The 140,795-nt window shown below is 41.5% G+C and overlaps 11 protein-coding genes across 26 annotated transcripts in view; 8 read left to right on the plus strand and 3 right to left on the minus strand.

Annotated features, from left to right (window-relative positions):
* dnajc7 (DnaJ (Hsp40) homolog, subfamily C, member 7) overlaps nt 1-1,965 on the plus strand; it is a 7,149-nt gene extending 5,184 nt beyond the window's left edge. The window contains exons 13-15 of the mRNA XM_042393216.1: nt 92-244; nt 398-460; nt 571-1,965. Of these exons, the coding sequence (XP_042249150.1) occupies nt 92-244; nt 398-460; nt 571-608 (254 nt within the window). The 3' untranslated portion in view covers nt 609-1,965. The remainder of the gene's footprint in view (nt 1-91; nt 245-397; nt 461-570) is intronic.
* A 504-nt stretch (nt 1,966-2,469) lies between these two features.
* odad4 (outer dynein arm docking complex subunit 4) lies at nt 2,470-5,525 on the plus strand. Its single transcript, XM_042392895.1, has 11 exons — nt 2,470-2,703; nt 2,791-2,922; nt 3,074-3,227; nt 3,322-3,383; nt 3,684-3,834; nt 4,056-4,256; nt 4,344-4,551; nt 4,639-4,725; nt 4,894-5,090; nt 5,219-5,319; nt 5,404-5,525. The coding sequence occupies exons 1-11, from the start codon at nt 2,578-2,580 to the stop codon at nt 5,437-5,439; spliced, it is 1,455 nt and encodes a 484-aa protein (XP_042248829.1). The 5' UTR covers nt 2,470-2,577; the 3' UTR covers nt 5,440-5,525.
* Nucleotides 5,526-9,869: 4,344 nt separating this feature from the next.
* Nucleotides 9,870-15,450, plus strand: LOC121884707 (2',3'-cyclic nucleotide 3' phosphodiesterase). Of its 2 annotated transcripts, none has more exons than XM_042393668.1 (4): nt 9,870-9,993; nt 11,986-13,560; nt 13,674-13,801; nt 13,967-15,450. In XM_042393668.1, the coding sequence occupies exons 2-4, from the start codon at nt 12,024-12,026 to the stop codon at nt 14,429-14,431; spliced, it is 2,130 nt and encodes a 709-aa protein (XP_042249602.1). In that variant the 5' UTR covers nt 9,870-9,993; nt 11,986-12,023; the 3' UTR covers nt 14,432-15,450. The 2 variants fall into 2 exon arrangements, with proteins under 2 accessions (XP_042249602.1, XP_042249603.1); XM_042393669.1 differs by lacking the exon at nt 9,870-9,993 and adding an exon at nt 10,048-10,147.
* A 1,594-nt stretch (nt 15,451-17,044) lies between these two features.
* Nucleotides 17,045-36,029, plus strand: aclya (ATP citrate lyase a). Of its 2 annotated transcripts, none has more exons than XM_042393610.1 (28): nt 17,045-17,246; nt 20,053-20,232; nt 21,532-21,654; nt 23,119-23,181; nt 23,289-23,479; nt 24,845-24,924; nt 25,527-25,657; nt 26,573-26,691; nt 27,277-27,413; nt 27,506-27,567; nt 27,658-27,775; nt 27,887-28,041; nt 28,785-28,878; nt 29,390-29,531; nt 29,667-29,835; nt 29,920-30,024; nt 30,122-30,318; nt 30,394-30,475; nt 30,579-30,689; nt 30,784-30,911; nt 31,061-31,154; nt 32,150-32,304; nt 32,423-32,573; nt 32,671-32,814; nt 33,755-33,868; nt 33,987-34,069; nt 34,169-34,245; nt 34,336-36,029. In XM_042393610.1, the coding sequence occupies exons 2-28, from the start codon at nt 20,074-20,076 to the stop codon at nt 34,428-34,430; spliced, it is 3,279 nt and encodes a 1,092-aa protein (XP_042249544.1). In that variant the 5' UTR covers nt 17,045-17,246; nt 20,053-20,073; the 3' UTR covers nt 34,431-36,029. The 2 variants fall into 2 exon arrangements, with proteins under 2 accessions (XP_042249544.1, XP_042249545.1); XM_042393611.1 differs by having other exon boundaries at nt 17,045-17,245; nt 20,057-20,232.
* A 784-nt stretch (nt 36,030-36,813) lies between these two features.
* On the plus strand, nt 36,814-41,422 carry LOC121883993 (kelch-like protein 11). Of its 2 annotated transcripts, XM_042392465.1 has the most exons (3): nt 36,814-36,958; nt 37,348-37,824; nt 38,125-41,422. In XM_042392465.1, the coding sequence occupies exons 2-3, from the start codon at nt 37,361-37,363 to the stop codon at nt 39,707-39,709; spliced, it is 2,049 nt and encodes a 682-aa protein (XP_042248399.1). In that variant the 5' UTR covers nt 36,814-36,958; nt 37,348-37,360; the 3' UTR covers nt 39,710-41,422. The 2 variants fall into 2 exon arrangements, with proteins under 2 accessions (XP_042248399.1, XP_042248398.1); XM_042392464.1 differs by lacking the exon at nt 36,814-36,958 and having other exon boundaries at nt 37,134-37,824.
* Nucleotides 41,423-42,070: 648 nt separating this feature from the next.
* On the plus strand, nt 42,071-46,471 carry LOC121884245 (cytosolic 5'-nucleotidase 3-like). Its single transcript, XM_042392941.1, has 9 exons — nt 42,071-42,233; nt 42,682-42,780; nt 43,154-43,223; nt 43,338-43,384; nt 44,249-44,334; nt 44,504-44,593; nt 44,689-44,851; nt 44,960-45,160; nt 45,785-46,471. The coding sequence occupies exons 1-9, from the start codon at nt 42,231-42,233 to the stop codon at nt 45,893-45,895; spliced, it is 870 nt and encodes a 289-aa protein (XP_042248875.1). The 5' UTR covers nt 42,071-42,230; the 3' UTR covers nt 45,896-46,471.
* Nucleotides 46,011-54,008, minus strand: fkbp10a (FKBP prolyl isomerase 10a). 2 transcript variants are annotated; one of them, XM_042392939.1, is made up of 10 exons: nt 53,691-54,006; nt 52,778-52,923; nt 52,493-52,682; nt 50,819-50,964; nt 49,525-49,714; nt 49,292-49,437; nt 49,005-49,194; nt 48,593-48,735; nt 48,340-48,503; nt 46,011-48,200 (listed from the first exon to the last, which is right to left on the minus strand). In XM_042392939.1, the coding sequence occupies exons 1-10, from the start codon at nt 53,879-53,881 to the stop codon at nt 48,024-48,026; spliced, it is 1,683 nt and encodes a 560-aa protein (XP_042248873.1). In that variant the 5' UTR covers nt 53,882-54,006; the 3' UTR covers nt 46,011-48,023. The 2 variants fall into 2 exon arrangements, with proteins under 2 accessions (XP_042248873.1, XP_042248874.1); XM_042392940.1 differs by lacking the exons at nt 46,011-48,200; nt 48,340-48,503 and having other exon boundaries at nt 48,674-48,917; nt 53,691-54,008.
* Nucleotides 54,009-56,746: 2,738 nt separating this feature from the next.
* p3h4 (prolyl 3-hydroxylase family member 4 (inactive)) lies at nt 56,747-61,946 on the plus strand. The gene is made up of 7 exons (XM_042392961.1): nt 56,747-57,329; nt 58,768-58,917; nt 59,007-59,178; nt 59,260-59,388; nt 59,477-59,622; nt 59,791-59,874; nt 61,348-61,946. The coding sequence occupies exons 1-7, from the start codon at nt 56,889-56,891 to the stop codon at nt 61,489-61,491; spliced, it is 1,266 nt and encodes a 421-aa protein (XP_042248895.1). The 5' UTR covers nt 56,747-56,888; the 3' UTR covers nt 61,492-61,946.
* Nucleotides 60,065-83,269, minus strand: LOC121884253 (disintegrin and metalloproteinase domain-containing protein 11-like). Of its 8 annotated transcripts, none has more exons than XM_042392954.1 (23): nt 82,149-83,268; nt 81,193-81,389; nt 78,318-78,394; nt 77,919-77,985; nt 75,635-75,717; nt 75,460-75,523; nt 75,282-75,342; nt 74,646-74,827; nt 72,235-72,306; nt 71,874-72,040; nt 71,671-71,755; nt 71,147-71,237; nt 70,626-70,677; nt 69,985-70,084; nt 69,641-69,712; nt 69,390-69,482; nt 68,986-69,066; nt 68,778-68,892; nt 68,538-68,643; nt 67,967-68,086; nt 67,687-67,855; nt 67,230-67,341; nt 62,471-64,557 (listed from the first exon to the last, which is right to left on the minus strand). In XM_042392954.1, the coding sequence occupies exons 1-23, from the start codon at nt 82,207-82,209 to the stop codon at nt 64,181-64,183; spliced, it is 2,604 nt and encodes an 867-aa protein (XP_042248888.1). In that variant the 5' UTR covers nt 82,210-83,268; the 3' UTR covers nt 62,471-64,180. The 8 variants fall into 8 exon arrangements, with proteins under 8 accessions (XP_042248892.1, XP_042248888.1, XP_042248887.1 ...); XM_042392960.1 differs by lacking the exon at nt 62,471-64,557 and adding an exon at nt 66,180-66,394; XM_042392958.1 differs by lacking the exon at nt 62,471-64,557 and adding an exon at nt 60,065-61,177 and having other exon boundaries at nt 81,193-83,268.
* A 4,018-nt stretch (nt 83,270-87,287) lies between these two features.
* Nucleotides 87,288-90,174, plus strand: si:dkey-208k4.2 (P43 5S RNA-binding protein-like). The gene is made up of 9 exons (XM_042392886.1): nt 87,288-87,510; nt 87,612-87,712; nt 87,800-87,896; nt 88,037-88,125; nt 88,421-88,494; nt 88,731-88,811; nt 88,935-89,164; nt 89,270-89,323; nt 89,625-90,174. Exons 1-9 carry the CDS (start codon nt 87,376-87,378, stop codon nt 89,886-89,888), a joined length of 1,125 nt encoding a protein of 374 aa, XP_042248820.1. The 5' UTR covers nt 87,288-87,375; the 3' UTR covers nt 89,889-90,174.
* Nucleotides 90,175-111,339: 21,165 nt separating this feature from the next.
* Nucleotides 111,340-139,842, minus strand: LOC121884337 (SH3 and cysteine-rich domain-containing protein 2-like). 5 transcript variants are annotated; one of them, XM_042393100.1, is made up of 11 exons: nt 139,318-139,839; nt 127,528-127,876; nt 126,243-126,337; nt 123,874-123,958; nt 121,149-121,264; nt 120,377-120,446; nt 120,076-120,149; nt 119,874-119,962; nt 117,716-117,767; nt 112,722-112,859; nt 111,340-112,468 (listed from the first exon to the last, which is right to left on the minus strand). In XM_042393100.1, the coding sequence occupies exons 1-11, from the start codon at nt 139,402-139,404 to the stop codon at nt 112,370-112,372; spliced, it is 1,254 nt and encodes a 417-aa protein (XP_042249034.1). In that variant the 5' UTR covers nt 139,405-139,839; the 3' UTR covers nt 111,340-112,369. The 5 variants fall into 5 exon arrangements, with proteins under 5 accessions (XP_042249034.1, XP_042249035.1, XP_042249036.1 ...); XM_042393101.1 differs by lacking the exon at nt 139,318-139,839 and adding an exon at nt 135,852-136,221; XM_042393102.1 differs by lacking the exon at nt 139,318-139,839 and adding an exon at nt 130,066-130,244.
* Nucleotides 139,843-140,795: the final 953 nt, after the last annotated feature.

Genomic DNA, 140,795 nt, shown 5'->3' on the forward strand with positions numbered 1-140,795 from the left:
CAATTGTGCATTTTCTACATATTACTTTGCAGATGTCCTGCAGTCCAAGTGACTTATGTGCTTTTGTGTGCTGTGTTTATTTTCCCTGTAGACCGTCACAGTGGAGCTAGTGCCGAGTTGCAAAAGGAAGAGGAAAAGAAGTTCAAGGAGGTGGGCGAAGCCTTCAGCGTGCTTTCAGACCCGAAGAAGAAGTCTCGTTATGACAGCGGTCAGGACCTGGAGGATGACGGCATGAACATGGCAGGTCAGTACGCGGGCGAGCCTTGGGGTGGGAGGTGTCGAGGGTGAACAGATTAAAGTACAATTCATGTCTAACCACCTTTTTTTTGTCATTTTTATGGTGAGATCCTGGCTGGAAAGTTCTCTGATATTGAATCTTGTTTTCTGTTTCCACCAGATTTTGATGCCAACAACATTTTCAAGGCGTTCTTCGGAGGACCAGGAGGTTTTAGTTTTGAAGGTAATTTATATACTGTGTGTGTACAAAATCATGCTTTTCTGCTGTCAACCATTTAGAATGAAATATAATAAGAGTATGTCAGTGATTGACTTGTTTACTATTTGTTTCAGCATCTGGACCAGGAAATTTCTTCTTCCAGTTTGGTTAATTGGAGGATTTGTCTACCTACACAGTTACTACATCAGGACTTTTCAACAATGTCAACCCCCCCAAACCACCATCCATATTTAATGACTGACTGATTGCAAGTCAAGTTTCTGTCTATGCCATTGACTGAATGAATGCAACCCAATGACCACATGCAGCAAATGATTTAACGCCCGTTATAGCAAGGACACGGAGGCGGCTCAGACTGAGTTGATAGTGTTACTGGTTTTGGATTTGGTTTTCTTCTCTCAAAAATGAAACAAACTTGAAAGTCAGTAATGGCTAGCAACACTGGTCCAAATTTTCTCAGATTTTTGAGATAGGAGAGATCGTGCAGCTATTGTATTGCTTTTAGGGATCCATGCAGGAAGTCACATCCTGGGGAAACTCTTGAGATGCAACTGAGCATTGAGCAAGCTATTATCCGACTCGTCTCAACTTACTGCTGAAGGAATATTCTCTGCATGAAAGTTAGTAACTTGCTTAATGATTTCTGAAGAAAATCACTTAGCAAGCAACTCCCCCACCCTCCCGCCCCCCTCCCACCCCTACCCCAGCTCCACTTTTGAAGAATCTGTCAGACAGACAGACAGTTGGCTGCTACAAATTCGCACTGAAAACTGCCTCCTTGTCATAAACCAATAGGAGCAGTTGAACATTTTTTTAAAAATTCATCACAGCTGGAGTCTAGACCTACATATACAGTACAACCGAAGCACACTAGAAAGATGGCAGCAGAGACAGCTGTGCTGGCTTTGTTGCCAGCAAAGTCCCCTTCCCACTTGTCACAGGTTTTATGTTTGATGTTGCCATTCACAGATTGATGCATTGCACATTTTACTGGAATGTAAAGTGTTGATGTGTGATGATAGTTGATTGTTTATTTTCCAATTTTTTTTTATTTTGATATGTATATTTATTGTAAATTTTGCTGTCATTGTAAGATGAGGACGCTCTTCTGTTATGTTTAAAAGAGATGCCAATCATGCGACACAAGTTCAGGAAGATCATTGTTTTGCTTGGTCAGGATAAAATATTGCACAGAAATAGATTATGCTCTTTGTGTTCCTTGAATGTGATGCAGGCTGTCTTATTTTACTCAATGCCACAGATATGCTTATGGATAGAACAATTATGGCTGTGTTTGCTATTGTCTAAGAAAGTCAGGCAATGTGTGATGATGGAAAACTTTACTTCCTGATGAGTGTGTTGTTCACTTGTTGCACATCATGAAGAAAATGAAGGCGTCCTCATCTTTGCTCTCATTGTTTTTGCCCTTACGGTGAAACCATCCTGTCTTTACCTTTTGAAAAGTACCATCCATGTCAATAAAGTTGGCCTCCTCAGAGTTTCCCCAATATTGTGTTTGTGATTTGTTTTAGTATTGTATTTATTGGGACAATGTAGTTTTAAACATAAATGTTAACATTTGATATACTGCACCAGAGTTAGCTTAAACTAATTTTCATCTGCAGTCCCTTACAATTAAAACATATAACAGCACAATAACAAACAGTACAAAGCAAAAAACACACAGGACACATTATACAAAATACAAAGCTACACACAATAGCACATCACATACACCCACAATGTCAACTAGAAATTAATGTAAGCTTGTGAAATTAATAGCAAGATTATTTGCATTGATGAGAAGACCATGAGATGAAATTTAGATTCAATATCACGACTAACATCAATTTTAGTATAAATATTGGTGTTTATTATTAATAATAATGTTATTATGAACAAATATATGTTCATTATAAAATAAAAATGTACAGCTGAAAACTTGATGTGATAAAGTTGTAGTAAGCGGAGCCAAGCGGAAGAGGGCGCCGTTTCCCCGCTTCCTGTTTGTTGTGGTTGCTAGGATACCAGTTAACTGGAGACGCTAATGTCCCTGGATACTTTCATATTATCGAGAAAACTGTCCATAAGCGTTGTGTTGGGAAGTAAATTGTCAGAAAATGTCAGACACAGTCGGAGAGCACGATGGCCAAAAGCCAAAGGGCGTTTTCTCCACTTTAATGGCCGATGGGGACTGGTTGTTCATTAAAGGGGAGTATAAGAAGGCTATAGAGAGCTTCACAAAGGTAATGGCAGTAACGTTACATAATGCATCATGGTTGTCACTGCAACTTATAAAAGCATGTATGACTTGCGGATGTTCCTCTTTTTAGGCGCTGACTTTGAAGCCTGATGACAAGAGCTGCTTTGTGGGTCGATCCAAATGTTACTTGAAGATGGGCCAGCCTGACGACGCGTTAAGAGACGCAGAGGCTTCACTCAAAGAAGACAAGACATTTTTCGAGGTAAAAAAAAAAAAAAAGGAAGTTACAAAGATGCATATTTCCACTGTCAAGACAAAAAAATGCTGTCTTCTTTATGACAGCCCTGTAGTCAGCACTCAAAAGGGATGATTTATGAAAACTGGAGCACATGAACATTTATCATGTTTTTTAGGGATTGTACCAGAAGGCAGAGGCTTTATACTACATGGGAGAATTTGAATTTGCGCTGGTGTTTTACCATAGAGGACAAAAGCTACGTCCGCAAATACAGGAGTTCAGACTGGGCATCCAAAAAGCACAGGAGGCCATAGAAAACTCTGTTGGCAGTAAGTTATTTAATAGTATTTTGTGATGTACGCTTAAGGAATTCCTTGTCACACCTAACATCTAAACCGTTTCTTCTTCTCTCCGATCTTACAGGCCCTTCCTCTGTGAAACTGGAGATTAAGGGAGACCTATCGTTCCTCCAAAAAGATGAGGAGGTGAGTCTTTGTTAGGTGCTCCTTTAATAACCCAGTGTTTAACAGGACATCTTGGAGGCAGATCTCTTCTAAAGATAATTACACACACAGCCACCAAGAAGTTGCAGCACAAAAGCTTTTCATTTTCCTCAAAAAACAGATTTTCTTATCCTTTCCAGGAAAAAAAAGACTGATATAACACAGGATAACTTTTCCAACCAGTGGGTTACCCTAGATTTAACAGATATGTGTATGTAAAGTTCAACCCTGCCTTCCTTTCTAATGCACAATATTATATTTCTGAATGACTGCCTGGTAAAGAGGGCAATGCCAATTACTGCCATTGAGCATCTGACGACAGAGAAAAAAAAGCAGACCCAGAAGACCCCTAAGAGTGAGAAGACAACCAAACAACTGCTGGGAGAGTTTTACAGCGATAAGAAATATCTAGAAAACCTGCTGAAAGATGAAGGTACTGTATTATTATTTAACTATTCTCACCTGACTTTACTTTTGTTTCTCTACACCTTTCATTCGCCAATCAGAATTAGTACACTGCAGCTTCAGATGTTATGAAACCATTAGTTTCTCCTCCAGTCTTTAATCCTCAATATCTTTATTTCAAAGCCACAATAATTTAGTTTTTAACTTTTGATAAACTAATATTTAAAACTGATACACAATGATCCGCAGACTTAGTAAAAGGTAAGACGAAGGATGGGGAAAGACTGCAGGACGTCATTCAGAGCTGCCTCACATACCTCGACACTTGCACTGACTTCTGGAGCCAGGAGAAACCTATCTGTGCTCGGGACCCTAAAAAAAAGCCCTGCCACAGTGCCCCCCGTGAACCTGCTCAGTTTTTCCTTAAAAGTCTGGATGAAATTGACACAGGTAAGGCAGGCTTCAGACTACACTTGTAGCATTTTAGTAGCTTTTTAGTAAAAAGAAAAAATGCTCACTGTATGTTTACCGTTTTAGAGTTGACATCTGGAAACGCAGAAGGTAGTCTCAAGAAGGCTGAAGAAGTCATGAAGATGGTGCAGAAATGGTCAGAGAGAGATGTGCCCAGTAAAAAAGAGGTTTTGGGAAGCCTGCACAGTTGTATCGGTAATGCTTTGATCAGTCTTGGAGATATGGACAAAGCACTGGAGCATCATCAAAAAGACTTGGAGTTGGCTGAACAGTGGTGAGAATCTGAAGCAATGATAGGAGAGGAATGATTGTATATGAAAACAAGATTGTTCTTATGTTCAGTAATCCTTCTTATCTACAGCAAACTCCCTGAAGCAACGTCCAGAGCTCTGGACAACATTGGCCGAGTCTATGCCCAGACTGGTCAGTTAACACAGGCCATTGAGACGTAAGTAAATAACAAAATAACTGCTGCTCTTTTGTACTATGTGATATGGCAAAACATGCTATTTAATAGTAATCTTGTCTAGTCACACTTCTGTTTAAGTTGCATTGTTTTACACTGGCATTACATATGGTGACACTGCATTTATTCCATTTTCTTTACTCAATTCAGCTGGGAAAAGAAGATTCCCTTGATCCGCGGTGGTTTGGAGAAGACCTGGTTGTTTCATGAGATTGGTCGGTGTTACCTGGAGCTTAATCACCACGAAGAAGCCCGAGACTACGGCATCCGCTCAGTGGCTGCAGCTGATGAAATCGCTGATGAGAAATGGCAGATTAATGCTAATGTTCTGGTGGCACAATCAGAATGTAATTCTTTATCTGATTTTTTAAATTTAAGATTAGAAATTTTGATGACTGTGACATGCCAGCTTATTGGCTTGATATTTAACTATTTCAAATATAAATAATACTGCTACTCTACTGTTTCCTCTCAGTGAAACTTGGAAACTTTGAATCGTGTGTCTCCCACTTTGAGAGAGCTTTGACCCATGCCAAGCTGCAAGAAGACGACTCTGCCGTGAACGCCATTCAGAAGGTCTCTGTTTTCATCTGTTTGCCATCTTCTTAGTCATGCTTGAAGACATTTTTGATTGCTGACATTTATTCTTCTTCTTCTCAGGCTCTTGATGAAGCAAAGCAACACCTACCACAATGATGATGTCTGAAGAAGAGAATGATCATTAAATGGAAGTCGATATATCAGAACAAGTCAAATAAAAGTAATCTCCTTCAGATGGGCAACTGAAATATTTGACTTTTTATAAAGAAAGTGCACAGAAACTGCTTAAAATGAGAAGAGCCTTAAAAACAATTGTGCTCAAAATGTTATTGTGATGGTGGTTCTGTTAAAGTCATATTGGGACCATTGCTCTCACAATTTTATTGACTGTAAAAGTAAACTGTTCTCTGAAGAGTTCAAATATGTATTTTGCACAGTGCTCGCAAGCTGTACCTCTAGCCTACTGCTCTAGAAATGATTTGGTGAACTCGAGAAGAGTATTTTTCAGCAGTGTTTCTATTAAGAGTCACATTTACCAAAGCTATTTGATTTTAAAGAATTACCTTTAGAGAACAAATGTGAGTGTGTTGCTCAGTTTCAGTTCACGTCTATTTGTGATGCTGTACTTTGACACAGTTCTTTGAAAAACTGATACCTAGAAAATGTGTCACATAATATATAAAATACAGGGGGTTTGTATCACACTGACATACCTCCAGGCATACATGGTTTGATTTACAGTACATCCAGATGACTGTTTCAGTACTTATGGTGCTTATGTGTAGATCAGAGACAAAAGAATAACAACTACTACAAATTGTATCCCTTTATCTTACATTTTTTTTACATGAATGTAAAAAAAAAAAGTACAACAGTGTACTTTTCAATTAAAATGGTTTGGTTATGTTCCCTAAATGAAGTCTTAATGATAAATGATAAAATATCAATGATAAACTTCCTTATGTATGCAAACGTCTTATAAATTCAAATTCAAATTCACTTTATTGACATGAATGTCACAACAACAATATTGTCAAAGCATCAAGAGTCAATGAAAACAAAAACACATTCACTGTCATTCACTGTCCCTCAGGTTGTGGCATGGTACCTGTCGAACAGTGACCACATATTCTGTTCTCTTTTGGTTGCCATAATTTTTTTTTTAATGTCGTCCTTGTTCGATTGCCAATCTGTGGTCATTGAGCCTATACTTGGATAGGATCTGTCTCTGCTTTCTATCTCTGAAAGTAGAGAGATATTCTGCCAATTCATAATCTCTTTTTAGGGCCAGATAACGTTGTAATCTACTTTGGCTTGTAGTATCTTCTTCCCAATGTTCCAGATAGGTTTCTTGTGTTATAATTTGGTTTACTCTGATTGGTGTTTGGAAAGCAGTGTTGGTGTGTGACTGAGAAGGGGACAGTTAGTCTCAGCACCAGCTAACATAGGGGACTCATTTCTGGGCTCAGCTCTTGGGTTCGGAGGGCTTTGCAGCGGAGGTTGTCTAGGGGGCTGGATTTAAGGTGATTAAAAAATTTGAGTGCTCTCTTTCGAATGTTATTTATCAACGGGTATCTGCCTAATTCAGCTCTACATGCATTTGTTGATGTTTTTCTGTGTATGTGTAAAATGTATCCGCAGTATTCTTTGTTTGTCCCAACAGGGGTAGCCATGATGACTGAGCAGACCCCATACTTCACTACCATACAGCGCAATGGGCAGGATGATACTATCAAATATTTTAAGCCAGATTTTAATTAGAATTTGGAAATTGTAAAATTTTCTCTTAATTGCATATAGAGGTCTTCAAGCTTTTTCTTTTAGTGCACTCACTACCTTGTTGAAACTCCCTGATGCTGTTACGGTTACACCAAGGTAGATATAACTCACACTAAGTTGATTGATGTGATTGTTTATGGCAAACTGGTACTTGTTCTCCTGACACCTGGGGCATTTTTGAAAAATCATGACATCAGTTTTCTTCATATTATTGCCAGGGCCCAGTTCTGACAGGACTTTTCTACTATGTCCAGCTGGTGATGTAGTCCTTGTTCAGTAGGAGACAGTAGAATAAGGTCATCAACATAAAACAGAGACTTCACCTCTTTATGTGGGAGGGAGAGGCCAGGAGCAGCACATTGATCCAACTGAACAACAAGTTCATTTCTTAAAGTCAGTAAAACAAGTTAATATCTACCATTTTTGTTTGGTATACAGTGTTTGTCAGGGAAATCTAGTATCTAGTCATTTAGAACACTACAGAATAATTTACCCAGACAACTGCTGACACAGATGCCACTGTACTTACAAGGGTCTAATTTGTCCCCACTCTTATGAATAGGGGAAATGAGCCTTATGCAACAGATGACAGGAAAACATCCTGACTGTAATACGATATTGAGCAACTTCAACAATGCACCCTGCATCTCTGTTGTGCTGCATTTGAGCATTTCATTTTTAAATGCTGTCTGGACCACAAGCTTTCTTTGGCCAGAGAAATTTTGTCTGTGTGGTCAATTCTTGCCCAGAAATTGGGAAATGAAAGGGGTTTCAGTTGTCTTTAATTGTTTCTTATAATGTTGGGAGTTTTTTTTTCTTTTATAATGCATTGATCTGAATTAGTCAGATTTATTGGTATTTCTTTGTGCAGATTTTCTTAATGTGCTCTCCAGATGTTACCATTTTGGATTGCGGTTGCTTTGTGTTGAATTTGTTCCACATATCCCAGAATTGATTTTGAATAATGGTGTTCTCAATATCTTCAAGTTTCATGTGGGGATAATTTTGTTTTTTGTTCCTAATTGTATGTTTATGTTTGCTTAAAATTTCATTGTGCTTCATGCGTAAGTCTGGGTTGTTTGGTTGGAGATGTTTTTCATTTCCTTTTTTTTTCTGATGGACTTGCATTCTCGATCAAACCATTTGTCAGCATTTTCCCTTTCTGAAGGCTCCAGTTTTTTGTTTTATAAGTTCGGCTTTAATAGCTGCCTTATGAAATATCATATTGATATCATCAGTGGCCTTGTTTACACCATCTCTGGTAGGAAAATATTGATTTTGGTCACATATTGATATGTCATTCATCAGATCAGGTGAGTTCAAGGCCATTATGACTTTGTCTCCACTGCCTGGGGCCCATATGTATACGATTTAGTTTATACAGCGTACTGGTTTTTGTGTCACTCATTTGAGCTGAGAGTTTAAAGAACATATTTGATTGTGATCTGAAAGAGGTGGATTGCTGTCTGACAGTGAAGGGGTCCATGTCAGTGTTTGCATAGTTTACTACACTAGACCCAAAAGCTGTGGACTATGTGAAATCTCCCTATAGTGACGCCTACTTTTTTGGGATAGGAGTGGCATCGCATATGACGTGATTGTGGTTTACACCAGCTCAAGAATAGCCTGGGAACCAGACGAATCTGCGAGCTCATGTTGTATTTGCTCTAGCAGATACGTCTGGCTCATTGATGGATTATAAGAGCATGGTTTGGCCCCCCTCCCGTTCAGACAGACTTCCAGTCGACCTGGTCCGGGTCGAGCCAATCACAACCGTTTATCTAATATGGGGCGGGGTCGATACAATGACTGTGTTTTTTTTCCCCAAAGGATGGCGCATGGCAAAGTCATGACCCGCCCTCCTCTGCCTCTGATTGGCTAGTACTCGTTGCCTTCGTTTGTTGGATTGGTTAGGTTTAGGCATAAGGAGTGTGATTGGTTAGGGTGAGGGTAAAAATATCAGGATGAGCCAATCAGAGGCAGAGTAGGGCGGGTCATGACTTTGCAATCCTGGGAAGAAAAAATATCGCTGACTGTAGAGAAGGATACGTCGCTAGGAGTTACGTCACGCGTTTCCTTGCTCTGATTGGTTGTCGGTCTATCCTGTTGATAACGCCCCTTGCGGATTGGTCCAATGATGCCAGGCTAGCTCACGAGGTATGTGTGTTTGTTGATATTGAATTTTTTTATTCGTATTAATAACAAACAGGCATGCAATACGAGCGCATCCTTATTTTTTTAATGCTTTATTAAACAATACATTTACAAATAACAAGGCAAGTCAACCATGGTATTAAAAACCTTGGCTTGTGTCTGAGTAACAGAAAACAAACAAACAAACAAACAAACAAATCCATACAATAAAACTATTAAAAATAAGAAAATACATTAAAATATATAAATTGTAAACAATACAATAAATAACGTTAAAAAGCTAAATTAACATAAATCAGTTTTCCAAAATAAATTAAAGTTGAGCCCATCATCATCATCATCATCATCATCATCATCATCATCATCATTATTATTATTATTATTGTTATTATTAATAATAATATTAATAATATTGATGTTCTATTCATGATCACTTTCAAAAATACATAATAATAATGATAATAATAACAATAATAATAATGATAATAATAATAAGTGGAAAAAAATAAAAAAATATATGCAGTGGTATATAAAAAACTATTTTTAATATTTCAGTTTTTACCCTCTTCCGGTCTTCAAGGGCGTGTCCGTGGCCCCGCCTATGTGCGCGTTCCCGGAAATCACCCCCCACCAACCCCCCCCCCCCACACCCCACCTCCCGTTTTCTTGAAGAGTGAAGCGGGTGCACGTCTGTGCTCAGGATTGCCTTGTCATTGTATCCAGAGAGAGAAACGCGTGGTCAGCGGCACCACCGACAGCTTCACTGCAGCGTAACTGGTAAGCTGGCATTTTCCAAACAAAAGCCCCTTCTGACAGTATTCTGCATCTCTTTCAATCGCTGTTTTACACAAACTGCCTAAAGAGAAGTTGTTCCGGCAACACGCAGTGACTTTTATACGCCAGAGAAACAGCAAACGTGGCGCTGGAGATGGTAATGTTATTGCCAAATGTTCTGACTGCCAGGCTAAATTGTTTTTGTCTGGCGTGCTAACGTTAGGTGCACGCCACTCCCCGCCTGGCCACATTGTGCACGTAGTAAAATGTTATCTGTAAAATCCATCGATTCTCTCTGTCAAAAAACATTTGAGCTCACTTGGACGCGGCCTGGGAACATTTAAAAATCGTAGCTTTTGTTAACTGAATGTATTATTTAGTGCAAACTTGCCTTTAAAACAAAAAAAAAAAGATAAAACCATCCTCTCACTCACTGCGCCATTTACTGTACCTTGCTTAAAAAACGTGATGGGGTTCAATAAATCTGAAAGTGACTATTCCGCTATTTTGCCATCTGTTTTGATTTCAGTCGTTGTGAATTACAAGCTTTGGAAAAAATTCTGTGTTTAATATTAGCCAACTGGTCTTTGTTACTTACATGAGAGCTTCCCCTTCTGTCTCATGACACGATGTGGTTTCGCACATCTGTTTTGACCCAGTGTTTAGTAACAAATCTGAAACTGACATTTGGGGGGAGAAATAACCTGCCACACGGTGGAGGTCGCTGTACTATGAAGTAATCACACTTTATCCGCGATGCCCCATTTTCTTAACTACCCTTTGTCTATGTTTGCTGGCGCTGTTCATCATGTCTCCATGCAACGTTTAAATACAGCATCTGGTGTCCAAACACTCAATTGGAAACTAAAATTTGGTGTGAGCTGTATGTGCCAGGGGTATGCTATTGTGTCCACCTCCTGCACATCCATTTTTTTATTTATTTTTGAAAGATGGCAGTGTGTAATGCATCATAAAAACATCCACAATCTAAAACCCCACCCTTTTTTTTTTTTTGATATTGATATTGAGTAACTTCCAGTTTCAGAGATAATGACAACAATCCTCAAAACTGTTTGATTTTGGCCTGGTGGTTTAAAAAATGCAGTCAGAGATGAACATAGTTGCAAATTCAGCATGTAAAAAAAAAAAAGTGAGTCATTCTCATTTTGCCTGCGCATCTAGATATTTAAAATTGTGCCAGTTTAAGAAGCTACTGCATCAAAATTTATTTTTTTAACCTTTTATGTATAGGGAGGAGTTTCTCCAAGAGCTGTGCTGCTCTTTTCTTCAGGAACGCCCTGACCGCATTCAGTTACACATTTATACCTGGAAGCTGCCCAGTAAAACCACAGTAGTCCGATCTGCCGGCCACTGAGCAGCTCCACTGGAGCAGCTGGGATGAAGGGCCTTGCTCAAGGGCAACTCAGCGGTGGTAACGAGGGAGGGGCAACCGCTGCGTCTTCACTTTTCCCCCACCCAGATTTATCCTGCCGGTCCGGGGGATTGAACCGGTGACCCTTTGGTCACAAGCTTGATTCTCTAACCTTTTTTTAGGCCACTGCTGCCTCTTAAATTATGTTTGTTTATGATTAGTAATGAGGCAAAATATTCTTTTTTTTAAAACCGCTTTTCAGATATTAAATGCCAAATTGGTTACATTTCCATATAACTGTAATGTTTATTCTCTTGAGACACTGCCAAGCCCAAAACGTAACTAGGTTAATCCATTTCAGTCAGATTTAATTTAGATATGTTGCAGTACAGAATAAAAAAAACATGGATTGATGAATAACATCCAGCTGCAGCCTTTGTTCACTATCCAAACTTTTTATGCCTTAATTAGATGAGTGTTGGATTAATTTAATAGGAAAAAAAAAACCCTTAAATGTCCTGCACTCTTCAAGTTGTTGTGGATGGGAACTAGTTGCTGAAGCTTGTATGTGTTGAGTCACATTTGGACTTCTCTCTCTCTTTCTTTTAATGATTATATTTAAGGTACATGGTGGTGTGTAAAGTCGGACTTTAAGCCAGACATGGATACTGAAAAGAGCGGCGAGGTTTTAGATGCGTCAGAGACTCCACAGCAAGAGGAGGCTGTAATGGAAAAAGAGGTTGTGTCAAAACTGGAGGCGCCAGAGGAATCCACAGAGCCTGAGAAGCCACCAGCTGCCGATGAAGAGACTGAGCAGCTGGCAGTGAATGGTCATGATAGTGAAGTAACAAACTTGAAAGAAACAGAAGAGTTGATTGTGACTGAAAGTGTTACAGTGTCTGATGAAAAAACAGAAATGGAGATTGAGGACAGCTTGCCCAAAGAAAAATCTGAGTCGGTGCCTGTTGCGGTGGCACCACCAGAACCAGATGAGTCATCTGAAAAGATCTCTGACCCAGTTGCAGCTTTAGACCCAGAACCAGAAAACATTCAGCCTGAACAGCAGCCTGTGCCAGAGAAAAACCCAGAACCTTTGCCTATGCAAACGCCTCTGGCAGAGAGCACCCCTGTACCAGAGCCAGATGAATTGCCGGAATCGGTTCCAGAGGCGGAGCTGCCAGAGCAAACATTACCTGAACCAGCCACGCTGCAGCAGCCAGTAGATACACAGCCACCCAAACAAGAAGAGAAGGCACCAGAGCAAGTGGACACTGAGGCAGAACTGAAGACTACAATGGAAACTGGGGCAGAAGAAGTTGTTAAAGCGGGGATGGCAGAAAACGATGTCGTAGGTGAGCCTACAAAGGAAGGGGAAGAAAAACAAGGAGCAGCAGGAGATGCTGTGTTGGTGGCAGAAGCTTCCTCAGACAAGCCGACAGAGGCTGGGAACATGAAACCTGCAGGAGACGAGAAGAAAGAACCCGAAAAGTCAGATGAGTCTGATACTCAGAAGGGAGCCGAGCCGGCGGCGGCGGCAGAAGGTGCTAAATCTGAGCAGAAAGATGCTGAACCCGAAAAGGAAGAGGATACAGTCCCTGCGACTGGCTCCCTGTCTTTTCCCCTCCTGGAGCGAGAGCAGACCAAAGATGCCCTGCTGAGCTCTCGTACCCTTGTTGTCATCAGAGGCCTTCCAGGAAGTGGCAAAAGCTTCTTGGCGTGCGCCATAGCCGATACCTACAAAGACCACTGCACTGTCATCTGTGCTGACGACCACGGTGTTAAACCAGAGAATCCAGAATCCTCTGTGGATGGATACAAGGCTGTGGATGAAGCTGTGGTGGCCTGCTGCAGTGCAGGACCGGCTTCCTCTGTGCTGATAGTGGTCGATGACACCAACCACACCCAGGATCGGCTGGCCCGCCTGGGGGAGATCGCCAGGGAGCACCACCTTGTCGTCGTCTTCTTGGAGCCGCGTACGGAATGGAGCAGGGATGTAGCACAGCTGAAAAAGAAGACCAAGCGTGGACTGGACGAGGCCCAGATGGAAGCCATGAGTGGTCAACTCGAGGAAATGTCCCTTCCTCTTTACTTTGGCTGGTTTCTTCTCTCCTCAATCCAGGATAAGATTAGGTGCACGTCAATGGACTTTCTGAAAACGCTGGACACCCTGGAGGCCTTCAAGAAACACTCTGTTGACTGTGAGTTTTGTTTAAAGTTGTGTTTCATGTGTTATCAAGGTTTATACACATGTCTGGAGCAGATTAATGTCTTAAATATTTGGATGCAACTGATCTTGTTTTTGTGTTTACAGTCATTGGGAAAGCTGAGAAGGAGGTGGATCTGGAGCAGTACTTTAAAGCCAAAGGAACCCTCCATTGCACCACAAAATTCTGTGACTATGGAAAGGCAGAGGGTGCCAAAGAGTATGCACAGAATCCAGTAAGTTATTTAAGCTAATAGATTGATTATAGAAAACTTGCAGCACATTAATTTATTACTTTAGTACTTCTTTCTTGCATTGAGCGAATGTAGCAATGTAATGTGTTTTATATCAGAGTTGATTCTGTGATATTTCCTCATCATTTCCTTTCTTCCTCTCTCTAGGCTGTTACAGATTACTATGGTTCTGCGTTCGAGCTGTCGCTGAGCTCTCTGTTTGTCACTCCTCGCACTTTCGGTGCCAGAGTGTCCCTCACCGAGGAGCAGCTTTTGCTGTGGCCAGCCGACGCCGAAAAGGAGGCAGAGTCTGCTGTCCCCGCAGCTGCCTCCCTGCCTCTGGGAAGCCGCGCCCACGTTACTCTGGGCTGCGCAGAGGGTGTCCAGCCAGTTCAAACAGGTCTGGATCTGCTCGGTATCCTGGCCCTGCAGCAGGAAGGCCAGCAGGGGGAGCTGGTCGAGGAGATGGAGCTCGGCTCGCTGACCTATTACGGAGAGGGAAGGTGGCTGCTCAGCCTCAGGGAGCCCATCTGCGCCCCAGCTTGCTTCTCCAGCTTCTACAGGCGCAAGGAGTCCGACACGACCAAAAAAGAACCTGAGAAGAAAAAGAAGTCAAAGTGCACCATATTGTAAATGGCAAAACATGGGGGGGATGCGTGGCTTGGGATGACTGGTGAATTAAGATGTAGGCTTACTCTGTGTAAGATTTGTGTGTCTGTGCAGTGTTTAGGGTTTCAGTTATAGCCACCCTAAATCCACGAGCTGTGTGCCTTTTTACTGTTGATTTGCACCACAACCCAAAAATGCCTTCAATCCAGTTAGGCTTGTTGTTGTTAACCTTGTTCGGTATCCTCTTACACATATCAGTGCCAGAGCTGCAGTACCTGGTTATTTGCTGAGGCGTTGTTAGCTGCAGTTTTAGAGTAAGGTAGTATAGCCTCCTCCCACAGCTCCACAGTTATCCAAAAACTTAGATTTCATCTTCTATACATTTCAGTGTTTCTCCGTACTCAGATGTGAATGATAAACGATGTACTTTCATAGCATGCATCCCTGGTTAATGGTATCAACATATTAACACATTTCTGACCTGCTTTAAGTAGCTCTGCCTCTTTGACAGAATTATGTCTGGTGGTTTACTTTGGCTTAGTTGTAAGTAATAATAATAAATAAAACAAAACAAACAAAAAAAAAAACTAGCTGTCATTTCCCTGCAAGTGTGTGTGCACAGCTTAGGAAGTAAATGTTTAAAATAGCATATGGGCCAAAGTTATCTATTTGATTAAGTGTATTAGAATGAATGTCATTTATAGAGATCCCTCCTTGTAAAATCTTTGCACTGTGCATAGTTTGAAAGGGAGAATGCTGGTGAATTTGGTGTTCGTTTCAACAGCTTGCACTTAGTACTTATTCAAATGCTGTGAATCCAAGTCCATGTTTTGGAATCTTTTCTACTGCGCAAGACTGCACCATCGATCCCTTTTTATTCTCTTCGAACAGCACTTCATGTATTGCATTTTTTTGATTTGTATCCTCTGTGACTGTAGTTTTTGAAGGGCAAGTCCTACTTTGTGTAGCTCTTATGAATCACTATTTTTGCACTTGTTTTGTACACTTAATAAAAAAGAACATGCTTTGCTCCAGGAATGAAATTTGCTGTGTGTTCAGTCCCGTTAATGCAGCTCGGTGACTAGTAATGCAGGCTGGTAACTAGGTCAGTTTTAACTGCACGTGGTAAATTTTTGACAGCATGGACTTGTAGTTAACTTTGTGAACCAGCAGAGGGCACTCATCACTTGTACAGTGCTGGAAAAAAGAGATCAGGCGCTTTGTGGTAAGATGTTTTCTAACCAAAATATCCACCCATGACTATCTAAATATTGTAATTTCAAACATTGTATCACAGACTGGATTACACCATTTGTCTGAGACTGGTCTCCCTTTAGCTTGTTCTTGCATAAGAATCTGGCACAGTCAAAATGGTACAAAATTTAGACATTACAACTGCCAAAAGCTGATAAGTGTGATTGAGTAAGTGCTCAGCTGTAATATCAACACTCCAGTGACCTATAAGCTACCACAAAGGTGCATCACAGTGTCTCTGCATTTCTCTTATTCTGTTTTGCATTCATAAATTCTCTTAAATCCTGCAATATTGCATTTGTGCTCGTTATTTATAATGCTTGATATAATTACTTTTGCTTGATCAGGTGGACAGCCACTGTTGCCACACAATCTGCTGCTCCCACTTTATGAAAATATACAAACACAAGTTACTTAAACTTATTTTACACATGCAACTTCAAAACTATTAAAATAAAAACTACTTGTTACTGTTTTAGGCCAAGGACAGGTGAAAGACCATGAACTACATGTCACTACCACAATTTATTAACCCCTGAAGTCCATATTGTCAGTGCAAGAGTCTGTGTGTGCTGGTTGTGTGATCAGATGATTTCCTCATTGGCTGCTGTGTAGATAAAGAACAGTGTCAACCAATCAACGCCAGCGACCGATAATTGCCCTGTTTTCTCCTGTAGTGGTACGTGTGAGCTTTGTGAAGAAATTTATGAGACCTTCAGGTGCTCTTTGAAATCTCGAGTTTTATTTTTGTTAAGTCATCTTAAGTGGAATTGCCAGAAAATCCAGGCACTTTTAATCAAAACCCATTACCAAAATTGCACTTTTATTAACAAAGCCAATTTCTCGGTGGCGTTTTTTTTTGGTGGTGCGTGAAGCTACTTTAGGCTTCAATGAAAACGGGAAAAGTGCATTTATTTTATCTTGAAGTTGTTCTGAAAGTGTGTCAGCTACGCAAGCTAACAATAAGAATAATTTACTTTTTAAAATTAAAATTCGAAACTAACATAGCAATAATAATATTTTATATATATATAATTGTGTCTTCTGATAAAGTTGAAGATATAATGATGATGATTATTATTAATATTATTATTATTTTTATTATTATTATTATTATTATTATTATTATTATTATTATTAATAATAATAATAATAATAATAATAATAATGATTATGATGATGATAAATATGCATTTTACGTATTTTAAACACATCAATTAACGCACCACACACCGTTTAAATCTAATCTCTTAATATTGAAGAATATATATATATATATACATATATATATCAGACTTCCCCATTGTCTGTTCGTGTCCCATCACGTCGTACCGATAATTCCCACAATCCCTGAAGGCAGCAATAGAGCATGGTGTGGAATGGACCAATCAGAGGCCAGGAAACATCAGCCAAGCCTATCGGCAGATGGGTGATGGAGACAAAATTCACAGGAAGCTCCAGTCCTCGGCACCACTGGTCCCCACAGGCGGAGAGAGTGGAGCAAGACTACCGAGAAAAGTCTCTCATCCAACCGCAAAACCCTACCAGAGCTCTTAAAGGAAGAAAAAACATTCAAAAAACAAGGTGAGTATTTATTATCTTTAGAATCTATACTTTTACTCTGCTGCTTCCTTTAACTGTGTCTGTTTCTCAGTGTCTGTTTCTCTCTGACACAAAGATGAGAAGATATTATACAAGTTGAACTGCTCAGTCCACCGCATTAAACCTGTTCTCCTGCTGCATGCTTAGTAAGAAGTTTGAGTAAAGACTTTTTCATTTAATAAAGATATGGATGTTTGCCATTTAAAAAAAAAAAAGAAGAAGAAGAAGAAGAAAAAGGAAACAAGAAAAGCATTGCTGTCTGACCGGTTTGCAAATGAATGAATCCTTGTTCTCTAGTAAAGTGAGTCACACACTGTGTTGTAAGTAAGTGGGTCAATTTAGGCAACGTTAAAAGTGAATATTAGGCTTTATCTTCCATCTTTTTAGACTTTTTTTTTTTTTTTTTTACCTTACTGTCTGATTTAATGAACACTTTTGTTGATTTGTGGTGCCCCCCCACCCCCTCAAGTCATCCATCATCCCCTGTTTTCAAATGTTATTGTGCATCATCTGGACCGGTGTTATTGCTGTAGTAGAGCAGTGTGATATTTAATAACTCTGACAGGATGGAAAGTGGATGATATATGGAACCTGGATGGGCTTTGGATGAACCACGTTCGCCTGGCGTGAAAACCAGCTCTGTGGTGACTCAGGGACAGTGTTGATCAATAGTGAAAAAGATCCATGACAGTCCCATTAATCCCCTTAAGAAATGGCTGCCAGGTCCGCAGTACAGAGGCGGGAGTCCTGTTAGAGCCGACATCAGGGCTTTCAGCTTAATGAACCTCACAGAGGAAACGGGCAGAGCAGTTACTCCATCTCTGCAAGGTTACGTGACATAAAAGAGATGGTAATTAGTGAAGCCTCTGGTATATCAGCCTTAATAAGCCACATTTCTCAATACTGTTGTTATTTAATTTGGAGTAAGAAGCAGTAATAACATTTAATTTGCCTCTAAGGACTACAGCAGGATCCAGCATCTGTTGCAGTCCGGTGGTTGGTTTAGTGTTTCATTAAATATCATACAGAAATACATCAGGACGCTTACATGTAACTTGTCCAACTTTCTCCAAACTCCTGTATTCGTTTGATCTGAGATTAAAGCTTAAAGGGACAAAGATTTGCTGTAACTGTTAAGAAGTTACTGCAGTTAAGTTTGAATCTATCTGTAAATTCAGATCTAAGCAAGATCCATGTTTCTCCAAGAAGTGCATTACACGCTCGCCGATCAAGGACACAATAAGCTGCCAGCTGTCTGCATGGAGCTGGATGTTGTGTTTTCTTGTGCAAAAAGGGAACGACAAACAACAGCCAAGACTTCAGTCGGTGCTACTGTCCACACCGTAGTGTTGCAAGTGGTTGTTTTTCATGTTTCTTGATTCAATTTTCGTTTTTTAAATCTTATGTGTCTCCTCTAGAGATATAAAGGAACCTCAACAGTAAAAATAAAACAGAAAATAGCTGTAATGACTTTTTTTTAATCACGGTTTGTTTGATTTCTGAATTGATTCACATGGCTCTTCATACTGTATCAGTTGATTCATTTACACGTAGGGCTGCAACTAACAATCGATTGTTTTCTCAATTAACCGATTAGTCGTTTGGACGATAAAACGTCAGAAAATGGTGAAAAAAGTCGATCATTGTTTCCCCAAACCCAAGATGCAACTAAAATGTCCTGACGAACAGTCCACCACCCAAAGATATTCAGTTTACTATCATAGTGTAAAGAAACCGGAAAATATTCACATTTAAGAAGCTGAAACCAAAGAATTTAAACATTCTTTCTTCTTAAATGACTCAAAATGATTTATCGATCAATTAACATAGGCGGCAATTAATTTTCTGTTGATCGACTAATCATTGAAGCTCTATTTACATGACTATGGCTTCATACTTGTGCCGGTAGATCTTCCAGAGTGAAGGCGTTGCAGGGAGACATGAGTGAATAATCAGCTGTTTGTGTTGTTGATCCTGTTGGCGATGACCTCAGAGTAAAGAGTAAAGATCACAACAACCTCTCCCTATAGCAATAAAATTTATAGACGCGAGAACAGGTCACTGAATTTCTTATTTTACTTCCGTCACGTTCTGCCAGTTAAGGAAAGGAGTGGTTCTTAAATAATCAGTAAAGATAATTATTACTGCATGTGTGTGTGTGTGTGTGTGTGTGTGTGCTGCTTTTCATTGCTGGTAATAATCGGTCGCTAGCTGAGTCCAGTCTCTTCACTCTGCACGCACTCCGCTGTCTCTCCGGTAAGAATCTGATTGTTAGAGAGGCAAATAAGTGCCCATTATGTCGTTAGTGTGCAGGTCAAATAAACTGAGGCTGATTGGGATAGATTTAGCTTCACTGGCTTCACTGTCTGCTGTCTTGCTGGGTTCAGAAAGTGTGACTGTGCAAAAAGACAGAAAGCCTGAATCTGCAGTAAGTGTGTGTAATTAGATTTTATAGCCATCTCTCTTAATTCTATGCAGTTAAATTGCATTACGCTCGGTAGTTTTTCTTCAGTTTTTGATTCGGTCCGTGGTAAATACAAATTACAAAGCTGTCAGACCTTTTCTTGACAGCTCTGACAGCAGCAGGAAGCTGAAATGTTTTCTTTTTTGTTTCCTCATTCATCAAGATCAAGATCTGTTATGAATTCAGAGCAGTAAAACCACGTTGCCCTTTAACCTCGTCTCTGTCCATCACCTGTGTCTGCTTTTCTGCATTCATATTCCTCTCCACATCTCTAAATCTGCTCTCCACCTCCTCACCGCTCGTCCGCATATCTCTCTCTTTTAGGCCAGTCTACGCCTAAGCAGTCATGTCGGCTAAAGCCATCTCCGAGCAGACGGGAAAGGAGTTCCTGTACAAGTACATCTGCACCTCGGCGGCTGTCCAGAACAGATTCCACTACGCCAACGTGACCGCCCAGACCGACTTTGACCGACTGGCTCAAGAGCACCCGTGGCTGCTCACACAGGTGAGGCGGTAGAAGACGATCTCTGAGAAGCGGTTGTGCCAAAAAATATATGATTTTTCTTTAGCTACGTGAACAGCCACAAATTTACTGTGTAAAGCTATAAATGTCTAAAGCGCAGCCTCTCTTAAGCTGGTGGAAAATGATCTCCTCTTTATGGAGGACAATTACTTAGGCTGGCAGCAGAGTGGTCTCTCGGCGCTTGTTAGCTGACATCACAGAGACAGCAGAGAGATAGAAATCCAGTAGCTCTGTTACATTTTTAGTGGAAATGAAGCAAAGAAGATAAAAATACTCCGCTCTCTTCTGCTCTTAATTGACAAACGAGAAATTCTCACTCTCCCTTCCTGTCCTCAAGGAGGTCAGGAGTCAACTAGGGTAGGAATCAGGAATCCTCGCAGTCCTCCCGTTTCTTACTCATCGCATTTTACTGCTCTTCATAGCAAAGCAGGCGCAGGTAGACAGGGTGTAACAGAAATAAATTTAATTATGCTGTGACTCATAGCCGAAGGTTTTTATCTGGGAGGAAGGAAGGAAGGTGGAGGCTGAGAGCAGATACACGGAGATATGTGCTGCGGTAGAATTGATTAGAAAATTGCATTAACTTTCACCCTCGGCCCTCTCATCCTCTGCTCACTGGCGAACGCCCAGATACTAATGGCTCCACTGTCATAAGTCATTCACTTTATCTGACTCCTAAGTGAGATGAAGCCGGGCTCCGTCGGTGGCGGCGGCGGCGGCGGGGGGGGGGGGTTGGATGTACTTTTGCGTCAGATGGGAACAATGACGCATGAGGGATTCGTTTTTAAATAACGTTCAGCTCAACTTTCTTGTGATGTGTGTATCGTAGGTCTGGTATTTGCTGATGGTAACTTTTCAAATGTAATTATGAAACATTTCTGCGTTGGATTCGACTTCAAAATGTTTTGTTTGCGCTGAAACAGAGATTATGTCTGAAGTTAAAGAAAATGAATCACGAGCGGTGAACAGATGTTGAATGTCAGTGATGGAATTTGACATTTTAATAACAGTTTTAATTAATTACAACCTTCAGTTTGTTGCTTTCAACACATTAATATTCTGGCTTGTGACATCATGTCTAGAAACACATCCAGCGTTTATATTTTTATCCTTTATTTTAAATATTATTTTATATTTACATCCTTTAAATATGTATTTCAGTCAGATTGCAGGTGCTCTGAATAAAATAAACACACTGCGCTCAGCTTTTGAGAATGAAAAGAGGCTGAGTGAAGGTGTCCGTCGGTCCTGCTAACATACTACTTTGTCTTCTCCCTGCAGAGGCTGGTGGTGAAGCCGGATCAGCTGATCAAGAGACGAGGGAAGCTGGGCCTGGTCGGCATCAACCTGGACCTGAACGGCGTCAAAGAGTGGCTGAAACCCCGCCTCATGAGAGAGACGGCAGTACGTCATCCGCCCTCTCCCTTTTCTCTGCTGTCCAATTACATCCACCCACCCTTCTGTTTGAGAGCGTGCACTCCTTCAATCAATATTATCCCGTCGCTTTATTCAGACCCTCCTCCTGTTGCCCTTTCCTTCACCCCCCCTCCCCTGTTTTGCATCGGTGCATTTTGTACATATGTGCTGTGTGGTTTGCAGCTGCCCACACTGCTTGAGTATCAGTCCGCTGGTAGTAAATCAGTCCAGTAAGCTGAAGCGAGCGCACTTACTGAATAAACAGTCGGTCCATCTTTCCAGTCAGCATCACCACGGCGCAAAAGATCTATCACTGCGCCACCGAGACGCCGTCGCTTTGCCTCATAAACCGAGAAGTTATGGAGAGACTATGAAGGTTCATAAAGCATCGAAGAAGAGTGTCGGTGTGTGTTGCAGCGCTTAGATGCGAGTAGATGTATCTCTTCACAGATGAGATGAAACTGTCTGCAGCTGCCGGTGGCTGTAAATAAAGATAAATAAAGCTGCAGCTACACTGTTTCAGCTTGTTAGGTTATATTATCTTTACTTGTTCACTAAAATGTAATTTAGTGGAGTTTAAGTAATTACACAGATAAATATAAGTATGTGAACTTATATATTTTTAAATCTGGTGCCTTACAAATGTGTAAGGGGCTTTAAAGTAGAATATATCGGTCATCTATGTTGTACTTGATATCCTCTTGTTGCAGAGAAATCATCAGGGTAGCACCATTTGTTTGGGGGAACAAGTCAGAGACAAGCGACAGCAGATAAAGTCAAACATTTCCTGTCACTTTTAACACGTCTTATCACTTCCTCATACCCGCAGCTTTCTCACCTCCCTTCTCTGCCACAGTCGTCCGCATCGCTCCACTTTTTATTAAGAGACCGTTTCATATTTGGTGCAATCATGTCACTACAATTGGCTTAAATTGAGTCATTCACATACAAATTGCATTCACAACATTAATGCCTCTCTCTCTCTCTCTCTCTCTCTCTCTCTCTCGCTCTTTGATGGAAGTGTCAGTTTATGTATCTGAATTGGTCTGAGCCCCCTGTGGCTTTTTTCAGTCAGATAGGCTTTCTTTTTTTTTTCCACCACCTTTTCAAAATGGCAACTCCCTCTCTCTCTCTCTCTCTCCCTTTTTATTTATTTATTTTCCTCTGTTCTCTCCGGCTGGCTGCTCTCAGACAGTCCCTGGTTACTTTGTGCCTGTTGGCCTTTAACACAGGAATGATGACAGCCTCAACAAACGAGCTGTGGCTGTGTTAGCAGTTCTTTGCCTACAGTAATATATGACATTTTCTTTTTTTTCCTTCTTATGAACCTGTCTCCTTTTATCCATTTTGTCCTCGTCTTTTATTTTGTTACGCTCTTATTGGTATCTTTTTATTCATTGAGCATTTGATTTGTCATCTCCTTAAGACAATCATCTTGTGGATTATCCTCAGGTTGGAAAAGCCAAGGGCATTCTCAAGAACTTCCTCATCGAGCCGTTTGTCCCCCATAAACAGGTGAATCACTCATTACACGTAGACAATGACTCAAACTAGATGTTATAGATAGACTAGATAGTTTTATTCATTTATTCACTGATATGCTTTATTGCTCCGTTATCCAGGAGGAGGAGTTCTACTTGTGCATCTATGCCACCAGGGAGGGAGACTATGTGCTGTTTCACCATGAGGGAGGGGTTGATGTAGGAGACGTGGACGCCAAGGCGAAGAAGATGCTGGTCGGGGTGGATGAAAAGATCAGCGAAGACTCCGTGAAGAAAGTGCTGCTGACCCAAGCCCCGAACGACAAGAAAGAGTGAGTTGGATGGGGCAAAGTCATCGGGAGTGCTCTATTAATGATGAAGAGTCCATGCTACTAAATGAGACTAAAAAAGTAGAGATTTTCCATTACATAATGAAACTCCTGACTGGCAGTGGAAAACAAAAGAGGCACATAAATGATATTGCAGTAAAAGTAGGAGCAGCAGCAGCAGGAAGAGGAGGAGATGGGTGGCTGGTTTCCATTAGACAAATGACAAACACCCTCCTCTGCTGCTTCCCCTTTTTTTTCGATCAGATGTCACCCCACAGCTTTTTTTTAAACCACAGCCACATTCAGAGCACGTCCGTTTATTTTGATGGGTGTGATACGGCGGCTCACCCTCGACGACCCCTCCTATCCATCTTTTCCAGCGATGCTCTTATGATGGCACGTTCTGGCCTGAGCTCACTGTCTTGGCTGACATTGAGTAAGGCGCCCCGGACATCTCTCTGCCAACCCCCTCCCCCGGCTCGCCTCCTCACCCCGTGTGCCTCTCTCCTCACGCTGCGGGTTGAAAACAAAAGCAGCACTTGGCTAGTTTTCCTGCCCTTCCATCAGAAGCAGACATGGGAAGCTGAGTCACTTAGGGGTCTCTCCCACGGGCCAGCTAGAGTCCTGACAAAAGGCTGACGTGGTTACAAAGGCTCCGAGCCGCCCGCACAACTGACAGGCAGGGGAGAGGAGAGAAAATACTGCCTCCCTCCTCCTCCTCCTTCCAGCAACTCCTTACTCTTCACTGCTCTGTTTTGACAGGTGAAGGAGGAAACAAATTAGATTTGACCTTCTCTGCAGCAGGGCTCTCCGAAGCTAATTTACAGGTGGATGTTTCCCGTCCAGCTCTGCCTTGACAATCCGTCATTGATATTGCCTGTAGTTTGTCATGATCTGGATAATATGGGAATGATTACAGCCGTGCTGTTTTTTATTGTGCTTTTTTTTTTTAACCACAATTCATAAGGTTCATAAGTCATAGAGAGAAATGGTATTGCATAACCTAAACTGCATATTTGTCATGTTCTGTCATATAATGATTTAAGAACAGCTTTTGACTTCAACTTTAACTTTATTATTTCAAGGAAAACTGTGTGTGCAGCCAGCCATTAATCACATAAAACATAAAAGCAATGTAAAAACATACAGATAAGAATCAAGAAAATTGAAATATATGGATAGAAGAAAATAAAAAAGTGCAGATGAGCTCTAGAAGCAAACTGTATATGCAGATAAGATGTTTGTACTGTGGGGTTTATAACTGCTGGTAATGTAATACCAGTAACCAGACATTCCCAGTTAATTGTGGTGCTGAAGCAACAGATCCTAAGATGTCAGTTTGAATTGTTAAATGTCATCACTCTGCAGGGTCCTGGCCAGCTTCATCGTTGGACTCTTTAACCTGTACGAAGATCTGTTCTTTACATACCTGGAGATCAACCCACTGGGTAGGTTTTTCTTTTTCTTCTTAAATTCTTCATTACAAGATGTGCAACAAGCAATCATGATGGTGAATTTGCTTAATTGCAGCACAGTCATAAATATGTTATCAGATTATGAGATCGGAACGGAAACATCAAAAGGAAACTGGGGAGGAAAACATCGATGCATTATAAACCAGCGTCTTGAACCCAGAGGCGGAAGTTGATTCTGCCACATTTTTAACACTGAGGGAGGAAATAAGTGAATAATGCATGCACTAGCTGTTTGATGAAGGCAGTGTGTGTGTTTATAATAGAGTAATTAGACACCAGTACATGCCCTCTGGCAGCTGTTCCTGTGGATGTGGTTGGGGCTGCTGAGACTTGCTCTCCCTGCTTTGATGTCCTACTGTACCACCTCCTCCCCGTCTTCACTTCCCCATGCCAACCACCTCCTGCAGAGACAGCATGAAAGCTGTGGGTCACCTGTGACCACGCATGGTCCCTTTTCTTTTTCCCATTACCTATTTAAAGCTCAGACCCTCTGCTAACATTGTGAATCTCAGCAGGTGTGTGTGTGGTTTCTTTTGAAGTATAGATCCTAACACGCCTTTTTTCCCTTCTCTCAGTGGTAACAAAAGATGGAGTTTACGTGTTGGACATGGCAGCCAAGATTGATGCCACGGCTGACTACATCTGCAAGGCCAAGTGGGGCAACGTGGAGTTCCCTCCACCCTTCGGCAGGGAGGCTTATCCTGAGGTGAGGGGGAGGACTCAGGAGATGAAGCTAGCAAAGCGTCAGATTTCAATCTGTCAGCATCTAATAGCTGGTGTTGTCCTCCAAAGAGGGAAAAAGTAGGATGTACAATAACAAACCTTAGAGGCCACTTAGGACTGTTTTCAATCATTTTAAATTAGAGTATCACTACATTTACAGTAGAAAATCTCAATGTTATAGCTCAACTGTAAATTTCTATATTGTGTTGTCTTGTTCTTTATGATATACTGTTAAAGTTATTTAATGCACAAATTGGGCAACTTAGATTTACAAATAACAAAAAACTAAAACTCTTTAAAACTAAAGAAATAAATATGACTAAAAGAGCACTCCTAAGACTCTCCTAAGATTCAAAAACTAAAAGTCTAACTTGCCTTGCCTCGTATACTACTGGACTAAATAGAGCTGGTAAGTATCTGACGCATTAAATCACCTGCATGACAGAGCTCAAAATATGAAAATAAAGAAACTCTGGCTGTTCAGTGTTTGTATACTTGGGACTTTTTCTATTTTTATCTGGTGCCTGTAGGGGCTCGTTTGAGACAGAATGTCTGTATACCAGAAGGACAGGTCTAATTGGGCTGCTGTGAGTCTAGAGTGGAGAAGAGGGACAGCGGGTGCCTTTGATTGGAAGCTTTTTACACCCAGCCACCAGCTGTGGCCCTGACTTAAACAAACAACCACTCATGCGCATCACATCCACTATCACTGTTAATACAATATTTCCAATAACCAGTGCTTTAAAATAAATTCAGGTACAGACAATGAATTGCAGCCACATGAAGTGGTGCTTGTATAGGTCCTGCTCTGATTAATGCTCTAATCACACACACTCCACCCCCTGCCTCTTAACTGCTCTCTCACCTCTTCATCGACCTTTTTCCTCGTCTTTTTCAGGAGGCCTACATCGCCGATCTGGATGCCAAGAGTGGTGCCAGCCTCAAACTGACCCTGCTCAACCCACGGGGCAGAATCTGGACCATGGTGGCAGGAGGAGGTGCATCAGTGGTGTACAGGTACGCAGTCACATATCAGAGCCAAACTACATAAAACAAAACCTGGATAAATAAGACAACAGCAGCCGTATATCTGAAATAATCAAATCGAATGTTTCTTCTGGTTGCTTAAATTGTCTCTTGGCTTTATCATCATTGTTTTGATTACACTACACATAATTAGGTTTAGCTTTATGCCAGTGATGCAGCAGTGAGGCTGATACTGCAGCAGCTCAGACTCTGCCCGTTCAGCTGCCTGCTGCTAAATTGGATTCTTAGATGTTGCCATTTTAGCGAGAGTCTGGAGGAATGAGAGACGTGTCCACCGTCTGTCAGGGGTGTAAAGCGTGACAAGCAGACACATCAGCTGTGACTAATTATTCCCTCCGTGCACTATTAAGTCGTATCTGTTTACAGTGCATTTAGAGAAAGTGCATCAAGTGTTCAGGTTCTGAATAATCTTAATTTTTCTTGCAATGATGTTCATTGTTGGAGCTGTAAAGCGATGCTACCACCAATCCTTTAGTGTCCCAGCATAGGAGATAAACAGCTGCTGTTGGTATCACTTTTTCCTCTCTGTGGCTGACCAATATAAACCTCTCCTAGTGACACTATCTGTGACCTGGGTGGGGTGGACGAACTGGCCAACTATGGGGAGTATTCAGGAGCACCGAGCGAACAGCAGACCTATGACTATGCCAAGACCATCCTGTCTCTGATGACCAGAGAGAAGCACCCTGATGGTAGGAAAACTTTGTGAAAACCCTCTGTGTGTACTGAAAATAGTCTTTTTTTAATTCTAAAATAATGTTCCTATTATAACTATGTTTTCCAGGAAAGGTTTTGATCATCGGGGGGAGCATTGCAAACTTCACAAACGTTGCAGCAACATTTAAGGTATAGTATCACATGCTTTTCGGTAGTAGGCTCAATAAATATTCACTAAATATCAAAGTTATTCACTGAGCTTTTCCTTTTCTTTGCTAGGGAATTGTTCGAGCTATTAGAGACTACCAGGTGCCACTAAAGGAGCATGAGGTTACCATTTTTGTCCGCCGTGGAGGCCCCAACTACCAGGAAGGTCTCCGAGTGATGGGAGAAGTTGGTATGTTCAGGCTTTACACTGAATTATGTCTTGAGTGCATTTTTGTCTGCAATCACCTGCTGATTTTCATGCACCGTGCACCACACTTGATTCTCTTCACTCTCCCCTCAGGCAAGACAACTGGGATCCCCATTCACGTCTTTGGCACAGAAACTCACATGACTGCCATTGTTGGCATGGCACTGGGCCACCGGCCAATCCCCAACCAGCCTCCTGTTGCCGCCCACACTGCCAACTTTCTCCTCAACTCCAGCGGCAGCACATCGGTATGACACATACTGGCTCCGCGCAGACAAATAGGCTGTCATGATGTGGCGTCGGCTCCCTGTGCAGTGAATTTACATCATCAGACCCGCCAATAGTGGTGCTGCAGTTTAGCGGCAGAGTGAGCAGAAGACTTGCATGCCACAGCCTCTGTTTGAGTCATTGCTGTCGTGTCCTTTTAGTGAAGCAGGCCATGCAGTTAGGTTATGAGAAGCCCAGTGGCTCTTTTGTATGAAAGCATTTCAGGGTATTATTGACTGCTCTCACTCAAATAGTTGTGAGACCACAGTCAGGAACGCTCTGTGACTGCCCCGAGGCGTCCATTAAAAATGTGCAGTGTGTAGACTGTCAGCAAAGTGAGTGTGTGTGCGCCTGGACTTGCACATACACGTGTATCTGCCTGTTTACTTCAAATGTAGAGGCAGGTATATAATAGAAAAACCACAAGGAGAACTTGACTATTACACGTGCTATATAAGACAGTGTAATGCAAAACTTCACAGCAAAATTTACAGCTCTAAAACCAGTAAGTTGACACCAGGAACACCAAGACTCACAGTGTGTCTTGTGTGCAAGTGATGTCTTATAAAATAACCCAAGCGGATCACTGTTTTGGCAGTCTTTACAGTTAAAGCAGCTCAATTCTCAACAGAGCTGTCCTTGTTAACACACACACATTTTTAAAAATGTGTGTAGCAGAATAAGAAATTGCTGAATCTTTTTTTTTTGTGTGTGTGATTTCCAGACCCCAGCATCCAGCAGAACTGCTTCTTTCTCTGAAACCAGAGCCAAAGTCGAAAGCTCACCAGCTAAGAAGGCCAAAACTGGAGCTCCTATTGGTGAGAAAACACACACACACTCTGGCTCTGGGAAATCTTTTGCGCTGTGAATACTGAGGCTTTGAAGTGTTTTCAGACACGGTTCCCGCTGCTGGGTAGCATAACAGGGGGATTAGACGTGTTGTTATCGTGTATGGTCGAGTTATTTGGTATTATAGCTCCCTCTTTGGACAGTAAGATGATCCTGCAACCCTAACTCAATAAAATGGAAGTTGACAGTGTTATATGATCAGATAAAAATATATCTAATCTATTCCATCTTCAAAACAACATTTCTATAGTAGTGTTGAGATTATGCATCAAAGCAGTGTTATACTTACTGATGGCATGAATGGCTTCTCTGTTAAACCTTCTTACATTGTCACTTATGTTCATGTGCACCTGTCACATTTTGGCACTGTGAATTATTCTACAATTGGACTATTGTATATGCGTGTATCAGAAGTAGAAGAAGATCACATCCATTTTAGTGACCTTGTTTTCAGTTGTAACAGCTTTCCTTTCCTTGTAGCCAAGGCAACTACCCTCTTCAGCAAACACACCAAGTCCATAGTGTGGGGCATGCAGACCCGGGCAGTGCAGGGCATGCTGGACTTTGACTATGTCTGCTCCAGAGACGAGCCATCTGTCGCAGCCATGGTCTACCCCTTCACGTAAGAGTGCTCTATCTTTTGGTTTACTTGGTCTGCTGTCAGTATAATGACTCTTAATTGCACATTTAAGAATCTCCTTATAAGTAAAGTCCTTCCACTGTGTGACAATTGCTTTTCTACATTGCTGCCTTCCAGTGGAGACCACAAACAGAAGTTCTACTGGGGCCATAAAGAGATCCTCCTCCCTGTATATAAGAACATGAGTGATGCCATGAAGAAACACCCAGATGTGGACGTGCTCATCAGCTTTGCCTCTCTGCGTTCAGCCTTTGACAGCACCATGGAGACCATGCAGTACTCACAGGTAAAATCCCCACCTGCGCCATCTGTGAGCTATAAAATAAATAAAGGCTCTAAAAGTTAAGCCTTTCTGTTCATTTGCTTTCAGATTCACACCATTGCCATCATCGCCGAGGGCATCCCTGAAGCCCACACCAGGAAGATCATCAAGGCAGCGGATGAGAAGGGTGTCACAATCATTGGACCCGCAACTGTTAGTCTTGACTCATTTCTTCCGAGATTGCTCAGGAATTTTTTTGTTTTTATATCTGAGCAAACCAACAAATCTCTGTTTTTGTTTTTTTTTCCAGGTTGGAGGAATCAAACCAGGCTGTTTCAAGATCGGGAACACAGGCGGCATGCTCGATAACATCCTCGCCTCCAAACTCTATCGTCCTGGCAGCGTGGCCTATGTGTCCCGCTCGGGCGGCATGTCCAATGAACTCAATAACATCATATCCCGCACCACTGATGGCGTTTTTGAAGGTGTGGCCATCGGTGGGGACAGGTATGTGACCGTCTTATCTGCAGTATGTGAACGTGTGGGTTTGAATTGGTGTGTAATTGGTGTGTAATTCTGCAGATACCCAGGCTCTGTGTTTACCGACCATGTGCTGCGTTACCAAGACACTCCTGGAGTGAAGATGATTGTTGTACTGGGAGAGGTGAGGAATAAATCTACACACACACACACACACTGGTGCCTGCAGCTTTAATCAGTTACTGATTTGCATTGCTATATCTTGTGTTTGTCTCTACTCTCTACAGATTGGAGGCACAGAGGAGTACAAGATCTGCCAGGGGATTAAACAGGGCAGGATCACAAAGCCAGTGGTGTGCTGGTGTATTGGCACCTGTGCCACCATGTTTTCCTCAGAGGTGAGAGGGCAGATGTGCAGTCTGGTTCATTTCAGGCATCGTTGAGCAGCTACAGAATGAGAATGACCCATGTCGCACCTTTTTTTTCCCTCAGGTCCAGTTTGGCCATGCAGGAGCTTGTGCCAACCAGGCCTCTGAGACAGCAGTGGCTAAAAACAAGGCGCTGAAAGAGGCCGGTGCCTTCGTACCCAAGAGCTTTGATGAGCTGGGAGAAGTCATCAAGTCAGTCACATTCATTCCTTCAATTCATGCTAATAAATTACTTGAGTGTAATATTCCTTAGGATATCATTTTCAGACGGGTTTGTTAGTGTTCTTTTGTAATAATGCTTGATCTCATCTCATCTTTTTGTATTTTTTTCATCCATGTAGATCTGTATATGACGAACTTGTTACCAAAGGAGTCATCGAACCAGCTGAAGAGGTGCCTCCTCCCACTGTGCCAATGGATTACTCCTGGGCAAGAGTGAGTATGCCAACACACCGGTAATGCTTTACTTTAAATCCCACTGTTTGGTATCAAACATTTGACAAATGGTTTATAACACCCTATAATGTAGTTATAATAAGCTACAAGGACATTTTTGTTTATTGATGTACAGAAGAGTTTATAGATTAATTTTAGGATTATTTCCTCACTTAATTGACAAATTTGGTGTAAAAAACATTATTAAAAATGTGAAAAATAAGGCCGAGATGACCTCAGTAAAGTCTTATTTTGGTCCACAATCAGTCCAAAGTGCAAAGATATTCAATTTACTATAATGTAAGACAAGGAAAAACAGCAAATCTCAGATTTGAGAACCTGAAACCAGAGACGGTGAATATGCTTATATGCTTAGAGGTGGCAACAGGGACAAAATCCTTCTTCAGAGGGAGGCGCATTGGATACACTCCCTTAACACCCTCATTCTCAATGGGATGAATGAGGAGATTTCATTTGCTTGTTTCTTATGAACTGAATGTAATTAGTTTTTTTCCTTTTTATTTATTATTTTCTATGAATTGTTGAATGTGAGTAAACTACATCATGTGTTTGTGGCTCCCCCTGCTGGGATGGACCTATTGTGCCAGTTGTTGACAACTATAACTACGTCTTTTGATTGTGAAATTGTCGGTGCACACGCTGAAGAAGGGTGTCTGTGTGGCAATTAAATAAGTAAATTTGGAGTGCTGTCCTAGTCTTTCTTTTTCATTATTCACTACTTTAAGGATCCAGCACCCAGTTTTCATGATATTATCGTGAGTTGAGCGCATTGTATACCAGCAGCCAGTTATGGATATCCACAGTTATTGACAAATACATTAATAAACACATATCTGCTTACAACTACATTATAATTTGCTATAAACCATGTATTAACTGTTTATATACTAATGTAAAATATGGTTTTAAATTGATACAGATAAAACACAACAGGTTGAGTGACTTTTTCCTTCTTGTGTGTGTTTGCTCTGCAGGAGTTGGGTCTGATCCGTAAACCAGCTTCCTTCATGACCAGTATCTGTGATGAGAGGGGTCAGGAGCTCATCTATGCAGGCATGCCCATCACTGAGGTCTTCAAGTCTGAAATAGGCCTGGGAGGAACTCTGGGGCTACTTTGGTTCCAGAGGAGGTCAGCCAGTCAACCCAGTTGTGATAAACAAATTCTTGAGAAATTCAGGAATTCCATAACCATAATGCCTTGTTTCCCACATGTGTGTGTGTGTGTTTGTGTGTGTGTGTGTGTGCAGGTTGCCCAGGTATGCCTGTCAGTTCATTGAGATGTGCCTGATGGTGACTGCTGATCACGGTCCTGCTGTTTCTGGTGCCCACAACACTATTGTTTGTGCCCGAGCTGGCAAAGATCTCATCTCCAGCCTCACATCTGGCCTCCTCACCATCGTAAGACACAAGAATTCATTTACTGTATTTACTGACAGTAAAAGTAAATCCCATGAGTAAATCCCGTCTTTCTTTTTGTGATTTTTTTTTTTTTCAGGGTGACCGCTTCGGTGGTGCTCTGGATGCTGCAGCAAAGCAGTTTAGCAAGGCATTTGACAGTGGCATGCTGCCAATGGAGTTTGTCAACAAGATGAAAAAGGATGGCAGGCTGATCATGGGTATTGGACACAGAGTCAAGTCTGTGAGTACCACAGCTCCTTAGCATTTGTGCATCCACAGCAGAATGATTGTCAAATTAGAGTTCAGCACTACTATTAACCTCTTCCTACCAAGGAAAGCCATAATCCTCTGAATGCCTGAGGTCTCTAGTTTGTGATTGTAAAGTTTCATGAGGCTGTGATTATTCAATCAGGTCACAATAGGTCATTTTAAACAGTGAGGTCACGTTTCAAAAAATGGTCTCATTGCAATGAAATGGCTACCATGGGGACTTACATCATCACACGTGAATACAATTGGGCTCATTGAATCCACAAGAGCCTCAGCTTTCCAGTTCATGCAATTCCAAGACTGTTTAGGGACCCCAGTATGCAGAAATATTCACGTACACCATTTTTAGAATAGGGGAAAATAACACTTTTATACTGCATTCAAAAAATACTGCATGATTTTTGCTCAAACCTGCATGGGATTAGCATAAAGTGGGCATGTCTGTAAAGGGGAGACTCGTGGGTACCCATAGAACCCATTTTCATTCAGATATCTTGAAGTGAGAGGTCAGGGACACCTTCTTAAAAATGGCCTTGCCAGTTTTTCCCTCACCAAAATTTAACCTAACTTTGGAGTGTTTTTTAGCCCCCTTCCTGACAAGCTAGCATGACATGGTTGGGACCAATGGATTCCTTAAGTCGCATAGTTTTATATGATATAAGTAAGTAGCTTTAAAATTGAGGCCCTACTGCCTCTGAAAGACAGTAATGTCACCCACAGATGCTGGGAAAAACACAGGGAACAGCACTGTACTACACTGCAAATATTGGGACCATTAAAGTCATGTAAAAGACTAGTACTGGAAAAAGAAATAAAATTGACACCTAAACAAAAACAAACTGTTATTTCTTGAGAAAATGTATTAGAGGAGGAAGATTTTGAATAAAAAGGAATTTTCTTTATCACCTCAGATTAACAATCCCGACATGAGAGTCCAGATCTTGAAGGACTTTGTGAAGCAGCACTTCCCCTCCACCCAGCTGCTGGACTACGCTCTAGATGTAGAGAAGATCACCACCTCCAAAGTAAGACTTATTACTTCATATTCTCTTTCGCAGCCTTTACTAAATAGTTGACACACTCCGTTTTTAAATTCCACAATCCTTTTTTTTCCCCCTCTCTGTGTTGGTTTTGTCGTATTAGAAACCCAACTTGATCCTGAACGTGGACGGCTTCATCGGTGTGGCCTTTGTGGACCTGCTCAGAACTTGTGGTGGATTTACACGGTAAGCCGATAAACACTTCACAATGTCTTTTTCTACAGTTTACACCTCGTTTCTCTTATTGTCAATTCATGAATTCTTCTCTATCATTGCTCACCGCAGGGATGAAGCTGATGAGTTTGTGGAAATCGGAGCTCTGAACGGCATCTTCGTCTTGGGACGCAGCATGGGATTCATCGGTGAGTCGTATCTGCTGTGATACAGTATGCAAGATAGCAAAGACATCTACCTTGCACGCCAATCAATCCTTCCATTTTCTATCTCCTCAGGACACTACCTAGACCAGAAGAGGCTGAAGCAGGGTCTGTATCGCCACCCCTGGGATGACATCTCCTATGTGCTCCCAGAACACATGTCCATGTAATCGGATGGACTAAACCACACAGTGCCAACCCTTCTGTCCCCAGTGTCTCATCACCCTCACCCGTCAATCCCCACAAAGCCACAAAGCAGTGGCATAATATAGGGAAGATGTTACTATTAATATAGCTGTAAATGGCAAATATAGAAAGGGAGAATTTCAACCTGTTAGTGCTGCAGTTCTGTGAATAGAGTAAGAAAACCTGCAAAACTGTGAAGCTCCATCAGTTGATCAGCAGTCGATAATAAATCCGATATACAGGTGAGAGAGTTAAAGCGGATTATTCAAGCATTCATCACCACCACCGCCACTACTACTCTCATGGCTTCAGCGGTAAAGTTACTGTGACTTACTCCGAAATATTACATCATTGTATCATCCAGGCATGTGTGTGTCTGTATCACATACTGTCGTGTCTCTGTGCAGCTCTCTCCATCGTGCCACTTGAGAATCATGAGGCTTGCTACACAGGATGAACATGTAGTGCAATAATGCCTATAATATTGAGAACATACTGTAGATCAGAGCTTTATTTATGTATAGGTGTATTAATTGTGAAAACGAAAGGGTATGAGAACATTATAGTTTTTGATTTTTCTGTAATGTTTTGACATGGTAGCGAAAAAAGGAAACAGCAGTCGGCTTAATGTTGCAAATGGGACCATTTCATGAGTCATTCCTGGCAGTCGCTGCCATTTGCTGTTCCCAGGAAATATTCTCTCTCATCTGGTGGAAAATATGGGGTATTTTCGCAAAAGGTTTTAAATATAAGCCACAATAAATATTGAATGTAATTTTAAAATTACAAAATGTTTTTTTTTTCTTTCCCTAATTAGTTCTGCAGATTAGAGCATTTTTTTGCCAAAAGCCCCAGGAAACATTAACCATAGTGCATTCCTGGCTACAAAAAGATGAAATATTCACTGTTTTTTTTAAGGTCTTTTGTCTTGACATTGTTAACATAAATGCACTAATCCCAGTATCAGCAATACATGACAGGAATTAGTTTTAATAACTGAAAGCTTTCATATTGTTTTTTTCACATGTTTTTTCACAATTAAGATATTAGGTCCTGTTATTTAAGATTGTTTCATTTCTCTGTTTAGAATAGCTTTTTAAAGATCATTACATGCCTAATGTTCAACATGTTGTGCCATCTATTACTCACTGACTTTCTTTGTATTTCAACAAAACCATTTCATATAATGGAAACTGCAAATAATTCTCACCTTAAAAAAAAAGAGAAAAAGAAAATTGACCTTCCAGATTGTCGTGTTTGTATCCAACAGAGTAACTTTTTAGACAATCTGGATTTTGGATTTAGATTTTTTCTGCTATTCTTGTTGAAAGATACTTTTAACTGAAAATGATCAATTTTCCCACAATTTATGTGGCCACAAAGAAAGCTGTGTGCCAGGCTTCACCAGTCTCATGATTTATGTGAATGTTACAAAACTGTAGAAGAATTCTTGTGGACAACCAGAGACCTCACCAGTGTTGTTGCAATGTTTTTGTTTGTTTCAATGTGAATTGAACGTGCCTCTGTACTGATTTGTTGTGTGTTGATAACTGTGTAATTGAGTAAAATAAAATGTAATTAATGTAAGAATGCAGCGTCATCTCCTTGTGGTCATACCGATGTGTGTTTGTGCACCATTGTCTTTGAACTAGGCCTTACAATTGTTTTCAATGTTAATCGTTTTGTCTACAAAAAGTTGTGAAAAATGCCACTAACGATTTCCCTGAGCCAAATGTGAGTCAGTCAAATTGCGCGTTTTATGCAACCAACATTCCTAAACCCATTTAATACCCCAAGACATGCAGTTTACACGGATATAAAACCAAGAGAAGCATGACATAGCCACATTTAAGAAGCTAAAAATCAACACTTGGAACATCAGCAAATATTTAGCTTTTTTTCTTGAAAAGGGACTTAAAAGATTAACTAAATAGTTTTCAATTTATTTATATATTTATTTTTTTGGTCAACAAATCAGCTAATAATTTCAGCTCTGCTTTGAAATATTTATAGGCAACCTCTGTCCAGATGTTGAAGGGTTAATTTGGTAAATAAATGAATGTTCAGCATCAGGTTACTCCTACATTTAAGGATTCTGAAATATTTTTATATCCCTTTTCATATCTGGCACACCTAAATGAAATAGATTTTCCTGTCATTACAAGTCAAACCGCCATGACTTGTTTGATATCCACTATAAATATAAATAAGCTATATATGCAGAAGAGTATGATGCTGTTGATTTATTGCAGACTTTGTTGCAGAGCATGCACAACAAACTACATGTCAGCATAAGTTTTTTTCCATGTGCAGCTCATAGATGCAGACGATCAATGATCCAGACAGAGCTCAGAGCTCAGCAGAGGGGACGGCTGCCGACGTCAGACGCGGTTACGCCTTTCATCCACTGCGCATGTCCGTGATTCTGTCTGTGTTTACCAAGATGAAGTTGGTTTCATATTGATCGTGTCCCCCTAAAGGCTTCATTTTGTCACCAGAAACGTTGCCAGAGGTTTGTTTTTGGTCCTTTTGTGAATTTTGTTCTCAGTAAAAATAATAGCTTGAAATTGTGCACGTCATCAAATTGTTATTATTTTCCTGTAGCTGTTTTTTCTTTAAGGTAATGTTACTATGTGTTATATTAGACATAGTCTATAACACTAGTTTGACATGAAAATCAACCTTTAATTTTAGTTTTAGACTAAACTAGAGACACTAGCATGCCTGTGTTGCACTTAAAACAGATGAGATGAGTTTTAAAGGTAAATGCGTGCCCAACCAATACGAAACGTGCTTTACTGCCGTTCTCTGTTTTGACTCCATATCATGTATGTGTGGCTGCGTATGTCGCCTCCTTTCCTTCACTAGTTTGCTTCATTTTCCACCACTGCTCACCCCCAGCGCTGGCAGCAGAATGGCAGCGGCGGCCCCCAACCCGGAGGACTCCTCCAGGAGCAGCGGCAGCGGCGGCACCGGCACACCCAGCGCCCTTGCCGGAGACGGGGACGCGGAAGAGGCCGAGGACTTCACCTCCTCCTCCCACTGCTCGGAGCTGTCTCGGCGGCAGAACGAGCAGAGGAAGCAGGGCTTGTTCTGCGACGTGACGCTGGCCTTCAGCAGCGGGGCGGCTGCCGGGAGCGTCCAGACCTGTGAGTTTTCAGCCCACAGGTCCGTCCTGGCTGCGGCCACCGACTATTTCACCCCACTGCTGGGTGGACAGTTCTCCGAGTCCTTGTCCGGACGGGTAGAGATGAAGGAATGGAGCTCAGAGATGGGGCCGGATCCGGAGACGGTGGAGAGTGTCATACAGTATATGTACACTGGAGAAATACGCGTTAGCACCTGCAATGTGCATGAGGTTCTGGAGCTAGCTGATAGGTATGGTTTCACAATTACATTTCTGTGTTTGTGTCTGTGTGTGTGTGTGTGTGTGTGTATGGGGGAATGGGAGGGGGGGGGGGGGGGGGGGGGGGGGGGCATGACAGTGACTTTGACAGTCAAAGCATGAGGCCTTCTGTGCATGCTCTGTTGCTGAAAAGATTTGTTTTTGTGCTCTGCTTGCAGAAAACAAGGCTGTCCTGGCCTAACCAGTCGAAACCGAATAGTATTACCAATTTAACAGAAACTGCTCATTATATCTGACATCCTATACTTTTTTTTCTGTTGCGTCTATTTCAGGTTCCTCCTCCTGCAACTGAAGGATTTCTGTGGTGAGTTCCTTAAGAAGAAGCTGAGCTTGACCAACTGTGTGGCGGTGCACAGTTTGGCCCATATGTACACCCTGGACCAGCTGGCACTACGGGCAGCAGACATGATCCGCCGCAACTTCCATAAGGTCATCCAGGACGAGGAGTTCTACACACTGCCCTTTCACCTGGTCCGTGACTGGCTGTCGGATGCGGAGATCACAGTGGATTCTGAGGAGGTGTTATTCGAAGCTGTGGTCAAGTGGGTGCAGAAGAACCCAGACGAGCGAAGCCGCTACTTCGAGGAGCTTTTCCGTCTCCTAAGGCTGCCCCAAATCAAGCCCACCTACCTGACCAGGGTGGTGAAAAATGAGACCTTAGTGGCCGCCAACGAGGCCTGTCTCCGGCTGGTGTCGGAGGCAGTAGAGGGCCACGCTATTCGCTTTGAGAACCTTAAGTCAGCTGATATGGAGTTCTGGTCTTCCCACATGGCCTCCTTTCAGCCTCGCTTCGGCCAGAACATGGACGTTATAATGGTAGTGGGAGGAGTGTCGGAGGGAGGGGACTACCTGAGCGAGTGTGTGGGCTACTTCATTTACGAGGACCGTTGGGTCAACCTGCCGCACATCCACAACCACCTGGACGGTCACGCCATCGCTGCCACAGAGTCCCACGTGTACGTAGCCGGTTCTATGGAACCGGGCTTTGCGAAGACGGTGGAACGTTACAACCCGAATCGCAACACCTGGGAGCAAGTGAGCAACCTGACCACACGCAAGCACTCCTTTGGCCTCACCTGCATCAAGGATATCTTATACAGCATTGGTGGCCATGGAAACTTCAGTCCAGGTTTCAAAGATGTCAGTGTGTACGAGCCTGAGCAGGACAAGTGGCACAATCTGGAATCTGCCCCCAAAATCCTGCGGGATGTGAAGGCAGTGAGTGTGGAGGATCGCTATGTGTACGTCACGGCACGTACACCTGTGGACACAGATAACGAGGACGGACTGAAGACAGTGACCACTCGCTATGACACAGAGAGCCGCCAGTGGCAGGATGTTGACTCCCTGCCCCTTATTGACAACTATTGCATCTTCCAGATGGCTGTGGCCTCCACTAACTTCTACCACACGGCGTCCTGCTGCCCTAAGAGCTACACAGTGCGGGACGAGGTTGCCAGACAGAAGATCAGCGTACGCATCTCCGATGAGATCCTGGAGAGCCTTCCACCAGAAGTTACCAGCATTGAGGGTGCCGCTATCTGCCACTTTGATGAGGATGTCTTCATCATCGGAGGCTGGAAGAACAGTGACGACGTAGACAAGCAGTACCGCAAAGAGGCGTACCGCTACTGTGCCGAGAGGAAGCGCTGGATGCTGCTGCCTCCCATGCCTCAGCCTCGCTGCCGAGCCACCGCCTGCCATGTCCGCATCCCCTACCGTTTCCTCTACGGCTGCCAGCGCTACCCCATGCCCCAGAACCTGGCCCGCCAGCGAGATCGCATGCAGCAAATGCAGCAGCTTCACCGGCGCACACTCACCCTGCGCCGGCAGCTCCAGTCACAGATAGAGTGCTGAGCAAGAGCATGTCTGCTCCCCTCTGAGAACTTCACGGCTCTGTCCGAAGATATACTGCGAGCCACCATTCCACCGCAGCCATCATCATCAATCCCCCCCACGCCCCCCCACTCATACATAACATGCTACAGCGAGTCATGCGTCGCTCTCATACTAGATTTCGTTAAAAAGAAATCTGTGCCGTCGGCTCTCATGCTGTGTTGTGTTAATGGCTGATTTGTCGAAAGCCATGAAACGTGTGGGCTGGTGTGCACTGACCAGCTGATGGTCTGTGTGAAGGGATACGGCGAATGTAAACATGTGAATAAGAGTGTTATATAGCGGCCAACAACTGAATTTCCTTTAGTCAAGTATGTTGGTATAGATGCTGTTTATCTGTTTGTACATGAAGAGTAAAAAGCTGTATATGTATACATTGATATGGATATTTTACATTCCTTTATTGTATCCCTGTACTGGGCAGTCTATGTGACATTAGTAATAACTGCATTCCTATTTCCAATCCAACTCGCTAAATGAAGATTCATTCCATTTGTAACACTGTGACAATCTCTTCATGCAAGGATAACATCGGTCCAAAAGTTTCTCTTTATATTATAGTTGCTGTACTAGAATGGCTCTGCTTGTTACTCTGTAGCCTCTACAACAAAATATGAATGGATTCTGAAAGGCTGTTAATCTTAAAATCCTGTAGACTAGTTTGCTTTTAGATTGCAGTTCCCCCACCCCTCCTCCCCAACAGTTGTACAGAGTACATCAGTCTTTTGTGCTGCTTATATAACACATCTCCAACTTTCTGAAGAAGTGAAATAATGAAGGAACTGTAATGTCTAAACGATTCATAAAAGATGTGATGAAATCATTCCTTTTGAGTTATCTTAACGTTCAAGCATTCTGTTCGGCCACTGCATTAAGTACCAATCATTGGCAATGGCTCGTTCATTCCTTTCTTTTGCACTTTGGCAGTCGATTGCTCGGTGTATTCCCATTCATTCAAGAACGATACATAGAAAATGTGTACATGTGTGCGTGCAGGAGTGTGTATGATTTGTGTTTGCGGAAGGTACAGTTGTCTATCTGCAAAGAATGGTAAAAAAAAAAAAGCTTCTCTAGAGCTGCACTTTTTGACATCTAACTGTAAAGTCTTACAGAAGCATAAGGATTTAAGTTGCCACTGCACTTTGACGTTGCTTATGTCATTAATTTCATATCAGACAAGGTGATTGTATTTTGGAAAAGAATTGTTTTATCCAGCTTACATCCAGTAGGGTTTGATCTTTGATAAAAAAAAAGGAAAAACATGTTATTATTTGCAGTTTTGTTTCCCATATTAAATGTCTTGTAACAGCTTGTGTTATTGTACTTCACTTCCAGCTGGGTGTATATTAGAGATCTGCTATGTTGTCCTGTGGTCTCCTTTCGCCCTCCAAAAATACTTAAATATAAAATGAAAAGAAATCAGACCTATAGGCAAAAAATGTTATATGAATGTGTTGTGACTGACATTCAAAAAATTCCCAATGTCAATGCAGTGCCTGTTACAGAGTGCAGAAATTATAACCATTTTCACTTTATGACCAACCTAAATAGCACTGCAAGTGGAATAAGCTATGTAATTTGCTTTGCATGTGATAGTCTGACATTGTGCTCTTATATTGGATGTAAGAAATGCTAATGTCATCACTTGCAATTAAAGTTGTTTTGTAAGACTGACGGTGGAACGTAAAGTGTTTTATTATTATTATCATGCTTTGTTGGATTTTGCAGGTTGAAGGAGCTGTTTCATATAACGTACATATACAAAAGTACAGATAACAGTTTACAGTTGTAGCTGTATGTGTGAAACATGATCCTATGCTGTCATACTTCTAACAATAGTGTCCGTGACCACACTCTAAATGTCATTTTCAGGTTTAAAGGATTTTTCCAGTTTAATTCTAATGTAAACATGGTCTTGAGCACTGTCTCCCTTTTGTATTTGCAATATGGCATGGTTTGTTCCCCCCAGTATTATTTAATGGACCGGGGTCCCGCAGAGAAACCCTGGGTCAGAGACGGAGTGGGAACCTTGAATCGGTGCCTTTGCTTTGAAAGGGAAGAGTACACACCGTCCCATCTCAAGTTATGCAAGTAGTGATGCTGCCTTCACGTGTTTACTGCGGGCTCGTAATTGTAAAAACATCAGACAAAGACATGTATCGTGCGCTTTATACCAGAGAATACATGACTGACAGCTACGTATTTTCACATTTCTCATACATTTTTGAGGCGGCTTTCACCAATTATGTAGGGTAAACTTCAAATCCCGGTCACTGGGATTTCACTAACAAGTGTTTCCCTCACTGTTTTGTTGTTCAACCGCTGGTTCTTGAAATCCCCACAGTTGCGAAAACGGGAAGGGAGCAGCAGAACCGTTCAATGATTCTGTCGTCCTCATAGCAACAAACCAACGGAGACTGACCACCGATGACACACATTTTGTCAAGATAACCTTTACGGATCGTCAGCATATTTCAAGAAAATGGTAACCGTATTCAGCAAGTTTTTTGGGGGGAAGCCACACAGCTACATGGATGCAACCTACACTAATGAACTTGCCTACTAGCTTAGCCAAGCGCAGCTAGCTAACCAATGCTGACTAGTGTAGTGTGGCTAACGTTAGCTGACGTTACACAGATTCCTCTTTGTTTGTTATAACGCTACCGTCTTAGTAAATTACAGTATGTTACAGGAAAGTGCGTGTTATTGTGTCAGCGTCTTTGCATTGGCTAATATTGTGAAGGCATGTGCAGCTAAACGGTGTGTTAATTAGCACCTGACCGGTTAGCTAACTAAGTTATCTTTCCATTCAGCTGCTGGACTCGTGTTTGATGTTTAAACAGACAATGAAGGTTTGCAGACCTCCAACGTCACACTGTCTGTCTTTCTACCTCCTGGATACACACTCACATACATTTTTTTTCTTTGCTTAGATTCCAGAGTTGTCCAACCCCTCGGTGTGTATGAGGGACCCTCAGAGGGTGCAGGAGATCCTTCAGTCCATGCAGAAGGCAGGGTCCAACACGTTACAGGTACACAACATATCCAGTGTATGTTAGAGCTGCAACGATTCATCGATTAGTTGTCAGCTATTAAATTAATCGCCAACTATTTTGATAATCAATTAATTGTTTGGAGTCATTTTTCTCTGATTCCAGCTTCTCAAATGTGAATATTTAGTTTCCTTAGTCCTCTATGACAGTAAACTGAATATCTTTGGGTTGTGGATTGTTGTGGACAAAACAAGACATTTGAGATCGCATCTTGGCCTTTGGCAACAGTCATCGACATGTTTCACCACTTTCTGGCATTTTATGGACCAAACGACTAATTGATTAATCGAGAAAATAATCGTTAGTTGCAGCCGTGGTGTATTTATTCTCTTGTCTCTTTTTTTTAACCCAGGTCATCTCAGATTTTGACATGACCCTAACAAGATTTGCATATAATGGGAAAAGATGCCCCACATGTCATAGTAAGTCCATCAGAAGTTTTGTTAGAGGTTGTCAAACACATAAAAGTTGGTTTTGGCAAAATGTTTATGAATGACTGTGTCATTTCGTCATTTTGTGTGTGTTTCTATTTGCAGATATTCTTGACAATAGCAAACTTATCTCTGATGAATGCAGAGAAAAGGTAGGAATGAGGCTTTTGTTCCAAAAGCAGATTTTCTATTTCTGCCAGTTCCATCAAGTTAACTTGCCCCAGATGTAATGGCGTCAGTATTTTGATGCTGTTACACAGAGTGAAAACAGCTTTTAAGTATCTGCGCAGGAATTTGGTTGTCTTAATGTGTTATTGAGCTGTCCTTCTATAGTAATATTTAACAATGTTTGACAGAAGGTAATGAAACTGTAACTAACTGCTTAATACATAAACCATCTAGCTCATGGAAGAGTGCATTTTTAAATATAGTTATTGTACATTGCACTAGGTCATGATTTAGTGGGGAAAAAACACATAATTCAGTCTATAATTCAGGAAATGTAAGGGTGATTTCGTGTTTTATTTTTATCCACATGTAAATTGAACATAATGCATTTTTAAACTTGATAGATCTTACTAGTGAATTACACATATTTATATGCCTTTTTGCAGTCTAGAGGTCTTTTATTTTTCAAATTATAAGTGGTAGACCACTTACATATTTGGTACTTAATTTGGCAATAAATCATTTATTTATTCATTAATTCTGCCCTCTAGTGGGTGATAACAGGAATGGAAGCAGGCAGAAAAACTGAAATATGATCTGTGACTTGAATCCACTTGGATGTAATGCTACAATGTGAAGGGTGGTCTTACTATTAAATCTTTTTCCTCAGTGCATTTTTGTATTTGCAATATGGCATATTTTTCAGTAGGATCTGATATTACTTAAACTAATATTTTTAAGAGATTGTCTGGACTTTGTTATTATTGTAACCATAGACAAAATGAAATAGACTGAGGAGAAGTAAATTGTCCTAAAATGCACCCTGTCTACTGTCATGTCTCCCTCAGCTGAAGGATCTGCTCAACACATACTACCCTATAGAGATCGACTCTTCACGGTCAGTAGATGAGAAGCTGCCCCTTATGGTGGAGTGGTAAGCATTTAGTACAGATACTTTACCTTCTGAGTTCAAAAAAATGTTCCTGATGCTGATCTGCAATTTTGCTTTGGGGTCACTAGTTTGAAGCAAATTTATAAACGTCTCTGAACTTCCAAGTATTTTTAATGTGTTAATGACACTGTTCTGCGTCTGTATCTCGCAGGTGGACTAAAGCTCATGAACTACTGGTACAGCAGCGGATCAGGAAAGATCTGCTGGCCACGGTGGTGCGGGAGTCTGATGCAATGCTGAGGTAAGAAAACCTGCCTCCTCTGAGAGTCAGAAAATTATATTTGTAGTTAAAATGCTGATAATATGAGTGGGTTTCTTCTAATAATGTCTCAACAGGGAGGGCTACCAGCTGTTCTTCGACCACCTGTATGAGCACAGCATCCCTCTGCTCATCTTCTCTGCTGGAATAGGAGACATCCTGGAGGAGGTGATTCGCCAGGCTGGGGTCTTCCACCCCAACGTCAAAGTCTTCTCCAACTACATGGACTTTGATGAGTCTGTGAGTATCCTCACCTTAAACATACTACAATTTGAACCCCACAGCAGGATGGAGGCTTGAGTTGATGGGGGGGACACACCCTGTATGATTCTTGATGTGCTTACACAGGGAGTGTTGAAGGCTTTCAAGGGAGAGCTGATCCACATCTACAATAAGAGGGAAGGTGCCCTGCTCAACACGGGTCATTTCCAGGAGCTGCGGACGCGGCCCAACGTGCTGCTGTTGGGAGACTCTTTGGGAGATCTGACCATGGCGGACGGGGTGCAGGACATAGAGAACATCCTCAAGATCGGGTTCCTCAATGACAAGGTATAAAAACACTCACTCATGTTCAACAAAGTGGTGGGATAACAATACAGACAGATATTGTATTTATTTTTTACAATTCAGTCAACAACTGGCATTGATTACTTCATAGTGTTTGTTGTCAAAGTTACAGCAGCACATCCACCTTCTAAAAGAATACAGCAGCTAGAAGAGCACAGTCACAAATTTATCCATGTTACAGGAATAGTTTGACATTTTGGGAGGAAATGATTTGCTTTCATGCAGAGAGTTAGATAGATTGATATCACTCTTAAAGCCAGCAGACACTTTGCTTAGCATAAAGACTGAAATCAGAAGGAAACAAAAAGCCAAAGGAGAAAAAAAAATGGCTACCAACACGTCCAAAAGTCACAAGTTAACATGTTGTATCTTGTTCATTGAATCTACACACAAAAAGAAATGTAAAAATGACAATTAGTGGGTTTTTTATGGGGATTTGTGTGCTGGAACTATTTCTACTGTCTTTGCTCAAGCTTCATATTTACCCGTTAATAATGGGAGCAAAACTGATTTTCTCATTTGAATCTCGACAAAGACAGAAAACGTCATTCTGACATTTTAATACTCACTCCTCATCTGTTGTTTGTTTTTTTTTTTTGTTCTTAGGTGGAGGAGAGGAAGCAGTCTTACTTGGACTCATATGACATTGTGTTGGTAAAGGATGAGACTTTGGAAGTCTCAAACGCTATACTGCTCTACCTCACTGGTAACAAGTGAACTGAGAATGTTTTTTTGTTTTTTTTTACTACTGGTCATTTAGTATTGGACACTCCAGTGCCATCAGCTGAGGAGGCTCCTGCTCAGAATGTGCCAGATGGAGGTTGAGAATTCATTTTTTTTTTAATAATTTGACTAAAAGGTTTTTATTTTGTGTGCATGAGTCCCTGTTACACACATATTGTTTTGCCAGACTGTTCACAAGTCCAGTTTACAGCCACAGGTCACGTCCACCACTCAACCCTTTTTATATCATCGTCAACAGGTCTCCTCTAATGGTTATGGGTAAAAAAACTGCTTTTGGATCACACTGTATATGGTGGAAGTCAGATTTGCACTGTGTACCTACTGTGCAACATGTAAAGTGTGTGTATGTGGTTATGGGTGTTTTTTTTTGTTTTGTTTCGGGAATGGTTGGTTTTGTTACAGTTCTTTCATACAGAATGTAATGATAAAGGGAAGGAAAAAAACGCACAACATAAATGGCAGCACAAGATTTGGTATTTGGTCACAAACTGATCTCCAGCCTCTTGCAATAAAACCTCTTTCAGGAACATTTTAACTGGAAACTTGAAACGTGATGTTCTCCTTGTTTTATTACAGCGTTGAGTCTTCCAAGTTATTTGAATTCCTCACTACATTGTCAAACATAAAGAACAGGTTGTATTTTTTTTTTATGTTAACGATTGCTTCTCTTATATAACACCACAGCTCCTAAGTGTCTTTATTTTATTATAAAAATTTATACGTTCCACAACACACTCTGATATTATTTTCTATAATAGAATTTCTACAATTGTACACACTAGCCACTCCCAAACATACTGTACAACCAGTGGTTTTTCACCATTTTTACATCAAGGGGAAGTGTCTGTGGCTCTGCATCCATAGCTAGCCATTTGACTTACATTATTTATTAAAAAAAGTAATATTCTTAAAAGATAGGCCCCGCCCACATACTTCCCTTTAAAAAATCTAATATGCTTTTTTTTTTTTTTAAATCAACAGAACAGACAATTTTTCTTCTTTCACATTTTTAAATACCTATTTCCCATACGCACCACACTGGCCCTCAAATGTAGATGTTAGATGTCAGTGACTATGTTTACGTGCACAAAATTTTCCAGTTTTTGCCCTTATTTTCCGAAAAAAATATTCCTACTAAAAGGTGTTTACATGGCTAATGAGTGTGAACATTCCACTAATATTCCTGTTTACATGCAGAGGGTTTTCAGGGTTTCCCCCTGCTCCGGTGGGAACGGGAATCACAAGATCTCCGGAGGCAGTGAAGTAAACCAGCGAGGTGAAAATCATTAGTGAGTTGCTGCCTGATATTTGTAAGTGATAATGATATGACTGATACACAGCCACATCCAGTACCTAGGTTGTACCATGTTGTTTACTACACTGCTGAGTGTTTTTCGTGCATCACGCCAAGTCGTCGCCGTCAGTCCGACCAATCCCCTCCGTCCTTGTCGTGGAGAAGGTTTGCTGTTTTTCCAGCCTGCACTAAACAGCTCTCCGCTCTCCTCTCATTCCTCTCCTCTGTCTGCCTTCCTGCTCCAGCATATGTCATTTAGCCTGCACAGGGGTGTGTTACACAACCAGCCCATCATGCATCTCTATCCCAAACTTGCAAACTGTTTGCTAGTTGGTTTGTTTACAACGCACAGAGCTGACCGTAAACAGGAAAGAGGCCATGTGTAATACTGCGATAAGCGAGACGCATATTCTGAATGTGCTGTATAAATTTCCAAAGAATGCTCCTAAAACCTGAGTAATATCGGCATATCCCACATGTCTTAATTGCAAAATACTACATTTAGAATAAGGCCTAATTCGGAATATCCAAACGGAATATGCTGTTTACATGACCCGTATTAAATTCGGAATATTGTCATTCGGAATAATAGTGGAATATTAGTGTGCATGTAAACATAGTCAGTGTTGTTCAGCTTCATATTTCAACACTATGAAACCAAACAGCCTGATTGCCTTCAATAGAGGCTCAACAGTGTTTCAGTATTTGAATTTTTTTTTTTTTTTTTTAAAGAGTTGCAAAACAGTGTTGCTAAGACGACAGCCACTGCAAGCTTGTTCTTGACAGCCGCTGAAATGTGTGTCCTCTTTACAACTCCTCTCGTGCCGCAGACTCCTCGTTAGCATTCAGTTCATATTCTACGATCTTCCCGTCTCTATTACGGTCCTGGTTGTTGAACATCCCCTTAATGATGACGCTGGCATCAGCCCCTGGCCGAAGACGACCTTTGCCCTCTTTAACTTGGAGCATGATGAAGGCTGAAAACTGGAGAAAAATAGGAGACGGAGTTGCACTGTTACAAATAGTTTTTACTGCTTTATTCCCTGGCTGCTTGTCGTGCGTTAAAAGATATATTTAGAGGGTAAAATTAGATTTGGTTAGACTCAGACTGTCTGCTTCTTACCTCCTCTAGAGGGACCTCTTTGTCACTATTGAGGTCCATGGCAGGAAAGAGGGGATCAGGACTATCTCCCAGCCACACAAACATGTAGCCTTCAGGTACACCCTTCTGTAGCTTCACCAACTCCAGCTCGAAGAAGAGCACTGCGCTACTGGGGACTCCTCCAGCTGGAGACACCAACATAAGAACATGAAACAGGGAAGTGTGTGCAGATCACAACATACGTAGTTTTATCTAAGCAGTTCCAGTGAGTCACCTCCACGTTCTCCGTGGCCCCAGTGAGGTGGAACAACCACCTCCCTCTTCTCGCCCATGCACATGCCACTCAAACCTTTCTCCAGACCCAGGATCACCATGTTCGCTCCGAGAGTCGTGGTGGAAGGGGAGTCAAACTGATCCCTGGAAATGGACACACACACACAGCTTGTTATGACTCGTAACAGACAGAATTTAAAAAATAATAATAATCCAAGCCAATTAAAACTTTGCTGTGTATCAAAACCTCGGGCCATGCAGGCGTACGTGCTGTTGTCATGGATATGTAAATGGTATGATATCTGCAGTTCCAGGCCCACAGAAATCTGTCAGACAAGGAGCCAGCAACGATTACATGCAGCGAACCAGCAGGAGGATGCAGTGTAGCAGAGTGAACAGCAGAGGGAGCTCACGAGGAGTACAGCAGGGTGCCGTCCATCAAGGAGCAATTATAACGATACTCAATCAAATCGTCGGCCTCGCTGGTAATGTTGCATTCCTGCGGCTTGTGGGTCACTTTAATCTCCACTGGATCTCTGGGGTTGTGGAAATCAATGACGTGGATGTCAAAGACCAGCACAGCAGAGCCAGGAATGAGGTCTCCTAAAGAGAGGGAACAAAAAAATAAACAGGGCAGCGTTATAAACATAAATAAGCCTTTCAGTGCTCGATTACAAGTCTTTACTTGCGTCAAACTCACCAACTCCATCTTCTCCATATGCCAAGTGAGGAGGCACAATAATCCTCCTCTTCTCTCCTATGCACAGGCCTTGCAGGGCTTTGTCCATCCCTCTAATCACGTATCCCATGCCGATGTAAGTGTTGTAGGTGCTATTTCGCTGGTAGCTGTCAAAGGCAAGAGTGACAGTCTTTTTATAAGTCGTTTTGCTTTTACTTTATTGCCTTCTGGAAATAGAAGAATCTCAGTTTTACCTCGAATCGAAGGCCGTGCCATCCTGGAAGGTGCCGTTGTAGTGGTAGCGGATGTAATCTCCGGTCTCCGTCTTGCGGTTGCAGACTTCAGGTGCGTACTTCACCTGCATGATCAGATCATCCTTAGGGTTGAACACATCAACCAACAGCACTTCCAACACCAGTGTAGCCTGAGGAGGGACTTGAGTTCCTGTTGGGGAAAAAAAAGTAAGATAAGCCAAGTGGAAAAGTCAAAGCATACTCCAAATTGTTTTACTTTTTATCCTCCAGGCAGACCTGTTGTCCTCTCTTGCCCTGAGACTTTTCTTGCAGTGACTTGCAGAGGCAGAGAGGCTCGCATGTCATTAACAGTCATTTTCATTATAATGCAATAATAACTCGTCCTTGTCAGTGCTCCCAGAGGGCAAGCAATAATCAAACAGGAACGCTGTGAGAAGGAAAATGTCAGAAGATGAGTCTTGACTCTGATATGTGCGCAGTTGGACACAAGTAAAGGACACACCCACAGAGAAGTACTTTCAAAACCGTCTCTGTTTTCAGCGTACGCAAGTCCATTTTCATATTGTACTGAAATCATTTGGAACCAATTGTTGCCCCTGAAGTAGTAAATAAAACTTAACACTTATGGTGTGCTTTGACTAAAGGCCTGCACTAAAGAGAAGGATATGCAACTTGTAGTTATTCCGCTAAACTGACAAATTATACTTCCTTAACGAGGCTATGAAGATGAACAACAGCCACTAAAAGATGCCCTGTGGAGTTTCTGACATCTGGTAGTGCTATGGAGCAGTTTTTTTTATATGAGTGGATAAGAACACACGTGTACACTAGTGATGTGATACACGTGCCTGCCAATGGTTTCACATTACTTTACTGATTTACAGGTGGCTTAAATACACCAAGTAAACCAGCAAGGCAGGAGAGAAGAAGAAGACTGCAAACTGACTTTTTACTATATACAATAACTTTCGTTTGTTTACAAGATAACTCCACAGGTAAAAGGAGGTAAAACGAGAGTCACATGCTTCACTATTCTAACTTTTTATAAGCAGTGTGTGGTCTTTAACAGCTCTCAAATATTGACATCGACACCCTCATCTGACACTGAGCGAGTCAACTCTTAGTCGATCAAAGTCTGTTGAAACATAGATTAAAATTTAGCATATTTTGGCCTCTAAAATTATTCTTAGCAGAGATGTTCTGTTCTTCTCGGTTAACAAATACTTTGCAGGTGAGCACAAAAGATACAACTGTGCAAACATTAACAGCTATCTCCATGTATTAGTCTTAGTACCGTGGCCGTTCTCTCCATATGCCAGGAAGGGCGGGACGATGACGATGCGCCTCTCTCCAACACACATGCCCAGAAGACCTTCATCCATGCCTTTGATGAGGTGACCCTTCCCCAAGTAGGTGTCATAGGTTTCATTCCTCGAGTAACTAGATTAAACACAGGAAAAAAAAATGCTTCTTGAAAAGCATGGTAGAATTTGTGAAATATTGGCTATTTTTTGGAAAATATGACTGATCATGCTGAAAACTTTTGTTTTATTTAGGGATGGTGGTCAGGTGAAGCCATTTATTTTCATATAATTGTGTTTGCCCTTTTTAAATCATAATGATAACTGAAATCACCGAAATGGTCCTGATCAAAAGATTACATACCCTTGAATGTTTGGCCTGATAATAAACACACAAGTTGACGCACACAGGTTTAAATGGCTATGAAGGGTAAGTTTCCACACCTGTGACTTGTTTGATTGTAATTAGTGTCTGTGTATTAATAATCAATGAGTTTCTTAGCTCTTGAGAGACCCTGAACATTTCATCCAGGGCTGTTCTGACTGTACTGGATACTGAACCACAGGGAAAGCAAAAGAACTGTCCTGGACCTGCGAGAAAAGGGAGTTGAACTTTATAAATAAGGAAAAGGATATAAAAATGCATCTTTAGGGGTTACAAATTGGGTTACACTGAGTCAAGCCTGGGCCTTGAGGTCACACTGTAATTCTTAAGCAGGGAGGAGACGTTTTCTCCTCTTCTTCAGACTCCAGCTGTCTGTGATGTTTTGGGGAAAGCAGAAACCTCTCTGATAAAGGGTAAATCAGCATTGTTATGGTCACCAAGGTCGGAGGAGGCTTTCCTAGACAACACAGATCGGTGGAGTGTGAAACCAGAATGTGCTGACAGTGACCTGAAGTTCCATGCAACGTGACCTGAACTGACACGGGTTAAATGCAGTTCCTTGTTTAAAAACTAGTGAACCAATTAGACTAGTTTTTCATATTGTAGTCTGATCTGCTGAGGTTAAAGAATAAGACTCAGACTTTCAGGGGGCAGAATGGAAAGAGACAGCATCCGAGTTGCAGATGACTTCGATGTTCGCTATTTCAGTTCTCCTTGATCAAGTTCTTCAATAAACATTTTCAGCTTTAAGACATCAAAGGCTCGTGTTCGCTTTTCTCCACTGAGGTGCTGACCGTCGCTCTAAATGTCCACAACATTCAAGCTCTGATAAAGAAGTGGAAAATGAAGGGTTCTGTTGATACCAAGCAACGGACAGGTAGAAAAACAAAAATTTCAGCCACAAGTTAGTGCCAGGAAAATTCTTCAGATTGCAAAGAAAAACCCACATGCAACTTCAGCTGAAAGTTGCATGTTGTTTCAAGATGCACAATAAGGAAGTACTTGAACAAAAATGGGCTGCGTGGTCAAATTGCCAGAAAAAAGCCATTACTGTGCCAACGCCACAAAACAGCCCGCTTACAATATGCCAAACAGCACCTAGACAAGCCTCAAAACTTCTGGAACAAAATTATTTGGACTGATGAGACTAAAATTGAGTTTTATGGTCATAACTACAGACACTAGGAATGCTACACATCTTGCAGATTCTGCCAGGGTATGTAAACTTATGAGCACAAGTCCCGACACTCAACAACACTGCACCACGCTGCAGCTGTCTCACCTGGAGTCGAAGGCTTCACCGGACAGCAGGGTGCCGTTATAGTGGTAACGCACAAAATCTGACGCCGCGGTGGTGCGGTTGCAGCTCGGTGGCTTGCTGAGCGTGCGGATCTGCACCTTATCCTCGGCGTTCCAGATGTCCAGTAGGTGAACATCATACACCAACACAGCGTCAGGAGGAATTACACCACCTGTCAAATAAAAAGACAAGAAAAACAACACAGATTGGCATAAACCAACACAAATACTGTCACCAACAGAGTGTGGTTACTGTGTTCCTCTGCACCTGTTCCTATGCTTCCATAGCCCAGATGTGGGGGCACTGTGATCCTCCTGCGTTCGTTGACACACATGCCCTGAAGACCCCGGTCCAACCCTGTGATGAGTCTGCCCAGGCCGACCTGGCTGATGACGGCTTTGCCTCGTTTATAACTGTGGACAGAAAGAGTGTATAATGGACAGAATCTATCAAGGGTAGAAATGTTGGTGGAAATTACAAAAAATTATAGATAACCTCAGAATAGACACTTTAAAATGTGTTCAGGAGGCTGGAGACATGGTGCTAAGAACATTTTATGGTGCTGTAAAATCACAATCACATGTTCCGTCAACATCAGTAGTACTATTTAAAAAAGGATTTTGTAATCCTTGTGGCTTTTTTTATTCTGATTACCCAGTTTATTACATGTAATTTTGCATCTGCAATACATTTCTGGATGCTAAACGAATATGCACTGCAAAAATACAGTCCCCTCTCAACATAGCAATAAAGTTTTCAATGTCGTTTAGCTAATTACATAGTTTCATAGGTAAGAGGGCCAAATATGCGATTGACACGTCTGCAGTTATTATCCTAGCTGCAGAATATTGCCTGCCAACACGAATCAATCAAAGGAAAACAGTTGTAGCATGTCGGATGTTGTATTTTCTTACTCAGGTGATACTGAAAAGTGTATGAAAGAAAAGGTCAATTTAACTGCACTTTACACCATTTTGTCACCCCTGGAAACATGTTAATATTTCTGAAAAAGGGCTAAAAAATCATTACATGCTGAAAGCTTTGTTTTCGCACGTGCCGTCTTGTTACTGAAGCTCGCGCTTAACTTTAAACACAATGCCAAATGTTCATGATGTAAACATATTTTAAATAAGCCATGAATGCAGTGTTGGCTCAATTAATGAAATTAGAAGTATTTCACCTGGAGTCAAAGGTCTTTCCGTCTGCTTGGAAGGTGCCGTTATAATGATACCGAATAAAATCTTCCGTTTGCACTTCTCGAGGACAAACTTTCGGGATGTCGTACCGATCGACAACAACATCCACTAACGGCCCGGGGCTGCAATTCACAACATGAAGTATAAGAAAAACCGAAGATATTATCAGGTCCATTGTTTGGAGAGTTTTGACAACAGCACACACGGAACCAGGGCCTGCCTGCCTGCCAGCGGGGTGATGTGGTTCAAGAGGTGGAAGAGCAGCGCTAGAAATCTGGAGGAGCCCAGCAGGGTGAAGCCAGCTGGAATAAGACGCACTACGTCCGGTTAAAATGACGAAATACCAGCCTTCTCTAATATCACGGAATATGAAGAGATTTACATTTTAATGTTTTGTTAAAAATGCATTTTTGTTGTTTTCGAATCTGTGAGGTCAACAGTGAGGACTACTACTAAAAATGACAAAATGTTATTAAGTGTAGAAATTCAGAATGATAAAAAAAAAAAAAAAAAAAGTTTTCCAAATAATCAGTTTGCCACCCTTTTCTGGTCCATGATGCAAATTTAAGATTAAAATATGATCAACTTTATTTATTCCAGAAGTGCAAAAACAAAAGCATAAAAGTACCTCTTAAAAAAAGACTACTACTATACACAATATGAACATGTGTTATATTGAAATTAAGCATTAAAAACTCAAATAAATAGGCACTAAATTCTAAACACCAGCATAAATAAGTAACTGTAAAGTGTATTAAGGTAAAAATGTATTTGCCATATATTTGTGACTATAATATCATAAATAAAGTAAGGAGACAAGAAAGTTGCAATACATAATTACATTTAAAAAATGAGTGAATTAATTGTGTTTGCAGGTGGCAGTGTCAGCGGCTGAATGCAGTCATTTTTTGGTCCTAAAGTTATCATGAGTTAGATCAGTGGTTCTCAACCTTTTTGGTGTCACAGACATTGACTTCTAGTCAATGAAATAATGAATATTAAATATTATTAAATAATGAAATTAAAATATTCCCCATTTTTCTAGGGACTCCCTAGAACCCCCTCAAGGACCCCTGGGGGTCCCCAGACCTAAGGTTGAGAACTGCTGAATTAGAGTGTGGAATAAGCTGATAACTGAATGATTTTCAGGATGGTGAAGCTGTGTGCTCTTGAAAAAAGAATATAATATTGTAGATCAAACAAATGTCAATGTGTTTATCAACCATATCTCCAGTCATCCTGCTTGCAAACAGCTGAATTACAGATTGAGAAAAGTCAGCATAGTGTACAAGCTCATATTACTTAAAATAAAGGAAACAATCAGATATATTGCCATGTAAAGAATATATTTCCACAATTTAAAATGCTGTGCTTTTATTTTGTGGGAAATCAACCAAACTTCCGGCTTTGTTCTGTCACTCTGTGTCTCTCTTGACGCATCTAAAGGGGTCGTGTAATCCAGGGAGCAGTAGGAGGAGGAGGAGTGGCCCCCAGGCCCCCACCCACTTTTTAATGGAATTCTGCAAACGTGTAATGCCTGGCCCAGAGGCCTGTACTCATGATCTCACTCACGTATGAGGTGAGCCCCAAATTATAACGTACTTCCCCATGATCTGAAATGATTCTGTGGTTTTAGTTAACGGTGACAGGCTTATACTGCCTGCTTTTTTTCTTTTTTTATATATCTGCTACTACATTTCCAGAAGTGATTCCACCCAGAATTACTTTTGAGCACATCTGTCTGCTCGGTCATCGTCCTCTGGGTCCTAATAACCATCCAACTACCAAAACAGTCTGTGTTGCTTCTAAACTTATGAGTGAAAAAGGCTTCAAACATTGCAGACAAGAGGTAAAATTGACCCACTAGTGATGAGTCAACCATGCAGATACATTTCATGCTCACCAATCCGTGTCTCAGCTTGTCAGTTTGCTTGGAATGTAGGTAGAAATGCAGCTCATTAGACAACTTTACGATGAATATTTGTTTCTTTATTAATACAGTGTCTGCTTACAATATGAGAGCATGTAGCAACAATTACAAAAAACAATAATTAAAAATGAATAATGCCCTTGTTTAAATGTTAGGTTTCTATTTATGTGTCTGTTGGGTGTTTGGACCCTGGAAACACTGAGGAAAACTGGACCCTGTTGACTGTCTTGTGGTCCAAAATCAGACAGTAAAGTCTGTATCAAGTAAACCATAGTTAGCTGCATTTGTACCGGAAGTGCAGACTTGTGTCTTCAAGGTAATAGTCAAGAGTTGCATTTGTCAGCTGCAGGGGTGCAGCTAACAGATAATTTGAACAATGGATTAATCTTCTTATAATTTCGCATTCTTTTAATAAATGAAAAATATCCCAAGGTGCCAGAGCCCAAAGATTTATTTATTTATTTTTTAAATTTAGCCTATTTTAACCAGGTTGGTCCCATTGAGATCAAAAATCTCTTTTACCTGGACCAGAATAGCAGCAACATAGAGTTTCAACATCAAAATTAACATACAATCACATAGATTTGAGTAATATTAAAAAGATCAGATAAAACATTTGCACACAGACAACCTGGACTCGATAGATTTCATCATATTTTCAAAATTGTTCAGGGTTACTGTGTTTTGGAGTTTAAGTTCAGTCTGTAGATTGTTTCATGCAGCAGTTGCAGAAAACCTAAAAGCTTTCTTTCGCAGTTCTGTTTGGACTTTGGGAACAACAAATCTCTGTCCTGAGAACAAAGACTGCTGATCTTGGTCTTATCAGCAGTCACTGATGTGTTCATTTCATAATTTTAAAATTGACTTATTCAACTAAAGAAGTACATTGTTGAACATGTACACACATTTGCACAGATGTTTAATTTCGTGGTTCACCACACTTATGTAATGTGTGATGCTGTTTATACGACGGACCACAAAAGATAAACATACAATGCAGTAGTAAATACACAGTGTGTGAGTGTGGTTGTGTGTGGGTGCGTGTGTGTGTCTGTGCGCGTGCGTGCGTGTGTGCGTGTGCGTTTCATTTTGAAAGAACTGACCGGATGTTCACGTTTTCTGACTTAAACTCGACGCCACTTTCACAGCCTACGTGCAGACAGACATGAGCAATCCCTGGTAAAGAAAGAGGAAGTTTCCCCTGCTCCATTCAAAACAAGAAGACTCCCAACAGGAGCCGGTGGAGGCGAAGATGCTGCTGAAAAGCTTGTGTCTGGCCTTTCTGCTCCTGGCCCTGGTCGAGGCTCAGTATGAGAAGTACAGCTTTAAAAGTTTCCCAACGAAGGACATCATGCCCCTGGACTCTGTGTACGGTCACGCGTTGGAGCAGTACGCGGCGCAGAACTGGGCAGAGAGCATCAAGTTCCTGGAGCTCAGCCTGCGGCTCCACCGGCTGCTGCGGGACAGCGAGGCTTTCTGCAGCAGCAGTTGCAGCTCCGTCAGCCGGGACAATGATACCGTGTTCCACGACAACACCCTACTAGTCGTGCGCCACATTCTGCTGAGGGCTGCGTGCCTTAAAAAGTGCAAGGCGGACTTTCCAGTGTTTAATATCACATACCCAAAGAGGGATTTACTGGAAACTTTCGAGAAAAGGATACCGTATCGGTATATACAGTATGCGTACTACCAGGTGAGATCAAGGGCTTGTGTTAAGTGGTGAGTCCTAGACATGATGTCAGGCCTATAAAGTTCTGGTCTGAATTTTGAACAAGTCAGAAGTTACATCACATACCTGAACAATAGCCAATAAATTCGACATTGTGAGCGTAAAATTCACGACGCACTCTGTGTGCTCAGAGCGGAAAGTTTCTGCATGATTTGGCCATTATAAACTAATTTGGGAGTATGAGCAACACAGGATCATTCTGTATATATTTAGAGTTACTATAACTGTGCGGAATCACCAAGCAAAACTAAAATGTGTGGCAGATCCACCCGGTTTGACCCACCGAGAGGAAATTTCTAGTCGGCGAGATGAGAAGACTAGTTTCCCTGCTGCTTTACTTGCGCCCTCCTGCCGACCAAGCAGCATTTGAGCATGTGCCACGTCTCTTCCAGTGTTCCCCTGAAACAATCCCCTCATTATCCTTCTCTGCCAGACACAAGGTGATGTAGAGGGAGGTGGACAAAGTTTGCTTACAAGGCAAAAAAGGCTGTTGTACTGTAGATTGTCTTATATGTTTTCATAAAACATTTTTTTGTCCTACTAAGTGTATAATGATCCACATGTTATTGTAGACATCATTCATTCTATGGGGGCAGACATCATCAGAAACCCTTTAACTCCAGCTGCTGTAATCACAAGATCTCCAGTTTACGGTCAAACAGCTGTCGATATCAACAAACATGCTTTTTAAGCAGCCACGCGGGACTAACATGATTATGATATTACTTCATGTATTTGTATTATGACACTGGATCAGAAAGATATGCAGTTATCAGCATCAAAAGATGGATCAGCTCTATTCTTCAAGGAAAGAAGAAGAGCTGCAATGATCAGTCGATTAATCTGTTGATAGAAGATGAATCTCAACTGTTTTAATAATCAATTAATTGTTGTGAGACATTTATTAAGCAAAAATGGTCAAATTTTCTTGTTTCAACTTCTTAAATGTGAATATTTTCTGGTTTCTTTAGTCCTCTGTGACAGGAACTGAATATCTTTGGGTTGTGGACTGTTGGTCGGGATAAAACATTTTTAGATTGCATCTTGGGCTTTGGGAAACACCAATCGACATTTTTCATACACTTAATAGACCAAACAACTAATCAGTGAATCAAGAAAAATAGTCAGCAGATTATTTGATAATGAAAATAATTGTTAGTTGCAGCCCTAGAAAAAAGTGAGTTGAGAGAAATAAGAAATCATGTGGTCAGACATCAGAGATCTACATGTGTTAGTAGTTATTGGATCAAAGGGGTCAAAGGTCATGTTATCCAGTGAGCAGTAGTAATGACAGGATGATTGAATGTGTGTTTTCATATTTTAGACATCTTGAAAACACAGTTCAGTCAAACTACAGACTCTTGACATCCACTGCAACTGAAACTGTGATATTTTCTCTCAGCTCAACAACGTGGAGAAGGCCGTAGCAGCCGCCCACACCTTCCTGAAGAAGAACCCAAAAGATCCTTATTTGACCAAGAATATGAACTACTACAAGACGCTATTCGATGTGGACGAATATCTCATTGACCACGAGGAGCAGCCGTATGAAGTCCGTAGCTCAAATTCCCACATTATACCAATTTAATTCATGCTATTCCCAAATTCCACCTCTTATAAATGCATCTCTTTGTTTTCCAGAGTGTGTTCTTGAAGAGTGTGATGCTCTACAACAGCGGAGACTTCAGCAACAGCGCCCGAAACATGGAGCAGGCCATCATACAGTATTTTGAAGCGTATAACCTCTGCTCATCAGGCTGCGAGGGCTCGTATGAGATATTAGAGTTCAAAGACTTCTATCCCACCCTGGCAGGTGAGTGCAGAGCAGTTCGGAAGCAGCTCGGTATCTTTGAGACAAGACGATAATATGATTTCTCCTTCCTGCTTCCATCAGATCTTTACACCGATGTGCTGAAATGTAAGATAAACTGTGAGGAGCATCTAACACCCAACGTCGGAGGCTTCTTTGTGGAGAAGTTCGTAGCCACCATGTATCACTACCTCCAGTTTTCCTATTATAAATGTAAGAACTATGACAAAGACTCTGCTTTTTGGGAGCGTTTTTGTGTTATACATTTCTGTAATGTGTATTATTTTGTGATCCTTCACAGTGAATGATGTGAAGAACGCTGCTCCGTGTGCAGCCAGTTATATGCTGTTTGACTCCAAAGACCAGGTGATGATGCAAAATGTAGCGTACTACCGCTTCTACCGGGAGCAGTGGGGACTGGAGGAAAAGGACTTCCAGCCTCGGCCTGTGAGTGAAAACGAGGATTTCATTCATTTGATCCATCTGCACTTCCATGACTTAGTATAAAGGAGATAGAAAACAACGCAGGGCCATAAAACAGTTGGAGGCTGGTTAGTTCTCGCCTGCTGCTCCAGTCAACACAACAGCTGATGTCTCTTTTTTTTTTTTCCCTAGGAGGCCTTGACATATTTTAACCAGACTACCAAGCAGAAAGAGATGCTGGAGTTTGCAATGAACTACCTACAAACAGAAGATGAGGTATGTTTCTGTTGTTGTTGTTGTTGTTGCAAGGCAAATATACAGGGAAGCAGTATTGTTTTGCAGCAGGATGGCATTGTGAGCACAGCAACCACACTTGAAGGGGGCATATCATGCTTTTTGTGATTTTCTGTTATTTTTATACTGTTATAATGTTGGATGTTTATGTTAAACATGGTCAGAGTTCTAAAACGTGAGGTAAATGTATGTAAAAAATGCTCCCTGCAAGTCAAAAGCCAAAACACATTGCAACAGTAGCACAGGTAGAGGAAAATCCTATCGTCAGAAAATTGATTTAGTAATATCTCTTGTATACAGTCAAAGGTTTGGTCACATTTTCTCATTCATCTGTCTAAAGTCTGCTAACTTCAGCTAACATTAGCCACCGTTTGCTACTGGTTATACCAGAATAAATCAGGCTGCAGTGGCAAAACCATCGAGTGTATTGAATTGAGCAACGCTGCATTTTTATTATTTACAAATTCCATTGTTCATTTGTAAGAGGAAGAATAAATCATCTCTTCTTTCAAAAGTCAAATAGTTTTGTGTTAAATTTGCAGGCCTCCAAACATCCACTGTACTGAAGTGTTAGCAGAATAACCTGAACTGCCTGAACCTTGACGTCATACACACATAGGAGTTTCCTTTACAGGAACAATAGATTGTTGCATTACTGCTAAAATCTGAGTGGTATCTATCCATACAGATTATATCTGATGAGGTTTTCAGATATCCAACTCTGAGACTATTTTTAAACAGCACCACAAAAAAAAAAAAAAGAAAAAAGAAAAAATTCCAGCAGAGGTGTCAGAGATGGACATCTCCAAATCTCAGCAGATAAAACTTTAACTGTCTGCATGACTAGACTAGACCTCTAAGGGTAAGTTAGACAAATCTGTTTTGATGTTTACTGAACTGAACCACTAATTTAACTTAACTCTAACTTAAGACAGGGTTTACATCCAAGTTACTAAAGTACACAAATTCACATTTTCATTTTCTTAAAAAAAAGTCTAATAAATCAGATGTTGTGTAACATAAACTTTTACCCAGTGAGTTTGGAGGAGTAGACTAGCAGACTAAATGCAGGCTGTTGTTGAGGTTATGTGAAGGGCTGTAAGAAAAAAGAGAAAGGAGAAGAGAGAAAGAGGGGATGAAGGCTACGGAAGGAAGGCAGTAGGGGGGGGGCTGTGTTTTCCGCCAGCAGAGTGTGGTATGTGGATGGGAGGTGTTGGCCACTGAGGCTGTGCCACATCCATTTAACTCAGGTCAGCTCCTCCCAGCTTCAACACACTGCCTTGACCTGAGAAAGGGGGGGGAGGAGGAGGAAGAGGACTGTGAGACAATTAAGGCTGAATTACAGTGCAAAAGTGACAGATTTATAGACAGAAAAACGTATTACAATTACCAGATGGAGTGAAAATAAAAGAGAAATGCTTGCTTGAAGTTGACTGTGAATGTTTTGTATTTTAGGATATAGTAAGTTCAGAAGACCTGGCCGCCTCTGAGCATCCGGACACAGAGTTTGAGGGTATGGGAGACTACGAGGAGTCCTTCCTGGCCGATTGGTGGCAGGAACCCAAAACTAAGTGGGACACCGGAGAGGCCGCAGAATGACGTTGGTCCTCGTCCGCTGTGAAGAACGCTTCCTCATCCAGCTCTGTCCCACTTCTCATGACAACATACCAAAGAAAGTTGATCTCACCGCAGACAGACCTACAATCCCAACAGTACTTAGCAGAAAAAGCACAACTCACACACGCAGTTGTGCACCTTTTAGACGAACTTATCATGTCGATCAAGATCACAGATTGACGTGCTCTGTCTTGGCTGTCATCAGCCTTTTATAACTGTTACTTTTCTAATCAGTCATTGGCCTGTGTTCCTGCAGTACAACGTGCCGGTTAATGACTTTTCTACAGTTTTTATTTAATGAAAGCTGAATGCCTCTGTGCCGTGGAAAAAAAAAGGAACTTGACGTGGCTTCTCTTGCGTCGAATGAAGTGGGTTGTTGTTGAATTAGGCTTTAGCTGCAGACAATGTGCTCATAAATAAAGTAATATTTTAATATATATTGTTTTGTTTTGTCACTTAATATGCATCAAGATGATTGGATTAGTGCTCCAATGCCAATCTGACTGCTGAAATGTGTTTGTTTTTAGAGCAAATTGATTAATCACTTAAGTCAATAATTGGTTCCAGCTTCTCAAACATGTTTTCCTGCTTTTATATGTTTTATATCATATATTGAATACCTTTTAGGTTGGAATGAAAGACATCAATTTGAGCTCTGTGTATCTGCAATGGGGATTTTTTTGCTGTTATTTGATTTCATAGACGAAACGATTAATCATAATATAATAATAATGGATTTTATGAAAGTAAATGGTACTTGCAGCCATCATTTAGGGAGAAAGAAAAATAGATTTCACACTATTTTATCTTTAATTACTATTTATCCCATGCTCACTGTAATTTAAGAGCAAGATTATGATGAGATTAAAATGATTATTATATTTAAAAGAAGCACAAAAACTAAAGCATAAAACACTCAAGTCTAACCATTAATTAAAATCATGAAATATGAAGACAGAAAGGCAGCCAGATGAGAGAGTAGGAGGTGTGGTTTCATGTTTTATATATTTTATTTTCCCTTCATTTCAATCCATCTACAAGCCTTAGTTCATATCTTTCTTTTGTTTCAATTCAAAAAAGATAGTGTCTAAAAATATGGGGTAAGATGCATCTCTTTTTTTTTTTTTCCCTTAAAGTTCAAAACAATCAAACCAATTGTATTTGATACCAACTCTGTACATATTGTAATAATAACAATAGTGCATCTGCCACAGTGCAAAGCTCAAACGAACCAAACTGACCTCATACACGCATACGTTATCAGACAAGCTGCCTTCTCAACCCACGGACTAGATCTCTTTAAATCTCATTTACAGTGGGGGGATCATTACAAAGTCTCCGGGCTGTGGCGTTCACCCAGGGCTCAGGGCTATCGACAAAATGTACAAAAGGTTCATGACATTTCTGTGATAGCTGGAATGATAAGAGAAATGGCGAGACGGCTAGCTAAGCTCTTAGGCCACATTGAAAGATGCATGGACGGCGTCGACTACAGGAGAGAAATGCGAGTCGTGTCAAGAGACTGATAGCTATATGTTAGCTGAAACAGATAAAACTAGCTTTTAAATATTTTTTTTTTTCCATACAGTGCATTTAACATTCAGTATATCTTGCACATATTTACAAATAGGTGTGCATACAATTGGCTAGTGCTCATTTTCTGTAGATACATGACATACAGTAAAAACAGTTGTATTCTTTATTAATGTGCTGCCTTTATGGTGCCATGGCTGCAGCGCACAACGGGCTGTAGAAAGAGATGATATTCTAGAGGTAAAAACCTGCCTATCTACCTGTGATAGGAGGAGTGTTAAGGTGTACATGGACACAACTGCCCCAAACACTAATGTAAACACGCATACATTCGTCTTTTCTTTTTAAAAATCTCTCGCACCCCGTACATTCGCTCATGAACAAACACACGGATTTAAACCTCTGAAGCGTACAAACTTTGGGCCTGAAAGTGGTGAGCACGCGTACAGACAGATTTTGTGGAATGTATGTTGTGGTTGAAAACACTAAGTTACGGTCTCTGCTGCTTCGATGTTCAGTGTTTTAAAAATGATCCCAAAACCATAACACCTTGCTTCCCTTTTTGTACCTGAAAACCTGTGGGGGGGAGAGGGGTGGGGGGGCAGGTTAGGACGCCTCAAGTTAAAAGAAGAAATAACGATGAACATAGTCAGTTATCAGTCTGGGCTCTGGCTAACGGTTGACTAGGTTTCGAGCTGTCGTCTTATATGATTGTTAGTCCTTCCTCAGCCTCTCTTTGGAAAACATGCTTAATGACAGTCCAATGTTAGGTTTCTTTTCAGTTATTTCCACGTTGCCAAACATTTGAGATTAAAACACATCTGTGTCCGTTTGAGATTCACTCAGTCAAGGCCTGGCTTTGGAGGGACTGTGCCTCAGGTCCTTCTTCTTAAGAAAGAAACTATTCAACTCCTGTTACGTTTCAGCATCGTAATAGTCTATCTGATGGCCAGTTTATGTGCTAGTCCAGCATTTTCACTGTGGACTCAGTTGGTGGCCAGATGACGTTTGTGTGCAGGCAGGCAAGCAGGCATTGGAAAGACATGTCTCATATTAAATTGGTCCACCGTTGATATGTTCTCTATCAGACTGTCCGAGATGTGAGGAAAGGGGCTACACAGACACCGAAGCACCTTTCTTAGAGCCACCGGCCTGGAGGAACAACCCTGCGTCTCCACCTGCTCGCTCTAGGCGTGGCTCCGGATACAATCCTCAGTGCTCTGCTGGAAGCAGCCACACGAGTATGATTTGGCTGGTATGGTAAGAGGAGCTCCACAGGCCCAGAGGGCAGCAGAGCCAGGCAGGAGGACAGACGAAAGGAGCAGACAGGAGTGTGTGGAGGAAACAATCGGAAGAGGTTTGGAGAGATTTGAGACCGGAGTGGAAGACTTTTTTTTTTTTTTTTTTTTGTTCTCCTCTTCTCCAATGTGGAAACGACACAGTGCGTGGAGGAAGACAGGAGTAGACAGGACACAGAGACAGAAAGACAGATAGACATCTTATCCTCCACCAGATCTGAAAGAGAAGTAAAAAAAAAAACAGATCGTTAAGATAAATTCATTGGTTGCGTAGGCGACAGGAGATAAAGATGGAAAATGGAAAAAGCGGTTCTGCTTTGCTGTAATTTTATAGGATTGGGGAAGAGGGATGAGGAGTTTTTTTGTGATTATGTAAATGAGATGAGGCATTCAAGGAAGAGGAGCAGTGGGATGAAACTAAAAGCCACAGCGGAGGGATTGCATGATGCTCTGTAGGAATGAGCCAAGGGATGATCCTCAGATGGCGGATGAAAGAATTAGCAGCTATGATCAGGGAATCTGGGATGGGGTGGGATGTTTTGGGATGCTGCTCCACGGACAACAGCCTTCAAAGTTATACCTTCCTCTTCGAATGTTCCTGCATCCCATGAGCGCACGAGAGAAAAGACAAAATGTCAAGACATATCAGTGACAGTAGGAAAAAACGACTAACAAGCTCAACTTTTTAGAAGCGTGTTATAAAACTGATCAACTTGCATTTGAACTTGTATGAAATTTAAAGGGCAAGTAAAAATTAACAGCATAACTGGACAAGAAAATATGAATAAATTTACAGTTATAATCGTTAAAACCTTGCATAAACATGATCTTATAAGAAATGTGGTTATAAAATCTGAATCAATGTTCAAATAATTTTCTTTCACTGGCTATACTCTGTTGAAATTTACCCGCAGCACTGACAGATTTTAGGACAAAACATGAAAAAAATCAATGACTCAGTCAGTCATTCAATCCATTATTCATCTACAAGCCCTTTCCAAAATCTTTCTTGCCAAAATTGTAGTAACGACATCACATGCAGCAGGTCTACAGCAGTCATGGCGTTGACCCTCTGAGTCCCAGAAGGTTCGAATCTGACAGGACGCCACAACAGAAACCACTACACCCACCCTCCAGAGGGCTGACTACGAAGAGAAAATTTCTTGCTTACAGCTCATGCACACATGCACAGACACCTCTGACCCGTAAAAGGACTGTTAACAGCGTGCTACGTGCTACAAGTGATTAAAATTTTGCTTTTCAAATAGCTTTTCAACCGTTGCAGCTGTCTTCCCGAATCTAACTGTGAGTAAAGTAAGAGCAGTCCTTTTAGGTCAGAGTGTAAGGTGTGAAAAATAGCAAGCATGCACAGGTGGAACAGTGCAGAAGAAGCACTTCAGCGAAGGCATTTAGGGGTTAGGGTGCTGTCTATAGGAGAAGAACAGGATAATGCAGGCTAAAAAAAGCACCACAGGTACAGTATTTTCTTTTAAAAAAGTGCTTCGTTAATCCACTGTAACATTACACTTTTTCATCACTACACGGAGTGTAGTTTGGAGACGGGTTAGGGGAATGCTGCATATAGGGGGAACTTCCAGATGTGGCACCAGTGGAGTAAGTGGGATCAGTTGTAGTGGACTTCAGAGAAGTTCCTGGCAGATTAATACCTCAGTCCTGCCCTGTTATTACTATAAAAGGCTGGGCTTGTAGAAGAGGGAGGGGAAGGAAAGGTGCAGGTTGATTCAAGATTCGGTGTGACGTTTTGCACGAAGTTTAACGCCAAAGGCAGTTCAATAGTTAGCATGTCTCAGACTCGACTGCTTATTTCCCCTCCCTGGGTTGGGCGATGAGTTGCAAATGGGCATCTACTGTATATCAGAGGGGTGAGAGTGGGAGGGGCGAGGGGGAGGGGTCCTTTGAGGTAGAAGCAGACAGGTACACAAAGGCATGCCAGAACTCTTACTTAAATCCCCATCCTGTTCCCCCTAGGACTATAGCTGCCAGGAGAATAGCACCTGCGATGGACCCTATTATGATATTGGTGCCACTGGGACCTGCGCAGAGGAAGGAGGGGGGGAGGAAGGGTGCGGAAGAGGAGGAGGAGGAGGAGGAGGAGGAGGAGGAGGAAGAGGAGGGGCAGAAACAAAACAACACCACTAAAAAACACACGTCAGAGGACAGCATCAACACTGTACATCAACAACATCAACCAGAGAGAGAGAGAGAGAGAGAGAGAGAGAGACAGATGGTAAGATACCTGCAGACAGAGACACAGAGATGAAGGGAAAGAGAAGGAAACCAGCACGTGGGGTGGAGGTGGGACAACGGGCGGGTGAGCGAGGGAGGTCAGGGAGACAACAGTTACAAAAAACAAAGGAGAGAGAGTGTTTTATTACTTTGTTCTCATTCCCCCTCTCCTGCTCTTTCAGCTGGACACCCTCTTGCTCAGGGTGGCTTTGGCTTTTTTGGCCCTATGAGAGCAGCTGCTCAATTGCTCTGTGTCATTGGCAGACTGCAAGAAAGTAAGGAAGACACTTGAAGATGGCAGTGCCTGCAAGACATACAGTACCACCATACACGCACACACACATACACTGACATACTATACATGCACATATGCTCTAATGAATAAACATGTCTCAACACACACCCACACGCTCCCAACACTGAAACCAAGACGCAGCAGGAAGGAAAACACTGTGTGGTATAAATATTGATGTTAACTTGCTCACAATAACCAGGTGAACTACTCTCTGTGTTTGAGGGCAGGATATTGCGCTCCGCTTCAGTACATATAGAAGCTACGATGATGATGGGCAGAGACTATGAGGGGGGATATGAGGGGCAGACAGAAAGAGAGACGTGATCAGCTTGAGAGGTGCTATGGACCTTTCTTCTCTGGGCCCGTCGGGACCGTAGGCTCAGGGATAGGATCAAAGACACTGCAGTCCTTCCCTGTGTAGTCCCTGTCACAGATACACTTCACCTCATTACTGCAGGTCTACAAGAGAGACAGATGACACCCAGTGAAATACTCGCTAGGAGAAAGAAGCTAGCAGAAAGAGGTGTTAAAAAAAACATGTTACAGTAAGTATAGATTTGGAGATTTGCAGGTCAAAAGACATAAAACTGGGCTGAATTTGATGGAAACGTGACATTTTAGACATCTAAGGTACATATAACTACTGGCAGGATTTTAATGGCTATATTTCGATGTGAAGCACGTAACTTAGACGTCTAAAAAACATACACTTACCAGTTTTAACTTAGCAGTATAAAAAACTTATACCTGCAAATCACCAAATCAATGTTTACTGGAAAGTTGAAAGCTCAGGATTTTTTTTACCCCGTGGTCGGAACAGATGCGCCCAAAGTTGGATCCCGCACAGATGCTGAGATTGAAGGAGGCCACAGGGAGGCAGCGTCGCTCCAAACACATCATATTGGGACCACAGGGAGTGCCATCCTCCACATAGCCCAGGTCTGAGCCATCCTCCAGCAGAGCATGGCCGCCTCTGAGCGAAGCGTCCAAAACATGTCAGACAGGTGGGAGAGGAGGAGTAGAATTAGACACGACATTAATACTCTGTTAGTTGCTGCAGATCCGATGGATGCGTCCCACTCACCGGCAGTCCAGGTACTTGTTCTGGTGGTAGAGGGTGAAGCTGGTCACCTCACCCTGCAGGTCTCCAAACTTTGGCTTCATGGTTATGTTGGCGCAGAACAGGAAGCCGCATAAAACATCCCTAAACAGGAAAAAGTGAATGGCAGAGAACAATACACATAAAACTTGGGTTGTTCACGCTATTCCACTTCTTTTGGTTTTCAAAAGGAGGGGTCCAGTTATAAAAAAGTATTTCATGCTCCCAATACTCACAAATACATTATATGAAGGAATATGTCACTTGAATGGAGCAGTACAGATCTTTTGTGTGTTTTTAACGAGTTCTGGTTGACAATTATATTTTTTAAGCTTTGGCTACACAGACACACAGTACTTAATAGTAGAACAAATACATTTTTGTTTTGGTCTTTTAATAATATTTGTTAAAAATGATAAAGTAAAGCCAGTCTCATATTTACAAAAAATGGATTTGAGACATTAGTACTACAAAAAAAAGCACAATAGAGTGAATATGCGCTTATTCCTCTACAAGAACATCAGTAAGGATCAGGAATCAGGATGGTGTGACTCACGGCTTGTTGCACTGCAACCAGCCCTGACCCTCAGGACCCGGACCACAGTTGCCTTTCTCTGTCCCCTCAGCGTTCAGCTTCTCATAACAAAACCTGTCCGCTGAATCTGGGAGGGCAAAAAAAAAATGTAGTGTCACAAAAAAAGCAGGGAGAATAGAATCAGGAGAATACGATATGCCTGTAAATCATACTGTCCAGGTGCAAGGGGACGGTTGTGCTGTGAATGTGTTTAATACTTACTATAACCCCAGAGTCCCTTGCACTGCCCATCACGAGTCCTGCATCGTCCACCGTAACATCGACCCTGAGTACTATCACATATGTAGCCATCCAGCTTGTGGACATTATGAGGGCACTGCAAAAGAGGAAAATTACACAATATACTTGATACTCTTGTTAATGTCATCTTGTAGTTTTTTTTTCTAGTGTTATATACAGTTAAAGCTACCTGGCTGGAGTCTCCGGTGCAGGTCTCTGGGATATCACAGTCGTTCACAGCCTCTCGACACACCACGCCTCTCCGCTCATACTGGACACAGCATCAAAAGGCATCAGGTAAATGCTGGACAAGTTTTACCAGTTATCAGAAAGAAGATTTCTGATGCATGTTAGAGCTTCATACATGCTGTATGGAAATGTAGATTTAAGTAAAACAACACTTTTCTTGTTCTTGTTTCTGCCCTGGTTTAAAGGATTAGACTCTCTGCATTCCCTTTAACCATATAAGTTATTTTTAATTTCTGCCAGCTTGATGGTCAACACTGGAAAAGCTGAATGCTAAATGTGTTGTTGGTACAAAAAAAATCTCTTATATAGCAGAAATTAATGTTAATAGGTCAAAGGTCGACTCACCTTGCAGCCAGTGCAGCAGAGTCCATTACTGCACATGGCGTCATGGGTAAGTGTGCACTTTTTGCAGCAGGCGCCTCCACTACGGGCGCACTCCTGCAGCCACAGACACATAAACAAGCCTTCAGCTCTGTTCCAGCAAACACTGCATCCTCCAGCGCTCATATAGAGACAGATCCTGGCAGTGCAACCGATCTGTAGCAGTTAGAAATCTGAACTTCCTGCACAGAGATGATGTAAAAATGGGTACTCACCACCTGGGATCCACAATCACACTCTTCCCCTGGCTCCACAAAGCCATTCCCACACTCTGGAGGGTCCAATAGCTGAGAGACACAGAGAGGCAAATATACTGTATGAGCACATATATAAGTAAGACAGATGGAGGAGAGATGAAATGTGTCGGTACTATAGGAGCTTGTTGGCTGGAATTAAAGAGGGCACTACTTAAAGGAAGAAAACATAAAATATACTACAGTCCAGCCAGTAAATACATGTCCTGATGGAAATGACACTGTACAGGCAATTAATTAATTTATAAATAATTATTCTCAGAGGCAGCTCCTCTTCACATCCTACGTGCCCACATGGCCCTCACCTTGTTGGGCTTGTTGAAGAGGCAGCTCCCGCCCCCTTGGAGCAAGAACTGGATGTACTCGTCAACACTGCAGCGAGAAAACTTTCTGGGCAGATAGTATCTATGTCCGCAAACACACACACACACACACAGATATACAAAAATTGAGACCAGGACGTGATAAAAAGACAAAACAAACAAATCAGCAAAATGCTTTTCTGGCAGTAAAGAATGCCAGATCCACTGTGGGTGTCTGTGCCATCACTTTGCAATCTGACAGAAATGTAACCATCTGTAATAAGATATTACTCAAATGAATAGCTGAAATCTGTATTGTTCCATCTGGTATAGAAAGCCAAATCCAAATCATTCATGTAGTAAATACTTTTAATTTGCCATTTGTGATTCTTTCTTGGTGGTCGGCACACTAATCACTGGCTTGGCTCATTGAGAACAGAACAAAAGTCAAAGCATCAGTCTGTTACAGGTGTTTAATTGTCTAATTGAGTGAACAAATCGAAGCTGAGAGAGACCGTGACAAGAAAACAGTCCCGCTCTCTGCTGTTAAATCATGTCAACAAACAGAAAAGTGAGGTGTTTCACTGTTGTGTTTTTATTTCATTGTTGACTTCAGTGTGCTGCGACGTGGATCTTATCTTTACCCCGTGTCTTCCATGATGCAGCCCAGCCAGGTGTCTGGGCACCTGCAGTCTCCTGAAGGAAGAGAAGCGCAAATGAGAGGGCGATAAAATACACGGTGATCAGCATTGTGACATGCCTGAGAAACAGATTTCTGATCAACAAAGAAGAAAAAGATTGAAGATGCCACTCCTGGCTGGTCATACTTTTCCTACACATTAGTGACAGAGGTACTGGGCCTATAGCATGTGCACTGAGCTCTTGTCCTGGCATTGAATAATGGACCTAATGGTTCTTTGACATTAATCACCAACCCCATTGTTCAGTGGCAGCGATTCTTGAACCACCATCACCCCCTCCATCTTGGACGCAAGTGACTAATCACCTAATGGAGAAGTCTAATTACAGAAGAGACCTTTTGGACAGGGACACCAACACCCAAAGCTCCCCCCCTTAGCACACACACACCCTCCTATCAATCCCCTCCATCTGTAGCGTCCTCTACCTCGACCCTACCAACATCGATCTTCCTGCTGTCTTTTACCTGCAGAGTTGCGTGCGTTGTTCCACCTCATCCCAATGTTCTGGCCAAGGCTCTGGCACAAAGTGATGGCCATTGCACCTACATTCCCATACTGAAAAAAATATACACACAGTTTATATCCACACATGAGAGCTTTATTGTGAGACATTAATATAAAATCATTTAGTTAGGGTTTATTTTACAATTCTGTTGCACCAATACTGTAAACCTTGTCTTAAACTTAACAAGTTTTTCTTTAAATCTTGGTTTAGTTCACTCAAAACAAAGATTAAAATCTGTCGTGTTGCTCCAGACTTTTAAAAATGTTATCTCTGATGTCAAATTTAAAGTGACACGTGAGACTAAACTAATATAATAGAAACTAATATTCAACTTTGGTTCCAGGGTTTATTTTAAATTGTGATGAGATGAAACTGAAATCTGGTGAAACTACCTTCAGCTAAACTCTGATTAATCCTTAACTAAGTTTAAATGAATCTCATATTGGTGTAACGTCAGATTTAACCGTTCCAGATCTTCCTCACCTCATTGATACCTCCACCCCTCGTTAGAGAGCACACTCCTCCTGTATAGGCCGTCCCGCTGCGGCTACTCTGAAACGTACGTCCTCTGGGGTGCACAGGAAACATACCATAATTTACAAATAAAACCTGAATTATAGTTACGTCCAAACATCAATCAAAACTTAACTCTTTGAAAATTAGATTTTTTTTGTCGGTCCTCTTACGAGAAAAGATGGACGACGTCACTCTGCTCTTTGATGTTGTCCTTTCTGTACTTCATGAAGTTCTGCAGTGTTATCAATGGATCTTCCACTACTGGCATCATATTTTTAGAGGTCCAGGTCTCCATGGCAACCAACACGATTCGTGTGTTCAGCTGCTCCTTGTAGATCTGGGGACCAAAAATGCCAATCAAATCCACTGCTTTGCTGGTGTGACACCCTATGTGTCTAGAACTGTGCACTATCATGGATAAATGATTTCTATATGTGAAAGGAAGCATACATGCATGTCTTGACAGGTGGTGGTGTGTGTATTCAGAGTTTAAGAGAAGGAGGATTATAATCCAAGAAATAAAGCTCATACCGCATCGGCCATGTTGACCACCGCTTTGGCAAAGTTCTTGGTTTGGCTGCCAGTGCGACGCAGCTGTACCATCTGTGAAGAGACAAAGATACACAGATGGTGTAAGAGATGATCACACACACACACACACACACACACACACACATACATACAGACTCATACATGTACACGTAATGTCCGTACTTTAAAAAATCTTCATTGTCATAAGATATATGTTTAAATGGATGTTTCACTGATTTTGTGAAATCATTAAATCATGTCTCTTTCCTCTAATGTTGGACAAAGCTAACCTTAATGAGAGTGAGTATCCATCACCATATGTAAGAGTCATTTAGGCACATATTGGTATTTGTTAAATTGTTTATGTTGTAATCACACACTATATATGTTTTTATGCACCTAAAAGTTCTGATCGAAACAAGCTTGTGAGTGTATATAACGTGTATATGAGTGTATATCATATAGCGGGTGAATACAGTGATGTTGGCAATGGACCACGCTGAATGTAACTTCAAATATATTTATATTCAACATTTGAATACATTTGTTTTTCACAAGAAAATTGGATTTAATTCAGTGGAACACACTAAATATCCTAGTAACATGGAACATGGTAAAACGGCCATCATACCATACTCTGTTGTAGCTGTTCACCTGTTGTACTGGTGTAAAGAGACAGCTGATACCTAAACCTCTTCAGTACTGAGAGAATAAATATTACTGGAAAACACTCGGCTGACTGTTCAGGGAATTAGAACCATAAAAGGGGTCATATTATGAAAAACTCACTTTTTCAGTGCTTGTGTGTATATATTTGGGTCTCTGATGTGCCTACTAACACACAAACTGTGAAAGACAACCCAGTCACTTTGTTTTGGGCTGGCTTGCTCTGTACTCTTGTGATTAAACAAGCCATTCAGATTTGATGCCCCTTCTTATGTCACTTGGAACTTCATTGAAATTGTACCACCCCTCATCTATGCCTCTATCTGAGTCTCCACCCACTAAATTTCCTGAGGTCCACCATGTTTTTCTTGCAAGCCCTGGCTGGGACTGGCTAAACTAAGCTAAGCTAAGCTAAGGGTGAAAAATATGCGTGTATCGCCGGGGAGCAGAGCTGGAGAGTCCTGTGTTGCTGCTGTTGCTGCCTCATCTTCTGGGGGGATAAACACCCGATTCTGCTCTGATCTGGAGCAGTTTACCAGCCGGAGGAGTTAACCTAGCCGGCGCTAAGCTAACACCGGAGTTACACACCACCTCAGCTGCTGTCATCAATAATAAACATCTTAAATGCCGGTGAGTTTATATAATTTTAAAGTTACAGAGTATGTAGATATCTATGTGTATAAACAATAATGTCACTGCTGTATTTATGCCTTTAGACGTTATTTTGAGTGAGCAATGTTAGCATGGCCCTGATCGATCTGAGCTCCATTCAGAAGAGAAGCATTTTAAAAGTTGTTTCTTTGTCGTCTTGCCGACAGACCTGACAAAGCATGAATTCAGGCTTTTTACAAATCGGCATCATGATGTAGTCATTTAAGCATCCTTTTGATCTGTTTATTGCAATTAAATTACAGCAAAATCAGGCTGAGCTTCAGTGAGGGCTGTTTAGACAGGATGAGAGGGCTGCTATGGTGCTTGATCCTTGTGGTATTTTGACCAAAGCATGTCAGACACATTTTACAGACCCCAGGGAACTGATAACTTTTGGAAAAGGGGTATAATATATTAAGGAACTTTCTAAATCAGTCAGTGTTTATTCAATCAGAACAGCCTTGTGTTTTGCAGCAGCTACTTTCATTCCTTTTTGTGGGTATGATTCATATTTTACCATACAAGGTGTTTAATCTACCTTCAGGGGGAGTAAAGATGTTTTTTTTCACTTGGTATGTAGGAACCGTGATATTTATTGCAAATGTCTTTTGGTCTGGTTAATCATTTGAAGGACACTTGAGTAAAGGATCCTCATCTATAATTTTTTAATAATTCTCTAACTTTTGCTTCATCTTCATCTATATTTTGTCAGTGCTCAATTAGGACAGTTTCCATTGACATATCAATATCTGTACAACATCCAAACCTCTGCAGTTGTAAAAGTCTAGTTTACTTCTGCCACAACATGTTCTGATGCCAGGAGATGTTTGCACATTATGAAATTAGCAGCCTCTGCCAGCTTTGAAGCCTCAATCAAATTGAATTAGTGTAGCGCCTCACCGCAGATTGTTATCAGCACCAACATGGAGATATTCATTGTTTTACCTGCCAAAACCATTGTTGTCATGTGTCTACATTTGTCAGACATGCAAAAACGTGATAAGCAGGCACCAGGTAAATAAATGCATTCCCAAAGATGATCGCTGCACATTGTACATCCAAATAATTATCAGAATAATGATAATTTTACTGACCATGTCATTGTCGTTGACCACCATCAGCTCAATGTATTTGGTCTCAGTCTGGACGGAGGGCCTGCGAACATAACGCTTGGATCGCCTCAGCCCCCCAGACACCTGCTGCTCCCTCATTTGGTCTGGTCTGTCGTCATCACCATCACCTCCTCTGCTATCCCACTCACTGTCCTCTTTACAGTCTGGACACACAGAGAAGCAGAGCTGCAGGCACTTAGAGTAATATTAAGTACCGTGAGGTGCAGCGGAACAAATTACTATCTCAAGTTCAGACAAAACATTACAGTTCCCGACGAAAAAATGTCTGAATGAACTTTATTACTTTTGTTTTGTCTGAACTGTCCTCTAAGCTGCTCACTATCTGGGTCAAAGTATTCTTAATTTATTTTATTCCATTGAGAAAAACAAGCTATTCCAATATTTGAGAGTAAGAGAGAATGCATTTTCAGGTTTTTGAGTTTTATTGGAAAATAATATAAGTAGTTCCAATGGAATAATAGGTAATATTTATATTGGTCTTATTTATCTAACTGAAGGCAAGGTGATTATATTTAAATGCAATAAAGATAAGATAAGAAAAGGCAATATTATACTCATGTGATAAGTGTCAAATGTGCTATAAATGTGCTTCTGTACCTGGGCAGTGGGGGGAAAGTCTGATATCAGGCATCCTGCGGATTAAGTGAGCGCCATTATCCTACAACAGAATAAAGCCAGATGAGATCAGACACATCAGAACCTAAAGACAAACAAAATCAGCATCCAGAATCTTAACCTGCTGCTTAAGGACAACTACTATCCCCAGACTATTTACCTGATTGCTCCCATTGTGAACTGGTTCAATCCCATAAGAGAAGAAGCCATCAGAGAACATGCCGCTAAGAAAACAAACAACAAGAGAAGGATGGTGAGATGTAGAACAGCAAGGGTCAGAAAAGTAAAAAAAAAACACAGGCCTCTAATAAATAAAGGTTTATTTTCGGGCTCACCACAGGCCGTGGCAGGTGGAGAGAGCTGCCCAGGACTCTGGTAAACCTCTTAACCTTCCCTGGTAGTAGCAGTGCTCCCCTCCCTGTGGACACAATGAAACAACCACTACTGACATGCTTCGGCTTTACAGGCACACTTTCATACTTCATTGGTTATCGTGATAGATTAGCTCTGGAAAAACCTCTCACAACCCCAGCATCTCCCTCTTCCCCGCTATGGCGTTTATGGCACAGTTTGTGACCTACTTGTGCCCTGTGCTCTGCTGCACTCTCCTCCACTGACAATAGAGGTGGAAGCAGACCCTGCACAAGGATCTCGTCAATAAATCAACACCCACATGGTTAGATCTGAGAATTTAACATGGGATACCTGCACACTAGGCCGGATCTTTCTCACGTAGTGACTGAAAGACACAATTCTTCTCTTTCCTGTCCTTTAAAAACATTGACTACCACAACACAGCTCTATCTTTCGTCTCCAGCTAACACTCCCTCAAAAGTGGGCGCGCTGCTTCACAAGGTCACAGCGGTGAAGATGAACCACCGGGAAAGGTGAGGAAAGTGAGAAACACTGGTTCACCTGGATCAAATTGAATTCAGCAGGGTGTCGCCGCCTCGCCACAACAGCTCAGGCAAAAGACGCCTCGGTGCTTTTCAAATGGAAATGAAAGCGTTTTTTGACTACAGAGAGCGGTCTGGTGACGCTCTGCCCTGGATGCATCACGCTTGCTGTGTCCAGCAGCAGCAGCAGCATCATAGGCATCACGTGAGGCCTCCGTCCAGCTGAGCGACAATCTGGCCTGACTACAGGTCTCCATCCCCAACCCTGCGAGCTTCCTCTCCCTCCCGCCACTCTGGGCACAAACCAATTGTCTATGAACTCACATGCACCCCCAACATGACTCCTCGCGATGCCAAAGCTAATCTTGCCTTTGTATTAACTGGCATTTTACTCCCATTTTCCCTCCTCCTCCTCCTCCTCCTCCTCCTCCTCCTCTCTCGCTAGCTCTGCTCTTCCCTCCCTCTCGGTCTTCTTTCATTCTCTTTTCTGCCAAGAACTTAATGACACTGCTGAGCTAACTTGTTGCTATGGAAACAGGCTTGTGATTGGTCAGGAGGACTGAGGGAGAGTTTGGAACGACTGTGGGTGGGGACGCGGAGTGCTGGCTGGGTGGGTGGGTGCTTGGGTTGGAAGGGGGGGGTAGTGAGTGCCACATTTATACAAAAAAAAAAAAAAATTTAGCCATCCCTCCTGGCTAGCAGAATGCAGTGACATTCCTCTGGTCTGTCTGACAAGCACGCATCACATAAGATGTCAAGGCTTTCATCCATTTCCCGTTATCTCTAGACGATTCTCTCTCCGAGCTTGTGGTTTTTACACCACAGGCACCCGCTGCCTTTTTCTTCTCGGCTGTCTGAGAAAGGCCACAGCGGCGGAGAGGCGAGCACACACGCCGCTGACAGGCAAAGCCATGTATGTACAGAACTGTAACATGCACAGGCGTAACGGTTACATGGCAGCCTACTTTTGAGGCAGAGAGCTCACAACACACTTTCCAAAAATAGATAAAACAGAAGGATTACATCAAACTGTAGAAAACATGAAAACGTTAAAAAAAATCATCCTTTAAAGATAAAAGCAAACAAAAAGCATGTCTTTTGTTTCTAAACTGAGATTTTAATCCAACACATCTGCATTAGATGACCTTAAAATATAAACGCGACATTGTTATATAATGAGCTCCAGATAATGTAAGGCATTTAAAGTCGCAACAATTAGTCAGGTTCAATAATCGATTCATCGTTTCAGTCATTTTTCAAGCCACAATGTCAAAAATTCACTGGTTCCAGGTTCTCAAATGTGAGACTTTGATGCTTCTTGACTTTACATGATGGTTAAATGAATCTCTTTGGGTTTTAGACTGTATGTAGACAAAACAAGACATTTGGAGACTGGGAAACTGGGATGGACATTTATCACAGTTTTCTGATGTTTAAAACTAAATGACTAATCCAGAAAATGATAAACAGATTAATATATACTGAAAATAATCATAAGTTGCAGCCCTAAAGGCATTACATGTGACAAACAAAACTTTAAATGAACTCTATGACTCAGTTGCCAAATTGCCAAAGAACTGCTTATGCTGCACCGCCACTCTGGTCATCTCATTAATATTCTGCCTTCTGCAAGCCAAAAGATAAGTTCACTCATGACGTTCAATATTTCCTTACTAAAATCCCATTAGTACACATCCACATCCCACGCAAAAAACAGCCTTACCACAGACTGTGAGGGTCTGCCGTCCTGGTTAAAGTGCCGTTCCACATATTCTGAAGACAGGAGGTGACTGCAAAAAGAAGGAGAGATGCTATGAATATTTCTAACAGCATTATCTTCATCATCCTAGAATCCAAATTTGCTCTACTCCCAAAATATATGTCACAAAGAATATATCAGCATGCTGTGAATGTGATGCACGGGATTACCATGAATCAAAATTGTTAATAAAATCAGTGCAATCTCATAAACATCAAGCAGTGTGTGTCTGCCGTGTGCCACATTGGTATTCCCCATCTTGTCATGTAACGTAATTGAGAGCGCTAAGTGCATTTGCTTAAGTGCAGGGAAATGCTCATGTGAACAGATCTGATGATTCTGGATAGTGACGGTGATACTAACTGGTTTAACTCCAGGTCCAGAGTGAACGTGAGTCCAAAAGCTTCCACTTGGAAACAGCTCTGAGCCAAGTGGACGGGCTGCAGAAAAAAAAAAGCGACAGAGACAGATTCAGCTGTTGATAAATCAAAGTGTAACAAAACAATTCTGCTTAAGTGTGCCACTCCGCAGAAGCCACAAGGGGATTTTTGAAAAAGTCCCATGAATAATTCAACACAATCAATAATGTGTACGCTCTAAAAGCATCTCGACAGATGAAATATTATGATTGATAAAGTTGTCATTGATCAACGCTGGCTGGCCGCATTCAGGCGGGCATGACTGCGGAGAGCTATTGCTGTTTAAGAGCGGAGCTGGAGTTTTGTGATGGAGATGGATAGAGAGGGGCTTGACAGAAGGAGGGGAGGAGGAGGAGGAAGGGGAGGAGGAGGAGGAGGAGGAGAAAACTTTACTTCTGGTATCGTCTATATTCAGCCGTGCTGTGCCGATGTCCCCAATGGACGGCTGCCAGAGCCAGGGAGGTGAGGAGACAGCAGGGCCAGGAGAGAGAGAGAGAGAGAGAGACAAATGTACTGCAGACTAAACAGTGTGTCTCTTCAGCCGCCCCGACTGTGCCAGCATGGCTTTGATCTCAGTCTGGAGGAACCAGGCTGCAGTGAATCACTGGGCTTTTACAATAAAATGCATCACTATCCAGGACTTATTCCCTCCAGTGAGTACGGACAAGCGATTTCTTACTACTGTCTTGGAAAGGCTGAAGCATTGTGACCATCAGCGCTCCATCTCTGTACAGTAACATCGTCCCTCTGCTTTACGTTTGTGTTCTGATCGTTATGTCTCACTGTTCTTATGGTCCATTTAGAAGCTGTTCTTTCAATTATATCTTTCTCAGCGGATGGAGTTGTAGATGTTCAAAATCCAACTCTTCTGAGCACTTTAAGGACTTCTCGTCTATTGTGGCTCAACAGCTGAGATTGAAAGTTAATTCTTCAGAAAACAATCTCATCACAAAGTCCTTTTAGTCACTGGCTGTGGGGCTTTTGATCATATGACATCATTCATCTCCTCTTTGACAGATCAAACCAGCGTCTGTACAGATCTTTTTAAGCCACAATGGATATTTTAATGCAATTTACTGATTATTCAGTATAAAATCAATATACATTGTCACAAAATGACAGTAATACCAGAAATTGCAGTTGAAGTCTTTAATATTAAATACTGATATATTTATGTGAGAGCTGGTCTTAGAGGAGGTGCTTCTCTACTGTATCTTATATAACTCACATAACATGCTAAATTTAGGTCATTAATTAATCAGTAATATCAATATCAGATGCAGCATTTATGCCTGAAATTTTAAAGTAATTGTAATCCGATCTGTGCTGAAAAAATGCAAAAAAACAAACAATCATCTGTGCATAAGTGAACCCAACAGGTAGAATGAAATGATTAAATCAGTAAGACAAATAATGCTGCCTCATCTATTTTCAACACAGCGTGATGTGACAGAAAAGAAAAAAAAAAACTCAGCTTCTAAATTTATCGCATCCCTCATTCTGAGCTTCTTAAATATTTTAAAAAAACAAAACGCAGCAGGCGTGTGCAGACGAGCACAGCAGCCGAAACGGGGACTTCAGAAACCTTGTCTACTTAAACAGTGTCATAATTTGTATCTCGTGAATGCATTTTATGTTGTTTTAGTATCATTCTTGTTTAAAGACTTCTTCTCCGGGGACAACGACGTTCATCTTAACTGTAGCCTTCAAACACGTGACTCTGCTGTGTGTAAGGAGCCCAATGTACTCTCTCATTAACAGTTATATGAACTACATCATATCAGTGTGACAGAAAGAGACACAGAGGAACAGGGATGGGGGGGGGGAGTGCTCAAGAAGACTCTTGGACCATGCAGCACTTCTCACACAGGCCTATTTCATAATTAATGGGGACATACTTCAACACACCACTGAATAATGAAGAAGTCGGGGGCCTCAGCACGGCAGCAGGATGATCGGACGTGACGACTGAATATTTCAGGAGAGGCTAAGCTTTGTCATGCGGCGATGAGGGCCAGTATATACACTCATGCAAACATTTAAGCAGCTCTTTTTGATAAAACTCTTCCTGCTCTGCATACAAAGCAGGTCAGAAGGTTTTGGTTTCAGAAGGTGTTGCCAGATGTTACAGCTGGAGAACCAGAGTTAAGGTACGGGGACGCTTGTCTGTCTTGGTTTTAATCCTGCTGCTGTTACTTCGCTGTGGACGTTCGAAGGGATATTCAGTGACTAACTGGGTCAAAATCATGAGAAGCAAAGACTGCTGCAAGACACCACCCTGCACTGTCATCCCTGTGTAGCAGAAGCCGCATGAGCAGCAGAGAGCTAAAGGCTGCACTGTTTTACAGAAACAGGAAAAATGAGGTTCCCATCAGAAGAACGAGATGTCTGTCTTGGTGCTGTCACACCCGTATATGTCCATACACACTTGCTACAAAGCCACAAATACTGAATCTTTTTAGGAAGGATGACTAGACTTGAGATTCTCAAAGGTTTTGAATTTATTTTCAACATATTAGGCTGCAAGAAGAGAAAAGAGATCTACCTGTAGGTGAGGACATAATGACTCCTCTGATCACAAGAACCATTCTCACACATTGTCCAACTGGGATACGTTGTTTTTAATCAAATCATAGTGAGATTAATCTATTCCTCATTTTGCTGGGAGACCCCTAAACTCCCATCAAGGACCCCTGAGTATCCCTGAGCCCCACTTAAAGACCAATGAGCTGAGAATTCACAGCATCTTCTCACTTCAGTGTGAAAATAAACAGGATTGTGGATATGAGAGGGAAGTAGGAGAAAAGGAGCCAACTTACCGAGGTCTCCCCGGTAACGTTCTTCACCCTGGTATCCAAGAAGTCATGAGCCATTTCCTCCTCCGACCGGATCTGCTGCACCAGCCGCTTTGGATAGGTGACCTCGGTTGCGGTGTCCCTGTTGTCTGGCCGCCCGGCCGGGGTAAACCAGTCCCATATGCCTCCGTCTCCATCCTGCACCGGGCTCCTGTCCACACCTGCGGGGTAGTATAGTACAACAGGGACACTCATGGGTGTGCAGTGGGCTTGGCAAGGTATGGTGACACACCTGAGCCTGGGTGAGGCTACATTTGATATGGCAGTGATTTTGTAAGCAAAGCAAAAGATTGCAGATTTAAATATCATAAGCAATATTTTAAACAAGTCACACTGAGAAAGCAATCAGATCAGTGTTTTCTGTAAACTGATGGTTCAGTGACCTAATTTATCACACTTGACTAATGATTTGTTCTATCAGCCATTTCTCTATTATAACACATTTCATTGATAATGGGTTTTCAGGCTTTAATGGAAATAAATAATGCTCTATACTAGAATGACGCCCATTTATGCACATGCACAGGGGCCTATATAACTTAAAATCTAAGAAATCATCAATCAGGTTGAAAAACACATTGCATTGATGTTTGACAAGTTATGACATAGTGATTTGACATGTTTATTGGAGAAAACCCCTTTGGCAAAATGGTTACGGGTACGTTGGATATATAGGTTAAGGGGGCTGCGGTGGAAATATGTTGATGCAGCAAATCTACCGCATCGGAGAGCGCTCTCAGGCCAGTTGGCAGGTTGGAACCGAGATCTCACTACAATCAAATCACAGCCTACACCGGGGTTAGAAAAGTGCTGGTGCAAGGGGGAAAAAATGTGGATGCAAAGGAAACGAAAAGGCTGCTCCCGCTCTTCACCCCTTCTCTCTCTCTCTCTCCTTCTCTCCTCTCTCTTCTCTCGCTTACCTGAGACTGCAAGCCTCTCGCCCACTGCAGCAAAGACCATGAAGCACCACACCGCCAGCATGATCTTCACATATTCCCCGGGATTACAACATCGAGAGCGGCAAGATGTCACGAACCCGGCCGGTGGAGAGGAGGAAAAAGAGCAAAAACCACTGCACGGCTGAAATGATGGCGAGGATCCAAAGTGAATCTGCTAAACATCTGATGATGCGCGTCCTCTCATCTCTCCCCCCCTCTCTCTCTGTTTCTCTCTCTCTCTCACCACTCTCAGCTCCGGCCGCTATGGAGAATTTGGATTTGCATATCAGAACGATGCAAAATGAATCATAGCCTAGGCTTATGACGGAGATGATCAATACAGGCCAGGATATTGATAGGTGAGGAAATATGAAGAAGAACGGGAGAGTACGCAAGGCTGCGCGCGGGTGCGTATGGGTGCATGGATGAGGTTGTATGCATGAGTGTGTGTGTGTATATGCGAATCTGCGGTATGCGGAAACGGAGGATGGGAAAGCGAAGAGAGATGCGATGGGTCTGCGGGTGAGGAGGACACGTGGGACCGTGGTACCCTCCCTCATCCCGAGCAAGTCTCCTCCTCCCGTTGCCATGCAGCTCCGCGCAGGGAGAGGATGCGACAGCCCCGACTGCTGAAGTGCACGGTCGAAGAAAAACCATGAAAGGGATTAGGGATTAATATTCATTCATTTTTCTCAAGGTATGGGTATGAATGGTATCCCGGATAGTCGTTATATGAAGACTACAGGTCTGCAGAGGATGAAGGTGTGTCTCGATCGAGGAGAGACTTTACAGTTGAACGCAAAATCACCCCGACAAACACAGCAGAGGCCCCTTGACTGTTCATAATGTTCTAACAAAGACTCTGTTTCTGTAGTAAACTCCTCAATCAGTTCTGTAATTCAAGTTTTCTAATAAAACTTGTTGCCACAGGGATTTTGCTGTATAATTTGCTTCCTTCTCATCTGTGAAATATGACATAAAGCCAATTATCGAGTTCTGTAACCTCATTTAGGAGTGCATAATGTTATAATCATCTCATTGCTATCAAGAAATACCTGCTTCAAGTAGCCTATTATGATGATAACAGTAGCAGGACTGATATCAAAGTCATTAAAACTTGAATAATCAGATATCTATTCTTTGCAAAAGTTAAGATTGCCCTAGTTGCATCTCTAAAACTTTTTGTGATTATGTAAAGGAGATTATTTCCCCCTTTTTGATATTTACTAGAGCTGGTTGCCACTTCAGGCAACAGTTACACATTTAGATTTAAAGCTTTCATGGACCCTGTAGAAAAATGAAAGAATACGAATGTTTGAAGTGTCTTGGCAAACCAAATTACAGTTACATGTTGCTCACATGTTGTGCTCCTTCCCTTGAGTGAATGCAGGAATGCGGAGATCATGTTTAGTAACCATGAATGGATCATAAATGGAGTTCTGTGAATCCGGAGACCTGCAGCAGCGCTCTGGGTGCTGCTGTCTAAACCCTGTGACCTGCAGGATTGGCTTCCTTGATGCAGTTGCAGTCTTCCAAGCAAGCCATCCTGCAACACATCCTGCTAATGGAGGCACATTGTGCACTGACAGCCCTCTCTGAATATTTCATCTGCCCCCCTTTGAGACTAACAGGGAGCGAGTTATGGTGGGGGGAAAAGACGGAGGGCAGAGCAGCAGGAGTGAGTGAAGCATCAAGGGCCAAATATGCACTCACAGTGCCCCTCCTCCTTAAAAAATAAGCGCAGAGGATCCTTTCGATTCGTTTCCAGCCAATAACTGAGTACAGATTGAACATATCCACTTCCCCTTTCAGTCCAGCCACTAAGAGTATGATAAGTAGTGTGATTGTAGTGCTGGACGTTATTGTTTTCTTTTTTTCACTTAAGCTTTTTTTTGGCATTGCCTTTACTTCTTAGCAGGCAGTGAGGAGGCAGAAAGGAAACAACATTGTGGTTATGTGGCGTACCCAGTAACCATTCGGCTACCAGGCCTCGCCAGGACATCACTGTTTTCATCTGAGAGATGGTTACATCTGATCACACAGTTCAGATGCAGTCAATTAAGTATTCAGAAGGGGTACAGCTGAGTAATTCTGCAGTGAGAACTGCGAGGGGTCTGAGCTGCAGAGAGGAAAGGATGGCTGGTTATACGTTACTTTGATGTTTAGTTATTAGGATCTGTGGTCCCGATGGTCCAGGAGATCTGGAAGATTTTCTTAAGGGCCTGGTATAATTTGATCTACTAACATTGTCCACCTACAGCAAGGATCGACCTCTACGTTGGCTGTTCCTGAGACAAAACCCTCAATTGTAGAGTTTTTTGCCATATTTGACTGGAGGCCTTTCACATGACAAAGTTTGGGAATTGATGAGGGAAGTCTCAACCATTTCCCTATTAAACAGAGACACTGTGTAAAAGTGACATTGCTGCATATTGACAAAATACACAATAGGTCTTAAGCCTTGGAATATCGATATTAAACAAGTGTGAAAAGCTGAACATCTAGATATACAGTCTGTGTGTAAACCTTAGTGCCATCATTCTTGTGTGATAGAGACACAGTACCCTCTGCTGTGCAAATAGCTGTATCACACTTACAGCAGTTATTTGCAACTGCATCAAGTCTAGAGCAGCGACGATCAGTCGATTAATCAAATAGTCAGTTGACAGAACTATTTTGATAATCAGTTTATCGATTTGAGTCATTTTTTATGGAAAATTCTCTGTTTCCAGCCTCTTAACCCATTAATGACTTGTATGTTAAGGAAAAGCCCCGCAGATTTTTGTCTGTTAGAGGTGGAGACACAAAATTTGCTGTGGAAACTGTCAAGATGTGGCTACGCATGTTTATCAAGCCTGAACTGGCAGACAAAGTTGATTTTCTTTTAAAAAAGCAAAAAAAAAAATTAAAAAATCACAAATATGATAACATTCATTTGACATGCTAAAGATCATATTTACCCTGAATCAATGAAGTTGTTTTTAATCAAATGGTACCAAACATTTCATATAACTCCTTGTAGTTTTTGAGATACAGCCATGTCTGCATCATACTATATTTAGTCGTTAGTCACATGAGGTTACTCATTTTAGTATTTTTCACAAAAACACTAGTGGAAATATAGATTCCTATGATCACATGTTCAAAAGCACTTAATGACCAGATAGACTCAAGTAAGAATTATATATAAAAAAAGATTTTCTAATGTGCTATTAGGGAGAAATGATGAGAAATGTAGCTCCATGACCATGAGTTTCAATGCATTTCTATGGGGTTTATGGGTATGGCTGTACCCTTCTGATTAACTAATGACCTGTTTCTTTTTGAGGTGTCTCAACCACTAACACACACACACACAGGCAACTTTTTTTACAAACACCTTTGGTCTTTGAAATGCAGGTGCATGTACATTTTTATTCACATATCTCGTTTGTTGGCCGCTGTTAGTCTTGCTGGCAGACACAGCGGAAGAGGTGCTGCAAGTGAGAAACGGCTAATTCTCACAAAAGATCGACTGTTCAGGAGGTGATTGAATTGGTAACATCAGTTGACACTGAGAGGGCAGACATTTATATGGAGCCTCCAGACTGTGAGAGTGGTGACAGTGGAGATGAAGAGATGGGACTTGACAACTTGTCAGGTCATCAGCTAGATGTTGTAGCAGACGTGATCCACTACAAAAATGTCATGACCAAAAGGCCATGACCAAAGGCAAGAGAGGCTTCAACCTCCAGATAAGGAGCTGTCACCAAGCAAAGAATCATTGAGTGCTGTTATGGATGATACATTAACTTGCTATACAATTACATAATCTAAAGTTTTGAAGTTAAATGTTCCTCATAATTACAGTTTGTATGAGTTGCTGTTTGTGAATGACTGAAAATATTTTATGCATCACATTTTAAATGCATTACTTTTGAATCTTAAAGTCAGATATTTTGAAATGCAGTTGAATATAAGCTACCCTTTGTGTTTGTGTGTGTGTGTGTGTGTGTGTGTGTGTGTGTGTGTGTGTGTGTGTGTGTGTGTGTGTGTGTGTGTGTGAAAGGGATTGGGAGACAAAGTGTAAGAGATATTGAGTTGAGTTGAAAAATTGAGATTTAAAACAGACATTTTATTCATATTGAAAATCCCAAAGGAATACTGTATAAAATGTCTCTAAGGTCTGATCAATGTCACAATACTGGACCAAACAAAGCAACAGATTATCATTTTTCTTTTTGAATCTATATTGTAAGAGTCCAGACTATGTGTGTATCTATCCAGATCTGAAATTCATAACCTATTGTTTAAAGGTGTTCTCATGAATCAAAAAACCGTTAGCCCCTTATGACTAATGAGGACTAGAGGATGTTAAGAAAAACTTGCACTATAGCCTCATACTTTGAGCGATTTTAAAAATTTCAATGAATTTGTGCTTAGCTCAGCTAGTACTTTAAGTGCTGTAAAGCAAATTATAAAATTCCACTGTGGACATTAATGGGTTAAATGTGAATATTTTCTGGCTTCTTAAACCCTCTGTGACAGTAAACTGAATATCTTTGGGTTGTGAACTGTTGGTCATGACAAAAAAAACATTGATCAACAATTTTCACAATTTTCAGACATTTTATAGACCAAAAAACTAATCAGTTAATCAAGAAAATAACAGATTAATTGAATGTGAAAATAATCATTAGTTGCAGCTGTAATGAAGTTAGACAGAAAAAGGATAAATCTTCATAAGTGGTTGTTTAAAAAAAGGTTGTGTGATGTGTTACAAAGACCTGTCCAGTCGATAATCTTCAAGTTGTAGCTTCAATCCTATCTGTTACTTTGTATTGAAATGATTTATGCTGTTCATTTTTCAGTTTTGCTTTACTTTCTGTAAACTAGTCTGCTTTACACTGTATCATTTATCTCATTTAACACTGATGCCAACAGCTGTCTGGCTTTAAGTAGTTGCTACGTGTGCTGTCTTGCTCGTGTTTCACGTTTGTTTGCACATAGCTGAACTTAGCAGATCAATTAGATTAATTAGTTTCAGCTTTACCTCTTGAGGATTGCACAGAGTTGAGTCAGTGAACACTGTCTGACTCACCTTGTCAACCGACGCTGCCAATTACCAATTAAGCGCTTTCAAGAGGCTATAAGAAAGGCTTACAAAAGCGCCGGCCTTTCCATTATCTACATATTTCATTTGGAGAAGAGTTAAGATACCGGAGGAAAGATGCTTGGTGTGCAAAGTGTGAAACCTGCCGGTGGTCCCCCACTGCAGCTGTTCAACTGCGCTCACACTGACTGTGGAGCGACTTTCACCAGGCAGTGGAGGCTGAAGGAGCACGAGACGGTGCACACCGGAGCGGTATGGAGGAGACTGAAGCTTGCAAATAATAAGTCTGCATTTTAAAGTATGTCTGAATTACTTTTACAAGTTTTAATTTACGGATTGTAAAATGTCCACAGCGTCCCTGTCTGTGCACAATTGCGGGCTGTGGTCGTCGTTTCTCAAGAAAATCCCACCTGAGCCGCCACATGCTTCAGCACAGAGGAGTGAAGCAATTCCAGTAAGTCAAACGTCCCACATTTTACAGTTGCACCTCTCAGCCACCATCTTATTTTAACTTTTTTTTTTTTTTTTTTTTTAAACACAGATGCAAATTTGCGACCTGCACGAAGAGTTTCTTCAACGCGGGCAAACTGAAAAGACATGTGCGCTACACCCACGGAGATAAAAATAAATACTTTAAGGTTTGTCTAAATGGAAAAAATCTAATTTATCCACTAGATGGCGCCAAAACGTCGCATTTTAAGCACGAGTATCTGTTGCTCTGTTGACCAATTTTCTGGCCCTTGATGACATTTAACCTCTTGAATATTTTCCTCTGCAGTGTAACCAGCCAAACTGCCCCTTGACCTTCAAAAAGCGCAGAATGTTTAAGCTGCACTTACAGAAGCATCAAGTGGCTGCTAAATTCAAGTATGTCTTTAGTACAACATTGTTTAGTCTTAGAAAAATAAAACATGGCATGGATGATTTTTGCTGCAGTGTGAAATCTGACTGTGAGGTAATGAAATGCCTGAGATCTGATCCAGATTAGTCTAACCGTGTTAAAGATTATGCACTCCCCATTTTAATTAATCACATCTTTGATGCCTGGAGTGCAGGCTCTATCAGGAGATGAATGAGTTGGTGGTTACAGGCTGAGTGGGTGTGGTGGCCCCAGTGACTGGTAGTTATTTTTACATCTGTCTGTCCTCTGTGGGGTACTTAGGTGTTCGAAGGATGGATGCACTGCCATGTTCAACTCCCATATTGCTCGCAAAGCCCATGAGAACAAGCACGCAGGTTGGTCTATTTCAATCTTAGTAGGGGGCCTTTCATCTTCTATCCCTGCAAAATTCCTTCATTTAAAAATGGTCTGTGGCTGAATTTGCATGCAACCTCTTCTTGCATGTAAGGCATCTTTTTCAGAACGAATGACGTGCATGGTACGTGATTCCTCAAAGAGGTCCAGGAGGGAGCCAACTGGTGGTGACGCTTTAATTGATGTATTCACTGGCCTTATTGTTTGATCCCTGCAGGTTACCGCTGCACTCATGATAACTGCCAGGTAGTTGAACACACCTGGGGGAAACTTCAGAGGCACATGGCCAAACACTCAGGTAAATATATTGTGGTTATAGTACAAATCTGTAATCCATCACAAGTGTTAAGGGAGAGGGAAGAATTCAATATATGGTGGCACAGAACTGCTGGATAATCATTTTGCTTTTTTCTTCTTATAGCTACATTTGCATGCCAAGTGTGTAAGAAGGCGTTTAAGAAAATGGATGCTCTGCGGCGTCACAAACGAATTCATGCTTCCCATAAGCCTGTGCTGGTTTGTCCCAGGGATGACTGCCAGGCTTACTTCTCTACAACCTTCAATCTGCAGCACCACATCCGCAAGGTGCACCTCAAGCTCCTCAAATACAAATGCTCCTTCCCCGACTGCCCACGCATGTTTGCTATGCGGGTAAGTCACATGTCTCCTGTTACTGGTCCATGTTTGGGGGTGTGGGGGGGGCATTTTCCTCGCTGTAGGAGACTCATGCATTACATTCTTTGTTCTGCTACACAGGAGAGTGTGACCAGACATCTGCTTCGCCATGACCCGAGCACCAGCACTCTGAAGGTGAGAATGACGTCAGTATCCCACCATGCATATAGAACTAAGGCCACCACACAGCAGTGAGTCAAAGCTATCTGACCATGGGGTTATTGATTTTGGATTTCTCTTGAATAAAGCTTTCAACCTGTTGAAATTCAACTTCTCTTTGCTTCTGGCCAAATGAAGGGAACAGTCAGCTTGAGGGAGTTGGGGTTTATGTGTTTTCAAAGGCTAGGTGGCTATAGTCAGTACAGAGGCATCAGACTACTTTAATATTATCCTAAAACTTCTCTTCTAAGCTGCCTTTTTTTTAAAACCCCAACAGAAACGTCAGCGTCCCAAGAAATCCTGGCAGAAGCGCCTGGATGGACACCATCTTCCCCTTGTGGAGGAAAACCTGCGTCACCTCTTCGCCCTGCGCATGCGGGTCTCCCGACGTACCAAAGTGGAAACCAACCTCTCAGGCCTCTTCAACGAACGCAAGATCCCTCATTATGTTGACCCGGAAGTCAACCTCCGCAACCTGTTCGGTATCAAACAGCCTCGTCCTTTGGAGGAAAAACCTGAGGTTGCCCCACTGAAATGTTAAATGAAAATGCATCCAGACTGATGTGCATTTTGACTTTAAGTTTGAACTTCTTTGAAATCTTTTCAGCATTTAAAATTGGACTTTTTTTCTCTGCAAGAAATTGGGTCTCTTTGGTTAGTTTTTCTAAATGTAGCTGACATACATTAAAATATTAATTTCAAAAGTTATTTGAATGTAACTTGACATGGATCAATGATCGAACTCTTCTTTTTGGTGAATATATATAAATCTTAATTGAAATGCTTTTTGTAACACATGTTGACCCAATAAAATGAGTTATATTTTGCTCAAAGTCCTCCTGTTAATGCTGTTTAACCTTCCATTTTGAGTGTTTAAACACCACTGGACGTCTGCCCATCAGTAGCAGCTGCTGGAGAGCGGTATCATCTGGACTTGATTTGTTTGTTCAGTCTCATTTAACTGTAATAGAAAGGGCTTCTCATTGTTGGAACTATCAAACAGCTGTTCTCTCCAGCATCTATCTCCTTTGCTTGCTTTGGCTGCACATATTGGTTGACATTTGCTGAACATGTTGGAGCTCATTAAATATGAACAAAGGACTGCACATGAGTGAGAGCTGAGTCACAGAAAGCAATGTCACTTTGGGGGTGGAGTTGACTTTGAACTCGAAGTGAATGAGTCTCAGCTGTCTAATCAGTTCAACTGAGATTAAGATACTGAAGTTTAGATTCAGACTCATGAACATTTACAATAAAGGGTATAGCATGTGTAATTTCAGGAGTCTAAGTAAGGTAATGATAAAATAAATGGTAATACTAAAATGAAAAATTAAAAATCAATTTACAGAATGGAATAGTTTTGAAGTGGGATACACCTTGAAATATTGACTACAAAGGAAATACAAAGACATGAAGTGTATGAAATATATGAAGGTGACAAGTGCAGTAAATTTATTTAACATTGGAGATGGATTCAATGCACAATCTTAAGTCTAGTTTGCTGAAATGTATGAAAGTGACCAGAGCAGGGATTAAATGAGGGATGTGAAATGTGGAGTCCTGTTTGATAACAGTACAGCTCAGCTGTTTAGTAGGGCAGCAGCTTCTGTGTCTGCTGGTGGAGGTCTTTTTCTTGAGGGAAGAAGTTCAAAGAGTCTGTGTCCAGGGTGGGATTGGTCAAAGATGATCTTGCTTGCACGCTGCTTGGCCCTGGAGGAGCCACGATTTTGCCACTAATGATCTTCTCAGCTAAGCGAATGTCCTGTTGGGTTGCTGCTCTGTACCAAACAGTGATGGATCAGCACTGCATGTGGCAGGTCTTCAGATGCCTCAGGAAGAATGTTGTCTATTGGGTCTTCATGGTTATACAGCTTATGTTGATGTCCCATTTAAGATCCTTGGAGATGGTGGTGCCGAGGAACTTAAATGACTCTACAGCTGCAACTGTGGTGCTGTTGATGGTGAGTGGAGGGAGGGAGGGATAGGGGGGCTCTCCTGAAGTCCATTGCCAACTCTACTGTCTTGAGGGTGTTTAGCTGCAGGCTGTTATGGCTGCATCAGGATGTTAGCTGCGCCACTTCCTGTCTATATGCAGACTCGTCCCTGTCATGGATCAGAACAATAACAATTGCGTCATCTGCAAACTTGAGTAGCTTAAGGAGTAGCTTATGGAGGTGCAGTCATTTGTATACAGACAGTAGAGGAGAGGGGAGAGGACGCAGCCCTGTGGTACTCTGATGCTGATGGTCAAAGGGGTAGAGGTGTGCTTTCCCAGCATCACATGCTGCTTCCTGTCTGTCGGGAAGTTAGTGATTCACAGACAGAGAAGCTCAGGCACAGTCATCTGGGAAAGCTTGGTGTGGAGGAGCTCTTGCACAATAGTGTTACATGTCAAGCTGAAGTCAACAAACAGGATCCTGGCGTGGGATCACCGGCTGTCCAGATGTTGGAGGATGAAGTGCAGGCCCAGGTTGACTGTGTCATCCACAGTCCTGTTAGTCCACTATACGAACTGCATGGGATCCATCAGGGGTCAGTGATTGATTTAAGGTGGGGAAAGATGAGTCTTTCAAAAACCTTCATGGCCACAGGGGTCAGAGCAATGGGCAATGTGTTAATTTTCAAAAAAAAAAGACCACTGAATCTCATAGTTCCTCTAGGTTTTCAGTAGAACTGGAACTAACAATTTTCAGTGTTGGTTATTCTGGTTTTCTAAATGAATAGTCTACACAATTCCAAAAATAGTGAAAAGTTCAGTTTCCCAGAGTCCAAGGTGACTTCTTCAAATGCCATGTTTTTGACAGACTAACAGTCTAAAACCCAAAAATATTCTTTTTCACAATGATCTAAAACAGAAAATCTACAAATCATCAGTTTTTGCTTAAAAAATTAGATGATTAAATAATCATTGAAATATTTGCCTGTTTTCTTACTAATTGTTGCTGCTCAAGTTTGCAGCAGGTCAGACATTTGCAGACATTTGTACATTTTGCTGCCATTTAAAAGCAGCTGATGGGGGAAAAACTAGATATATATTTAAAAATCAAAGGTTCTGAATTCAAAGTTTCTTTTTCAGCTCTGTTAAACAGGTCATTTTTTGTGTTAAACAATTCCCTCTTTTTGGTGGTCCAGTGGAGCGAGGCGGACTACATTTCAAAGCTTCAGCTAAACTCTGTAGCAGCCTGTCAGTTCGAGTTCAGATGGTGTCTTCACTGCTCTGCTGAAGGTCATCCTCTTGGCTTCGCAGACTCAGGCTACCTTCCTTCCTTCACTAACTGCTGCTCTTCTTCTTTAGGTTCCATACATTAAAATATTGTACAACCGCTGACCTGCACGCTCTGTCAAGTTGCAAGGGCTTCACACGATAGAAACGAATGCCACAGCAGCTGTCACTGTTACATCCATAATTATCTTTTCTGTGGTTATTGTGTATCTTGTTCCCTCGTAAAATGACATTTACAAAGGGCAGATAAAAGCATCAATTAGACACTGAGTGCCTCTTAGACTTGCTTTCAGAGTCAACAGTTCTCCAGTGAGCAGGAATTTGAAAGGATGGTCTTGTTTCTATGGTGATGCAAAACCGTAAACAAGGTTTTCTTAAATCTTTGTAACGTTCCTTGTCTTGTCAGTGGTGTTTATAGAACAAATGGGTCTGTTTTTCAGGCTTTCAACAGGTGTAGAAAGTACCCCAGTGATTTGATGTTCCTTGTTGACTGCAGAGTTGATAATTGTTTTCCACTGGTGCCACAAAGTCCCTCAAGAGTGATGATGCTGCCTGGTGTCATAAGGGCCAAGCAACACTATCAAACGCATGGTTAACCACACCCTCACAATCACGCTCTCACTCTCTGGAAAGGCCATGGCAATTATCCACATACTGAGAATGACCTTTGGTGTGACACGCTGAGCTTGATTTTTGCAATATGTGCATCACAGAGCAGCATGAAGAGAAAACTAACCAGTATCACAGAGACTGGGTTGCAAAAATGCCACATTCATCTTTTGATTAGCTCCAAGAAACATTTAATAGGTGTAAATTTTATTCAGGGAAAATCAATTCACATTATTTTATATATGTTTTTAATCACTGAAGACATTTTAATCACATTGGACTAAACCTTGGTGATCCCATCATATAACAGTCCTATATGTGGAATAAATTACACTAACCTCACGTTTCTAATCAAATGTAAGAGGTCTAATTAGCTTCTGTGTCACACAGACTGTTCTAATGACTGAGTTTTTGACAGGGCTGAAAGGTTGTCGATCCAAATCCAAACCGACACTAATGTGGTTTGACTGCTAATGTTGGTAATTTATACGGGAATTGTGTACAGACTTTATATAAAGGGTGACCATTTGTCTTAACCTGTTGACAGCTCCAAAAGAAATCCCCCCAAAAACAAACAAAAAAAAGAGATTTCATTTCAATATTTAAGGTGGACCTGTGGAGATGGGACACTATTCTGGAGGCCATTGCACCTGTAAGGATTAAAACAATCTCCAGTAAGCAGAAAGCATCATGGAGAAATGCTACATCTGTAAAAATCCAGAGAAGAGAAGAGAATATTTGAAAAAACAAATATCCAGATTCACTACAACATCTTTAAAGAGAGACTTCATATTAATAACTTAGAATTGAAAAACTCTAGACAAGCCTTTTTCTCTGACATCATCCATAAAAATATAAATAATGCACTCAACCTATTTGCTGCTGTTGATAGGCTGACAAACCCCCCAGCACAAAGAGCCCCCTGAACTCCTCTCTTCCAATAAATGCAACGAAATAGCTGCTTTTTCAGTGATAAAATTCAAGGCTGAAAGTTAGAGCTCACCTCGACTCGCTGTCGTTGAAGGCTAAAAGTCAAGTCAGAAACCTTGTGGTGTTATTATGGACTCAGACCTTAACTATAATAGTCACATCAAGTCAGCCTTCTGCCATCTCAAAAACATAGCCAGAATCAGAGGATTCATGTTCAAACAAGACGTAGAAAAACTCATCCATGCCTTTACATTCAGCAGATTAGACTTCTGTAACAATCTTTTTACAGGTCTCCCCAAAAAGGATATAAGACAGCTTCAGCTCATTCAGAATGCAGCTTCAGACTTCTAACTAGAACTAAAAAAGTGAATCACAGACTTGATTTTAAAATATTACTGCTAGTTTTTAAATCACTGAATGGTTTGGGGCACAAATACACCTCCGACTTGCTTTCACACTACAGACTACAACCCTTGAGGAATCTCAGGTCTTCAGGGACTGGTCTACTAACTATTCCCAGTGTCAAAACAAATCATGGTGAGGCAGTATTTAGTTATTAAGCTGCTCATTGTTGGAATAAACTTCCTGAGAATATGAGAAACGCTCCAACCTTAACTACTTTTATTGTATTTTTATGCCTTTAAATGTCTTGTGCCTTGTGTAAAGCACCTTGAATTGCAGTTATGTATGAAATGTGCTATACAAATAAACTTGCCTTGCCTGGCCTATTCCCTGATGCATAATCAGTTTGTGACTCATACAAAAAGTCTATTTACATAATTCTAGCTTTGCAGTTTTGTTTTGCAAGCAGTGTATGTTTCTATGGCGCTGTTTTTCCCACTCAAGGGCAAAAATGCACTAATAAAAAATTTGAATCACCTTGATACCGTCATGAATCATTTTCTCCCAGTGACGACAGCTTCTGGATAAAATTGCCTCCACCTACGGGAACAAGTACTCACTGAGTGGTTTGACAGGCCACAAAAATGATTCAAGTAATGTCTCAACTTATAGCATTTTACCACTAACACAGCAAATACTCTTACATATATGTAGGTGTTTAGTGCCTTGTAGTGTTGTCCAAGTGTGTACAAACATTATTACATTACAGTCATTTGGTAGATGCTGTTGTCCAGAATAATAGCTAGATGTCATCAGAAATTATAAGTGCATCCCTCCTAAACAAACAACTAAGAGCATGTTCAGGGTACATGCGGATGCAATAACATGATTTATAGAAGACCTACAATAAATACTACTTTTCTGAAGCCAATTTGTTTTTTGCATACCTGTTTTCACCCCTTTATCAATAAAGCCTTATTTTTTGTTCCACACAGGATATATTTTTTTAATTTGGGTAACAATCCACATCCTCCTTTCCCAGTCTGACTCATAGAACATCCAGGAGAAAAAAAAAGAAAAAAAAAAAAAAAAAAAAAAAAAAAAAGGAGGCAGTCACAGAAAGAGAAAGACGTTGCTTGAGAAAATCCAGAAACAAGGAGATAAACTGAAGTAGGTTAACCATACAGCCGTCATGCCCTGATTTAGCCTGCTTCCTCCAGAATAGATGACCCAAAACCTCTTCTCCCCTCCCTTCTCCTCCTTTTCCCATGGCCCTGTTCGAAGAGAGCTTTTTGCAGCTGTAACACAACTACACGCCTTCTAAACTGACAGGATTAACAAAATAACAATAAGACAGAGAGCCTTCTGCGCAGGTGTAAACATAGTCTGCTCTTCTGTCTGCTGTACACGATGCAAGGAGGGTTAAACAACAATGGCCAAGCATAAATTAAAAGTGCTTGCTAGTGGGCATACAATTCTCTACAGTGACAAGGTTAGGCAAGACAATATGTTACTGAAAAAAACAATTGTAAATTATGTTTCGAAATTAGGTTTCTGTTGCTCTTGAAGGCATAGCTCCAAGGTAACACTTAAAATTGTATGATCTGACAGGAGTTTATGTGTATTTTTCGTACCAGTGGATTGAAAATGTTGCACAACCGTAAATACAAAACCGTGAAAACTGTTCTGTCAATAAAATACAAAATACAACCAAGAAGCTCTCCTCATGACACATCCTGTTACATTATTCTATAAGGACTTCACCCTGCCGACCAGACAGACCAACATGACCTTCAAATTAGCCCTATATTCTCCACACTCCTCATCACTGACCTCTTGGCAAACTTAAAGGATAGGTTCACCATTTTTCGGGTCTGTCTTAAAGGTGCAGTATGTAGAATTTAGTGACATCTAGTGGAATGAACTTGGAAATGGAATATAATATTTATAAGTATTTTAATTAGTGTACCTGAAAATGAGAATTGTGTTTTTGTTATCTTAGAATGAGCCCTTTATATCTACATAGGGAGCGGGTCTTCTTCCATGGAGCCCACCATTTTACACTGCCATGTTTCTACAGTAGCCCAGAACAGACAAACAAAACACTGGCTCTAGAGAGGGCCTTTCATATTTTTTGTGAGTTTCATGGCCAGCGTAGGTTTTCCTACACACCTGGAAGGGGGTCAGGGGGTTTGGTTAGTTGAAACCTCACTGCTAGATGCCACTACATCCTACACACTGGTCCTTTAAAAGAACAGTCAGGTGCCCGAATGAACACTGAAAGAGGTTTTTCTCACTGTAATAATTCATCCTGTTCATACAAATGCATTTAAAAGTTTATCTGAAACTTAAATGAGACTTCAGCAGTCTGAGTTAGTCACATTAAGTGGATATCTACCACATTTACAGTCTTTTTAACATCAAATTCCCTCTTTGTGTTTCCTCGGACAGTGTTTCCCTGTTGAGCTGCGGTGGAAGTATAGTAACAAAAAGAGACTTTGGCACTAAAAAGACTGTAAAGGTGAAAGATATCTACTTGAATTGACTAATTGACTAACATCACCATTGGTCACTGATGAGAAGGTATATCTTATATGTAGTAAAGCTGTTTCACTGTCTTAGCTTAGCCACACTTTTAAGTGTTTGTTCTGAGTTAGTCAAAGTGGATATCTACCACAGTTACAGTCTTTGCTGTAAAAAAAATCCTCTTTGTGTCTCTACAGTGTTTTCCAGTTCATCTGCAGTGGAAGGATAATAACAAAAAGAGGGACTTTGGCACTAAAAAGACAGTAACTTTGAAAGATATTGACTTCATTTGACTAATTTGGATGACTGAAACATCATATTAGCTTCAAATAAGCTTTTCAATCAATTTTTGCACAGGATGAGGACTGTGGTTTCCATGGTGCAGAGCCGCACTTCTAACTCACTGAGCCTCGAAAAGCCTGAGAATAGCTAAACATAAGACACACTGAGCAAGAGAGAGCATGACAGTGAGAGGGAGAGAGGGAAGCTATTGCTAACTGCTAAGCTAAAGTAATTAGCAGATCTGAAAAGCATGTAAACAACTGTGTGATTAGCGAGAAAGTCGCTAAAAGAAGGAGAGAGCTAAGAGTGCTTGAGCAGAACTAGTATATATTTAAATGTACAACAGGTAATAAGCTGCAGTAATGAAGAATATGGCAAAATTAAGTGAGTTGAGATGCAGAAATTCTACCAGTGACACAGAAACTTCGGTAACATATGAGACAATAAGCTTAGTGCAGCACATCATGTTGTTTATGATTGGTTCGTTGAATTTATTGCGTAATTTGCATTATAAATGCCAAAGCATAAGCACGCCCAATTCAAACCCAATATCAGGAAAGTTTATAACAACTTAAATGACAATATTTCGAATTTGGATTGAAACTAATTTCTAATACTTTTTAGATGCTTCATAAGAATCCTAAATTACATAGTTAGAAGGCTGTTGTGGATTTGTGGTTTCCAGTGGCTTTAAAGCATTTGAGTGTGCTCAAGCAATCATGTCTCACCTCATGTTCCTTCATGAATGTTTGAACAGTCTGAAAGGGACATTTTTTTCCCCCCTGCCTCTCAAAGTTAATAATTATTTGTAACCTTGACACACACATATAAATCAGCTACTGAACAAATGGTAGCAGAGAGGCTTCAGAGTGACACAGTGTATTTTTATTTATGCTGAAAAAAATTTGCTTACATAAATCCGTCTGCTTCACAAAAGTGGCTATCGAGGCAGGTGGTCCCAGTTCCTAGGAAACTGGAGCAGGCGCAGCAGTGTCCAGGACGTTGAAAGTCATCCAAAAAGGAGTAGATTGATGGTGTTTGTTTTAGGACTCCTTCAACATTGTGTAAGGAGTTGTGAATTCAGAGAGCAAGCTTTTCTGTCAGCACATTTAGTCTACTGGCATGACAGAGGAACTCTTGTACACTTGTTTTTACTCATCCTCGAGTTGTAAACGTCCCTCGGTGACCTACCATCAACAGGAGGCTGTTTATCATCTTTTCTTGATCATTAAATCATGTCACATTGTACATCAAAGCTCTCCTTTGCCTCTCTGCTGTTTGTCTTCATGGTCGTTCTTTGTCTTCTGCTTGGGATCATTTTGTTTGGCGTAATATTCATTTGCAAATTTTCCAGTGCTTCCTTTGTCTTTGCGTCTGCAATTTGTGATCCTTGCAGTGTCCTTTCATGAAAAATGGTGCAAACATGAATCCATGAAGAGGTGTATAATAAGGTGAGTGTATTTCTTTGTCTCAGGAAGAGACAATGTGAACGGTTATTTATCTTTCTGCATAACAAATCGCTTTGTGTCTTGGTATGGTACAGATTATATAGTGTGCTTCAGGTAGCTCTGCAGCACCAGATTAATGCGAGACTGAATTGCAATGAGTCACATGTCCACAGGCTGACAACGGATTGATGGTGCAGGTTAGAAAACCCATATTGTTCCTTCAATGTGACAACCAGATTTGCATAATACAGTCATGAATGTGAAAAAGAAACTCTCAAAATGAAACACTGACATGATTTATCTTGACAGACTATCAGAGTTATTTCGATCGGATCAGATGAGATTTTCTTATCCGCTGATCTGTGTTGACTGAGATGGGACCTGATTACCAGAGATGACAATTTAGGGTTGATTACACCTCCTTTTGTTGACATCCACATCACAATATCCGACGCTGTCCTTATTTCCCCGTATTCATCGTGTTTGCTGCTCCATCTATCAAAACTTGACTTCCAATAAGTGTTCTGTGCTTCAGTCAAGCTCCACTAGTAATTAAAAGTGCTGCAAGAGAGCAATCAGGAAATGACAGGTACCTTGTTTTACAACATCTTCGACTTATCTCCTGAAAATTCTGGTCATTTTAATAATTCATCAAGGCTGACAAATAGTGAGAACTTGATTAAAACGACCTTGCTACACTCCATATCTCTTTCCTGGTTTCATTCATTTTTCAATCAGCCATTTGTGTTACTGTGTGTTTACCCCTGTCTTGCATCTATGTGTGAGAGTACGCCGAAACAGATTGATTTTAGCCTGCTGTTTAATCGTCATAAAGCAAAATACACACGAACAGCGGGTGAGCCAGCATTCAATTAAGAGCCATGTAATCCTGAATGATTAGTTTACATGAGCTCAACAGCACAAGAGGAAGAAAAGGTTACAGTGACATGAAGCAGCAGTCTGAGAGTCGCCTGGTTTGATATGCATTTTTGCATGAAAGAAACTTTATTGATCCCTGTGGGGAAATTGAGTTTTTTTTAAAGGAGCAAAAGTAATTCAGCAGGGATCAAACAAAGTGGAAGTTAAGCACAGAGCATGAATACAGAAACACAGAATAGAAGAAAAATATATAATCAAGTAGCAGAATACAAAGACCTTATGTCAGGTTTTCTCAGCCTTTTGGGGCATGATGAGTTCATTTTTGGTTCTCAAATTAGTCATGCATCAAATTGAAGTTTCTAAGTTGTTGTGTGAATCTGAGCATGTTATCATTTCTGTTCTTTTGAGAAATACAGATGAGAATGTTAGTCAGAAATTGTTGTATGACATGACAAGAATAAACTGTCACTCTCAACAATTAACAGTTTACCTGCAGCCTATGTGTCTGTTTCTAGTAATGAGAATATAGCACTCTTCTACCGAGACAGTCATTAGGTCGGTAATGCAGATGATAAATGGCATTGTCACTCTTGTCCTCCTTTGCTTGTTATCAGATGGAGAAGTTACAGTAAATCCAGCAGAGAGATACTGTTGCAGCAATTCAGCAATTGTCAGGCAGCCAGAGAACAAAGTGAGTTCATCCTCAGCTCAGTCGGTACAGTCTAGGAATGGCAGTGGCTGGATGCGGAGGAGTTCTGTAAAGGCATGCTCGCGCTAACGTCAACGTCAGAATCATAAATGTAGCTGTTGGTGTTGATGGTTTTGACTTGTGTAGATCGTATATGTCACTTTACAAACAGAAAGCAACATTAGACGTGCTGTAAAACACAGGTGTTTAGGCACTATCTTTGAAACTATAGGCTATTTTTGCTCTACACTTGTGTTTATAACTCTACACATTATCCACAAAACCTTACACCAAACTAGCATAACCTTATACATCTCTTACAAAAGCAAACAATTCTTGCAAAACTCTTCAAAGTCTTTTTAATATATGTGTTTTTGCATCAATGCAGTACATACAAACCATTGTTTGGATAAGCACATGAAGCACCGACTACGTACTGATAGTACAAATAAAAAACACTCGTGGCTTTTGCCCTGTGTGCAGGGCATTGCAGTTTGCAATGAAGTTTTATCATACATGTAGTAAACACACATACACACAGGTATCCAAATGTGTAAAGTATGGATGTGTACTCACACAATCAATAAAAAATAAAGGGAAAAAGTTCATCCACATCACATGTGATGCTGTCTTGAGCTAGACAGCGTGGAGAGTATCACCTCCTGGCCTTCCATGACCCCTGATCGATGCCCCCACAAACCTCCATGATTGCTTGTAGAAGGGGTATGAGTCGGTGGGGCTGGCGATCATGCACCTTCCAAGAATGGGGAGAGACTGAATGCGATGAAAAGTGGATGACCTGTGAACCAGTTGCAGACCAAAGCAGTCCGGTGGAAACTAACATTGTCCCAGATGATAACGTACCTGGGCTGCTCTGGTTCCTGGTCATTAGGAATTAGTTTACTGTGAAGGGTATCCAGAAATGTGATAATGCGTGCAGTGTTGTATGGGCCAAGGATTGCATGATGGTGAAGGACATCGTTTTGACTAATAGCCGCACATATTGTTATGTTGTCACCACATTGTCCCGGGACGTTGACAATGGCACGGTGATGATATTTCTGCCACGGCCCCTTGTTTTTGCAAGGTTGAAACCTGCCTCGTTCACATATATTAGCTCATGATGTATTGCATCTGCTTCTAGCTCCATGACTCTCTGACAGATACAAGACAAAACAACGTAGCACAGTATGAAAGACAGGTCAAGTCAATATGATGTAGCTCCACACACCTCCAGATCCAGTACCAATGATAGGATAGTATAGCTTACCTGTACATATTCATATCTCAGTTGTTTTGCATGGTCTGAGTTTTTTTCAAAAGGGACTCTGTACAGATGCTTCATCTTAACTGTATTGTGTTCCAGTAGACGAGACAGTGCAGAAAGACTCACTCTGTTGACCTTTTGGAATATGGTTTTATCTGCCGTTATGTGCTCCTGCAGTTCTCTAAGTCTGATGCAGTTATTTTCAATGACCTTATTTACAATGTGGGTCTCCTGCTCTGCAGTGAGCAGTGGACCTCTTACACCAGATACTGGTTTTCTTGCAGCTCTGTAAAAAACATTTGAATGGTTTTAATGATAGATAGATACTTCTCATTATGAAAGTACAGTGCATATTACTGTACCAGTAAGAGTACAACACCTACAGTTACTTACCAGTTCTCATTTTCTAAATATCCGGATGATACCTGCAACAGTGTAGCCGCTCAGATTTGGTTGAACCCGTTCTCCAGCCTCCCTCATGGTCATCCCATGGTTGACAACATGGTCCACTACAGTCACCCTGATTTCATCAGTTATTGTATTCCTGACTCCCCTTCCTCTCCTTCTCCCCCATCCCACTTCACCTCTTCTGTCCTCCTCCTCCTCCTCTTCATCTTACTTCTTCACCTCCTTGTCCTCGTCCTTGTCGTCCTCCTCTAGTTTTACAAATGTTTACCTCTGGCCTATTTATAGCGCTCAAGCTCTGATTTGTAAGTGAACTCATTATCTAAGAGTGTTTTCACGTTTCAATGTAGAGAGGCAATTGGTAAAATAGTGTAGCAACGTAGAGACCAATGTTTACAGTTTTGCCAGACGTGTGTTAATAAATTGCAAACTGAGTGTAAAGCAGTGAGTTGTGTTTACAGTTTTGCAAATAGTGTGTTATAAAATTACAGACCGAGTGTGAAGCAGAGAACATGCAATCAGTTTGGCACACTTGGTAAATGCACTGGCTACAAGTGTTAATGGTTTCAGAGATAGTGCTTCAAGAATCACTGATAGTGTTTAAGCATTCAGGAAAAACTGTGAAAAACAGACACTGTAGGATCACTGTGGTGTTGCTGAACTGACAGTTTAACCAAGTATGTAGAAGTAATCCCTTTGAGCAAAAACCACTGCCTTCAGACTGCTCTGAACGCTCCGTTTCCAATGTTTTTTACTACTTTCAGCCCGAACCGACATCGACTCATGATGGATTTCTTTATATAGTCATCTGCTCCACAGAACTGATGTAAAGATGGGACACAAGAGGTATTTTTCAATTTGTGCAGAAAAATATGCACAAGCAATGGAGGAAATGGTTTGATAAATTGGGAGTTACACTTCTTTCTTATCGAGAATTAAATGAGAAGATTGATGCCGCTGTCAGGCGTGAGAGTGGTATTGATTTTCTCATCTAACCCTCACAAGAAAGTGAATGTGTATTTCCAAAATGTTCAACTATTTTTTAAAATATTGATGTAGTTCCAGCATCTTGCATAGACCCTTAAGTTGAACAACTTTGAGAGAGAAATTTGAAGGTCAAATGGCCCACTAACACTTTTACCTAAAGACGGACTTGCACTGTAAATGAGAGGCATTTGATGTAAATACAAGTATTTTATATATGTGTATATGTGAGAAAGGAAATCAGTTTTTAAGACTGAGACCCAGCCTCTGAAAAACAGAGAGGTGCTTCTTTTTCTTCTTCTTCTTCACCACCAGGCGCTCACAGTTTCATTTCATCTATTTGTTGACTAAAGTAAAGGTCAGCTGTGTGGAGAGAACGATGACGTGAGTTGTTCACTATAACAGCTTGTCAGTGTATATGTGTGTGTGTGTGTGTGTGTGTGTGTGTGTGTGTGTGTGTGTGTGCTGCAGCAGCTCTTGCTCATAGACCAGTGCTTCCCCACCAGCGATGCCTCTGGCTGCACACTCTTGGAGAGAGAGAGAGGAGAGCAATGAGAAAGAGAGGGAGGGAGAGGGGGAGAGGGTTCAGCGGAGTGGCTGAAGCTCATGTTTCATTAATAGGGCATATCATGCTCTGTGTGTGTGTGTGTGTGTGTGTGCGTGCATGGGGGGTATGCAGGGTCACAGTTGACTTTAATTAGAGGGAGAATGTGTTAAACAAATGTAGGACAATCACTGATTCACAGGAGCAGCATAGCGTCCATATTAGTCTACCTTTAATCAGCGCTGATCAGGGGCAGAGCACACTGGGCGAGCTGATCCCCGCTAATGGTATGAGACACTGAAGAAGACTGATGAGTCAGTAGCCTGTTTGAAGCATCAGTCATCGTTACGGACCGAGCGCTGAATCACAGTCAGACCTACGTCTCCTGGTATTATATCCCACCTGTCATTACTGTCTCTCTGTCTGCAGAACTTACTGTTGAGCCTTCACCCTGCTACTGACCAACAGTTACACAAGAATAAATTAAGCCTGCAGAAAAAGCGGATGTGATACAGTGATAAAGACACCAAAATCTAGCATATCAGTGCTACATGCTAACATTTGCATGCACATTCTTAAGAGAACTTGAATTTGTGAATGTATGAATGACAAGACATGACATGACATGAACGCGGCTTGCGTTTCGCAGTGTTTTTTATTAGAATAATGCTTGTGTTTATAAATTCTTTGAAATGTACTATTTTGATCAATATTAGGGAAACAACCATGTAGTCATTTATATCCATGTAATCTCTCAGCTTCTAGGCAGTTGGTTATTGTTATATTCTCCATATTTTATCATTAGTCTTAGAAAACGTGTCAACTTGTTTGCATTTTAGACTTCTATTATTCTACAAGATCTTCAATCAAACTGGATGGATCCAAGACAACCCTCCAGTTCAGTGTGCAAGCATCTTACTGCTTGAAGTGTTTATGCAGCAGAACAGACAATCCACTGGACACATGAGTGATGGTGTTTATGTTCTCTTTCCCTCTTAAAAGCAAAGTTGACAAGTGGTTCCAATCTCACCCAAAAACTTGGTTTATCCTTCCGACGGCTCTCTGTTGCTTCGTCACTCCTTAATCCCTGATTAACGTGCTCGCATAGCTGGAAGGAAAGAGGTACCATGTCTTCTGCATGCTTTGTTTTGAAGTGATGAGTGAGATGAAAAGACAGTCGGCGCTTCCCCGGTTAAGGTTGTCTATTTCGCTTCTTATTGGACTGTGTGCACATTGATGCGCCGCAGCCTCGAGCTTTGTGTGCGTCTCTGAGAAGAAAACTGTCTTGCATTTGTCTCTCCTTTATGAACTGGAATAGTGGGGGGATGTAAAACAGGAAAGAGATGATAAACTTCAACCCCACCCCTGTGCCATCTGTAAACAACATGTGACAGCATTATAAATAGCTTTTTGTCTCTATTTCTCTCTCTCTGTCTGCTTAAACTGTATATTTATTTGTGCGTATGTGGCAGCGTGACGTGGAAGACAGATTCTCGCACTGTATTTGTTCATGTGTGGGTGAAGTAGAAAGGGTAATGGTATGTTGTACTCACAGCTGAAGAAATAATTCTTTATGCTTCTGTCAGCCAGCATCAGTGACAGATCCGTGTATGTGAGCGTACGTGTGTTTTAGCAACCTGTGATTACCTGCTATTCTTAGAACAGCTAATTATTTAATCAGCTCTATTTTTTGCAATTGGATTCCCTTGACAGGTGCTTTTGTCATTATTTGCTTTGCTTCGATAATCGCTCGCTTCCTCCCACCAGAAACAGAAAATGTGAAAATTGCATACTTATAAAAAGAAACACAGAGGAAGAGAGCCTCTATGTGTGTGTGTGTGTGTGTGTGTTGTGGGTATGTATGTATGGGTGGGGGCTGAGCGAGGCTGCTCAGGATTCAGGGAAGGAGATGGTGAATGTATATGTGGCTATTCCACCCGTGTACAGCTCTCTTTTATAACTGTAATTTATATTGTTGTAGTTTAAATGACTGTTATTAGTGCAAATGAGGGATTAGATTAAGGGATCATTTAAAACCTTCTGTTTATGATACATATTCTGTAGAAAGCAGCGGCTTAATGCTTATTAGTTCCAGCTTTTACCAAATGTCGGTTCTGATTCTTTCCATAATTTTTTTTAAAGAGAAAACCATTTTATTTTCAGCAGCTTTAGACCACCATAAACATCATCATTGGTCACAGATGAGAAGGTTTATCTTATATGTAGTAAAGCTGTAATCCGTTAAGTTATTTTTGTGCAGTGATCACATTTCACTGTCTTAGCTTAGCCACACTTTTATATGTTTGTTCTGAGTTAGTCAAATAAAGTGGATATCTTCCACAGTTACAGTCTTTGTAGTATAAAATTTCCTCTTTGTGTCTCGACAGACAGTGTTTTCCTGTTCATCTGCAGTGGAAGGATTGTAACAAAAAGAGGGAATTTGGCACTAAAAAGACAGTAACTTTGAAAGATATTGACTTGATTTGACTAATTTGGATGACTGAAATATCATATTAGCTTAAAATAAGCTTTTCAATCAATTTTTGCACAGAAGGAGGGCTGTGGATTTGGTCTCCCATCACTTACATTGAAAACGCTATATGAAGTCTATGATTTCTAATGGTCAGTATGGACAGGAGGAATGATTACAGCAAGAAAAACATGCTTCATTGTTCCTTTGGGCTCCTGACTGTGGTTTTAGGACAGACTTGAAAAACCTTTAAAGCATTTGAGTGTGCTCAAGCTATCACGCCTCACCTCACTTAGCTTTTACTCCGGCTGATTGTGTCATGAATGTTTAAACAGTCTGAAAGGGACAGTTTTGACCCCCGCCTTGTTGCTTTCCTGCCTCCAGTCAAAGTTAATTCTGTGTATCCATGACACGTGCATTTAAATCAACTACTGAACAAATGGCAGCAGAGAGGCAGCAGGTTACACAGTGTATTTTTATTCATCCTATCAACCTATCCTTTAACAAATCTCCAATTCTAATTCAGTTAAGAACTGGATACTCAACCATAAGAGAGATATCAAACTGCTAGACTGCTGAAGTTTGCAAAAAGGACCACTTCTGCCAGATTATGTCATATCATGTCATATGCGTTAACATATATTTCATAGCTGGAACTGTGAAATATATGTTAGCAGTAATCAAGTACTCAGAAGGTGAACAGAATGATGAATGAGTCCCTTTGAAGCCAGAGAATCTCAGCTGCTGTGGACCGAGAAAAGGCTGAATCCGTCAGGGTCAGTGCGATACTTCTGTCCTGTCTGTAGCCTCATGTAATGAAACCTGTGAAATATGGGGAAAACAAGATTACAACCATTCATCCAGTTCTACGTCTTTGAGGAAAAGACTTGTCAAAAAATGATGGTTTGAGATTGGCTGTTTCACCTTGACGGTCAATAGCTCTGAAGTAAGTTTCTTTTCTATTTACTCTCAATTAATGCTACAAGTTTTTTGCCACCCGCTTAAGACACGTTATATCTAATGCAACTGACACACTGAAACAATTAGATTGCCACCGAAAATCAATTTGAACTGTTGAGCTGCTCACAGCGTGATGATGTTCAGCTGTATAGTGAGATATTGGCTCACAGCTGTCAAGCAAAACTACATCTAGTTTGTTCTTGCTTCTCATATTGTGTTTCCTAGTCCACACCCAAACCACACTGGACCCTACAGAACAAACAGCTCAGTCACGTCAGTTCAACAATGGTAATGAATCTGTAAAAAAAAACAAAAAAAAACAAACAGTTTGATGTTCATGTTGTCTACAAAGAGCCACATGGCTGAGAGATAAAAGACAAGGAACACAATGCACTGTGCAGCAGCTGTTGCTCTTTCTATCTCTTTCTCTTTTCTCTCTCTCTCTCTCTCTCTCCTTTTGTCATTCTCTGTCTGTTCACCTGGACCGGGACAGAAGGCGCAGAGGCTGTTAGTCCTGACACTTGCTTGGAGGCACCATGAAAGGTCATGAGACGTAATAATAACAGCGGGGGACATTCTGAATAATGATAGTGGACATTTATTATACAGGAGCACAAGCAAACCCCTGCAGGGTCTTTGCAGGGTCGGCTGGATATGACGCTGTGCCAGATTTCAGAAATAAACACATTTACACCAGGCCTTAATTGTCACCCTCCTGCCGCTTTACTACCTCAGAAACTCAACGTTAAGGCCAAGCCGGCACAGCCAGCAGAAATGAGGCATTATTAATAGGCAATTTCACTTTCAACAGCTTCCCCACCTCCTTAGATTTTTCTCCGTAACCCAATTAGGTGAGACCAGTGTAGCCTCCTTACAATAACTTTAATCATAAGTAATGTCAAAACAGGAGCTGGAAGAAGAGGAAAGGAAACAGACAGTCATTCCGTTGTTTGCTTCTCTCTGGCGTAACTCAGAGCCAGACTGATGCAAGTGAGAGAGAGCGATCAGCAGGGGAGGCATTCACAGAAAGTGATAGGGGCGAGAAGGACAGACAGAGAGAGAGCCTGAGCCAGAAGATTAAGAGAGACAGTGAAAGACAGGGGAGAGTGTGAGGGTCTGCGTCGACGTCTGTGAAGTGACAGTAAGGAGAAAGGCAGGGAGTGATCGAGAGAGGCAGATCAAGCCAGAAAAATGAAATGAGAGGATTAGAGGAAGGAGCGAAAGATGTGACTGTTCAATAACGCTCTCCCACACTGGCAAAGTTTCATCAGCTCGAGAGGACTTGACGTGCTCTGAGTCACAGCAGATGGGCAGCACTGTCAAGTGATAATAGAGGTATGTAGCAGCCACTTTTGATAGTGAAACTTAAAACATCGACCGACTCAAGATCCCCTCTGTCAGGACACGACTATGGTTTTGTTAGCTGGTGTCAGCTTTGATCCAAAAATCAGCCGTTGAACACAGTGACCAGCAAAGAAAGTGAACATTTCAGCCAAAAATCTAAGTGTTGCAATTGTTTGTCTACTGTAATGTCAGAACACCAGCAAGTTAGCAAGTACAGCTCCATGTCAGAATGTGAAACAGCTGTTCAGAGCTCCAAAAGGTCCAAAAACAATAACTGGAAACAACATCAGCCAACAGCATAATCAAAGTATTTCAAAGCCAAGTTTGCTGTCTTTTTTTTTACTGCATCGTGCAATAGTAGCTGCTAAAAAGCATTAAATTGTCAAAAAGTAGAAATAAATGTACACTAATGCAGTCTAGCAAAAACACAAGGAAAAGCACCACCTGTCAAGAAACTATTCTGAAACTGTCATTGATGGGGAGAGGAGTGAGTACATGTAGATTTTTTAAAAAGAGACTAAACATTTTAAGTTTGAGCTTGTTTTAAGTCAGTGTCAGTTTGTGTGATGACTTCACTGAAGCCTTAATGTGAAAATGGGGTTGAGTTGTAATTTCTGTCAACAGAGAACAAAGACAGAGTTCAATTATGCTTTCACAAACAGCTTGTGGAAAAGTCAGACATAAATATACATTTCTAAAAGAAGAATTAGTTGATTTTCTTGAACTCCTCTTGCGGGCTGCAGCTCAACCCGTAAATACAACATATCACCTCAGGTGAACGTGTTAGCAAACCGTTGCCTATTTACATTCACAACATTTGCAATCACTTTTGCTTTAGCTCTTAGCATTCAGCACTGTTAAATTGATAAATGCTCCACTACATACACCAGCTAGTTGCTAACTTTATCTATTTGGTGCAATGTAGGTAGCATGGGTTTATATGCAACACCTTGCACATCATTTGACCCATTGTTAATAAGAAAATATGGATTAGTGCTACTGAAAACACAAATGTTTAGCTTTAGAATTCTTGACTTATGCTACATGACGTATAAAAGTGGGAAATATTACATTTCTGCACTTTTTTGGCTATTGAGAGAAGTCTCACCTGTTCAGCTAACACTCAGCTAACTTGCTGTGCTAATGACAAACAATTTTTGCTATTGAGTGAATGGACATTTTCATTTTTGGTGTAAATCAAAACCAAAAAAATAAAACCAAATCACTCTTGGTTTTCTGGATTTGTTTTCTTTGTTTGTTGTCACTACCTTGTCTCTGGTTTATGTATCTGTGTGTGATTAAACAAAAAAGTCTGAATAACTCTCCCTCCAGCAGCGTATTACGTGCTATTTATACTGATACTGTGTTTTGAGCATCATTTTGGCATTCCTCTGTGCACAGCAGTGTGTTTGTGGACGGATGGTGCATTATGCATGGAGGCCACTGAAACTGGCCATTAAAGCGGTTTATTTAGGAGCTCCCTGCCATGTTTGGGCTAAATAGGCTGCGAGAATATGATTACAGATAGACAGAATAAACCAAAAGCTACATGCCTCCTGTTATATAGATGTACGTGAGCAGCATACACACATGCAATCATGCACTATATTCTTTTAAGAGTATTTTCAATGTGCCTGTGTGGATAACAGGATGTGACAGGCTAGATATACATGAATAGCAGAGAATGTTTTGCAAAGATCTTTTATTGAGGTATGTGGCCAACCAATGACTTTGGACATCCAAACACATACTTTTAAAATTTAACATACTTTGAAATCTGAAAGGTGTGAACATGTGACATAAAACTAGGCGTAATGCAAGATAACAAAGTGTTTACATTAGTAAAATCATAAATCCAGTTCTGCTCAGATACCATTTTTTCCCCAGCTCTGACGTATTGTTGATGCTGCTGTTGTAATTCTCAGTTTTTTCAGTTTTTTTTTTGTTTTGTTTTACTTAAGGAACATCTGAAGATCTCCATGGTGAAGTGAAGTGAAGTTGCAGGTAAAGTATATTCAAATATGACAGCAATCACATGTATGAAGGCGATACCTCAACGAAACTTATTCAGATGACACAAAATGAAGTGCTATTGTTGTTATTACACAAAGAAAAGCTTATTTGTCACAGTCTCTAAAGGCTTTCACATATATTGAAATGTAGACTAAAAGGATTATATTAGCTCGATCTCTGAGCTCTCAAAGAAGACAGATGAGTGAAATTATCTCATAATTTGCAGTGATGCCGTTCTCCTGCTGCTTTCTGTCCTTCAATTTTACATATTTGTTATGTTTGTGATGTCCTCCTCTCTGGAACACTTTTAAAGAAATGTATCAACTTTATTAAATAAGCAATGAATGTATGAATCGATCGAAGTCTAAACCATCAAAAGTGTACCTAGATACAAGAAAAAAGTGGCTTCGCTTTATGTCAGAAGCGACCAGTCACATCAATACCAGAGGACAGGAGAGGCCAAACAGGGTGCGGAAGATGGAGAGAGATGAAGACAGGCTGACATTTGATCAATGATGACTCGTGCACCCGTGGGTACAACACTACCTGCATGCACACACTGACTCATAATGGTTCAGCACTCGTGTCATTCCTCTCTCTGCTCCGTCTCACTGCACCTCCTCCTCCTCCTCTTACTCCTCCACTTCCCTCTCTCTTTCCCTGCGTTCCTCCTCCAAGCTGTCAGTGAAACTTAGACTCCTTGTCATGGTCAGAAAGATCCCCCATTGTGTTGTTTTTTCTGGCAGACTGGCTGCAGTTTATATTCAGCTGTTAGAGCACTAGGAACGGCATGTTAAAATGCTGTGCAACGCTTGCAACACCCGCTACGGCTCTTCAACAGGTCTCTGCTGTAACAAACAGTTTTATGCCTGCAGAGCTCATGTCATGTGAACACAGGCAACCAGCTCCTGCCACTCGTAACTGCTACACTTGGAAGATGTTGACACTCTGTTTGTGCTCGCAAGAACCAGCCAAATCAAGGAGGACCACCCTCCCAGTTTTCCTAGAGAGACTGGTTTCATCATCTTTGCTTAAAAAACAGTAAGACAACAAAACATAGACTCTTGACAATTGCTGCTTTTTCTTAGCAGTCAACATGAGACATTACACCAACATTTATTAAGCCATGGATATGTCATTAACCAAAACAAAAAGGACAGGATCTTTTTTTTTTTCAAATTTTCCACCAGTTGATTTATGCTTTCTTACCACAAATTAAAAGATGCATTTTTTTTTTTGCTCTATATTTTCATTGTTATTTTATACTAAAAAAGTCAGGGGAAAAAGTTTCGGAGTTTCCTGTGAAAAGAAATCATCACAGCCTCCAATATTCCTTTGAAAATCTTCTCATTTCTGCACAGAAGTTGGCGCGTGCAGTTATTACTCAGCCTGACGCTGCTGAGGATTTTCGTATCGCGTGTGTACCCCCTTTCATCTGATTCTCTTGTCTTTCTGAATGGCAGTCGCTTTCTATGGCTGGCAGTGGTCGTCCTTGGCGAGTGCCTCATGTTGTCTGTACCAGTCTGCACAAAGCTGATATCAGTCCCCAGGACAGAGACTCTGACATGAGCAGATAGGTATGAGACACATGGAGTGGGTAGAAACAAGAAAAGGACACTGACAGAGGCATCATGTTATCATGACAGGACTCAGCCTCCTCCCAAGTTGGTAGACAAGACATTTTTTTGATGAGGAAAAACAAAATCTGAACCGGCATCCAGCAAACATATTTAAAGCATTTTTGACTTAGATAGAAACATACATTTTTGTATTTGAAAGATAAACCTACAGGAACACTAGGATGCTGAAAAACATCTCCCTTCTAAGAGCAGGACTACTGTATAACTGCACACTCTACTGAAGACTTACAGTAAACCAATTCAACTGGAAACCATGTTTTCATTGTGGGAACCCAACTGGGCTGTGGTTCCAGCTCTTTGCGGGTGTGTGTCCAGTTTATCTGTGTTTGGTTTAAGTCAGTCAGGACTGGTTGGAGAGGCTGCGGCTGAGGGGAGGTAAGGGGGGGAGGGGTTGATGGTGATAGTTTGAAGATGGGTGCGTCCCAGGAGGGAGAGGAAGAGGAAGGATGGTGATGTGCGCGCAGAGGTTCAGATCTCCTCGATGGAGTCGGCCGGGACAAGCCCTCTCTTCTTCCCGCTGCTCAGCTTCAGGAACACCTCGCCGTCTTCTCGCTTCCCCACACAGATCTAAGAGACAAAGAGAGAGAAACTGAGTCGCTCTGTTTTCTTTTTTTTCAAGTTTTGTCAGAAAAATATGTGAAAAAGTGCCATTTTTTTTTATTGTATTCCTGCGACCTTGCAGAAGATAAAGCAATCACAGGAAATAGATAGATGGATGAAATCCTGTCATTACATACTGAGTAGAGTGACTTCCACTTCCCAAAATGAAAAAATGAAAACAAAAACATTAGAATAAGTCAGAGTGATAATATTCTGGTACCTGGGATTCCCTCACGGCCATGTGTCCTCTATCTCGGTTGCCGGAAGCGCCCTGGACGACTCGCCACACTCTCTCTCCAGGCCTGACCCTCTGCACAAAGTTGGCAGGGAAGAAGCCGACTCTGTCACCGCTCTTACCCTGAAGAAGAAATGTGCACAGTACAGTTATTAACATTTGGAATTTATCTGGTTGCCGTCATGACTATTACTGAACATGCTACAGCATCAACTTCGACTTCTCAGGTCTCATATTTAAACATTGTGTTATTCTTCGGGTGCAGCAACACTTCTATGTTGCGTCTGTCTGGTTTTGTATAATTTTTCAGTGGGCGTTGGCTGTTTTTTGTATACAGATGATGATTAGTCTATTTCCACTGGATGAACATGTTTTTTTTTTGACAAGCAGAAGTCCATAGAGGCCAAATGTTCAGTTGTTATCATCTATTTAGTGTTTCATTATTAAACCAAAGAGGCATTTTTGTAGCCATCCCTGTCATGAATAGTAATGAGAGAAACACAAACACTTCCAAACTCTTAGTCACTTCTCTGTCTGCACAGTGATAAAATAATGGCAGGACACTGCTCTAGCATCACTCAAATCAAGGTAATAATTGTTTTGCAAACAAGTGAAATTGTTTCGCCTGAATGTCAGATATAATAGTTACCTGGATGTAACTCCAGTTCTAGGAGTTCGTGCGGAGCCTCACAACAGACGTTGCTATTAGTTTACACCTACGAGACTCCACCTCAGGACCCGTGAAAGGATCTTTGCACTCACCGCCCAATCAGGAGGTAGCAACCACGCAGCATCCTCCCACTATAAGACTCCAGCGTCTACACTGCTCGTCTCCCTTTGAAGCTCAGCAACACTTGACTGGGGCCAGCTGGGCTTCTAGTTAGAGGGCTCCGCACGTACTCATAGAACTGGAGTTACATCCAGATAACTACTATTTCTACTTTGTACGTGCTCTGCCCTCTAACAGGCTTAGCTAGCATTTTTTTTTTTTCCTTTTTAATTTAGTGCAGGATAAGTAATTAACATAAATTGATTCCAAGGTAAATAATTAACATAAAAACACATATGACACAGGAGAGTGCAAACGGGAGAAGCAACAGAACCAGACAGTAACCCGAAGCAAAACAACAAGAACAAATTAATAAGAAAATAAAATAAAATTTTGGCTTAATACTAGATGCACGTTTGGTGTGTAGGTGTGTTTTTTTGTGGGTAGGTGTTGTGTGTGTGCGTGTGTAAGGATATAGAGGGAAGAGAGCAGAAGGAACAAACAGAGAAGAGAGAGAAAAGGAAAGAAAAAAAAAGAAAGCTGCAGTGCTGTTGGGGGGCATCTCTGGTTGGGTCCCAGGGATGAAGAGGCACCAGGGGAAAACCAGGATGGGTCACAACAGAATTTTTTGTTTCTTTTTTTTTCTCTCTACTCCTATCTAACCACATCTTTTTATAGTTTGTTTGCTTGTCTATCCGTACTCCCCTTTCTCTGCTCCTCCCCCTTCCTTGCTCTCATTTCTAACCCTGCTTTAGGTCACTCCCAGATCTGTAGGAGGTTGCTGGCCTGTTGCATTGTTCATTTGGGTCTGAGGAGCATTTAAAGGGGGATTTAACAGGGAATAGGCCCTCAGATACCAAACTGTCCAAACCAGTAAGGACCCTTGAGCCCCCTCAGCCACCTGGGTCCGGTAAGAGATGGTCCCATCATGCAGAGCTATCTTTTGGTTTTTGGGAAATTAAACTTGACAGAAGATAGGTAAATAAGTAAGCAAACCAGTCAGTAAATAAAATAAGTAATAAATAAATTAATAAAAACAAAAATCTTCGTCATCCAATTAACGTGTAATAGCAAAAAATAATCACCATCTGTACAAAAATCATCATTGTACCATTAGAAATAATCAGTGTAATCATTTTTAAGCATAATAGTAATTATCACCATCATCATCATCCCCAATCTCAACCTACCAATAATAATCTATGTAATAATAATACTAATCAACAGCATAATCATCATCTTGTAAATTGTGCAATATTGCTAATAGTGTTCTGTTTAATAATAATAATCCCATCCTAATCCTCATCCTACCAGTCTGTGTAATAGCATTCATAACAACAAAAGGAAGAAACACGAACAGAATAAGAATAAGAAATATAGGAAAACAGAAAAAAAAGAAAAGAAAAGAGAGTATTGAAAGTTAAACGGTTTAGAGAAATGTGCGTGTGATAGAAAATTGGGTTAAGAAGTAAGAACACATTATGATAATAATGATGTTTCACAAGAGCAGTTCAGAGGGAAAGAGAGTAAAAAAAGAAAACTGAGGGAGGGATAGATTAGAGCGAGCTGGTGGGGTCTGAATGTGTGTATGTTTGTTGGGAGTATGTGTGTCAGATTAAACATTTGTAGGGATCACGGTGTATGTGTAATGGCAGATATGTGTGTGTGAATGATGGTGTGCATGTTTATTGTTGATGGTGGACATGCAAAAAGAGGTGAAATCGGTGTGGAAATTAAGAATTTAGTATATAGATAAATGGATTCCAGATCCAAGACAAAATCAGCGGTTTGTTTCTTAATGGAGGCAGATAATTTTACCATTGATATGTATTCGATTAGTAGATTTTTTCAGAGTGTAATATTAATTGTGTTCCTTGATTTTGCTATTGGTTATAACTGAAGGCGAAGACCGTTAGGGTTGAGATGCACTCCCAGCTGGGCCAGTACTGACACTAGTTCCAACCCAGCCACAACCAAGAAACAGCAGAGAAGAAGAAGAACTTTGACAAATGTGAAGACAAAGTTGAAGACCAGGAGGCGGCCAATGAAAAGCGCCATAGAGGACACGACAGGGTTTGGGGGGCCGGGGATCTGACACCACCCTGTCTGTTCAGGTAGGCCACCACCGTGATGTTGTCTGACCTCACCATGATGAGCTTCCCACTCAGTTGTGAGGCATAATGGTGAAGCACCTTCTGCAGGTTGATGTGGCAGTGGGAGCTTAACCATGCGCCTCCCATGTTGGCCTGTAATGAAGAACACACCCCAGTTGCACCCCTTTATGAAAATGGCCAGGTGAGTCCCAAAACATCACGTCCCTCCACGCCAGAGTTCATGCTGTTTGCCCCAGCTCAGGTGCAGCCAAAGCTGCGCAAACCAATGTCGGAGGTTTCTCATAAATAGCAGCCCCAGGCACACCATTGGGTGGGCTGCTGACATCATCCTGAGGAGTGACGTGACGCTCCCAGCCTGCACAGAGGCCGTGGATCTCATGTGTTAAGTCAGCCACTGTAACGCCTCCACATGCTCCTCTTACAGGTGTGCAGTCATGGTACGGGAGTCTAACTGCAGACCAAGGTAGGGCATCTGCTGGCTCGGCTGTAGGGAGCTTTTGGTAGGGTAGATGGAGAAGCCCAGCTGTGTGACGTGTGATCAGAGCTGTGTGGGATTCTGCCTCCTGACGTGATGCAGCAAGAATCAGCCAGTCTTCTATGTAGGTCAAGATTCTCACCCCCTTCTCCCTGAGCAGCGCCAGCACCATGTCCACACACTTGGAGAACGTGCGTGGGCATAGAGAGTACCTGAACAGGAGATGGCAATACTGGGAGATCCATCCTCCCACTGCAAAATGCAGGTACTTCCTGTAGTGGCAGTAAGGAGACGTTGACGTACGTGTCAGACAAATATATGGATGTAATCCAGTCACCTGGCTGGATACATACCAAATGCTGTCTGACTGTCAACATGTGGAATGGTCTCCGTGCAATGTGGCTGTTCAGGACATGCAGGTTCAGTATCGATCTCATGCCCCCTGATTTCTTGGGAACCAGAAAATACAGGGAAAAGAAGCCCCTCCGCGCCTCCAGCTGGGGAACCGTCGATGCGGCCCCTTTTCGGGGGAGTGCGGCTATTTTCTCCTCCAAGGCTGCCCTCTTAGTGGGGATGGAGAGAGAGGTCTGAAGTATGCTGATAAAAGGAGGAGGTTGGCGGCAGAATGAGATGGTGAAACTGAACTCGCATGCAATACGTTCTCAAGGTGGCTGAGTGAAAAAGGGATACAAGCAGCGTAGGCTCTTATAGTGGGAGATGCTGCATGGTTGCCACCTCCTAATTGGGTGGTGAGTGCAAAGATCTTTTCTCAGGTGCCGAACGGAGCCATGTAGAAGTAGTAAACCCAATAGTGAAGCGCATTAGAGGGTGGAGCACAAATGAAATAGAATCGTTTTCGACACATTTAAAGAAAAACATTAACAGCAGATTACGTCGATTATGACAATGTCTGCGTGTGCCTCATTATGCAGCAATATTTCCCTGTTTATCATCCTCTGCACCAGGTCGTAATGGGTTTAGTAAAGTGATTCATAAAATATACATTAATAATGAACACATGACACAAATATTACAAACATACATAATTTAAAGGTTCCTCAGAATGGCAATGTTGATTTAGGGTGTTTAATGACTGCTGCTTCACTTCAGGCTACATAGGTTCTGGTAAATATACACCTACTGATAGAAGACAGACAGACTTTAGTTAAGACTGGGTGCAACTCCCTTTTTCTTTGACTGACACACACACACACACACACACACACACACACACACACACACATACAGATGCACATTTATTTCCATTGGGACCAAGTGAAGCTCATTAAAGACTCAATAAAGACCTCTTTGAGGCTGCAACACCAGTCAAGTTCATTATGTTAAAACTCTTTTGGTAATTTTCAGAGGAAATTATGTTCTATTTCTGTCTGTGGCTGCCTGCATGTTTATGACAGGAAAAAATGGAGCAGGTGTTATGCATTAAAGGCTTAATTTAAAGACTTGAATTAACACATGCGCACAATAAATGTACACACACATTTGTGACTTGACACACATTTCTGCGCACTTGAATACACATTATACACAGAGGTACGCATCTACACACAAACCAACAAGCACACACGCACACACATATGTTTGCAAATGATTTATTACCCACCTTCCACCACTCCTCATTAGAGTCATCAGTGACCTGCACCCTATCACCCGGACTGGAGGAGATAAGACAAGAGAGGAGATGAAAAAAAGAGGAGGCACAAAGGGGAGGTGATTGAGGTGGAGAGGGTAAGGGGATGCAGAGACGAGAGTGGGGTACATGATGGGGAGATAAAGGAGTTGAGAGAGTGGGAGCGGCAAGGAAGAGAGAAAGAAAAGAGAGTTTAGTTCAAGCCAAGAAGATAACATTATCAAGCTGCCACAGTTACAGAGCTGTGGTGGTTAAAATGTAGACGAGCCTTTGTGTCCCTCTGCAGAGGTGACAGAGCAACTGCCATGAGGTCTACATGAAATACGACTCTGTAGCGCCTACTGCAGCAGTGAAGTCTGGACCCGATCTGCAGCCAACCTGGGCTGCATGCTAATGACGCTACCAGTTTTTTGATGAGACTTTCCAGCACACACACATGCACGTACACAGTGTACCCACTGTCCTAGATACACGGGGAGAAACTGCTGTCCCAATTGCACTTCTGTACGTTGCATCTCCTGGGGTGTCTGCTCTCACTACTGCCCTATATGATCATCGCTCACAAACACACACACACATAAGTTTGCACACACTTACATAAACTTACCAACTAGGGTGAGACCCATATACCTGAGCTGATACTTATCAAATATTTATTATTCTGCTTACTGAGGTTTCTCCCAGTAGCACAGCTATTTAAAACCTAAATTTATGGTTTAGTTTTCAGAAATATTACATTTTTCCTACAATATTCCTACCGCTAGTTAGAAAAACTCAACACCTACTAGCTGTTTTATTCATTGGCAGAGAAATACAACTTTATAATCATGTCACTATTTTCATGTGTGACTTCAGATTGCGAGACCGACGTGAGATGTTGCATCTCCTGCGTATGTGCGCCCACAACAATGATGGCAGAAACGGTGCAGTAGGTCTAGTTGACAGCGTGAGTGTTTAGATTTTGCATCTTTTCTTTGTGAAAATGAAAACTCACTGAAGAGTAGAAAGAATTAAAGTTTCTGTGTCATCCTCAGGCGATGAAGGACAAAATTTCACAGTCCTCGCTCTGTGTAAAAATACTTTCTGAAACACAGCTGAGGACAATATGAGGCCTCAACAGTCTGAATTACTCAACTCAAACGCGGTCTTCCAAAGTTACAGTTTTTATTGCAAAAATTCCCAGTTTTTGTGTTTCCTTTCTGAGTCACAGTGGAGGCATTGTAACAAAAGAGGGAGAGATTCATTTTTGCACGGAATGAGGAACCATCAATAACTATTTTATTGTAAATATGAGAATGTGACTATTCTTTTAAAATACTGTGAACCTATCCTTTAATATATGAAGAGTTTTCCTAGTGTTTAACAGGTGTGGTCAGCCGAAATAAATAATTTTAAGTTATGATCAGCACAAACTACTGTCTGTTCTTGACTTCTTTCAAATATATTTTGTCTTCAGTAGTCAGAGCCTGAGAGAAGCACAGAAACGCATAATGCCTTCATATGTTGTGCACTCACACACGGAGCTGCAGCACAGATGGCTGCTAACAGTCCCATGGATCTACCTGTGCGATAGCTGTCTCCCTATTGTGCACACATACACATCCTGCCCTCGTTTCACTGCTCTGTCCTTCCCTTTCTTCCCTTTCCTTGTCCTTCTCCGTCCTATAGCGCTTTCACTTCTATATGGGAGCTTGGTTTTCTCCGCCTGGTTTTTTTCCCACCCTCTCTCTCTCAGCCTATGATAATCTTCAGCTCTATGCCGTCTTCCCTCATGTCTGTCTGCCCTTTCATCTCTCAGTTGTTCAGTGTCTCAGTGTCTTTATCCTCTTCCCTGCTGGGAACACAGCTCAGTCGCTAGCTCTATGCGGGGACAGTGATGGGCTCCGAGTTTATAATTAGCCATCCTTAAGGGTGCCCCGGTACTGTCCTCTGCAGATGGTGGGGACATTTTTGTCCTGCAGGAACTACAGCCGGGGCAAAACACAAGGAGGAACAAAAAAAACAGACTAAAGCAAATGCACTCATGCACACACAATAGCAAAAACTCTATGGAGTGCACATTGGAGCAATATGTGCGCACACATGGTTACGAAATGCTTGCACGTACACAGTCTGTTTGGTTATTACTCACTGCAGTTCCAGGTCATTCTGTTCCTGAGGCAGAAACTTGTAGAGCGCTACATAGGTGTGGATGGAGTGAACTTCGATACGCTTGGGCACCTGGACACAGAGAGAGACACGGGGAGTAGAGGCCGGAAAGGGAGGCAGTGAGACAGAAGTACATGATCGAGGAGGAAAACAACAAGGGGTGACAGTATGCACACACCGCTCACCTCTGTAGGCGTCTGAGCTTGGCCACTGCTCGCGTCTTCTTCCTTCTCAATCTCCGTGTCAGGGACAGGGGTGTCTGGAAATGGTGAGAAATTTTTCTTAGGAGGTGCCAGGCACGCACGTACCCACACATATGCAATAAGGCATGTAATTACTCTCATCCAGGCACAGTAAATCTCTCACACACACGAGACAGACATGCTCAGGTAAACACAACATATGCATAGACACACATAGGCGTGGACATACACGGTACATATGCACATCCACATACATGATAACACAAGCACACAGTGTGTTTACCCCCTGTCTCCTGAGTTATCTCCTCCTCCATGCTGCACTGTCTCTGCTGCATCTCCTCACCTCCCTCCTCCTTAAGACACAGAGAGGGGAAAAAATAATGTGTTAGCACCAAGAAGGCGAAAAGGATTTATCTGACAGAGGGAGTAAAACTCTGTAAAATTCTGCTTTCAATTATTCAGAATGCACACCACACAGATCAGTAATTCTTATTGTTGAAAATAGACCTGCAAAGAGGTGTACTCCACATGTCATATATTTTAGTCTGATTATAATATGGTTAGATCAATATGAGAGACTGATTTTCAGACTGAATCTGTCTATGTTCTCCTGTTCTATTTACTGATATCTGATACATTTCACTAAAATTTAAACACATATATACGTGGAGACTTGAACTCAGACATAAGTCACTTTTAACTACATGTTTAATGAGGGGAACCACAGAGGCCAGTGTCATAGACGATACCCTGGTGCTCAGTTGTAACACCTCTCAGATACCAAATTGGATTTAAGCAGGCGACTAGCATGACCTCAAAAGAGAGAAATCTTTTAACAGGCTTTACATTAAATTAATTTTAAAGCTGAATATAAAGTCATCTTTAATGATATCCAGCAAAGTCTGGCAACTTTTTGCAGACAGTTTGAAATATCACTGCTCTGTGGTCTCAATACTTCCCCAGAAAGTTGACCGATGGATCAATATTGACAAAACTTTGTATCACACAGGATCCAACTGCCCTCTACTTCCGCCCACAGGGTGATGATGTCATACCAGGTTGTGTGTTGGTGACTCTGACAAACTGCCAAAACTGGAGCGGCTCATCTGTGCCAAGGACGTCCCGTAGCGCAAGGCGGCATACACGGGGTCTACACGCATCCGCGTAGCCTCTGAAACCACACACACATTCATAAGACTCACGCGGTGCCGCACACACTTATGTTCGGTTCATTTACAAACACACATGTAAATTATTCACACAAAGACACAGTTCCACACACACTACAATTAGGACTACACACTGAGATTACACTGTTTGTGCCTGTGCCAATCTGGAGGAACCGGTGGGTCTAAATATAACTGTAGTAACACAGTCAGTCCAGGACCAAAGTGACCCACTTTAGATCTGAGAGAGGACAGCGGCCAAAAGTTAAGAAGACATCAAGACATTCAAATTTAATTGATTTATTTATATAATTACTTACTGGCGAGAGATGTGTCTTAGTTTTAATAGCTGTAATATATCTGGAGCTGCAGTTGAGTAGAAAGTGAATAAGAGACACGATTTAAAATATGGAAATCCTCAGAAAGCCATCATTGCTACATTTCATGTAGATGGCGGTGCCTGGTATTATCAGAGTATTTCAGAAGTTAGGAATGACATTTTCTGCTCCTTTTCCCTTCCAACTCAACACACGAGTCGAATGGAGGGCTGAATGAGTTTTCTGTAGGGCCAGATGTGTTATGTGTGTGTGTGTGTGTGTGTGTGTGTGTGTGTGTGTGTGTGTCTGCAGGATGAAGTGATTTGCAGTTTCATATTGAGTCTCTGTGTGCTTTCCAGACAGATGAAATATTTAAAAGGAATGCTAAAAACGGAAATCCTGCAACAATTTCTTTGTACGATTAGTCCGAGTATTTGGAGGCGATAAAGCATATTTGTGCTTTAAGTTGATAATGGCAGCATGAATGAAGGACGCATTTCTGCAAAGAGCAATTAACTGCTGGAAAGCAAATAGCAGAAAAATGTGCTCAAAGATTGCAGTTATCTTTTTTATATAAACAATTATTTTTCACCATGTCAGTGACCTTAAGCTTTTCTTCTCAGCGCAAGCTGAATTTTATTTGCGATATGGCTTCAAATCTGTCTACAAATAAGCCTTTGACAACTTTAATCCCTTGTGACTAGAGCTTATTTTAACAAACTATGCGCTAAACAGATTTGATCAATGACAAAGATTGTATCCCTAAAACCATTACTCAGACTGGGTTGTCCAAAGTCAAGCCGAAACTAAATCCTTCTTTAATCTTACAGCTGTTGCTTTTGTCAAAATAGAGAAACAAGTCAAATCTGTGTATACATCTGTGTATTCGCTAGGTTATTCACTCCTGTAGCTATTAGACTCTCCCCTCATAAATGAGCTTTAATATGAGACAGTAAATGTCTTTGTGGATGGGAAATTAAAGTCTGAAAAAAATCCATCATGAAAATTTGGCGTCTGATACTAATATGCGTAAATATGAGCACAGTATTTTACCAAGCTTTTTTTTTTTGTTGGCATAACTCTGAGGACACTTTGCAATGTGTGATTGTGAGTTTGGCAGGTTGCACTCTCAGCTGGCCCTGGCGGAGTCCCAGGCGTCATGGAGCTGAGCTCAGGGTGATGACGAAGTTGTAGGTTAATTGTACCCTGATTCATGGATAGTACAAGGAAGTGACAACATGAAGTGCTAACCCCTGATTCAGTGAGGCAAACAGTATGTGAGATGAAGGACTGCATCACCTACACAAGTGTTCACCCCCACCCTGGTGAAGGCGAGATAGCTGAAAACGTTTGGTGAATAAAGCACGGTGGACTGGAGAGGACTTTGGTGACGTGTTTTCATTTTGATGGAAAGCAAAACAAGCACCCGATCACAGATTATGTAGAAAGGAAGAACAAATTCAGGTACTTTTGGGCGAGTGGATCTAAAAACAGTCTGTGCTTATACAACATGTTAAATGCTGCATTCATGAATTGTTGGCAGAATGGGAAGAACACAAAAACTTCTGAAATTGTTCCAATTTGCTAGTATTCATTCTGCATGGTAGCCTTGTAGTCACACCATTTAAATGGCCTTACTTTCTCTGTGCTATATATTTATAGTGGTTAAATTAGCTGAATCAATTGAATTGTAAATATAACTCCCAGCCACTGATTCTTTTCACCAAGTGGGAGATATAATTGCATGTCTCAGACGTGGAATAACAACTCGGAGGTTGACATGAATGTCTTTGGCTTGGCTGTCCGTATTGATATTAAGGTCTGAATGATGTGACGTGAATGCAGCATCAGTGTTAATCAGTGTTACACAACAAAATTTTAAAGTCAGAAGAACATGTCATCAACCCAAGGATAAACAGTAAAAATCCAAAACATTATATATAAAAACATAAACATTAGAGTTTATGAATATGTTAATCACATACTTTCAGAGTGTGGACCATCCGTCAGCCTCCAAGAGAAGCTGAATTTGTTCTTCCTCTTTAGCTTTTTCCACTTCATGCTCCTCGGTTGTCAGGTGAGATGGAGACAGTGCTGGTTTTATTACAGTACACGCACAAGCAAACAAAAATCTAAAAAATAAAACCAAAAAAAAAAAAAGGCCAGACAAGAGCAACATCACAAAACAAAAGCACACACAGAGAGACACCCAAACAAAACAATGCACATGTGCACACATTCTTACACACACACACACACACACACACACACACACACAGACACTCAGGTATACTCACCTTGGCTTGGCTGGACTTCCTTGACGACAGCCAGTTGGTCATTGACGAGCATGGGCGAGCTGAAGTTTCGCTTGAACGCTCCAGGCTAATGGAGGAGAGCAGAAAGCAGAATGATCTTTCCGGTTTCCATTTACTTCCTGTTTATAGGCTGAGCTGATGGGAAACCGGCTCTGTGTAGTGATTTTAGGACATTAATGGGGTCATTTTAAAAACGACTGAATCGGAAACACATCAAGACACACTTTACAGACATGTGAGCGCACACATAGAGTGGTGCGCATTTCCGCCATTGAGTCACAAACTGAAGCGAAGTGTTTGCTCTCTCTGCTGCTAATTATGAACAATGAATTCACTCAGTCACTTACTTGTGTGCACATGGCTTACACATAGCCATGGACATGTGATTCTGTGTGTGTGTGTGTGTGTGTCCACAAGACTGCAATTTCACACTGAATTAAGCGCAGTAAGTGTTTCAGCTGAGATATTGGTTTGCCTTGACTTGCAAATGAGCCACTCACTTTGTCATATTATGTTGAAGAGAGACACACTCTGCTGATCAAAGCTAATAAGTGATACCTTTGTTCTCGTGAGGGATGTACAGGCTCCGGTCTGATAACATTTTGCTTTTCGCTGCCGTCATCATTCCCCTAACCTCTCCTTCACTTTCTTTGTGCTCCTCTCTGCGCTGAATGCAGTGCTCTTAAAATTTTCCGAGTGGCTCTCAGAAGGTCTCACCTCTTGCTGCATGCTAATATCCTCTGCTCTAGAGGATAAACAAAAGCTGCAGAGCTGCATCTAAAATCACCCCCAATTTGCTGCCTAGTGGACTAAATTCACCTTGCACCATTGCCCTTCAACCAGTACCCAGGTTCAAAATCCACAAGTTAGCACAATGGCATGAATAATGCAGTGTCCATAGCATCTACATGAACTTTTACTAAAAAATTCCACAGTGTAAATCTTTAACTTTACCATGCAGGTGTCAGCGATGGACTATAGAACGATTTCAGATCAAGTTTGGGTCGTAAATGTTCATCTTCCTGGTCCCAAATAGACGACAGTGGGATTAATGTTTTGTTTCCACCACATCAGCACTTCACATCTCTTAATAAACATCGACTGCATAAACAGCATTCTGCCCTTTACCGTATGTGTCTGTGTTCTGTCAGCATTTTAATTTAAACTGCACATATGGCTTGAATACTGAGTAAGACTGAGTGTGCCCTCAGGTCAAGAGTGTTTCTGCGCTGGTGTTTCTGTGCACTGAAGCAATGGATGTGTGCAGTGATGTAGTGTTTTTTTTTTTTTAAAAAAAAACACATTAGTAGATGTTGTCATTTAATTGCATGAATTGCTGCTGTCCTCGACTTATATGACATGACAGTGATTCAACTTACGTTTGCATTTTCTGTTCTGCTGCGCTCAGCTGCCTGAAACTTCTGTTAAAATGTTAATTTCTTTTTTTTTTTTTTTACCTTTAAACTGAACTCAAGGCTTTTCCGGAAAACATATCCGATTAATTTGAATTTCAATATGCAGGTAAAATTCTGAGTCCAGCTGATCCAGGGTTATGGTAAAGTTACCATGGTAACAGTGTTTCTGCTCAGGTTCAAATCATGATCGCAATCCAAGCTGTTATTGTTGCTGGTGTTTTTATAATGTGGATATTAAATCCAGGAATAAAAGAAAAGGGAGGTCAAAGTGAGCTGAGGAGAAGAAACTGCTCACCATATTAATACAAAACACACCCTGTAAAGAGTTTTCTCTCTTTCAAAACACTAATTTGAAGGCATTTTCATTCCTCATAATGCTGTAAACAGAAATTACTCCACCTCCTTAACATATCTCTTAAACTCAGATGTAAGGTGAGCTGAGAGAAAGCTTCCTCCTTCAGCAGACGAATGTGAAAACATTCTGATGTCAAACTCTGCACACACACACATCATTGTGCACAGTGAAGCTCAAACATCAAAACTGAAGCAACAATAAGCAAAACATATTTTTGAATGAAGGGGGACTTCAAGGACATGACTTGGTGGCTTTTTTTTTTTTTTATATTTCCAGCTTGTTTGATTATATTGTTTGATGATTAATAGAGGAAGAACTCGGTTGTTATAGCAACTATAGCTGAACAAAGAGATGATCCACACACATAAACTTCACAAATCTTAGTAAAAGCACTCTGAAGTGAAGTACAGTACAAAAACAACACAGCAGTGATTGCACAGCACCCAAAATGTTACCAAATTCACTGATTACAGATAAAAAGAAGTGTAACAAACCAAGATATTCAGTCAGTGACTATGTTGAGGAAAAAAATAACAAAGTTACAAGGGGAAAATTCAATGTGATTTTCTGTGTATTCGCACCTTCCCATGACACGGCTGCTGCGATAGTTCCGAGGTGCACCACAGGTGAGCGGCCATCTTGCACGTTTTACACCGAAGAGCTTGTTTGGAGTTTCCTGCAGAGAGAGACAGACATTGGGAGAATCAGAGCAGAGGATGCACAAATGGAGGCAGCCACAAAAAGAAAAAAAAAAAAAACACAGCAGGCTACAGATCCGCACCAGGCAGAGAGTGTTAACGAAACAAAGTGGTTCTTCAGATCATATGAGCAGGTTTCTCTCTGCTCAGGTAGAGAGTGTGTAATCAAGCACTGTCCCAGTTTTTATCAAGCTGGCACTGCTAACAGAGCTGACAACAACAGCTTCATAATCAACAGCTCCTCTTCCAAAACAACTTAGAGAGATTGGAAATCAGCTGGAGATATTTCAATCATAATTGATTTGGCATTGAGTCATTTTCCCTTTTTCGTCTCTGTTTTCTAGTGTTTCAGTGATAAAAGAGTAGTGAGATTTTTTTTTTTCTCCTCATTTGTTAGGTAATGAGAAATCAACTGATGATTGTTGAATGTTTTTAAAAAATTAAGGGGTTGAATCTTTTGAATCCTACAAAATATATTATTTCTGGATTTGTTACACAGTAGATATGACACAAGAATCAAATACTTCTAAGAGAAAAAATGGATTCTGCACTGCTGTGGAGAACAACTAGAGAGCTACATAAATAAATTCACAATGCGAGCAAGAAGAAAAAACACAGGCACGAAAGCAGAGGAGCAGTTTGGAGTCTGTAATCAATCATGGTGACAGGAAGTAGATTCAGCAGTAATATTAGCAGCGACGAGTAGTTCATGCATGCAGTAAATTAGGGATGAACGCACTTATCACACACATCTGCAGCACAGAAATTCCTGCTAATGGTTTCTTCATAGTTATGGACACTGTGAGAGCTGCACTGGAGTCATATTGTCCCGTTTGAATCTTATTCTCCTTAAATGGAGTAGATAAAAATCAGCCGGCGAGATGAGATCATTTAAAGTTTCTTCATGTGTTTTTTTTTGTCAAACAAGTTCAAGCAACACTAGCTTTAAGACTAAGCTTTAAATCCTGCTTCAGTCACAAGAAAATGTTCCCACATAACAATTTTAAATGTCTTTAGCATAATAAATGATGTTCTTTACGTTAAATGGTTTACACTATGAGAAGCCCTGCCAACAAAAACATGTAGAACAGAAAACCTGACAAAACTGCAGCTAAATCTTGTCTTGCAAAAAGCAAAGAGAGTCCTGGGAATAGACTGAGCACCTTACCCACTATCATGTGCTTGCAGTGCTCGCAGTTGTTGGACTTGCGAAAGACATGGTCCTGGAAACAGTGGGTGATCTGAGGTCGGGAAGGCTTGATGGGCAGTGATGGGGAAAGGCTGAGAGAGGGGGAGTGGGAGGAGATAGAGGGGTTGGGGCTGAGAGACGGTGAAATGGACGGTGAGCGGTCGCCGACGAGAGGAGAGCCAGGCAGCATTGGAGGAGAGGGAGGCGGCGGGTCTGTGATGAAATCCGGGGGTAGGCGAGCGTCGCTGTACGACCTTTGGAAGAAGTTCTCCACACTCTTACTACGCATCATGGTCTTGAAAGACAGTGAGCGTTTTAGTCTCTGGAGCTGCACAGACACACACACACGCACACACAAATAGACAGAGACAGAGAGAAAGAGGGTACATGAAGAATAAACACAAGATAAGCAACAATCCTGCGCCACATTCGGGAGCCATAACAATTTCCAATACGCCCTCAGGAAAGCACAAGCAATATCCCGGCATTCATAAACACAACACTCGGCTCTGATCTGTGCACCATGAGGAAAGAGGATGAGTCATGAAATGCAATATCACCTCATATGGAAATATCACATTAATAGCAAATCTACCTGCACGTTCCCTTCAGTGAGACCAAGAAAACCTTTGCACAGTCACATTGCTGCTTGTGCATTTGGCCCAGGGTTAAACAAAATAAGCTTTTCCTCTTTACGTTAAGGACTGCTGTGTGTAAATGGCATTTCCTTGGTAGTGGTGGCAGGGGGGCTATTGTGATGAAACGAAACAAGACAGTTTACACAGGCTTATCATCTATAACAGCCTATTATCCTCAGGGCTCTTAATCTGATGGAGCCTGCTCATTGGCCCGATTGATTGCGCCAACAGCTCTGCACCGAGCTCACAAGGCCAAAACTCACATACCTACAACATGCAACAGTATCAAATTGCATGTATCCTCTCTCATGCATATTGATGTAACCAGCCGCGCTCGCATTTTATAAGCTGTATGGACCAAATAGTCTTATGTGATGGATGGTTGCTGCTTTTAAAAAGCCAGAAAACGTCACATGAGCAACTGACGCCCCTTTGAGCTCTGCTCTCTGCAGCCACCTCGCATTGATTGGCTAGATAAATGCACGTTTCCTGACCTTTCCCTCCGGCTCTGTGTACAGATGATGATGCTAGTTTTCTGGAGGATAGGCGCCCATTTGTTACCCTGACATGCAGTGACAGCGGGAGAGCAGGGCGAGGGCGTGGCCCTGTCGCAGGGGAAGAATGGATCAACATAGACAGACAAGCAGACAGATAATCAGTAGGCCACTGACACTCTGTGTGCACATTCTCTGTCTGTCTGCTTGTCTGCGCTCGTTCTGCTCAGCGCCAAACATAATCACTTTACAGGGACATGCTGTTTACAGCTCTGCGCGTCTGGGAATAAGATATGAAAACAGTTTGTCTGTTTGAGTTTATGTGTGAGAAAGTAACACATGGAGGTAGAGCAGGAGAAATAAAACTGTGTGAGTGTAACTGAGTGTAAGTTTGCACTTCCATATGCTTCCTATAAATTTACATTAGTGAAAGTTCCCTTCATCAGATTACCCTGATGAAGACAAGCTATGCTGTACAATACATCATATTGCTATTACAGATCTTGGTGTACAGAGTAATGTTGTTCTCTGCATCTTGTATCTTGAAAGGGATTTATAAGCTGTGACTAAGGGCTTCATTAATGATACAAACAAGGCAAGAAAATATTGTTAGTCTGACTCATCCTCCTCTCATCAGATTTTACCTTCAGGCTACCCAAGTTATTGTGCAGTATGTCTTCAGTGCTGCTTGTGGATATCCATTTTTGGGATGAATGGACTGGGTGAGCTTGTTTGGCACGTTGTGTGCATGTTTGCGTGTGTTCAATACCTTTATTTATGGTTCGTGAATTTGTATTTACTGCGTATTTATTTAGATGTTTTTTTAGAATTAGGGCTGATCTACAGCGCAACAAATCCCAAAGCAAATTTCCCAACAGGGACAGTTAAGTATAACATCATGATGTTTACACTAGTTGAAACTGAAAGTTCATTTTTGAACTTGGAAACAAATAATCTTGACAGAACAAGTTCAATTAGTTGCTGTTCTTTAGTTTCTATCAAAATGTAAACAAACAGAAGATTGTGTGATACTGTTACGACCATATCTGTGTCCCCAGAAGATTCCCTAATTTTGTTTTCCCTTCCCTGTGTTCCCAGTACTCCCCAGTCTGTCTCCCTCTCTGTCTATATATTGTTTGTGTATATATTGACGTGGGTGTGGTCTCCCTTCCTCATTCTCAGCTCATCCTGCGCACCTGCCTGCATTCGGCTCATCGCCTCTCCTAGTCTGCTCGCCTGCCTCTCATCAGCTTGCTGTATATCTACCCCGGCTCTTCAACCAGACCTCACCAGATTGTTGTCTCAACCACAGTAGTAGTTATGCTTCAAGGCCAGCTTAGCTTGTAATCCTAGTGATTCAGTTTCTTCGTGTTTCATGTACTAACCTGCCTTTCTTACGCCTCGGGATCATCACCCGCCTGCCTGTCTTCCTGCTTATCTGTCTGCCTGCCAGCAACCTCCTGGCCTCCGAGCTACCACCGCCTGCCACGCTGCCCCTCACTCCCTCCCGCTCGCGCCAGCCACGCTCCTCCATTACCATCGCTGACCCCTGCTGTCGCCGGATTCCTATCCCCTGCCATCAGCCCCTCATCCGGATCCTCCTCCACAATAAAAACTCTTTTCTTACCGCACCAACCTGTCCGTGTCCTGCGTTTGGGTCCCTCCTGTGTTTGTAAAAGATATAACTGAAAGCTGAACAGCTGCTGAGCTGCTGATGATCCTTGTGATGAGATTATTATTTTCATTTTTTTCAAGCTTTATAGAGTAGTAATAAGCCTCTAATGATCTCATGGCCATTTAGGATTTACTCACCGTCTAATAAGCCATCAATTCTGCAGCTGTAAATGCAAAGTAACATATAAACAGTCAGAGATTTATCCCTCTCTAATAAACCACTGAAATAAATTATAGGAAATTATGCAGGAGGAGGATATAGACCAGCTAAAGGGATTTTTCACAACCTGGCAACCCGAAATGTTCTTATTGCTGATCTAGAAATCCTAATTTACAACTTATAAACATTTCATAAAGATTGCCTTTTAATCATATTTGCTAATGTTACCAAAGATGCTTTGACACACGTGTCTCTACGTTTCCTGCGAAGCATCACAGTCTCGAGTCGACCTCCCTCTCTCAATCAGAGCAGATGAGCGCTGGCATAACAGCTCCGGCTTAGGCACACGTCTCAATTACAGCTAATCTAATCATCTGTCAGCCTAAAAAGCATTCCCGTTAGCTTCCATTTCAACATTAGCTGAGAGCATCATACGTCTGAGTCAAAGCCAGTGTGATACCACATTCGATTCAGGTCATCAGCACATACAGTCTTCATTCACGTGTAGCATCTCGCATGAATTTCTGTGACAGGTGAGATGCCGATGTCGATGAAGATGAGTCAGAGAGAAGCGAGTTTTTGCCACAGATGAAACCCTGCTTGTGATGAATGATCTAGTCTTGTGTGCATTATTGATCCAATGCAATTTCATGATAATGCCCGTCGAGTGAAGATGAGACTGTGTCGGTCTTCCATTTCCCCCACACTGAATGCACTTCTGACAAGTACTAAGTAAAGCTTTTCAAGCTGCACAAAAATGCTTTTCATAAAGTTGTCAAGATTACACGCGCCTGCACAGTCAATATTCTTCATGCAGCAGAAATCTCACTGCTGCAGACCAGATTTCGCCGAGCTGTCTCAGTAGACCTGTAAAAGCCCATAATTCTCACATCTTCGATCAACCCCACAGCAGCTCTCACATGTACCCTACATAGATGTTGAAAATCAATGCTCTATAGAGGGACAGCAGGATTTGAATGGTCATAATTCAATGATAAAGCTTTTATTTCATCCAAATACATGGCTCTTCCTCCCTCATCAGAATTTAAATGGCTGGAATATATGTATTGGATGTCACAGCCGGCCCAGAGGTGAAGACTGAACAAGAAAATGGTTGATCCCACTGGAAACGTGATGATAAATGCAACTTGTGGATATAATATACCCCAGTGTGGACTGATATTAATTATTCACCCAGTACAGAGCACTTCAAATGGAAGAGCCAATCCAGTAACTTTAGCCGTGTCTTCTTTTAGAGGCTGTGAAGGTCAAAATGTACTCTCTCTGAAGTTTTAACTGTGAGAAATTAGGCGAAGAGGTCTGACATCTACATTTTTGTGTCTTTCTAAAACCAGCTTCTCATCCCACCTTTGCTTTGAGGCTAGATGCTCCTTTTTACCTGACACGCTGGATGTCACAGCTTGTCCTAAGTGAGAATATTTGAGCGTTAAAGTTGAGATGAAATTAAAAATGCCTTTTTTAACCCTTTGAGATCACATCCGCCCCATCACAAAAAAATCTGTGTCTTTGTATTCTTATATCAAAATCCAATCATGTTTTCTCTCTGTAAAACAAAATATGACATGCTTGCGTAAGCTTGAAACAACCAATTTCCATCAATGATATCATGACATGCACCCATCAATCAATCTTCAACTTTTAGTGGCACAGAGCCAAGATTCATTATGACATGCCCGCTTTTCAACGTTAAAATCAAATTCCTGCCAACGTTATGTCCCGCCTGTCTATCCCGTTTCACTTGGAAATACATCACGATACGGAGGTTAGATGCTCTCCAAATGCCATTTCATCTGGACCATAAAAAGGAAAACAGTGATACAACCGTGTTATGAGAGACACCTTTCCCGGCTCAATCCAATTTCAGGTCATCGGTAGAATATGTTGTTTCAGATGAAATGATCACTCTCAAGTACCAGGTACATGATGTATTTATTCACACCTTCACTTTGTGGCTTCAAATGTAAAATTGAAATAAGGGCAGGAAATAAATAGTAGTGGTCAAAGGTACAAGGACAGGCAGGAATTTGGAAGTAGGAATAAAAAAAAAAAAGCTAAAATCACAAGGAGAGACCAAAAAAAACAAAAAAACACATATAAAACCTCTGAGAAAACAAACCGGGTTGGTTTTTTATCATTACAAGGAGGGTATGTGAGCCAGTTTCATGTCCCAACATTTCCCTGCTTGGCTAAAGTCATTATTGTCATTATGTGCAGCAGCCTGGCAGATTCCCGCTTTGAATACGAGATAAGAGATGCATAATCACAGGCTGCTGCTTCCATCGTTCTATCCCTATCGCACATGCACACACAGCACACACAGTCGGTCACGTGCTTGCTCATACACACACACACACACACACACACTTCTTTTCTCCTCTTTTTCCTTACAATGATTGTTTAATGGGAGTGTAAAATAGTAGTACGAATTACAACCACTTTTCTCTCCACAGTGCAATTCCGAGCACACCTCACCGTGCAGCTTTGCCCTTGCAACTCATCGTCCACCCATTTTCACTCACCCAATCATTGTCCACATACTACACCTCAAGCACAACACAATGGCTGCCAGTCTCAGACAAATTCTATTTCTGAATGAGCATCGGTGGTGACAAACCAAACTCCCTTGTTAGAGACACACAAAAGATACATCCAGTTATTTTTTAGCTTCTAATAACCGTCCGATGTACAATGTTTGAACAGCTCACACCTTTCCCCCGGAGTGTGACATCAATAAACATCACAGTAGTGAAGGTGTTACATTAATTAATGAGGACCTTGGCCCACTTCAGCCTCCCTCTTTGACGTACTCCCCTGCTCACGTCAGTGAAATCTGTGTCATTCCCCCGTATCTGAAGAGAAAGTGAAGTGACAGTTAATGAGATATGATGTGAATTTAAAAGTGTGTGTGTGTGTGTGTTTTCACAGAGATATGATGACTCTGTGGTAAACTTTGAAGTTTAGAAATGACAGCGTTCACAAAAAAATCATCCATGTGTACCCAGCAGATCATTAGCGACACTTCAGCATTCACTATGCTGAGTGACTGTAGATGACTGTAATTAACAGTGTCCTGTGTAAACAGGTGTGCGTGATAAAACCAGACTACTTTCATTATAAACGATTAGTCAGCCCTCACTAGACTTCTTATCTCTATACTTGATGCTCTTGTTAGCTATTCCTGCCCTTTAAGTAGAGGATTCATGAGGTCTCTGGGTTTTACACCTCATGCCTCATGATTCATGCTCACCTTGATATATTGGCTAATGGCTCTTTGTAAATATAAAAGTAAATGTCAGGAATTCAATAGTTTGATATAACCAGGTAAATATTGCATTTGGGACTCTGAGCTCTATGTATTCTTCAAATGTAAAGTGATTTTTAGCTGTAAACTGACCTCCTGATGAAGCAGTGGTATATATATATATAGAAATCACTATATTACTATTTATTCCAATATTGATAAGTATCACACCGGGGAAAATGTAAAAAAAATAATGTACAAAAGTATAAAACTCTTCAAATGTGTAAAATTAGGGCTGCAACTAATGATTATTTTCAGATTTAAGAATCTGAAACCAGACAATTTTGCCATTTTTTCTGAAAAAATGACTCAAAACAATTATGTAATTATCAAAATAGTTGGTGAGTAATTTTCTGTCGATCAACAAATCGATTAATTGACTAAATGTTGCTGTTCTAGTGTAAAACAAAAACATCAGAACTCATTTTGCTAGTCACAGCGTGGATGAAATTACTCAGCTGATCAGCAGGATTTTGTAAATATATGATCAATCATCACAGTAAATTATAAAATTTAATTTGACCGCCCTGGTTCAATTCCAACCAGAGACTCCTCTCCATCTTTCACACTCAGTCACCTTCTATCTCTCAGCTGGCTGAGTGAGCCAGAGAGTGAAGAAAATTAGGTGTAAAATCCCAAAGGGGACACATGAATGAATTGAGGTGTTCTCATCACTGAATGGGCAAGCTGACAAACAGGCCAATCTCCAAGCCTGTCTCTATGTTTGTGCTCAGAGATTGTCCAGTGCACTCATCTTGCAGAGAAAGAAGACTAGGTCAAAACCTAGTATATGATTGGACCATGTATGAAACGCTAGAGGGCTTTTAATTTGAAATGCTGGACGTGGCGACATGTGGCAACCAAGCCCCCAAGAAGCGCTCCTGGCTTTGACTAAAGCCAATTTGACATAGGCCCTTTCTCAATACCAAGGGTGCCAAGTTCAGACTTGCGTGCTTACTAGTTCGGACCTTTTACTGTATATAAAGATGGACGACACATCTCCACTTCCTACCAGAAGTCTCTGGTGCACATGCAGGGTTAAAGGACATGCTAGTGCGTTTGCTCTATGGGTCCCACAACACAGAAGATCATGCGGAAGCTGTGTGTAACATCCGGGTAAATTTATACCCAGAAGTCGAACTTTTTTGGCTTTCTGTGCCACTAAGCAACTTTCATAGGAACGAATGGGGCCCAGCCTCCAACGCTGTATCCAGTAAATACATCCATGGTCATGACGTCCATATTAGGGATGTCAGTTTCAGTTAATTTTGCTTTTGATACACCAACACCCATTAACTAACCAGTTAATTTTTAAGAAAAGTTGTGATGTAGCTTTTGTTTGTGAGAGGTGTCCAGCAATCGATGGTCAGAGCTAGCTTGTCTGCCCTGGTTAGCTTGACTTTTAGCTCATCCTTCTTCACCTCAAAGTGTTTTAAATGTGTTTAGTCACAGAAGCTCACAACGGCATTATGTACTTGGGCTTGAGGTACCGAAGTAGCTCTTTCAATCCCTTGTCCTCTACCGCACTGATTGGCAGCATATCGGTCTCATCATTTAGCACACCAACTGGGTGATGGCCTAATAACGAAGTAACACCTACATTGTTATTACAGATAGACTGTAGGAAACACACTTATCAACTGCCCAGCATAGTGCTGTTAAACTGGAGACACCGCGCTACAGCTCATTTTTATACAGTCTTTGGGCTACATACAGGACGGCACCACTATGCTAATGATGCTAGCCATGCAAACTATCTGCTAGCCACCGCACAGGTTGGTTAACTGTACATACCCAATATGTGTATTATTGTTCAACATACTTTTGTGTGAATAAACAGTAGTATATATCTTTTCAGACGCACTGAGCTGTAATTATCACGTCACTTCCTGAGAGCCTCCTTGCCGGTTGGAGGTGCGTAACAATGATAGCCCGTTTCAACCTCACCTCTACCAGCTTCCACAATACTAATTTAAAACATATATTACGCCTAGCAAATGAAACATTATACTTACACTTAAATTGAAGTGGTACTGACGTTACGCCAGAGCTACCTTGGTTGCTGTCCGCCAATATCTGTGATGTTGTCGTCACTACTGCGTTGTGGAATATTTATGCCAGCGTAGTGTCCAGTGCTTGCATACTGCAATATTTCCCCGTAAGTAGTATGTAACTCATGTACTATTGGTTTCGGACATACTAAAAAAATCTCACATACTGTTTTAGCGTACTAAAGAGCATGTTAGAATGGAATTTCGGACCAGCTAAATCTCCACCATCACTGCCGGTTGGTGCGAAATGCATTCTGGGACACTCAGCTGTCCCAAGATTCGGTCTTTGGCCGACCAATGGTGTAACTTCATCACTCACTCACTCACTCACGGACATTCATGTTTGTAAGGCCGACCACGCTGTTGCGGTCCAGCCAAAAAAGGTTTAACTGCGCACTTGAATCACAGAAGAGGCTCGTGATGCATCAACAGCCCTCAGAGATCAAACCACTCTCAACAAAGAACGACACTATTGGCTGATGAGTGCTGCTCAAGCATCTCATCTGTTCCACCACTCACATTTCTGCCAGCCTTGGCAGTAGACCACAGCATAGTGTTGGGAGTCAGGGAGAAAAACCATGCTTCCTGTCTGTTTAATCCCCTGGCACTGTTTTCCTCTGTTCTTGATTTCCGATATCCATCTACAGTATGTGGGAAATTTTGCTGCTGGTGGATTTCGGGGAGCATCTGTTATCAGAGCGAGCCACTCCCTCTCTCTCTCTCCGTCATCCTTATCTAATTAAAAACATCATGGACACATTGCTATGCCTCTGATTAGATTCCCTCAAAAAATTAAACCCTGTGGCTGATTTTTTATTTTAAGAATGGTCTTGATTTTCGATCTCCTGGGACCACACCTGTCTTCGTGGGACTAAACCATGCTGTACATATCACAGCCAAGCTGATATTAACCTCAATATTCTCCTATGAGATTCTTTAATAGACTCTTATATGGTTGCGGATTCACACAGACCCTTCAGCGGCAGGGAGCTTTTGAGTTCTGAGCCTGATCCTGAAATTCAAAAGATGTTACAATTAACCTTTTAACGTGTGCATCAACTCTCTGCGAGCTGTGCCAGGAGCATGAAGGCTGAAGGTTAAAGTGAAATCTATTTGACACAGAGTCCTGGAATTCAACCAATGCAACCTCCATTGATTGGGAGAGCAGAGGGAGATTAGGAAGAGAGCTGGTGATTGAATGGCCAGCCTCATGAGTTTGTGGTATTCATGGGTGTGATGTGGTGAAGCCGGAGCAGCCAGTGAATCATATGAATACCAAGCAGTCCTGCTTGGCACAGATTATCACCCAGTTTCCTTTGGCGGCAGCTGGTGAGGAGTGGGAAACTGAATGCAATGCCGACTTTCATGCTTCATGACATGAAATATTTAGATGTAGCGCAGAGGCAATCAGCTGGTGAAGTAGGGTGAACTAGAGTAATGTGGGACAATTTCTGAAATTGGCACTTCAGCAATATATTTTGATATGAAGCCAATACACTATATCTACACCCAATACCATTCTGAAATCCCTGAGGTGTTTTCTAATCATATCATAGAAGAAATTGCAAATATCACACACAGAGAATAAATGGCTTATATAAAAGTGTTCCTTGTGCCAAATTGTCCCAGCTTATGTGTATTTCCTAATGTGGGACAGTTCAGACTGAAATCTGAGGAACTCAGTGGGAGGCTGAAAGGCTGAAATCTCTCTGGTCAGTAACACTCAAGGCCAAAGTGCATGACCAAGTTTGGTTAATTTGGTAATTACAATGTTTTTGCTGTTACCAATAGTATAGTCATGTATTATATATAATATTAATAATAATATAATTTGCATCCTGCCTAAAAATAAGTTAAAATTAAGCATTACAAGACCAAGACCCCTGAATTATTATTGGCATTGCACATTTAATGTACTTAAATGCATATTTCACCAATTTAACAACATATACGACTGTCCCACTATAGTAAAACCATGCTGTCCCACATTTCAAACCAAATTTTCTAAAGTGGGACAACGAAAAATTGACTGCAATAAAAAAAAAGAAAAATGTTTTCTTCATATTAGAGCATATTTTGATGCATGTATATATCATAAACACAATCTCATAAAAATTGGCAACACTGCTTCATTGATGACAAATTTATATCCTTGACATTTACTCTAAATCCTGCATCACTGACGTTTGACTGGATTTCACAGCAAGTACTTGCTGTTGGAAGACTGCCACACCCCAATCTATGGCATAACATGTGTGGAGTCATGTGATTTCAATTACATGACACCCCAGATTTCATTTGACAGTAGTCTTAATCATTAGCATTTTGTAGAAAAAGAGATTGCTTATGAGCTTAGGTTTACCACATTTGGCAGTGTGCCACATTACACTAATTCACCCTATCTGACTGTGTAACTTTGCTTCAAAACATGTCAGCAGCAGGTGCGTGTGTGTTTTGTGCGTTGGCAGCGAGGGGAGACATAAGGTAAAGACAAAGACTCAGCTGAGGGAAAGTTGTATCAAGTGCCTGGGCCTAATGAATCAAGTGTCCTGAAAGCCTTGCATTAAATAGCAGGCATTGAGAAAGCTTTCACCGCTCCTGCTCTTGGAGGCCAGCCCTCAAAATCTGTGTTTATACAGTCGAGTCAACAAATTAAATGGAATCATGACTACACTTTGTAAGAACACTCAAGGCTCAGGCATCCCTACACTATACAGTAAAAGGATCTAGTTCTGCATATTAGGCACAAAAATGCACAATAAATGTGCTTATTGTAATAAAACTTGTAGAAGAAACTGTTACTAGATAGTGTGTGTGAGTGCGGCAATGTGGGAAAAAAAGTCATTTATAAACTTGATCATCACTGAAAGGTCAATAATAACTAATAGTAAACATTATTTCTGAAAAGCATTAATCATAACTATGTAAATGACTTTCCTCTCATACACATCAAAATGCATATTATGAGTTTTCAAAAAAATCCCCTCTTTGTGCATATGTGTGTGTGTTTGTGTGAGAAAAGGGGGGGGTGCAGAGAAAAGGGGGGGTTGGAGAGACAGAAAGGGGGAGACAGTGACATCAGACCTTACGTATGAGGTTACACCTAGTGACGCAGTCATGATGATTACAACTGCAATTGTGAGGTATTGTCAGTATTACACTAACCGGCGGAAGAATACAGGTGGAAGATTACAAAACCACTAAACTGCAGGTAAAAAAAATGAAATAATCTGTCCCCGTTTTCAGCCTGCAATCATTTTGCTGTCAATGTGTGGAGGAAACTGCTCTACAAAGTTCATTGTTTGAATCAAGGTGTGTTATTTCTCCTCGTTTCACAGGGCTACAGAGAAACTGTATGAACTGCAGGACTTGTCATTAGAGATTAGAGCATTTAGTTTATAGAACAAAGCTCATAACTGTGTGTACTTGCCTTGGATGTCATCGGTTGGATGGACATGGTGCTTGGAGAGCGCTGAAGCTGCGAGTCGCTCTCCATCTCATTGTTCTCAGTCATCATTGGTACAGAAAGAGTCCGTCGAGACACAAACAATAATAATAAAAAACTTTCAAATCCTCAAATTGTGTCCTATCGGTTGAAAATCTCCAGCTTCAGCCATATACAAGCTTGACAAAGTGTGACAGATCCACATCACATGGATTTGTGCGCGCTGCGAGGTGGACGCCTTATGGTCATTTGTTCTCCACACACCAACTGCAAGCCTGTACGGTTGATTAACGTAGTTCTAAACATTCACACACACCAGATGTTTATATTTCGCCTATGCCATGCGAGGACAAGCATTCAGGAAAAGGCTGAACCTCGCGTGTCGTCCCTTGACGCGCATCAGAGAGGTCCAATGTGGCACAATTCCTTCCTCCAGCAAAGAAAGGCTTAACACCGATGTGAAAATGTCAGATTAGTGTAATAAGATCCAAATAAATATCTGCTTGTGCTCTGGAAGGCATTGGCTTGGTGTAAATCCAAAACGAATTGTGCCCTCCACCAGTGCACAGACTTAAATTTAAGCGCAATCCGAGGCACGCCTTCCCGTGCGTCTGAGGCGCATGATTGGGGCAATTTTTACAACTCTGCCAGGATTCATTTACACTATCAGGATTCACAGCCCTGGGCGGGGGCTTAATTTAAGTCCAAATATAGAATAGCTCTCTGATAGTCACAACTCGCAAACAACACAGCTGATTTTCTGTTTGAGATACTGAGTGTATTTAACAAAACACAGGATGTGCTTTCCTCATTTCCAGCGTGGCTCTTTCTCTTTCTGTGTGTGTCAAAGCTGAAAAACACACCTGTTTCATTTTGCTGTGTGCCTTCCCAAGTGCAAACCACAACACTTGTGAAAAATAACTATTTACATAACTGGAAATAGTTTCAACAGGTCAATTAGTGATACCATTCATTAGTTTTATACAGTTACATGTACCATAGATACATGTATGTTGTATTTGTCTTTGGTTCATAAGGCTAGAGGGGTTTAAAGGAACTTTAAAGGCACCATAGACACCACATACACAAAGTGCAATATTGTATAGTGATATCATATCATATAGAAACATTACATAAAGTAAAATCATGTATCTAATTAGGTCATTATGAATCAATGCCAGAGAAAAGTAAAAGTGAAAAAGAAGTGGGTGGAAGATGTTACAGAACTTCCTGCAGCCTATTCGATGAAGCTGTGAGTCAGAACAGCCATCTAACAGATAAATGACCCATATGGGATGAACTGGGCTCCCTCTCTCTGAGGGTTGGGAGAAAAGAGTTTTTAGCCATGCTTTTATTCTGTCCTTTCACCGAACACATTCATTCACTGTCATTTTCCACCTGCCCTCTGAAGCACTGAATACAAAAGCCCAAACTGTGGCTGCCCTGCAGAGTTCCAGTTAATA

This window comes from Thunnus maccoyii, chromosome 18, assembly GCF_910596095.1.
Source record: "Thunnus maccoyii chromosome 18, fThuMac1.1, whole genome shotgun sequence".
Classification (NCBI taxonomy): domain Eukaryota; kingdom Metazoa; phylum Chordata; class Actinopteri; order Scombriformes; family Scombridae; genus Thunnus; species Thunnus maccoyii.

Excerpts from the sequence above, each read along its gene's own strand:
- LOC121884245 (XM_042392941.1), top strand. Across the intron at positions 44,335-44,503 it reads CTGCCCCTTATGGTGGAGTG|GTGGACTAAAGCTCATGAAC; the intron begins GTAAGCATTTAG and ends TGTATCTCGCAG. Across the intron at positions 44,852-44,959 it reads ACATGGACTTTGATGAGTCT|GGAGTGTTGAAGGCTTTCAA; the intron begins GTGAGTATCCTC and ends GTGCTTACACAG.
- LOC121884707 (XM_042393668.1), top strand. The coding sequence starts at position 12,024 with ATGGATACTGAAAAGAGCGGCGAGGTTTTAGATGCGTCAGAGACTCCA. Across the intron at positions 13,561-13,673 it reads CAAGAAACACTCTGTTGACT|TCATTGGGAAAGCTGAGAAG; the intron begins GTGAGTTTTGTT and ends TTGTGTTTACAG. Across the intron at positions 13,802-13,966 it reads AAGAGTATGCACAGAATCCA|GCTGTTACAGATTACTATGG; the intron begins GTAAGTTATTTA and ends TCCTCTCTCTAG.
- si:dkey-208k4.2 (XM_042392886.1), top strand. The coding sequence starts at position 87,376 with ATGCTTGGTGTGCAAAGTGTGAAACCTGCCGGTGGTCCCCCACTGCAG. Across the intron at positions 87,897-88,036 it reads ATAAAAATAAATACTTTAAG|TGTAACCAGCCAAACTGCCC; the intron begins GTTTGTCTAAAT and ends TTTCCTCTGCAG. Across the intron at positions 89,324-89,624 it reads CGAGCACCAGCACTCTGAAG|AAACGTCAGCGTCCCAAGAA; the intron begins GTGAGAATGACG and ends AAACCCCAACAG.
- fkbp10a (XM_042392939.1), bottom strand. The coding sequence starts at position 53,881 with ATGGACCTGATAATATCTTCGGTTTTTCTTATACTTCATGTTGTGAAT. Across the intron at positions 52,683-52,777 it reads CTATGGAAGCATAGGAACAG|GTGGTGTAATTCCTCCTGAC; the intron begins GTGCAGAGGAAC and ends TTTATTTGACAG. Across the intron at positions 49,438-49,524 it reads GGCACGGCCTTCGATTCGAG|CTACCAGCGAAATAGCACCT; the intron begins GTAAAACTGAGA and ends TGCCTTTGACAG.
- LOC121884337 (XM_042393100.1), bottom strand. The coding sequence starts at position 139,404 with ATGATGACTGAGAACAATGAGATGGAGAGCGACTCGCAGCTTCAGCGC. Across the intron at positions 123,959-126,242 it reads AGCAGCCGTGTCATGGGAAG|CCTGGAGCGTTCAAGCGAAA; the intron begins GTGCGAATACAC and ends CTCCTCCATTAG. Across the intron at positions 112,469-112,721 it reads TGGCCGTGAGGGAATCCCAG|ATCTGTGTGGGGAAGCGAGA; the intron begins GTACCAGAATAT and ends TTTGTCTCTTAG.
- LOC121883993 (XM_042392464.1), top strand. The coding sequence starts at position 37,196 with ATGAGTTTTAAAGGTAAATGCGTGCCCAACCAATACGAAACGTGCTTT. Across the intron at positions 37,825-38,124 it reads GTTCTGGAGCTAGCTGATAG|GTTCCTCCTCCTGCAACTGA; the intron begins GTATGGTTTCAC and ends CGTCTATTTCAG.
- odad4 (XM_042392895.1), top strand. The coding sequence starts at position 2,578 with ATGTCAGACACAGTCGGAGAGCACGATGGCCAAAAGCCAAAGGGCGTT. Across the intron at positions 3,228-3,321 it reads CATAGAAAACTCTGTTGGCA|GCCCTTCCTCTGTGAAACTG; the intron begins GTAAGTTATTTA and ends CCGATCTTACAG. Across the intron at positions 3,384-3,683 it reads TCCTCCAAAAAGATGAGGAG|AGGGCAATGCCAATTACTGC; the intron begins GTGAGTCTTTGT and ends TGCCTGGTAAAG.
- aclya (XM_042393610.1), top strand. The coding sequence starts at position 20,074 with ATGTCGGCTAAAGCCATCTCCGAGCAGACGGGAAAGGAGTTCCTGTAC. Across the intron at positions 23,480-24,844 it reads GCCCCGAACGACAAGAAAGA|GGTCCTGGCCAGCTTCATCG; the intron begins GTGAGTTGGATG and ends ATCACTCTGCAG. Across the intron at positions 31,155-32,149 it reads TGGATTACTCCTGGGCAAGA|GAGTTGGGTCTGATCCGTAA; the intron begins GTGAGTATGCCA and ends TTTGCTCTGCAG.
- p3h4 (XM_042392961.1), top strand. The coding sequence starts at position 56,889 with ATGCTGCTGAAAAGCTTGTGTCTGGCCTTTCTGCTCCTGGCCCTGGTC. Across the intron at positions 57,330-58,767 it reads TACAGTATGCGTACTACCAG|CTCAACAACGTGGAGAAGGC; the intron begins GTGAGATCAAGG and ends ATTTTCTCTCAG. Across the intron at positions 59,875-61,347 it reads ACCTACAAACAGAAGATGAG|GATATAGTAAGTTCAGAAGA; the intron begins GTATGTTTCTGT and ends TTTGTATTTTAG.
- LOC121884253 (XM_042392953.1), bottom strand. The coding sequence starts at position 81,537 with ATGATATTTAAATCTGCAATCTTTTGCTTTGCTTACAAAATCACTGCC. Across the intron at positions 77,986-78,317 it reads CTGGACCTGGAGTTAAACCA|TCACCTCCTGTCTTCAGAAT; the intron begins GTTAGTATCACC and ends TTCTTTTTGCAG. Across the intron at positions 69,483-69,640 it reads GTGATTGTGGATCCCAGGTG|GAGTGCGCCCGTAGTGGAGG; the intron begins GTGAGTACCCAT and ends CTGTGGCTGCAG.